The sequence below is a fragment of the Motacilla alba genome, chromosome 4 (assembly GCF_015832195.1).
Source record: "Motacilla alba alba isolate MOTALB_02 chromosome 4, Motacilla_alba_V1.0_pri, whole genome shotgun sequence".
NCBI classification, from domain to species: domain Eukaryota; kingdom Metazoa; phylum Chordata; class Aves; order Passeriformes; family Motacillidae; genus Motacilla; species Motacilla alba.
In genome coordinates this window covers 25,906,640-26,050,818 of record NC_052019.1, presented here as the reverse complement: position 1 = coordinate 26,050,818, position 144,179 = coordinate 25,906,640, and the positions used below count along the sequence as shown (strand labels likewise).

At 40.2% G+C, this 144,179-nt stretch overlaps 4 protein-coding genes across 11 annotated transcripts; 2 read left to right on the top strand and 2 right to left on the bottom strand.

The window, feature by feature from the left end:
- Positions 1-65,174: 65,174 nt before the first annotated feature.
- SPATA18 (spermatogenesis associated 18) lies at positions 65,175-78,049 on the bottom strand. The gene is made up of 13 exons (XM_038135969.1): positions 77,791-78,049; positions 75,711-75,816; positions 75,525-75,604; positions 73,984-74,102; positions 72,222-72,353; positions 71,554-71,577; positions 70,512-70,722; positions 69,343-69,504; positions 68,782-68,957; positions 66,985-67,108; positions 66,567-66,632; positions 65,717-65,756; positions 65,175-65,246 (listed from the first exon to the last, which is right to left on the bottom strand). The coding sequence occupies exons 1-13, from the start codon at positions 77,875-77,877 to the stop codon at positions 65,236-65,238; spliced, it is 1,338 nt and encodes a 445-aa protein (XP_037991897.1). The 5' UTR covers positions 77,878-78,049; the 3' UTR covers positions 65,175-65,235.
- Positions 78,050-78,141: 92 nt separating this feature from the next.
- Positions 78,142-85,473, top strand: SGCB (sarcoglycan beta). Its single transcript, XM_038134654.1, has 6 exons — positions 78,142-78,231; positions 79,712-79,921; positions 80,705-80,890; positions 81,003-81,194; positions 81,693-81,824; positions 82,641-85,473. Exons 1-6 carry the CDS (start codon positions 78,208-78,210, stop codon positions 82,842-82,844), a joined length of 948 nt encoding a protein of 315 aa, XP_037990582.1. The 5' UTR covers positions 78,142-78,207; the 3' UTR covers positions 82,845-85,473.
- A 153-nt stretch (positions 85,474-85,626) lies between these two features.
- Positions 85,627-101,676, top strand: LRRC66 (leucine rich repeat containing 66). Its single transcript, XM_038134664.1, has 4 exons — positions 85,627-86,441; positions 88,800-88,969; positions 89,480-89,810; positions 91,220-101,676. The coding sequence occupies exons 1-4, from the start codon at positions 85,946-85,948 to the stop codon at positions 93,952-93,954; spliced, it is 3,732 nt and encodes a 1,243-aa protein (XP_037990592.1). The 5' UTR covers positions 85,627-85,945; the 3' UTR covers positions 93,955-101,676.
- DCUN1D4 (defective in cullin neddylation 1 domain containing 4) lies at positions 97,958-139,789 on the bottom strand. Of its 8 annotated transcripts, XM_038134655.1 has the most exons (12): positions 139,654-139,789; positions 130,004-130,074; positions 129,031-129,070; positions 123,187-123,216; positions 121,782-121,896; positions 112,341-112,435; positions 109,985-110,055; positions 108,347-108,438; positions 107,373-107,481; positions 102,935-103,039; positions 102,364-102,466; positions 97,958-102,253 (listed from the first exon to the last, which is right to left on the bottom strand). In XM_038134655.1, exons 1-12 carry the CDS (start codon positions 139,676-139,678, stop codon positions 102,198-102,200), a joined length of 912 nt encoding a protein of 303 aa, XP_037990583.1. In that variant the 5' UTR covers positions 139,679-139,789; the 3' UTR covers positions 97,958-102,197. The 8 variants fall into 8 exon arrangements, with proteins under 8 accessions (XP_037990583.1, XP_037990585.1, XP_037990586.1 ...); XM_038134657.1 differs by lacking the exon at positions 123,187-123,216; XM_038134658.1 differs by lacking the exons at positions 123,187-123,216; positions 139,654-139,789 and adding an exon at positions 138,469-139,625.
- Between the last annotated feature and the right edge of the window lie 4,390 nt (positions 139,790-144,179).

The window sequence follows — 144,179 nt, the reverse complement described above, 5'->3', positions numbered from 1 at the left end:
ATTCTGCTATGCTCTGTGGTATTTTACATGGACATTTCTGTTCCAAGAAGTTTATACTAAGAAGGCATCACACAAAATAATTGTACGCAAATTGAAATGCTGGAGATAGATCCCCTTATTGTCATTCCAGGTAATTCTTATTCTTTCAGTCTAGTTTCCTAAGGAATCTGTTCTCTTAGCTTGTCTGTCTGTTTCTGTGTGGTAACCCTTCCACCTTATCTTATACCAATAGATTTGACCTTGTTAGCCAGTACAAGAATGGCGTTGTTGGTAGCTGTTGGGAGGTGGAAGCCAACCATTGGATGAAATCCCTCTCTGACCTCTCACAGAGAGAAAAATGGGTGCTGTAAGGATGATACTCCAACCTGGAGTATCCCAAGACAAGAAGATTATTACAACCAGTCTAACTTCTAATATCTTTGGTCAGGGTTTATATTTTATAACATGCTAGAGAATCGTTCTTACAAATCAGCAGATAAACCAACTCTTTCAATTTCTCACCCTTATGTGTTTTCTGATGTCTCTGCTCAGTCAGACTGAAATTTTTTCATGTTGCAGTTTTCCTCAATTCTTGATCCATAGGACTGTGCTGATGCATATTCCTGCTACATATTGAGCATAATCCCACCGAAATCATGATCAATGAGCACCTCCTGCCTGTCCTTCTGTACTGACCTTGGTGTCTGCAGAGTTGCTTCCCTCTGTGCAATTCCTTCAGCACAATAACATTTTCCCCCTTCTTAAATACATTAACCCAGAGCTGCTACCATAATCAGTGATGGACTCAGCCTTGGCCTCGGAAAGTCTGTCTTGGAGCCCTCAGGCATTGCCTCTGTTGGACACAGGGGAAGTTTCTGGCAATTTTTAAAAGAATCCTGTATCCCCCCTCCACTATCAAGACTTTGCCATGCAAATCCAATCAAATCCAATTCAAGTGGATAACATGAGAAGGAGACAGAAGCGAACTTTACAGAAGCAGAGTCACAAAGGAGCAAGGAGTGGCCAGGAGAGTGCCACACCAAGCAAAGGGCCTTGGTTGCCAGCACACAACATTCAAAGAAAAAGGTCAACCAGGGGCATGTGAAGTGGGATTCAAACAGCTTTCCATCTGCAAAGCCTGATTCACCATTCCTGTGCCAAAATGGGAAGAATGAAGTTTTGGAAGGATGGCTGCCAGCAAGAGGGAGGAGACCAAATATCTATCTTTTAAAGAGTGAAGGTGGGCTTGAAAGGAAACACACCACAAACACACACACACTCACCCACACACACCCCAGACAAAGGATAAAATGCTGCAACAATAGCTTCCATGTGTAGGAGAGTAGAAAGAACTGGACGTGACATAGGAAGCTGAACAAGGCAAATGAGATGGAGATATGAATTTTGACAAAAATTAAACCAGCAGACAAAACTCAGAGCTTGTTTTCATCCTCTCAGTATTCATCACAAGTGCTCATGGGGAAATATGCCAAAGAGACAGTGATCTGTTTGGAAATACTAAGAATAGTATAGGGAGTAAAGAAAGCTGCACTTGTACAGCAGATTATTTCTTCCTTTTCACCTAAGACAGGCCATCATGTGAAATATTTCACCATGGTGAAATATTTCTCAGGATAGACCATAAAGCTTCAAAGTGTCAGAAGCCAGAAACCAGAGTTCCATCAGAGTTCCATCCAAATCCTCAGAGTTCCATTCTGCAGTCGTTTCAATGCCCCGCCACATGTATGGGTGAAATTAGCTGCATCAAAAGGTGGTGTCCTCTAAAATAACACCATGTGTGAACTCAGCACTTCTTATGTATTTTGAAAAACAAAACTAGTAATTCAGTGGCTATATAGCAAATAGCCTGTCCCCAAAGTGAGCAGTCAGCAAGGCCAGAAAGATTATTTGGTGAAAAGGACTTAGGACTAGCTGCAGTGAATAAAGGCTGACAATGAAGCTGATAATGAAAACCCAGTCTTTTCTTTGAAATTCAGCTTCTCAATAGCCATGCATACTGTAACACCTAGAATTTTGTCTGCGTCCCTCTTCTTTGAGAGAAAGGTATAGGTTTCCCTTCTTTTCAAGAGACCAATAGAGCAGCACTTTGTGCAACTCATTTTCTCCAAACTTACTCATCCAGCTTACACCTTCTTTTTTAAAAAATCTCTCTTCCCCACCCAAAAAAAAAAAAAGAAAAAAAAGAAAAAAAAGAAAAAAATAAAATAAAGTAAAGCTTATATGAAAAATTAGAGTCTTGTACCTTTACCGGTGTAATTTAGAAGAACATAGGTCTGTCAGTCTCTAACATTACAGACCTGGAACTTAAAACACTTTCCCAGCATCCATTGAAGTGGAGACATTCCAGTTTGTAAGCAAGGGAAGCCTGCTCCTCCATGTCGAAGAGTAAACCTTCATTTTATGAGAACTATACATGAAGGAAATTTGCTACAAAAATAGCATAGAAAGCAGCAGATGCTTGTGGGAAGAAATTAAAGAGGTGTCAAAACTAGAATGCCAGGAATGATAGAAGATAAGGAAAGAAAATATATGGAAAATGAGATGTGAACATCATAGATCCTTTTTCTGAAAATGCATCACCTGTCCTTACTGATTTTGGAAAGCTATGAACATGGTCTTCTGCTATTACCTTCACTGATTTGTACTGCATCAGCTTTCCTAATGCTTGTATTTCCAATTGGTCAGCCAACATATATGTTCTTTTGCAACATATTGAAAAAAACAGGGAAAAAACCTCCCTTCTGTTTTTTTGGTTGTTGGGGTGGGTTTTTTTGTTTGTTTTTTTGGGGTTTTTGTTTTGTTTTGTTTTGTTTTGTTTTGTTTTAATTTAAAGCGTGCCCTGCCCTCTTCATCAGTGTTGTCTTTCAAATGTGCATTTCAAATAAGCTTCAAAGTCAACACAGGCCAAGGGTAAAAAGTGTGACTAGAATTGTTCCCAGAGAGGAGCTGCAGACCAGATGTGCATCATGCCCCCATCCAAAACCCACCCCACAGTAGAGGCATTGGCTGTTGCTTCACACCACTGCACTTCCCAGCTTGTTGCTCCAAAGCAGCAATGCCACTCTAACTCTTGTAAAATAAAGCACCAGTTACGTTAACATTTCAAAGGAAAAAGAAAACAAATTTGTTGCAGCCTTTGGAGAGGAGTCCAATGTAAGGAGTGATGTTTCATTGCTGACAAAGCTAGTGCCAACAGTTTGGGACGTATTTAAGGAAAAATAGACATTTGAAACTTTTGTCCTCAGCTCAAGCTCTTTTCTTATTAAGGTGTCACTTCCCTTCCCTTCCCTTCTCACACAGATTTTTCTTGTTAAAATCCTTGCTTTTTGCTGATTGGAAAAAAGAACACAGACCTGCTCCTGTAGAGAAGGGAACACTGCTGGATTTCAGTAGCAGAAGAGTAGGGAATGGCAAAAAAAGCAGTAGTGAGTGCCATTATGCACATTACACGTTGATAAGGCTGTGGGGCCCACCATGAAAATAAAGCAGGGCCTGAAGGAAGTTTTACAGTCAGTGGTTTGGCAATTGTAGTGGAGAAACAATGAATAAATGCATGGGAGGGGAGAAGTCTGTGGTGGTTCTCAGTCTGTTTATAATAAGGGTCTTATTTATAGCATGCACCAGAGAGGTCCTGCTGCCTAGCATAATTACACTGGTAAAAACTTCCAGTGTAGATGCTGTTTTATCACAGTACCAGTGCTCAGACGAGCATGGCATCCCACCAAAAACTGTGAGAAGGATAAGAGCTGTTGTAGCTGCACCTGTATAAACTGCCTTATCCACATGCCACTGGAACAATTCCATGTAAAAGTCCTGAAAACCTTGTTTTATTCAGAGCCAAGGGAAATGAAGGATGCAGGTACAGGAAGCCAGATGGGTGGAGTCTCATGAGCAGGTGGGATACATCCTGAAGTACTTGTGAGAGCATTTTGGCACTGCCTCCATCTGGAATGACAGAGGTGATCACGAGTAGGTTGCTGCTTCACCCAAGACCAAGGGGCTGTAAAATCTGATTGTTTTACGGTGTCTGGTTAAACTTGAGGTGATGGTATCCTCCCATGCTACAGCCCAGAAGGCAAGCCTAGGAATGCAGAATGAGTCATAGAGAAAGGGATTGGACACATAGCTATGTCTAGGTGAGCCAGATGCTTCCACAGCCTAAAACATGACTGAGGTTTTTTAAAGGTAAATAGACACAAATCCATATAAATCTACAAACAAAAGCTTTGCAACTGCTCCTAACCCATGTGCAGAACTGCACATTGCACCAACATTTGATCTGATCCTGGGTTGCTATTCACCTGAACATTGCATCAGTTGATAAATCTGAGAAATTGAGCAGTCTAGATTAGAGATCTGCTAGAGGACATCTGCTTGACACCATCATTATTTCTAAAACCAAAAACGTTTTCACAGATTTTCACAGTCAGACCAGAAAACTCGGGTGTGGGCAAACTACTCATTTTTCAGTGAGCAGTGCCATGAAGAAAAAGTACCAAGGACAATTTGAAGATTGCAGTCACACTTTTAATAGTGTTTATGTGGTGGTTAATCAGCCAGGATAACAAGACTGCAGATTATTTATTATTATTGAAATTCCTTTTTCGGTCTTCCTTTGGTGTTACTCGGTGTCCATATCTAATACATTTCCTTTGAGTGTTATTCAGTGTCCATAATATTCCCTTGAACTACATGATAACACAAATTCAGAGAGGGATACAAGGAGGATTCAGATCTTCATCCCTACAAGTCCAGCTCTCAGCAGCTGGATGGTCCCTGACCTGGATGCTCACTGGGTGGATCTCCTCTGTGCCCTCACACCACTCCTTCTGTGTCCCAGAGAAGGAGGCCAGAAGATGTGCCTAGCTTTGTTCTCAGTTGCTGCTGATGCCAGGAAAGCAGACAAGCTCTAAATAGGAGCAGGGCAGAAAAAGCTCACACAGACAAGGAAACCAAAGCCTCTTTGCTTCCGTTGCCTGGTATGGTGGGTGAGATGCATACGATCCTCACCTCACCAGGAGCTCTGGGAGATAATCATTGTCACAAAAATTTTGGGAATGAAAGAGTGAAAAATTCACATTTCAGACGAATCATCCATCAGGAAAAAGACAGCTAAAAACCCCCAAAACAAAAGAGACCTCTCAACAGAGTAAAGCAAGTAGCTTGAACCAGAACACACTTCCCATTGTCTTTCCTTTAGAAATTTTCTCTCTTTATCTAACATATGCTAGCTTTGGATATCTGAATGAATTCTAGTCAAGGGCAGAATATAGCCAAATGCCATATCTTGGCAGCAGTTCTTTTTGGACAATAGTGAGACATTTTATTGCATTCAAATATTGTTGTACATATCAGCACCTGCTGCACGTGCATATTTTAAGGTTTATGGGTTTATTGTTTTATTGTGGATTTCCTCCTCTTTCTTTATTGAAAGCAGATAGCTGTGATTTTTCACATCTGTTTTAAAAATACATGCAATTGTTGTCAAATTTTAGCACTTCAGATGCAAGAATTTCAGCTTCCTGTCTGAAAATCAGCCTGCAGATTTTATCACCTTGCAATCCCACTTATAAGTTTAAAACACAAGTATTGAGCCCAGAGTGGCTGGCAGTTTTTCCTTGCAGGGGTTTAAAGAGCCATTGAGCCATTCTTTGGAGATTTTCATTTTGACAAACTCTGGTGCATCTAACCTGTTATTTTTGTTTACATATCTCACTGCTTTCAACAAGAGACTGAAAGATCCCAGGTTTGATACCACTGAGGAGAAACATTACTCCAGAATTAATCAGGATCTACCACTTTGTCAAAAAGATATGTTGTGATGTATTCCTACCTTAAGATAAACTGACATTGGATTAGCATAATCTAATATTTTAAAATACTAAACTGCTAGATATTTTCTCCACAGCTTTGGCTTCTGTTTAATAGAAAGAGTCGAGCAGATCCATATTCTTTCTAAAATAGGGGCAGAGAATCTGTTTTTTCTGAAATGGATCACTGGGCTGTTGACATGTTGCCTGTGCCCAAATTACAATCCAGCTGGTAGGCATGTTAAAGATAAATACATTAAACTTTGGCATTAAAAGTAAAATTACCTCATGCAATTTAATACCGAATTGCTAATATCAAAATAACAAGCAAATCTTTACTAATACTCCTTCTCAGATAAAACAAACCCACATTCTGTTGATTTCAAATGAATGCTCTGAAAAAAAATGAAGCTCTGTAGTGGAAGGCTAAGAAGACTACTACCCTGCCTTCCCACAGCTTCTTTTTAAATGAAAATCATCCTTATTATAATAAAAAAAAATGTAATGACATCTTTATAGACACTCCTAACCACTTGTTTCTATCAATGGGCAAGCCTTTTGGGCAAGCATAAGGTATCATCCCAACTGTTTGAACCAGCATTTATGAGCTCTCATGTTTGAGTTGTAGATCTCTAGGTCATCGTTTCTGTCACAGACTGAAAATATCATCCCAGTGTAGTTCTGATCTGAGCTAGAGCTGCTCTCAGTCTTCCCACGAGCAGCAACCTGAAGGAAAAAAAGTAGATGGAAAACCCCATGGTTAAAAAAAATAGGCACAGTTTTGCTGTTGCTTGTCAGGCTGAGAAGACCCTGGAGAGAGTGGGACAGAAATTCAAACACACTAACTTACTGATGACTTCTGATTCCATTCAGGGTAGTACAGAAAAGTGGAAAATAAATGAGAAGTGAGGAAGCCAAGCATGGCTGTCCTACATTTTTTGATAGCTCAAAGCAGTTGCTGCAGCATTGACGAGTCACATGCAACCTGAAGGCAGGAAGAATGCACACCCATAGGGTGACCTCCTGTCCTTTGGGGTGTTCTCTAAGATAGGTCTGCAATCCAGGGAACACTTCTCTTTTTCTCTTTCCTTTTTTATGACTCTAGTTAGGGACTCAGGTCTATACTGTTGGTGCAAATATGAAAGACTACAAAAACTGAACTGGAAAAGTCCTACACTTAAAAAGGAACAGTGCTGGCTGGCCCAAGCAGTCACTTAAAAATACAATTGGGACAGGAAAGACACAGCATGTGAGTAGACTCTCACAAATGGCTCTATTTAATGCAGGGAAAGAATGAAAAATAGAGGTTTTTAACATAGCCAGGTCAAAGATTTCCTTACAAAAAGGATCCCACAGCATGGTCCCATGATGTCCCATGCCAAGTGCCAGAGCAAAGCTGGTGTTGCCCCTCCACCCTCTACTGCTGAAGCTCAGTACCATGTCTGGCAAAGCACAATGTGTGCTACAGGGTTAATGGATTCTACAGCCAGGCAGGGTGTAAGAGGAAGCCACAGTGCTCCTAAAGAAAAGAGTGCATTTCTGTCTATAGATCCAGAAATTGCATCAGTCTACCCAAATCCAGTGCCTGTTCTCAGGAAGAAACACTTTCTTCTCTTCCGATTTTACAACCTGCCCATTCTTCCACATGCACTCAAAAAGAGAAAACTTGTGGATGAATGGATGTGGTTTTGTTTCCTAAGCTGGTCTTTGTCTCTTTAATTCCCTTATTTCCTTTTCAGAAAGAACATTTTCCCTGTGTTACTTAAGACTGGAAAGCATAGAAGAATCTTCATTTCAAACAATACTTTTGGCTACAATACATGTATTTTGTAATTACATTTGTTTTAAATACTGCCCAGCTAATCTGGTTATATCCCGGGGACATTTTCCCTGGTTATAGCTCTGAAACAAATGATGATTTATTTTCTGGTTGTTGCTTAAGTGCATATAGATGTGCTCTTCGAAGGAGCCTCATTTGTCTTTATTCAGGTCATTGAGTAATCAGGCACAAGAAACTAATCAAAGTGACTAAATGATGTCAGTTGACTACAGTATTCTTTTCCAAAAACTTTAAAGCAGTGCTCTGCAGCTGTATGTAAGTAACCTTTCTGCTGGGAATTGATGTCTTCTAGGGTTCTGTGTTTAGGAGGAACATGTGTTCAGGGACCTCACCAGCTGCCTATGGAAACCATTTTGCTCTTAAAGCAAAAACATATGTCAGGCCAAGGTAAGGGAAGCATTTGAAAGAAAGAAAAATGTCTTTAAAAGTGATGCTGAAAACTGTCAGACAGCTAGCCATGCACCAGAGGAAGTGGTAGCAGATTAGAGTCCCCCCAGAGCTACAGGAAGGCAGGGCACTCTGCAAAGGGATTCGTTTCCATTCCAAACCTGTGAAGGCAGGAGGCAAGAAAACAGAGCTACAATTGGCAGTTTGGCAGAGGCTCTGTTTTGACTGAACACGGCCCCACAGACTTGTAAGCGACGTGCCAGTTCAGCCTGCCCGCAGCCAGCTTCCCTCGGTGCCACTGATGTCAGCACTTCCCGCCCAGCTCTGCTCCTGCCCCGCCGCAGCCAGCCATTGCTTCTCCCACAGGGCCCCAGCAGCCCCCAGAGAGCCCTGCCAAGCCAGCAGAGCATTGCCCAGAGCTGGCAGTGTGGGCTTCTAGTAGCCAAGAGAAGGCTGACGAACAGACGTAAAGAGCTGTAAGATGTGCAGGATGGCAAAACAGAACAGAAAAGCCTGGAGGTGTCCTCCCAAAGACCAAGGTCTAGGGATTGCTGGAACAGCCCTGAAACACAACACCGAGCAACGAGTTTGGGCTTTTAGCACCTACACAGAGTAAACACAGCACTGTGCAGGTGTCCTGAGTAAATGTGGGGGTGGGAGGAGAATCCACGTTGCTATAAATTCACAAAAGCATTTGCAAAGCGTGTGCAGTGTCCTGTCCATTCTGCCTCTTGCAAAGTGTGCCTGTGTAAACAATACACACACACACAGATCCCACGCACTCTGCTGGTTAACCTTGCTCTTTGGTGATGCTCTCGCAGCAGAGGATATGGTTGTTATCAGAGGTTAATTATAAGCCAAGTAAGCAATGTATGAACGTAATCTCACACTTCCAAAAGGGGCCAAAACAAGAAAGAAGTTGTTATGTCTGTCATATAAGTCACATATGTGTCAATGATGGAAACAGTAATTAAAAAAACACATAGCTACTGTACCTTCAGAAATACTTATGGACTACCAGTAGTATGAGAATAAAAATAATAAATAACAAAACCAACAATACAATATCATCTAGACATTGCTTTTCAAGCTGACATCAAACAGGGACATGAAATTCTGGAACTAATATAAAAATTTGTTCACCTGAAAAAAATTTATCTGCATAGTTGTACAAGTAGACATCTCCCACAGACACACCTCCTTGCACCTGACTTCAAGATACAGTACCTCCTCTGCACCCTCTCTTCTCCAGCATTTCATCCTAATCACCATGCCAAGCTAGTCCCTTTCTCACCCTACATCCCAGCAAGACAGCCTCTCCACCTGATTTCAGTCTCTCTGTCTGTATCATTGTTCTCCTTCCAGCCTGCCTGGCTGCAAAGGACAGAGGACCCACCAGGAAGACAGGTGTGTCTGCCCCTCTTGACGATGTACAGACCAAGCAGCGAGAAATGGGCATCACAGAACCCTTCTGGCAGCATCCCTGAAGCATGCAATGCCAGGTCTGTCCAGCACAGGAAGCTGTAGACATTCCAACACACCACAAAGATCTTCATTGCTAAATTCTTCTGAGTATGAATAGATTGCAATTTGTCAACTGTTTATGACTTGGCAAGGCATGACTGGGTTTTCCCCAAAGGATTGAAAAACACATCCCTGACAGAAAGACAGCTCTAGTGCCAAACCAAGAGCCTCTACTGCAAAGCTCCAAGGCATTTGAACTTCCTAAGGAAAAGGTTACTTAACCTTTTTTAGCTTTGGAAACCAGTGCATTGTTTACCCTTTGTCTTTATTCTCATAAACAGCAGAACTGCTTTGACTGATGTTTTCAGAAACAAAAACCTGCCCAAGGCATGGAAAAATCTCCTACATGCTGTGGTACACAAAAGTCAGAGTTTTACTGTGGGAAATAATAAGCAACTTGGGTAACAGGGCTGCCATCCCACCTAAAATCACAGTGAAATAATCAGTGTTACAGTGGCAGGGTAGCTGTACCCCTCCCCACTGTGGGCTCCTGCTGCTCCTGCACTCAACCCCACAGGTTTCCCTGCCTGTGTGAGCTGGGACTCTGCACACAGGTTTCCTCTTCCAGCCCCCACCACCACAGAGACGGGGACATGTGCACTCAGCAGGCATTGGCTTGGGAGGTGACTGTCACCCACTGCAGAGCAGCACATGCTGGTGACACCATGGCTTGTCTGACAGCTTTCCTTTCCAGCAATCTAATATTTCAAGCCAGCAGCATGAGGCCAGGAAGGAGCTCATGTGTCACTGAGGTCCTTGCGCTTCCCCTCAGGAGACACTGTGCGCCACAAGCGGCGCGTCCCGACACGACTCACAGAATAAATAACTACACCTCCTTTTTCCCCCAGACCTCTGCAGGCTCTCAGGGCCATAATATACCTCATAATGGATTCCCACAAAGCCTGCAATAATTCACTTGTCATAATAGACCCAGGATGCAGGCCAACAAAAGCAGATTTGTGTTTCATCTTACATTCTGATCTCTTCAGTTATGATAAAAGAAAACAAATCGAAATGCAAGGCACTTTTTTTTTGGACCCGGATTCTGGTTTATTATTACAATGAGCTAAACAGGCCTAGCAGAAACATTTGATCTACATGGATCAATCTTTCATGTGGGCCAAAAGGCCACTTCCACCACTTAAAAGGATGAACAAAGATCAGGACAGTTCCAAGGGGTGGCAGAGGGAAGGTGTAGACCTCAAAGGGTTTGCAAAACCCTCTACAGGAACAATTGAAGAATCCAAGAACAGTGTCTTCTCCTTTGTTTTCACAAAGGACACAGTTCAGTAACTTAATTTTCCTTTTCCAAGAAGTAATCATATCTTAGGGTAAAGTCACATGCATTAGTATAAAAATCAGATCACATTATGGAGAAGGTTCTCTTCCCTACCAAACAGAAATGCACTTGTGAAAACATATGGCAGGAACAAGGTGGCATATTGGTTCATGCTTACTTATCCTGGCAAAGAGGGGAAGAAGCAAATTATTTATAGTAAATTGTTCTTTCTTATAGTGTTTTGCTTTGCGTCCCAGATAATTATCATGTATTTTACTTGTTAGCAATTTGCTGAACCCCAACACGTAACCACCTTCCTTTGTACCATCCTTTCCATTGGTGTTAATTTCCTGGATTCAGGTACATTCTTTACACATACCTTCTGGTTTTCCCTTTTTTTTTTTTTCTTCAGTTTTAAGTAGGTCTCCTGCACCTATTTTTTTAAGCTGGTAGTAGCAAATGAATGTTATTGAACACGCCAGCAAGTGTTCTAGCCTGTTAGCAAGGGGTGTCTTCTGAACCTGCTGGAGGAATTGCGTTTACATTTCTGTTCACGCAGGTGGTTCCACTCCTAATCTCAATGCATGGAACAGCCACATGCACTAAGCCTGAGTGCACTGGCAACCAATGGAGGCAGCTGCAAGAAGAAACATAAGTCAAAGCTGCCAAACAGCCCTGCACAGCATCTATAAAAGTATGACAGGAAGGCAGCAAACCTTATCCACCTCTGCTGGAAGGAAATTGTTCATTGATCTTCCTGGCAGGCTAGAAGAGCTGACTAGGAATTGTAAGGTCTGAGGAAATAGTATTTTGAACACTGTCAGGAATTATTGACTCCATTACATGCCAAAATAATGCAAAGACATTGCAGGGGTAAAATTTGCAACTTCATCACCCCTGGTCTCCTTGATAACATGCAGGAAATTTTTGTGTGTTCCTTTCCCATTCCACAATTTAATAATAGCTGACATAATTAAATACTATAGGTACACAGTTCAGTGAATGTTCTGCCTAAGGGAATTTATAACAAGTACAAATATTACAAGATCTAATTAAATTTTATATGTTGAACAAAGCTTGTGAATAAATTTTATGTATCTGCCAAAATAAATTTATGTGAGGTGCTCTTCTATACACAGAGACATAAAGGTGAAATTTAGAATTTTGACTTGGGTACAAAATAAGCTGAAGAAAGAAAGTAGCATTCACTTGGTTTTATTCAGTTACTGTTCTTTTTGCAATCATAGCAGAATTTTTTTTTCTCTATGACCTCTAGGGACTGTCTAGAGTTCTAACACAGGAACAGCTGCTGGCAGTGTTATTTTCCTAGACTGATTTCGTATGCTTTTATAATTCTGCCATCCCTTTAATTAGCATCTTCAGAGGAAGTTGGGGCATGGATCTCCATGCACTATTTTGTTCTATTTTCCCATTTTTCATAATTTCATTTACAAGACTAACAGTAGTAAGGAATCTGCATTCAATCACTGGCTATTGTACATCTACAAGATCAGAAGATACAGAGTAAGTTCAGTGCTGAACAAGACATGTGCATGGTCTCTGGGCAGCACATCGTGTTGTATGGCATTTACTATGAGTATAGCTAAGCATTTATTTATTCCCAGAGAGGAAAATTTTAGGGGAGAATCCTCTAGAAGCCAGCTCCCATAAAAGAATTCAGGGGTAGTCTTCCAAATATTAGACTCTTACTATACATGATGGTGGAGATCAACCACCATTGCTGGCTTTAGATTTAGGTGTGCTTGTTATTCCCAAAACCTCTTCCTGAAAATGATTACAGATTGTTGTGATTATCTTCCCTCTATGTGAGCTTGGCTTCTTTGAGTCAGTTTGGAAAAAGATGCACAATATGTTAAGCGTGCCTCTTGCCTTTTGAAAGAGACCACCTTTTTATTGACAACGTTTAACAAGAAGTGCTTATTCAATGCATTCAAATTCTATTTGGGTGACTCAAGAATTCAAACTACACTTTTCTTCATCCATTCTATCCTTAGACCAAAAAAAAATAAAAAAGACAAGAATTCAATTTGTAACTCAAGAGATGGAGTGTGTTCCTCCTAGATATTCTCAACAGACCTTCATAACGAATAAAAGTATCACACTTAAGCTTCCACTAACTTTCCCCTTTTTTCCTATATTAATATTAATATTATTATTTTCTTATATTAATATTTCCTATATTAATACAAATAAACAGTTCATTTCTACTTTAGCCAGGTCACTTTTGCACAATTAAGAGCTAACCAAATGTACAAACAAAATGTATACACACGCATGTGTGTGTCTATATGGAAGTATGTGTGCACTCATACTCCAGAAATGTGACACTTAACTTCTACAAGATTGTTTTCAAAATGAGGCCTCATATAACCATCTGCCAACTGGATCTAGATCCTAATAATAGGTTCAGAACACTGCCCTTACAAATGAAAAACTCACAAGAAGAAACATCTGGTTTAGTGCAAAGGAACTGCAAATGCAACAGTTTATTTCCTACCCAGAACACTGCTCTGGTTAGGATTTAATGGGTATAGTGGCACAAAAGAAGAAAATCTTTGTTCCCCACAGCATCATGGAATATTACAAATCTTTAAATGAAAATCAGAGCTCTTTGGAATAGAAGCAATTCCACTCTGTCATGGAAGCTACGGCTACACAGGTTTTGAAGCTTTCTCATTTAAACCATGTAGAACATCTCCCTGTGTATTCACCATATAATACATCTGTGGTTCTCAAAAGAAGGCTTTCCTGTTGCAGGTTTTGGGCAAAACTCAAAATGTAGAAGGTCTGAATGTGCAAATGCTAAGTGAGATGTATTTCTGAGCACTCCAATTAGATGCTTTGATGCTAAAATTTGATTGCATGCCCAAATGCCTCTGTGTAAAACTGCATTTCTAAATATATTGTTGCAAAGCCACTGCAGGTTTCTCACTAAAAAAATCTATACAACAGTGGGAAAAAACCTTCTAGCAAATGTTACAACAGAGCCACAATGACAGTTTCATTAAAATTATATTAAAAAAGTAATAATGTAGGCAAGACATAACAAAAAAATTCTAATTAATCAAGAAGTCACTGTAAATCATCAGTGAGGGTTTTTTTTTTCCATACAACAATATCAGGCAGAAAATACTGTTCCTGTCTGGAGATCACAAGAGTAGAAGACTGCAGTTTCTGTATTAAAATATTATCACATACAATTTCAAATCACACTATACATTCTGGACAGAAAAACTCACTGCATCCAAAATTTGCTTACAACCTGAGAGCTTTGTGTAACGGCCCCAAGTTTAGCAATGTACCCATCTACCCCTCAACAAATTCCTTTCCTTCAGCAAACAGTGGCATGGACACCAGGTGACCCAAGTTCCACTTGGGTGTGATGCCCAAGTTGTCTTTCCCTGCTCTGCAGCAGACAAGGCAATTATCTGGCTGCTGCTTCTAGAGATGCAAAAGCTGTGCACTGCAAATACATGTGGAATAGGAAAACGTGTTTCCCTGCTTTCTGTGCACCAGACAGAGGGTAGCAGAGCACATGAGGAAAGAAACAAACAGGGTAGCAGAGCACATGAGGAAAAACAAACAAATAAACAAAAAAAAACCCCACTTCAAAGTGAGGGGCAGAAGCTTAAATACAATTCTTCTGCCCTAAAATGCAGCTACAAATGTCAATGTACGAGACAATAGCTGAGTGTAAATACCACACAGTGCCTCACACACAGAGTTTTCAGGAAAGAATAAATGTCAGACTGTCCTAAGGTTGGCTGAGCCTTGACCTCAGCTCTGCCATGATGAAGAGAAAGCCCAAGGAGAAGCCTCCTGGGAAATAACTCCAAGTAGGTTTCAATGCACTTCATATTTTGTGTGCAGCTACCTGAACTTCAGACCCAGTGAGAATCCTTGGTCTCGGGTTATGCTTTTGAGGTGATATTTATTCTGCTATGCTAAACTAAAGCCAGTCACTTGCTGTTTGCAGGCTCCTGGGAAAAAGAAGCGTCCCTGAAGAGGTGTCTGAGATGCACATCCCTCCTGCTGGTTGGCAGCTGCAGCAGAGAAGGTGTAAGACAGCATCCTCTGCCTTCACACTTCTCCTCAGCACTGGCTACTCTATTTTTTCACTTAGATAGTAGATCAACACTGAGTAAATTTGATGTCTCAGACTTGCTTTTTGGCCAAATATCCTTCTCGTTTTCCTGGAAATGTTCCTTCAAAGGTTACAGTCTGACCCTTAAATACTGAACACTGTGTGTGTCTAGTAAACATCAAGAGCTTAGAAATATGGACCTGCTTCACAAGTCTTCATGTTTGACAAGCCATATTTTTTTTTTCATTTGGAACATGCTTTTTCTCCCAGAGAGAAATGCACACATTAGAATACAAAATCAATACTGAGTGTGAACTTCTGTGCTGTTTCCAAAGTGGATTTTAGCCTGTAAAGCATTAAGATACACATGCATTTTTGTGCAAAACAATGACCTATTTACATTATAGACAACTCACAAAAATAATTTTGACCACTCATTTATGTATTGAACTGCAGCCAGATCTACAAACCAAACTTTGCAGCTGCATCAGTAAAGCAGCAGAACAGTAGCCATAAAGCAAACTGTCCTCTTAAGGCTGCCCTGTGTTGTGGACACAGTTTAAGGTGAATCTGTATATACTTCATCACAATTCTGTAGGAGGCTTCAGACATCATTCTTCATAATAAATACTTTCAATTTTCATCAATTTTATCCTTGGGAACTAAGAATTAAGTATATTCCTATACAGAGAAACATTGCATTTGATGTTTACTCCACATGCGCAAGCATCCCAACCACATCCCAACAGTTTTTATTTCTGCTGAATCAGGACCAACCCACTCACCCTCCACCACATTTCTGCTAGAGTTGCCTAAAACTCAGAGACCAGCTTTGTACAAAGAATAGAAAACCACAGCACTCTAGATGAGAAGGTTTTGCTGACCAGACTAAAAGCAGTTCTATTTTCCAGGGTGGTATAACTCTTGACAAAAAGTTCGTTTCCAGTTTTCTCTGGGGGCAATGAGAGGAGAGTCTGACCCAACAGCATATTTACTATTTCATGCAAACAAAAATAAACTCAAATGTCTAACTGTTTTTCTTGGGACCTGTCCAAAGGGTTATGCAAGTGCTTAAACAGTCAACAAAACCTCTCAGCTTGAGCTTCTACTCCAGCTGAACCATGTAGTTTTTCTGACATCTAGTGGCAAGTAACTGCACAGTTTTTTTCCCTCTTAACAGAGAGTTTAGAATTAATTTACTTCCTCCCAGGAATTTTTGGCAGGACAAAGCCTTCAAAAGAGCAAATTATATAGGAGAGCCCTAGCCAGCCCCCATGTCCTCCCCTGAAGAACACATTTGCTACAATGTGTACTGGAGACCCATGAGACAAAGCTTCAAATCCAGAAGATATTAGAGCTTGTTCTGCAGGCCTTATGAATGCTTTCTTTCCAGATGCAAGCTCTAACATGGCTTGTGGGCTTCTCCAACCCCCATCTTTAAGACATTGCAGCTAGTCTCTGCAAGCACCTCCCTTTAAAAGCTGTGCTCTTGGTCTGGACAACTTCTTCTCAGCAGTTGTTGGATGATTAGAGAAAGACATAAATCTTTCACAGAACTGGCTGCATGTGAGTTGTAAGTCTTTCAAATAACATGCAAAGAAGCTGAGTGGATTTTCCTTTCTCCTGGAAGCACATCTTAAGGCAGTAACGAATCATCTTAAAATAGTGTAGTAATTGTTCCTCGGGTTCCTGAAGCTCAGTAATTGCCCAGACATTTTAAAAAATGAATTATTGAAATGTAGCCTACTAGAAGTTCTTGGATTAATTAATTGTATCAAGAGGAGTTGCATGGGGAATGTGAAAATAACCACAAAGAAATTCTTTGTCTTTAAGATTTAACTTTCTGTATTCCCCACATTTCCCATGGTTTGAGCCCAGTGACTTCACTGGGACTTTGTACATATGAGTAAGTAAAGCTGCACTTCAGAAACAGGCCTGGAAAGGAAAATAGCCAGTCCCAAGGATATGACATCCATACAATCCCCAGTTGATCAGGGACCACCCCAGAGAAGGTCTAGCAGTCCAGCTGCATGGACAGGACTGCCACCAGTGGCTGCAGCACAAGCGCTCTCCTCATGAACACTTTCCCTCTCCTTCTCCCCAAAGGGATGCAGTTTGCATACTCTGAGGCTAAAATGGTAATGTAGATGTATTTTACTCTACCTTCTTCATGCTCGAGTACTTTTCTTTCCTGAGTATCACTCATCTGCTTGTAGCATGCCAAGAGGGTGAGCCACCTGTGTTCCTCCTGTGCATTTCCTGTCTCTGGTCACACACAGCACTAGCAGCTGCTTGGTCTGCTGCCTCTGTACAGACCTGTTCTGTAAAATGCCTTAAATTCTATGGATTAAAAAAAAAAATTAGCCTGAAGCCATAGCTCTTCAACAGAAACAACAGAAAAAGTTACTTCTTCCATCAGAAAAAATACCCACTGCGGATAAAGAAAGATTGAAAGGCAGAAGGGACTGTGAGACTGAACATTCCCAGAAAGATGGCCCTCATTATGCACATGACTGCCAAGTAGTAAGATAAATGGTGATTTTGAATTCCCTGAGCAAAACTATAGCCCAGCTTTACATATACGCGTGTCTCGCTGTGCCTCTGTCCTATACTCCTCAAGGACCTTGGCAGGGACAAACCTCTGCCTTTCCAGCTGCCATTCCTTGCTCCCTGCCCTTTTCTACCAGCTTCACTTTGAGCTTCCTTTACAGAACAAAACAGAGAAGCAATCTCCTCCTCTATTACTCAGTAGTTGTTGGTCAAAACTAAATGGTTTTCGGCAGAATTAAAAATAGATTCTGGGTCTTTTAAGCAGTCCCCCATGTAGTCAACAGAATTGTTCATGCCAAATATTTACAAAATGTAGATGTAGAAATAAAGTCTTGTCTTTTAAATAATCTCCCTAATTTCTCCCATTTCTGATGCTGGCTGCTAGTTTTGCACATAATCAATACTATTTTATTTTTTCTCTGTCTCAACACACAAATACATGATAAATGGATATTAGGGTTCTTTTTCCCCTAAAAAATATTCCATTTTCATCATAATTATTTTATCATCTGGAAGAACCTTCCACCCATATGCAACTGTGGAGTATATGACAGACCAACTACAGTGTTAGAAATATTTTTCAGAGGAGCAGTGCTGATGTGAGCACTGCAACAGGACAGAGCACCAGCACCAAGAATCACCTTCTTTCTAAAGAGGTGATGATTTAAAGGTACCATTTTGGCAGGTGCAAAGCACAGGAGAGTTTTCATCAGCATCCCATCCTCCAACAAAATGTACAGAGGGTGCATAGGGAATTAAAAGCTTAAGAATTCAGACATTGTTGTGCACATTAAATACAGAACATACAGTACTTCATAGTGGGAAGGAGAAGAAATCTCCCTTCCAAAAGAGACCTGTCACCTTGACAAAGATGTATTGCCTGTATTGCATGGACGTCTGCAACACCACTTAAATACAGAGCATATAATGAGTCCTGCAGTTAAACTGAAGGGAGCATCCTGTTTTATTTTTCATACAAGGCCTGATTCTGCTTGTAACAGCACAAGGCAGGAGTGACTCAACTGAAGCCCTTGGTGTTAAAGTAACATTTCCAAAATCAGAGCTGCAATACTGTTCTTCAAAATAAAAAAAAATGTTAACTGCCAAACCTGCATCTCCTGCAGTTCAACTTCCTTTCAATGAAAATGACAGTTATCACTTAGGAGTGAACTTCTTCATGGGCCCTTCTCCAGCCAGTGTGGCTGTTCCTGTTCTTAGCTACAATAAATTAATTTATGCCCCAAGCTGTGACTGAAGTACCTCACATACAAACAGGAAAACAGGAGCTATCTTCTCCCCATTTTCAAAACTCTATTGGCTATTGCTGTGGTCTTCTGTGTCTGTACCAGTATTATATCCAACCAAGTCACTTTTAAGTGGATTAAGAAATAAACAGCACAGCCTGGAAGTGGTAATAGGAGAGAAATCTTAGGCATTTTCATTTGTACAGAGAAAACATGGATGAAAAAGGACACTCTTTTGTACTAAACTATGTGTTCAAGGCTACAGGGCAATATTCAGTCAAGTGCTGGGTGCCCTTAGCTCATTTGGCTGAATCGGATCTGAATGTTTCTGGTTTTATGCATGGCCCTTCCCTACAGTATCTGCTCACTCTCTGCAAGAGAAAGCAAGTTTAAAGCCCACCTTACTGCTAAAACCACAGTGCCAAGAAATGTGCCTTCCATTAACTTTGGGTCTGTGAAATGACACCTATTTGAAATGGACAGGAAATTTAAACACTTTTTCCAAGAACTTTTTTTCCTTAGTATTCTTCTGAGAACAATTTAACCTCAGATGCTGGAAAATCCATGCATTATTACAAACTGGGAATTTTCTTTGCATGATAAGTTGGTTTTGCACACATTAACTGAGATTTCACTATTCCCAGTGTAGCAATAGGATTAAGAAAGCACCTGCACTGCAAGACCTCCAAACCTGACCTGAGCAAGTTTTGCTTAGTTTTTGGATATTGACAATTATTTGAAGCAAAAACTGTGCAATAATCAATTCCACTTAGTTCTGACCCTACTTTTAAGGAGCCAGACATTATTTCAAAGCTCATATTTACACTATCTCTGAATGGTGTAAATGCCATCTGGAAGTTAGGAGTCAAAAGTCTTATGTGGACAGGTAGAAACTCAACCAATTATGCCTTTTAAGAAATTCCTGAAAACACTAGCAAAAGAACCAGCAACAAATCGACCTCAGTGCCAATGTAAGGTAATTTAAATAATATTATAAATTGATTTATAAATTTATATTTTTTGACAATATCTTCCAACATGGCACCATTTGCAGTGGGTCTGGGACAGTATACCAAATTTTAGTGTAAATAAAATTAACTCCTTTAACCTCACCTGGGTTGTTATCTGCTTGCACTGGGGCTAAATTTCCCCAGTGGGTTCCTGTTTATTTCTAGGAATGTATGTACATGCCAAGTCCATTCAAAATAAGTGGTTTGCTGGAGCATTGTACATCTACCTGTGCAGCTTGTTCCCCTTCCTCCATTAGAGTAGGGTAGCAGTTTCACACTCAAGGACATATAATTTGCATTTGCTCCTTTTTGCTCCTCTGTAGCAAGAACAATACCTGCTACCACCAAAGTTTAAGAAACATTTATGGTGAAAAGATGTCCATGGCCCATTCCCAGGAAGCTGGTGAGTGTTACAGTGACCATACAGCCAGTGTGACCCACAATAGAGGGCAAGACCCATTTTCCAGCAGAAAAGTGCTACTAAGATCCACATTGTTGCACATCACTTTGAACCTTGAAGGCATCTTAGACAATAGCACAAAGATTGCTTTCTACTCTCGGTCTTGCTTTCAGTCAGTCATATCCCCAGGTAAATAATCACTAGTTTTACCTTCCAAAAAAACAGAGATGAATGTTAGAATGGGCTCTGGATAACACATTACCTAATGCTGTTCAAGACTAGGAGAATTACCTGTTGGAAATTATCTGGAAGGGTCTTAATGAATACCACAAGGTTTCTGCTAAACAGACGTTCTTAGCCAGTCTGGAGAGATTCTACCTCAGATCACGATTAATTGCTTGGATTTCATAAGGTGCACCAGATGTCAGGGTCAGCAAGTCCTCTTGCTGTTTCAGGAACACTGCCAAAAATATTGGCTGGCTCTGTTCCAGGGGACTGACTTCATGCAGCAGCAGGATAGCAGTCACTGGTTGTCCTATAAAGTTTGAATTTCCATCCCGATTTTCTAAATGGTGAGAACTTGAGCTAAACAGGAAAGTCAAGAATTTTTTATGTCTAGAGGAACACACACCTACCCAAATTATTTCAAGCATGGCAAAAGATATTTAAGATCCATCATCTAAGGGATGGCATGAACACTGACCATGAAGAAAAGCAGACAGGAAAGCAAGGAAGCTGTTGCATTTATTCACACTCAGACATGCATTAGTGCTGTTGACTGTCTTTTGTCTGCCTGGAGAGTTCATTTTTGGCAATTCCAATATAAAATATTGCAGCCCTTTAACTGTAAGCTCTCCTGCTGCCAGAGGTCAACTCTCATCAAGCTGGTAAGTCTCTGGGAGAGTCAGAGAAAGCTGCCCACCCTTTCCATCTCAGCAAATGGTGGGGGTGACTCAAAGCAGAGAAAGGCAGGAGGACAGGTGATTTGTTATGACAACAGAAATTTGTGTTTCCTTTGCCTTTCTCACAGAAGAATAACACTTTTTTTTACTTTTATCATTCAAAGTGTAATGGTTTAGGTCCAAAACTGTTCCTCAGCTTTTTTTAGTGAAGTTTCTGGAGACAGACACAGATGCTGTGGATCAGTCTTTCCCTGTTTGTAATGATGAAAACCAACTTGATGTCAGGTTTTTGAGGGCTAAAAGGGGTTAAAGAGGGTAAAAAAGACTGCAGGATTAGTTTAGAGAAAAATGTAGCACCTACAAGCAGCAGCTAAGACAGGTGTAGGGAACTAAAACAGTCCAACAATTGTAACAATTGCAAAGTGACAAATTCTGACAGCTTATGAAAGCCTATGAGGGAGAAAGTCTGGAAGGGAAGGCTGCAGATGGCTGCTGATATGCCTGCTTAAGTTTTTTTCTGGCAGCAGTCTAAAGCCAAGGAAAAGGGTAACAAGAGACCATGTCCATTGTTAGCATGCGCACAGAGAGCTGAGCTGTAGCTAGACAGCTCTGGTCAGCTGAGACAAAGTGTTCCTCATAGACATTCTGATATTTTTCAGCCATCTATTCTCAGAGCTTGTCTTTAGTGCTTCAGGCTGGTTTACCCCTGGAGAGTTTCAACCATCTGTAACTAAGTTTGTCATTGGAGAATTTGCTGTAGGTAAAATAAAGGAGGAAAATGCTTGGAGAAAAGTAGAAATGCCCTCACTGGACAGCTTACTTTCACTGGAAAAGTCATCCATTTCCTCTAATGCGCACGAGTCATTTACTGGACTATATTATCTTTAGTTTGGGTGGTTGTTAAAGATAGGATTATAAATAAATGTATGCCTGAGTGCTATTCCAAGCACTTTTCCTTGACACTGTGAATTGATATTGCAGGCATCATTACATGGTTTGTACTCTAAGGGGTGGGAGGCCTCTGTTAATAAAAGCATGCTTTATGCTCAGCCTTTATGTTAGTTTTTTAGACTCAGTTATGATTGACCTTAAGCTAGGCAAATCTCTGGAAAACATTCAAAAATATCCATTGCCTTTTTAGCTGAAACAGGAATCTCCTGTAAATTAGGTCTCTAAGAAGGAAGGAAAAGACCAGGGGAATTGAGTAAGTCATTCTATAGTTGCCCAGGCATATCAAGCCTGTCTCAATAAATAACAGTAGACATCAGCTGATAGTCTAGTATGAAGGGGGCATTAAAATAGTAAAGCTAGTAATCTAGCCATTTAGAAAGGAAAGGTAAGCAGCACTTAACAGTGCTAAAGATTGTGCTATGATTTATGATTCAGGATTTTTACCCATTTCAAAATGGGCTTACTGAAGGTTTTCAGTGTGCTATTTTAGACTGGTGCTCAGAAAAATAAGGGCATGCATGCTCTACTGAGAGCAAAAATAATAGCAATGATGGTTATCACCAGGTTAGTACAAATATTCATAAATTTATAGTTAACTTTAATTTCTGGTTTTTTGGCTTTCCACTAATTCTTGTTGTTAATGTTTTGTTTCATCCTTTTTTGCTAATGAATAGTGTCATAGTGGCAAATAAAATAAAGATGAAAAAAGATTCTAGAGGTCATCTAATACATTGATATATTTTTTAAGGGAATTGACTGGCATTTTGGATTGGGGAGAGCATGATCAATCAAATAGCTCACTGATTCAACCAAATTGATTGACATACCTTATTGTTTAACATTTGTCAGGAAAGATCATTGCATAGTTTACACTAATGAGCTATTTTACAGTCATGTTTTCATTCCTATAAATAAGATTACAAATGCTATTAATGCAAATATTTTAAGAGTGCTCTCAAATCTGCATCTCTGTAATGCTTTATTATGACTGAAGCATTCAATTCATGGCAATGCTTCCATGTACCGCCTTTGATACTTCATGGACCACAAGCCCATGAATGACACACCATAATTCTAGTCTAATCCATGCTCCTGGAAGAAGACAAAACCAACAGCATGGACACCCTTTCCCAACTTGGTGCAAATATCCTGTTTGTAAATTGATGATTTCAAGAAGCATTAATGTTTGTGTATAAATATTCTTGCTAAATCATTCAGGAGGCTGAAACATCCACAATTTGTCTGGGTGTCTCCTGCTAGATTTCCCAGTAAGTTCAAACAGCACCCAGAGGCACCATTCTTTCTTCTTGTGACAATCATCTTCAAGGCAGCCTGCTCCCAAGACTGATACCAAAAGCATTGGTAGAGCTGTAAGTATCTGAACAGTTACTACTTTTATTGATTGTATTGACTCTTGGGAAAAAACAGCAACACAAAAACCACATATTTAATGAAATAATCTAGGTTATACATCTCAGGCTTTAGAAATGCAGCATTAAGATTCTAAACTTGAGAAGCATTTTCCATGGGACACATTCAGATTACCATGGAGTCCTAGCTTTCAGAACCTGAGTGAGTTTTTATACGGCAGAAAGAGGGTTTTTTCCAGATCTGCAGCATTTAAAGGCAATCAGTTTTGTTCAAGCTTACTCTTAAAATATTCTTAGGTTGATAATTCTTTTAAAATAAACCAAGGTGTGATCAAAGAGGACTGCAGTGGAAATTTTAATGGAATCTTAACTAAGATGTCTGTTACAAAATTATTGACGGCATAGAGGAATACAATGAGGCAGAACAGCCTATCAGCTGCAACAAAGAGTGAAGTCATAGATTTAAAATCTGGTGGAACACTGTTTTCTGGTGGCAGTTTGAAAACAGTGCAGATTCTGAGCTTGTTTTTGTTGCGGAGCCTTCTTTCATTTGACAAGGTTCATTTTAATAATCAATTAATTTAGTTCAAATTACCTAGAACTAAGCCCAAGGTCTGGATTGTTCACTCAATAAAAGGGAAGATTGCCACCACATATCCTAGTAGTTAATCCAGAAATGTTACCACAATTTACAGCTTATATTGGAAACAATGCCTTAATATTTTGGTTCTGCAGGTTGTCACAGGCTCCTGCAGCAGCTCAGACAAAAGCTCCTACTGGGCACAGATAAGAAGTCATAAGAAATTTAACAAAATGAAAAAAATCTCATGCTATGTGAAGGTTGTATCTTAGCAAACTGCTGAGCAAACACTTCTCTTAATTAAACCAGTAATTGTGACTAGTAGAATTCATATAAATGCTTTTAATCATGAAAAAACAGCTCAGACATTCAGATTTTCTAACAAAAGGGAGACGTTGTTGTTGGAAGTATTTCTGGTTTCTAATTTCAGATAATTCTTTACATTTCAGAGAATTCTTTGTCAGAAGAAAGTCAGTAAGTCTCAGTTAAGATCTCAACAGAGAAGTTTGTGACCAAATATATAACTGAATACCTGTTGCTGAGAGAAATCTTAGGGCTATACAGTGGCCCACATCACAGTCCGAAATATGTGTGAGCCTGACAAATCAGCTTTAGGTCCATAATGGGGACAGAAGTGTATATGGATTCTTACATGGATGGTCTCATGGGCAGCAACTTGCCACCAGGATCTCCTGATCCTCACTGAGTTCAGACCCAGAAAAGGTTCAGCTTCTCTTAAATCCTTCTCTCAGGCTGTCTCTGTCCCTGGTGCACACCAGTCAAGGACCAACCAGCAGGCCATTTTGGAAACAAATAGTTTCCTTCCCCCTGGGCCACTGCTGAAGCAACCCTAGCAAGCTGAGGGACTGACTGATACCTTTTACTATGTTTGCTGAAGGAACTCAGCACTTGATAACAGCTACAGGACAAGACAGGGCAAGAGTCAGCAGCTGCCACTGAAATATCCAGGGTGATGCCAGTGCTTTGAACGCATCCCAAGAGCAAAGCATGCTGGCAGCTCTGACGCAATGCAAATGCAGGTAAATTCAACCGCAAATAGAGGGGGAAAAAAAAAAGAAAAAACAACACCCCTGCAGAGCTCCTTTGTATACTCAGAACAGCACGGAAACAGGGAGAAGCAGAATGAACAGGGTCAGACTCCCAGTCATGCTGAGCAGGGAGATGGAAGACCATGAAGATGGATAACTTCAAGCCAGCTAATTCTGTAACGTAAAGCCACTTGAAAACTTAAAGGATTAATACATTATTACTGATATACTATTACCTGCAGCTTTATGGTCTTCAGTTCTAAACATTTGTAGTTCTCCCTTGCCACAAAAGAACGGGTAGGAAAAACAATTGTGACAGACTAGAAGAAGCATCAAAGTGTTTATTGTGGCAGGAAGAAAGCCCGTGTTCTTACTTTCTTTCTATTCAAGCAAACTATTTTTTTTGCCTGGAGTTAGAGGTTTGTTGGACAGACAGAAAGAAGATGAGATAAATTATATTTACATTTGTTTTTTAGGTTTTTGGCCTTTACCAGGATTGTTTGCTGACAACTAAATCCCCTTTGGTAGAATTAGGTGGTTATCATTAATGGTCTAGTCACAGCAGGGAGATGGGAGGAGGGAGAGTTATGTAGTTTATCATTTGATGTAGCTATCTGGCAGGATGACCTCATTTTTCACTGTCAAGAACAGCTTTAAGAATTTGTATTTAATGTTCTCTGCTAATGATGAAGCTGGTTAAGTTTCACATTAAGGTTAATTAGACAGGCTACAGCTCAATTCTTATACATGACATTTGATCAGGACGTCAAGACTGAAAGCAGTTGGTTAATATTTACTATTTCCTCCTAATTTAAACACAGGATTAATTTCTTGTCTGTGCAGTGAAGTTGTTGAGGCTGTCTGTAAATTAAATTCATCAATCTAAAAGAAGCAGTAGCAACTGAACAACTACATCAAACTCAAATATAGCTGACAAAATTAAATGCTAGGTGAATTGCTGTTAAACATAACAGTTGTACTCACCAATTCAAGCTTATGGGGAAGGATTCAGGACATCTAAATAGCAATTAGGACAGGATAGATTTTAGTTACTTTTGTCAGCATCCTAAATGACAGTCTGGTCTCTCTAAAAATCGTTGCACAATTGTGGAGGTGACTAAATCCATTAGCTATCTTACCTGGAGACATTTGCCTCTTGCCTGAAACTACTTGCAAACCAGTCCAAGGTAGACAGACCCCTGAGCAACACTTCACCGTGGGCTGGTGATCAGGGCAACTAGGATGGGAGACAGATTTAATTCACTTTGGGGTTAGCTGAAGGGAGAAACCTGTGCTGTGACCAGTGGAACAATACACTAGAGACAACCACAGCCTCACCACCATGGACTGGCTCCCATCAGGACAGACACATGCCATATTTACAGTTCCCTACACTGTAAATTGAGAGCTAGATCTCTTCTTCAGAAGAGCCGGGGCACCCTCAGGAGGAGTCTCAAACCCAAGTGTTGCCAGGGGAGCAGAAGACAGGCATCTCTGCAAATCCACACAGGAGATGTGACGTGTGTGAGATGGCTTCCCCATGGCTAAGAGGAGGGGGCTGTGTGGTGTCTGTCCTCTCTTCAGTCCTAACAGCTAAAGCTAGTGAAGTAGTGCAAATGTTAAGGACTAAAGCCAGGCAGATCAGATTCCCTCTACTTCCTCTTTTACTTTTCTAAGGAAGGTATAAAATAAACAGTATCCTTTTTATTGTTATTTCAGCCTCACTGGCACAGAGTGGTCTGCAGGCAGCGAGGAGGAAGAGCAGAGAGAGGGATGAAATAAAGCTCACAGGTAGAACAAACTGGTCCCTTCCTTCAATGTTCCCCTATCACTCATCTCTGTTTATTGGCTTGACATTTTTCTACATGTCTGACCAGCTAGAGAGCCAGGACTACACGTGAACATTTGAATGAAGGCCTTGAGAAAGCAGATAGAGAGGAAGGAACATAATCTGAATGTCTCATGTTGCCTTATTTTTAACCCTTGGATCCTGAGAAGGATGGCAGAAGAGAACAGCTTCCTGCAGGTGAGTGAAGTTAGAAAGTCAGGATAGTGGAAAAGAAATAAATCTAAGATGCAGAAAGAGGAGCAGAAAAATCGGATTCCTGTCCCCAGAGAGAAGAGGGAAAAAAGTATTCAACATATGTCTTTCCCATGGTGATGTGACATCATTATTAAGTCACAAGCATCAGGTGAAAAGAACACTGCTATGGACAACGGTAACCACAGCAGCCATCTGAAAGCATGGCACAGGAAACACTCAGGAATGTTCCAACAGTCACCTCAGACCATTGAGAACATCAGGAACTGTCAACAAGCACATGTTGTCAGATCCTGCTACTTGTCCAAAATGTGTAAGCTCACTACACATGCAATTGCTATTTCTAAAGACGAACCAGTCAATAGTAGAGCAGCATTTGATAGAGAATATGCAGGAGATTGAATATTAATTAGTAAAACCTACCCTGCCTAGAACAAGAGCACTGGGCTGTTAAAACTCCATAATTTGTTCACAGACATATCCCAAACACAGGTAAGGCATCAGGTAACTTAAGGAAAGCATTTGAAATAGGTAGCTAAACTGGCTGGAGCTTGGGAGCATGTGTGTGTGCATGCACTTTGTTTTCTTTTTAAACAAATTATTCAAATGAAGGAAAGACAAGTTACAAAGACAAACTTGGGATACACAGAAGAAAATCACATGAAGGAGACCTCCTATGTGAGACGCAGGTGATTGTTCTGCAAGCAATTTTTTTCTTGCCTATGGCAAGGAAATGTAGTGAATGAGAATGAGATTTTGTATGTCCATAGTATTGATATTAGTACGATCAAGAAAAAAAAAATTTATAATACTTGGGAAAGCACCCATTGTACATCTGATGACAGCCCAAAAGACAGTGGGCATGGCAAGGAAGTGACAGAGCCCTGGCAGATGTGCTAGACTACCAAGACTGCTTTTGTTTAAATTACAAGCAAGAAGAAGAAAAATATAGTGACTAAAATTAAAGTCAGCACAGACAGTGCAGAAGTTCATACTTTAGGTTAATGACATTGAAGTGTGGTCAAAACAAGCCTCACAAGACATATGAAAAAATAGTCACAGTCTCAAAATCTGCTGAAGGTTTTCTACCCTATGTTATTTCCTAAGTTAATGAAGCCAGTTAATTCAGAAGATAAGTGAGTTGCCACCAGGACATCAGGTGCTTTTATATGTCCTGTTTCCCAGCATTTTGCTACACGACCATTTGGGCAGAGAGATTTCTCGCAGTCTCTAAGTACCCAAGTCAGACTGGTAATATGCCTAGAGTCAGAATCATCAACACTTCATGGTGGTTTTGGGGTTTTTTTAAAATAGGGGTTCCTATGCATATGATGCACTTATGGAGTACATAACATTAAATTAAATATTATTAAATAGTATTAGTTAAAGAATGATAGTATATTAAATATCAAATACTAGTGAATAGTACAATACTAGTTGGATTCATCTATGAAGGCATCAGTATTTGTTGGGACTGTAAACATTGCAACCTAAACAAGCCATCTGAATTCTTGCCCCTTTCCCTTTTTTCAACAAGCCTTGCAATGAGGTAGCTGAGTAAAAGTGGTGTGTCAGATATGAAAGCCATAGGTAATAAGGTAATAATAAATCTGACAATACACGGAGGTTATCTTCCTTCTCATCTGTATTATAGCTCATGACAAACATGACTAATGTCATTTCACTAATTTAACAGCACTTTTTGCCCTTCAGAAAACTAAAGCTTCTTCTTATCTAAGTCAAGGTCTTATTTGATTTTTCTTGCATGTTTAAACCATTTAAGAGGTATTAATTTCTTTGATCAAATAGAGCTTTTCAAATCAAAGGGAAAAAACAGAATCCTTTCTGCCAAGACTACACTCCAGTTGTTCCCACTCACTGTAGCTACTTGTCTCCAATTGAAGGGGATTTTATAGAGAAAGATAGCCTGTAAGAATATTCTCACGCCTCTTCAACTGTAGGAGCACTGATTTCCTTCTAGGGACTGCCTAGCTGGGCTTCATACTTGTCACCTGAGACAGCACTGCCATCATCCCAAGAAACACACCACACCTGAAGGACCTCAATCCATCATGCACAGATCTAGCAAAATATCCAGATGCCATTGACTTGGAGGTGTTACTGGTGTTAACATAAAACACAAACTGACCATATGACCATGGGCTAACTTGAGTTGGAAGGGCTCACAGGAGGTCTCTAGCCCAGCCTCCTGCTCAGGCAGAGCCAGCTGTGCGTTTAGAGCTGGGGGCTTGGTCCTGTTGGGCTTTCTAAACTCCAGTGATAGAGTCTAACCATTCCAATCCTTTACTGCTCCCATGGGATGTCTTGTATCCATTCAGCTAACCTCCCCACAGGCACTGTGGGTCTGCAGATGGCTCCCTCTGAAACTCCCTCTCCTCCAGGCTGAACAGGCTCTTGTCTGCCAGACTCTTCTCACAGGGCAAGTGCCCCCGCATGACCAGTTTGGTGGCTTTCCCTTGAACTTGGTCCAGCTTACTAACGCTTTTTTCTGTATTGGCTGGGGAGCTGAAAGGAGAAACAAACCCAGATGTAGTACCCAGATTTGGTCAATAAAGTGCTGAACAGGGGGAATGATCACCTTCCTGGATTAGGCTATGCTCCTGTTAATGCAGCCCAGGATGCTGATGCCCCCCTCTGCTGTGAGAGCACACTACTCCTCATGCCCAGCTTGCTCCTCAGCCAGCCAATACCCAGCTTTTAAAATTTCAAAAGTTTAGTCCTCCCCAGGGTTTTGGTGGGTTTTTTTGCCATTACATTTATTATGGCTCAGCCTTTGCTTGACTTGAATATCTAAACATCTTAAAAACCAAAAACAAATCAACAACAAAATCCAAACAAGTAAAAAACCCCAAACAGCAAAACCTCTTGTTAATTATCCTGTTAGGTCACTCAGTAGTGCTGTTTGCATAAGAATAAGTTTTATGTGTAGCTTTTTTCTGAAAAAATAACCATTTATGCAAAAATTCCAATGACTGTAGATTCAAACAGAGGATGGACTTCAGTGGAAATTCTCCTGCTTCAGGCAGACACCCAGCTGCCCCTAGTATGAAGCGCTTTGGTCCAAAGTGCCTCCACACCTTCAGCCCAAGTGGAAACCAAAGCTGATCCAATATTCATTGCCTTGAGAACTAATAAGCAAGAGCCCACCATCTCCTTGATTTCATAGCCCAAGAGGCCACACATTCAGACTGGCATAGGACTTTTTATTTTGCCTTTTTTCCACATAAAATGTACCATATTGTATACAGCCTCAAGTACCTCTCAACATCTTGTCTTAGAGAGCTACCAGCTGGTAGCATTTCAGAACTGTGGGGACAGTTCATCCATAACCCTTAGCCAAGGGGGAGCCTTGGTGATCCATCCTTTACCCACTGAGATACCTTGCTTTTTGTATAGCCACAAATATGTCACTCCAGAGAAAAATCTTACGTACAACCCCTTCTCTATACTTTGTTTTAAAAAAGGGTACTAAGATCCCCTATTTGTCACCTTTCTAGTGGGAAGAAGCCTGTGACCTGGTTCAGGCACGACCCCTCCATGCTGTTATGTATAACTCACAGCTGAATAGCTTCTCCCCATCCTATCCTTGCTTAGGGGTGACAGGTATGCCATAGAAGACCCTAGATAGCTGAAATAGCATGACAACCTCTTGCTCCTGGAGTGTCTCATAGGATGCTGGGGTGTGTCATGAAAGTACACCTGAATCAGTGGAGTTTTCAGCAGGATCTGGGCCTCTGCATCATAATGGCGGTGAGAACTGTGTTGGAAAACAGTCAGCTCACTCCAGGGAACTCCCTCCTACAGAACAGCAGTGCATGGTCCTTGATCAATAGTACCATTCCACAGACAAGAGTGTAAGTGATTCCTCATGCAGGGCAAGCACATGGTGAGACATAACAAGCTACATCTGAAATCCAGATATGTTTACAGGTTGGCTAGATAGCATCAATATAAGCAGGCTTTCAAATAAGCTTAATCAATTATTAAATATCATTAAATAAGTAATTCAGAAGGCACTGGATAGAAGGAGCAGGCAGAAAGGAGTACCCTAATGCTCAGGAGGTCCTTTATCATTTTTGATCTCTAGATACTGATCCAGCAGCATGAGATTCTGGTTCACTACATTTAGATAGGGTTGGATTGGTTACATAGGGCCACGAATAGGGTTGGAAGCTTCCAGAAATAATTTTCAAGTACAAAGGATAAGTGCATTTAATCAGTTCTTCCACATCTGTTTCATAACATTGCATAATTTTTCTGCGTGGCTCCACAGTTTCGTTTCTCCCGTTTGTAGCAATTGATCAACCAAGACACTGTCAGGTTAATAACTTTGTTTTCTTCTTACCATACCTCATTTTAGTGCTTTGTTTTGACTCCTGTGACTGAGCAAATTAATATTATGATTCTGCCTTGCCCCAGGAAAGTAACCGAGACCTGTAATTCCAGCTTTTGATGAGATTTGTACAAGATGTTTGCAGGAGTCTCCTAGAGAACTGTATCAGACTTAACTTTTCTATTAAGTTAGTCATGTTTCAGTTTATCATTCCAAATGCTCAAAATGAAAGTGCCCCTCATTTGTTTACAAAGGCTGCATCCTTTGATGAGACCCAGCAGCTCTTCCCAGATACCAGAGCCATGCTCTAGCCAGAAGCCACAGGGCAGGCGGGAACGGAATGGGACTAAGCAGAAACTTCCCTTTTCCAAAGGAGGGAAAGCCAGGCAGACAGCTTGAAGAGAACCAGTCTCCAGGGAAGCAGAGCTCACTTACAGATGCTTGCAGCTTAAGAAATATTACCTTGTCTTTTGCAAAGCCAAGAATAATCCCAGAATCTAACAAAGGAAGATGTAACAAAAGCCACGCTGTCAGAAGATCAACTATTTCATAGACTATAATCACTTCAGTATTATCAAGCAGTAACAAGTAGCTGGGAAGGCTGTTTCAGATTAAATTTGCATGTCATGCTTATTAACTTCATTAGTCACAAAATCTCCCTTGGATCTGCATGCAGTTTGACAGCCCATCTGAATGTCATTGGCTGAACAGTCAGAGCCAGCCTTTCAAGACCCTGACAGATTATGACCACCCCTTCTTTCTGCCAGTGTCTGCTAATGTTAAAGAGACAAAACACAAGATAAATTTTGGCTTGCCAGTGAAGCCCCATGAGACATTTCCTGTCATCTCAAAGTATGACCCTCAGGAAGCAGAAGCAGCACAGTAGTTCCAGACAAGCATTAAAGCACGTCCTGTATATAGTCCAGCTGGATATCTCCACCCCAATCTTTCACGCTAGGTATGCTTCAAACCTCCTATCCTCTTTCTTCCATCTTTATCACATCCTCTCTTCCCCACATCCCCAAAAATAACAACTCTAATGTTGTCTGCAATGTGAAGTGCAACATACTGCTTGGGATAGAGCATCAAAAGTGTTCTTGTACACTTTTAGGTTACTTATCTGAGGCTTGCTAAAGAACACCTGTGAATAAAAGAACCTGATGGCAGTTTAGTCAAGTTAAATGATGGAAATTTAAAAGGAAACAAACAAGCCTGGTTCATATATTGCATAATTCAGCTTCAGAATTTGTAGCCAAGTAATCAGCAAGATTCAAGAAGCTGGTTATTTACATGAAGAGCCAGAACTTCCTTTAGTTGCTTATTTACTTAGAGACATTAAATATTTTACACCATTACATTGTTCATTTCAAGATTTAAGCTAAACATAAAATCCAAAATGGGATTAAATCATGCACATCAGCACTTCAAACAGCTTTCAGTAAATCATTTGTATTGGCTTGATCCTCTGATGAAATATTGAATATTATGGACTTTTGATATCATTAGTTCAGACTTCAGGAATTGCCATGATTTTCTGTACATCAAAACATATTAACAATGTGGAAGGTAGAGGTATTCATTATTACAATTTTATATGCAGGAAGATAATCTGCTGGAGTGAAAGAACTTACAGCTTCATGCAAAAAAGGAGCAGGATAGACCATGAAAGATTTAGTTATCAAACATCTACTCTAACCATTTCTTAAAAGCAGTTCGAAACCATAGTGCTGTGATGCACTTTCATACAGAAATTGGCTGACATAATGAAGGATCTATTTTCAGTGTGGTTTATGCTCAGTGTGTGCTGAAGTCAGACTGCTGCAGCTGTCCCTAAACGGGACTACATTTCAATGTGCTTTGCTACCCACAGAATAAACTATCTATCTTATTTCTTAAGCCCTCTCATTACTTTTTCTTCCTGTTACCTTCTAATATCAAATTAAAATACAGCTTCATTATTAACTGTTCCGTGTTATGACAACATTTCTGCCTATCTTGTCCTTTCAAAGGGGACAATATTCAGAAAATGCACTGTGAAGGTGTTTCAAGCATCACTCCTCTTAAGGCTTTCCAAAGTTACCTGCAAGATATCATGTGAATCTTTCCTACCTTCACATTGGAAGAGCAGAAGCAAAACTTTGTGACAGCTTGACTGAGTAGTGTTCAGGTTTTTTCAGCTCAACAAAACACAGTTTACTTGGTCAACCCTGCCCTAAGAAACTCACCCAAAGTATTTGATTCTTATCTCTCTGATGAGATGAATCTGGATTGCAGTTCAGCAGGTCACTCTACACCAGCACTGGATCATAACTGTGGCACAATGTAATGGGCACATCTGCTCTTCAGGATCAAATGGTGTCCAGGTGTGGTTAGAGGTGACTGTGGAACAGTTGCTAGCCAAAATAAATCTGTAGAGGTTTATTTCTCCAAAGAGTTACGCAGACGTCATGTACTAGAGTTACAGTTCAAAGTTCAAAACTTCAGGTTTGTGAGAAATTACAAGCCCCACTTAAAGAATAATGCTGAGTGCTACTAGATAAACCATAACCTCTTGCCTGGCAGCATCTAGGAACATTCCTGCTGCCAGTTGTCTGCAACACTAAGACTGAGACCTTAAAGGAGAAATACATCCTAAAGAACATGATGATCACAACATGCTATTGTTATTGACAATAGTAAGGAAAAACACACAGCTCTTAAAAAGGAGTGAGGAGAGTGGTAGACGTACCAGTGCCTTGAAAACAGCTTTAAAAATGGATGACAGCTGGCAAACTCCAAGTTGGTTTGTGGTTCAGCAATCATAAATCCTATTTTTCTTCACCTTTACAACTTCTAAAGAGCCACAGCTGGCTTCTGAAGCCTTCAAACTGATCCATTCCCTGAGAATTAAAGCCATTCAAAGTTAAGGTGTATGGACTCAAAGCTTTGATTTCATCTGGCTCAGATCAGGTGTCTTGGTACAGATTTAATTTGTATGTGAGTTCCTAAGGGAAATACGGCTCTTTATAGTTTTTATTTCACTGAAAACTGCATGCCAGATGCTATGGAAATCCAAATTATCTGAGCCAAAAAATTGGAAAGGAGAATGGAAGAGTAATAATAATAATAATTATTATTATAACAGGAGTTTCAATAGTATCCTGGAAATTTCTTCTCTCTGGTGATTTAAAAAAATTAGGTATGCACACTCAGTTTCATAATAATAATTAGTTACTTTTCACTGATTTAAAATTTTCGTCAAGGGCTGAAGTTTGGCAAGGGCCCAAGCCAGATAGCTACACATGACACATAAGCACAGGACACCATCATGAGGATCAAAGAACCTGTGTCGGATTTTGTCAGCTGGCTCCACGTTTCCATTTTGACTTGTAACTGACACTGTATATAGCGCAGAAGTACCCCCAGGTCCCCTGAGCAAGTCACACCATCCAGTTCATAATCTAAGGGTTCACAAATCCTAAGCAAATAATCAGGCAAACCATCAGGCCACCTTGCCTTGTGTGAGAGCACAAAGAAGCAGAGAAGTCTCGCCTTCCCATGTTGGAGACATGGGCAGTGGGACTGAGTGCACCCCAGCAAGTTTGCTGATGACACCAAGCTGTGTGGTGTGGTCACCATGCTGGAGGAAAAGGGGCTGTGCAGAGGAACCTTGACAGGCTTAAGAGGTGAGCTGGTGCAAACTTAATGAACAACACCAAGTATGAAGTCCTACAACCAGGTCGGGGCAAACACAAATACAAACTGTGTGTAGAATGGATTGAGATCACTCCAGAGGAGAAAGATTTGTAGATGTTCATGGACAAGAAGCTTGACATGAGCCAGCAATGTGCACTTGAAGCCCAAAAAGCCTGGGCTGCATCCAAAGCAGCATGGCCAGCAGGTCAAGAGAGGTTCTCCCTCTGCAATGGTGAGACCTTGAAGACTCTTGAAGAGTGCACCCATCTTTGGAGCCCCCAGCAAAGAAGGATATAAACCTGCTGGAGTGTGTCCTGGAGAGGTATCAGAGGACTGGAGCACTGGTCCTGGACATCCTAGAGAGGATGAGAGAGCTTGGGCTGTTCAGCCTGAGGAAGAGACTACGAAGAGAACCTACACACCTCCCAATGCCTAAAGGAGACCTATAAGGAAGCCAGAGAGGGACACTTTACAAGTTGTGCTGATAGGATAACAGGAGATGGCTTTGAACTAAAAGCAAACATGCCTAGGTGGGATACTATGAAGAATTTCTTTACTGCGGGAGTGGTAAGGCATGGGAACAGGTTTCCCAGAGAAGCTGTGGATTCCATTCCTGGAAATGTTTATGGCCAGGTTGAACAGGGCTCTGAGTAACCTGGTCTAGTGGAAGGTGCCCCTGACCTTGGAAGGGGGGTTGGAACCAGGTGACCTTTAAGCTCTCTTCCAACTTTCCTTATTAACAAAGTGACCATTCACTTTTTTCCCCTCAAAGTGCTATTTCCCTTGCAGCACAAGAGAGAAAGCCAGAATCAATTCTTCCCTATCACTGATCTGAGCAGGACAGGATGACCACACCTCTTTGCCTTTTGATTCTACCACCTCTATAAGCACTAGAGAGATGAACAGGTCAGAGCTTCACAGCATGTAATCCCTTGCACTTCTCAATTCTCTACTCACCAGCAACACCCTTAGTAATTATTCTATTTAGCTTTTTGCCAAGCACTTCAGTACAGGACAATAATAGCTGAACTCTCATAACTCCTCAGATACCTAAATTCATGACCAAATCTGGGAATGCCCTTCTGTCCCACAACAGGAAGCCACCAAGTCCTCACCTTTTAGGCCACTCAGCTGCTCTCCACCTCAGGCTAATCACTCATTTTCTCTCTTAAAAATTAGTTTAAGCACCATACTTACTCATAATAAGGCAACCCTCTTCTCACATCATCCATGCTCACCTGCATACCTATCCCACAGTTTCACAATCCAGAACACTCTTTTCCTCCAAGAAATGGAAGCCCCAGACAAACACATATAACAACCTTATCCTGCAAAGTATCCTTTCCCTTGTACCCTTCCTAGCAGCTGCCTTCTATGGCCCCATTTTGACATTCATTAGATCATTCTGGTGGATGACTGTGGTGGACTAAGGGACTCCCCAAGATGCTCAGCTGCTTGCTAAATTAAAATCCCCATCCTTGCAATGCTGCTAACTGCTAGAATAATTCAAGTAAAGGTGGCTAGTTGATAACAAACATTTGGATGGGGCATGTCTCCTTCACTCATCAATTTGCTCAAGCTGAAAACCAAGTGTAGGGACTTTGTCCCAGAACTACCACAGCTGTCTCTCATCATTAAATTTCTTTTCCATAATTTCAGAAAACAAATGTTTTCAAAAATTATCAGTGCAAGGGTGACTATGCCTGTGTAGGAGCAGTAGTTCACTAGTTTGCCTCAGCAGTGACAGGTGAATGATGGACAACTGTGATGCTCATGCTGAGGGTAAAGGACTGCCATGGTAAATATGGCACACCAAGTAAAACCATCCATGTCTGGAACACCAAATAGGAAAAATCCTAGTTTGGTGGTGGCCATTACCTTTAAAAGAGAAAACAAGAGCTTGTTTTGTACCTTATGAGCAGTATTGAAGCATAAGGAATGAGATTTCTGGTTTGTTGGACATTAAAAACATCTTTTAAGTTTTCCTCCATAACTGGAATGAAGACCCTGAATTTGTTAATTTCTTGCATAAAGGAAGTGTTGTTTCAGAAAGTACAAAAAAGTTCTTGCTGACCTTTTTGAAATCACACTGATCCAGGATTCATCTTGAGTCCCTGGGACTTTTCTCAGCCCCCTGGGAGATCCACCTCCCCAGCCGCCTCTCCTGGAGTGGTGAGCTCAAAAACCCATTTTTGTTCTGGAAATTTCTGCCTCTCTTTGGAGAGCTGAGGTCACCTCTGCAGAGCCATACTCTCCTACGAGTCACATTAATTGCTCAAAGAATCAACATTCCCCTACACATTTATTTGGGCTCTAGCACTGTAGTTAGGAAAACCTGTTAAGGAGTTATGAGCTGTAACTATATGAGTTCTTCTCTCTGCAGCACTTGAGGTTATAAATAGAATAGGAAATATATAAGAGTTTCATGTCTTACCCAAGTCCTTTAGCTGGCTAAATTCCATGTCCACAGAACATGTTTCTTCTTTAGTCTTTGACTCTTTCAGTGTGTAGCTGACATTTTGGCTCTAGTACTCCTTGTTCACATTGGCTGACAAGCTCCAAATTGGCCAGACCAGACTTGATCATATTTTGCTTAAAAAGCTTCCTGTCCACGGCAGCCAGGATGCTGATCACTTCATCAGTTCATCTTGGTGAGCCAGAGGTGTCACAAGTGCACTTCTCATCTAGCCAACTGTTCCTTCACAAAATAATGGTTTTATTGTGCCTGGAAGTATTTTATCTGGTCTTTCTGGGGAACCTCCAAAACCCAAAGTTCCTTCAGTCCTGTGAAGGTTTACTCTTCAGTACTAGCCTTAATTACTTTTGCAAAGTTTCAAATAATTCACATACTATTTCCATCCCTTAGATCTGCATTGGTTGCTGCAAGCAGTCCCAATTTTTGTCCCACCTCATCTGAACAGGAATATCCCAGAAATATCCTAGTTCAATCTCCTTCTCAAATGTCTCCTCTTCCTGCACCAGTTTATTTAGCTGCCCCTTTCTCCTTGTTCCCTTGATCCACTTGAGCAGGTGTTCTGGGCTGCTGCTTTAGCTCAGTTGGTCAGAGCACGGTGCTAATATCACCCAGGTAATGGGATTGATCCCCAAATGGGCCTCGCACTTAAGAGATGGACTCGAGGATCCCTGTGGGACCCCGTCCAACTCAGAATATTCTGTGATTTTGTGAAAACCATCTTCAGACACAGCAATCTCCTGGCAATCACAGCAAGCCTCCAGTGCTTCCCACCTCTTGGCCAAAGAGATGGGAGACACTGCATCGCACCGGGGCCTGTCCATTCTTTTGCTACCATCCCCGGGACACCTGTGTTCATGCACTCTTTCAGGGAGACAAAGACACACCTCTTGGAGTGAGACTTCCCATCAACAGGGCTGTGCCAGGAAGGACATGCACACATCTGAACATTCTGCCTGACATGTTTGCAGGTGCAACCAAGTGAGGGAAGAACAAAAGAGCTCTGTAGCCAAAGGGTTAGGGGCCAGCTCTCAGCTATTCTGAATCCCAAAGCTCCCAGTTCATTCCCCAGTCTCTCAGAGGCTGCCTGCTTCCCACACAAACTACCCATTTGCCCTTGGAGATGTGAATATGCTGCTCATGCAGAGGCTGAACACAGCTGAGTTGAACACCTGCAGTACATAGGCAATAAGGGCATAACACCTAAAGACACCTAGGGAACTCACCCAGAGACCAGACACATTTTAAACCACAAAAACACCTAATGCTGGCTGGTACAAACACCTCTTTATGTTGCTAAATGAAAGCAGCCATAGGGGCCTTGCATAGAGGCTGCTGGCAAGGCATGAGTCCAGGCAGTCATTCTGCACTTCCCAACACTATGGGGAGCACCTGCCTCAGAGACCGGGAAGCAAATGAGTATCAGGTGTCAGCCCTTGCACCAGGGCTACTGGTAAACTGTTTGTCTTGTATATTGGAGCTGGGGCTCAAGGCATGGAGTCTTTGGCTGAAGTCACACTTATTCAGCAAGATTAGATGCAAATTTAAACACTGAGGTGATGTCTATACAGCTGGGCACATATGCTCACAGCAAGCTCACTTATCTCTGCTGGCTAAAAGAAATAAGGTATAGCCTGTCCCAGGGGTACACCCTTTTAGACAGACCTCTCCCACACTGGTGGGGCCTCCTGGAACCCCTCTGAGTCTGTCAGCCTTCAAGGACATCCATATGAGATGTGTCTGAGGCAGATAACCCTGAGAAGCACAGCCTATGTAGTGATCTGGCCTTTAAAGGCAATGAGGACCCAAAGGTGATGGCACAGTGACCCAGCCCTGAGGTGTTCTGCAGAATTCACAGCATAATGCAATTAGCAACAGTCCCCTGGGGCTCACCACATGATTCATCAAGTCTCTGTCATCACAACATGTACATTTGTGGCAGTGACAGCCCATCCCACAAAGGCAAAACCAAAGAAAAAAAAAAAAAAAAAAGCACTGCCAGGATCCCCTCTCAGCTTCCACATCCAGCAGCTTCCTCATTAGCCAGATCCATCATTGCCAGGGGATATCCTTGGGAGATAACCCTCCAGAAAGGCAGACAACATTGCAGATGCTTCCTCATCCCTCTGCTAAAGGTAAATCCATCTGTTGGAACAGCTTGGGAGCCAGTGAACTGAGGCAGCAAGATGCCCAGATGGCTGCTTGGCAAAGACATGGGAATTGTCAGCTCGGTAGCTGGCAATCCCACTGCACCCACAAGCTGCTGAGTGTGCTGACCCCATGCCAGGCACGCTGCTCGGCAGACACACCTGAGGCTCCCATTCCCATTCTCCTTCCATGCAGCAGCCATCTTGACTCCCTTCGGCAGCAGGAGGGCTGTCCTGGGTATTGCAGATATTCCATCTGCTCCTCTGCCCTGCTCCCCAGGCATGTGTAGGAAGGAATGGCCAGCTTGTGGCTCTCCTCCATCCATTCTGACCTGATAGCACACAGGTGGGCTTACAGGCAGACACAGGCAGTTTCTGTGTGCAGCCTGAGACCCATGAGCAGACTAAAAGTGCTGTGTGTTCAAGCAAAAGGGTTCATTCTGGGAAAGGATGTTAGCCCAAGCTTGAGAACAAAAGCTGGTCCTAGCACTGTGACCTGGCTTTGCCTCTATCCTGCTTGGATAGCTGAAGGGCACGACTCCAGTGGTCCCTCTAAAAATGTTGCACCTCTTTCCTTCAGGTTTAGGAGATCCCAGTATTGACTCAGATAAACCACTCCTTGTGCCAGGTCTCCCTCTGACAACATCAGTCTCTAGGAGCACATCACCCACAAAACTCTTGCCATTGTGTCATGCCTGCCATGCCAAGGGGACGCGACAGGGCTGACAAGCTGGCCACAGCATCATCCCCACACATAGCAGTGGCAGCCTGGGACAAGCCCAAGAAGGTGAGCTAAACAGCAAACACCAGACATAGCCTCTAAGATTCCTGCCCCGGTGCTCTCACCAGCACTGGGACATTGGTGAAACTGCACCTCAGGGAAAAACAGGCACAACTGAGGGCTGAGCTAAAATAATACTTGATTTAAGCCCAAGTTTGTATAAATGAAGACTCCACATGCATTTTTTAAATTATAAAATATACCTTTTTCTGCAACCTAAAGGCAAGTTTGTTTGTTGTTTCAAAAGCCTTGAAATAGTTTTTGCTATATTCATTTTTACCAGAAGATGAGCTGGCATAAGTTACTCAGAAGGAACCTGTTTCAGGAAAGGGAACATGAAAATAAAAAGGCATAGATAAAAACTTCATTATCTCATTTGGACCATCTTATGTGAGTTACTGCCCTGGAAAGCAGAAAGTCTTTGCTACTGAATGTAGGTGGAAAACATAATTTGCCAAAAAATCCTATTGAAAGATGAAATAAAATTCCTTAAGCTAAAAGAACTCAGATGTTAGAGAATTTGTATCTATTACTTATTTTGGCAAAAATTATATAGCTGACTAAAGCTTTTAAACAAACACTGAAGAAAACAGAGTACATCTTTACAATACTCTCTTTCATGAAAGAAGGGGATTTGTTCCCATTTGGATCCCCAAATAAAGCATTTGCCATTGTTTAGCAAACACTTTTTCAGCTGCTTTTGAACAGCTAGGCATATCCAAGGCATTTATCCCAGAATCACACAATCACAGGATAAGCTGAGTTGGAAGGCACCCTCAAGGTTCATCAAGTCCAACTCCGAATCACAAACACCCTCAAGAGTCACACCATGTGTCTGAGAGCAAACGCTCCTTGAACTCTGACAGGCTTGGTGCTGTGACCACTTCCCTGGGGAGCCTGTCAAATTATGCTTGTTAAGTTTGCCTCTGAAATATCTCCTCCCTCCAAAAGTCTCATCATGAGAACTGCAATTTGCTCTACATGTCCTCCTGGAGCTAGCAGAGGTTAGTTTGGTCGTGAGTTCCCATAATCTATTCCCTGCCCTGAGACACTGGAGGTTGCCCCAGCACACACAGAGAAAAGCACTGTAGGCTCTAGTCCTTGGGAACAGGAGGTTAAGCCCATTGCCAGAGCAGCCAAATCAGGGAGCAGCACAGGTCCTTGATGGACATCAGAGTCTAAGTGGGGCCTGTTCAGACCACTCATGAGAAGGGATCAATATCCTATTTTTTTCCAAAGTGATTTAACCAAAACCAAATATAATTAGGTATCTCCTCCTCTCAATCTCAGACATTCTACAGAAGAAAAAAGTGGTCAGACTTCAGCTGTTTTATTTCAGTCACATGTGACTCTTGATTTATCTCACAGCCTGAATATTTTCTGATGACTATAACAGGCCTTATGATAAAGACAAAAAAAAAAAAAAAAAAAAAAAAAAAAAAAAAAAGATAAAATTTTAAATTCCAAGTAGGAAAATACTGTATTCTCATTTAATTTAAGGTTTTAAGATTGGTGAAGGAATTTTTGTTTCCATACTGTGATGATCATTTAAAATAATCACTCCAACAAACAACGGGGAATCAAAATACCATTGAGGAGTAATCTCTCTTGCTTGGGGAGTCACTGTGATATCTCAGTGATATCATTGACTTACCTCATTCTCTACACTGCATGCAACATGAGCATTACAAATATCAGCCTCATCAAAATTTTAAACAGCAAAGAACCCCAGGCATTGCCTACATCATACTGTACTGTCCAAAATGAAACCTAAGCTACAGATTGCTGAACTTTTCTGGTAAAGAGTTTCCTATTTAATATCTTCTTTCATCACAGAGGTCATTTACGTCTTCCTGGTGTCTCCTGTGCAAGACTGGAAAATAATAAACTCCTATTCCCATCACTGCATTTTCTTCACACTCTGTGAATGGACATTCCTGAGGGCTGTCCATAAGCTGATGTGTCTGCTCACAGTGGAGGTTCTCCTGAAGTGAGCAGGGCATTTCTAGCCATGATCATCTTCTGCACAGAATACTTCCATAATGATGTCCTGTCTCCCTTTAGCCAGAGTCTCACACCTCATTTTCAGATGTTCACCCTTCCAACCCAAGACCAAACCCTCTGTGGAGAGACCACACAGACAGAAACAGCAGAATTTCCTCCCCTTACCATGCCAGGCACAGCTGGTAGACCCAAACTTGGCTTCTAACCTCCAGCTGGGGATGTGATTGAAGCCAGATGCCCTGCCAAGCACGTTGTCTACCTTGAACTGCACTAACCTGCTTCCTGTTCACTTTCCTCTGCCCTCTTTCCAGACAGCAGCAGCAGCCTCCCAGGGGCTTTCTCAGGAGGGATTTGCTGGCAAGGCACAGTTCACACAGATCTCTCAGCTACACAAGGCTGAAAACCCCATTGTTTCCTCCAGATCTTCATGATGGGGAACAGAGTACAGCCTGGGAGCCAACAAGGTATTTCTGGGTTTCAGCTTTCCAGCAATTCACTTTCAGTCAGCAGTTGTGGTAGTGAAGAATACCATATTTCGCTTTCTCTTCTTGATATTTATTTAAGAGGGTTTTGTATTATCCAAAAAAATCAGTGATCTGATTCTTGAGAGGCAGTCACCTCTCATGGCACTCGTGTTGCCTATTACCATAGAAAATGTACCCACTTAAGTCTGTGGTGAGTTCTACTTTCAAACATTTTTCAGTCTAAAAGTATAAGTAATAACTGCTTCCCAAGTCCTCTGGCATCCATGTGGCCATCCATGAACTGCTTCTTGCGCCTGGAACATGTGAAAATCTGATTTCAAAAGAAGTTACTGCTCACGTATGGACTAGGTTGCTGGTAACAGACTAGCCAGTGGATTGCTTCCAGTCCAGCCTTCAGCTAAAAATAAAAAATGTTTGGAAGAAAATTTTCCTCCACTTGCTGTAGGTTGCAAAGTAGATGTGATGAAGTATTATGCCTTTTTCTCCAAGACTCACCTGAGATCAGGTGAAGTATATTTTAAGCCTTGAGAATGACACCAAAGCTTAAAATAGCTTATTAATCTTTAATTTGTTGTAGGACTTTTGAAGGCCACTTAACTACATCACTCCCTCTTATTCTGGGACACCTGTCCCCAGGTGAGATAGGCTCACAGCATTTAGGTGTTAAGCAGAGACATAATCAATGTGGAATTAGAAGAAGAGACAGGAAACTTCTGAGTGTGAAGTCTACTTATCATTAAAAAAAATGCCTTACATAAACCAGATCTATGCCCAGAGCTGCATCTCAGTTCGTAGTAAGCCCTTAGGAAAGCATATGTGCAGCTAATGGAAAACAAATGTCTATTTTGGCACGGCCTGCAGCTAATGTCGGTTTTTTTCTCCCCTTGCTAAATAAATAAAAAATCGTCACAATGAAATAGGCTGACTGAAATACTTTGGTTTTCTCTTAACCGTTTGAGTGCTTCTCTGATACACAACATATGTGACAGACCATATCTCCGTAGTTCATGAAGAGGAAAAAAAATCCTGAAGAAATCATGTTCATTTTCATTAAAACCTATAATGTCCTCAGGAAGGAAGTTCAGAGTTGAAAACATAGATATGCTTCATGGCTTGATAGCTCTCAGCAAGGACTGTTTTAATTAGAGTGTAATTTCTAGACTTTGTTTTGCTGGAGTCTGGCCAAAAACAGAACAAGAGCACCACACAATCTTTAAACTGTTTTCTAAAGAAAACAAAAACCTAGAGAGGGCAGAATTATTAGCTGTGGCTAATACCTCAAAGCAAATTAACATAAAGTATAGTTACTGTTCGTTTCTGGGGCAAGAGCCGTACTGTCAACACAAGCATAGAAACCACTACAAAACAATTCATCATCAGAATTATGGTCACTAACTCATAGAAACCATACCAAACCACAACCCAGAACACAAGTCAGAGTCTGACTTTATCTCAGTAGCAACATGAATTGAGGTTCACCAAGCAGCCTGTAGGATGTTGGATCATACCGTGGTTGAGAGATCAGTAATATGGAAATACCAGGGCTGGTAGGAAATTCTGTGAATTTTAGCTTTCTTGGGCCTGAAGGATCTGATTTCCCAAAGCTTTGTCTCTTCTGGGACAGCAGATCTCAACGGCTGCAAGAGTGTACAGGGGAAGAATCACTTCTCTGCCATGCTCCCTTTCCTTAAGCAGTTGAAAGTGTGGTTACAGGGAGAGCAGACTGGTCTTGGTTTCATCAAGCCATTGCAGTCTTCCACTCTTCCCCAGACAGGCAGCTGAGGAGGCTCACCTCATCAACCCAGGCACAGCACCTTGCCCTTGGGCTTCCTAAATTTCATGAGGTTTCCATGCACCCACCTCTTGAGCCTGTCCAAGATAACTCAGCCAGAGTCACAGAGTGACACTGGGAGAAAGCCATCCAAGTGTTTTCTGGGATAGGTATTAGAAAATGTGCTTTGTGACTGTGTGAAAATAAACAGTCATCTGTTTTTTGACTACTTTCATGTTAAAGCCAATAAGCCTCTTTGGCCCTTTAAAAAAAAGGGGGATTTCACTAGAGAAAGCAGTAAGGCAAGTAGGCAATTCTCTCAGATTTGAAGAGAAACTCAAACCACTGGCATGACCTAACTTTTAAGGAACAGACTTTTCGAGAAACAAAAGAGGCCAGGAGCTTTTAAACTGATCTGGAAGTTGCTAACATGAGTCTTGCTGGAGTGACTGGTAGGCAGCCATTTCTCTACCTTCAATACAAGGAGTAGTCTTCCACAAAATAACAGCCCACAGCCAGCAATGGCCAAATGAATCTTCTTGTAATAATCTCTCTGTCTGCCCAGAAATTGTCTTTGCTCTGATATTCCATCTTTTTGCTTCAGCCCAAATGCCTTTGTGCATCAGAGTTTCCTGGCTCCACTGGTTGAGGCTTTGTTTAGCCTTTACTGCAAGACCCTGGTCTTCAGGCTCACTGGGAAACACTGAGCTGAAGCAACTGCACTGCCCCTGAGCCTCTGCTGATCTCCCTGCTTCTCTCTTCACTCCAAATTTCTCCTCAGATTGCCAGTCTGCTGGGCTTCTCTGCATACATGCCTATTGTATTTGCAGGATGCCTCGTGGCAGGAAGGAATGATGAATCTGACTCCATGTTCTCAGAAGGCTAATTTATTAATTTATGACACTATATTATATTAAAGAATACTAAACTAAAATATACTAAAGAATACAGAAAGGATACTTTCAGAAGGCTAAAAAGATCATAATGAAAACTCGTGACTCTTTCCAGAATCTCGACACAGCTTGGCCCCAGTTGGCCATTGAGTCAAAACACAGCAGAAACCTATGAAAAAAAACACCTATTCATAAACAATCTCCAAACACATTCCAAAAGAGCAAAGCACAGGAGAAGCAAATCAGATAATTATTATTTTCCTTTTTCTCTGAGGCTTCTCAGAGACCCAGGAAAAAAATCCTGGGCAAAGAGATTTTTCCAGAAAATGTGAATGCCACATATGCCAGCAAAGATCTGCCAATAAAATGATGGATGTAAAATGCATTAGATTCACAAAAAAACCCCTAATGTTAAGACTCCAGTCAAAAGTCACCACCTGGGTAGTGAATTGGACCCCCCAGACAACTTTGCTCCAACAGGAATTTCACAACCTTTGTGCGGCCCATACAGGTTCAGGAAGTACAGTTCAGTTTGCTTCAGTTCAACTGCTGTTTAGGAAGACAATTTGCTAAGAAGCCTATTTCTCTCAGTTGTTCAGCCGCATGGATTGTTGGGAAGATGAACAAAAAAGTCTCTCTGTCTTGAAGATGCCAACTCTGAAAGACATAAAACAATGAAGAATATTCTAGGCTAGAAGCTGCCTGCACTTATTTAGATTCAGTGTGGTTCAGTATTGCATGAGGTGGATCTTAAATTACTGCCTTCAACACAGCTTGAAGATACCTTTTGTTTAGGAACTGTCCTCATCTCAGAAATTATCATAGAGCATCAATCCAAAAAAGACTGATGCAGAGGGAAAAGGCTCTAGAAACAGACACCTCATCATTTGGTATTTGCAAAGGACGAAGTCATCTTACAAGCCCTTAAAGGTTGTTCAGAGACTTTGGCCATCACTTAACAAAAGAAAAAGGCATCAGAGACCATCTAGATCTGGCAACAGAGGAGTTACCAAAGTCACCGTGAAGGAATATCGTATTCCGCGCACGCACTGATGTTATCCTTGGGTGCAAGAGTGGACCCAAATATTTTTCTGTGCTGGACTTTAAGCAAGCAATGACAAATGGACTCAAAAGATGGGAGAAAGTCCACAGCACAGAGTCTGAGTCAACAGAAAAGACTGTGGTTGCAATGGCTTGTAGAACACAGATGATCCTGGAATAGCTGGCAGACCTTTCTAACCTTCTTGGCTAAATCTAAATTCCAACATATTGCATGCTAAAAAAACCCTCCAAACCAACAGAGAAGCAAAATCAGCAAGGATGGAATTTCCATCAACAAAAGCAAAATAAGACATGCAAAACCAGGCAAATTTCCAGCTTTACAGATGTGCAGAGTTCTGTAGGACTCTGCCATGACAGAAAGTACATTTGGAGCTTCTACAGAATCTTGGAAAAACTCCTCATACCTAGTGGAAACAGGAGAATATTTCTCTGGTCACCTGAATGCAATGAAAATTTTCTGGAATTTTAAGAATCCCTCATGACCCCTTTTGTTTTGGTTTTCTTGTATCACAAAATTCCTAATTCCTCTGTCCTAATACTGGACAGAGATGCTACTGCAGGCAGTTTGGGGACAGCATTATGACACAAGCAGACAAAAAATACCCCATGAAATAATGCTGGTCTGGTACATTATAATTTAATACCTCGCAGATAAACAATTACTTAATCCATGAATATAAATTATCCTTGGCACAGCTCTGGTGTTTTCTAGCATTCACAGCTACTTCAGAAACAAAGCTTCAAACCCACAAATTGGGAAATCGAGACCCTGTCAGCAGCCAAAATTCTCATTAAGAGATGCTGTGCCTATCCCAGGGTCTTCCGTGCATTCTCCCTTGGACTGTGCATATGCTTTGCATGAAGTACAATCACAGTGATTTAGAAAATCTCACTATTTCTTTTTCCTCTAATAATTTTGCCTCAGAAACCTACTAATGCTCCCATAATCCAATGGGAAGTCATTGGAATTCAAATCAGAGTTTTAACTTCCTGTAATAGTGTTTCTCAGGGATTTTGCTCCAACCAACAGCCCTGTACAGCTGGCTTGCAATGGATTTGCAAAGTGGTAACACCAGGAGCTCTTCTGGCTCAGCAAGGACCCAGATCTGATCACCCAAATGATTTCATTTCCTGGAACCTGATAGAATATGATAGGAAATAACGGCCTTTGTAGGAGCTCATGCTCTGCAGTCACCATCTTCCTGGGCTTCTATGAGTCTTCCTGAAGTACCTGGTAGGTGAGTGCTTCCAGATGTTCTGCAGACTTCAAGGCAGCATAACCCCAGCGTGGAGCAGGTACCAGTGGGAGCACAAGGCAAAATTGCACCCAGCCATGACTGACAGGATTGCTGAGACACCCCCTGAGTAGCACTTCTGGCTACACCAGACCACATGCTCTGCTGACATTAGCCAAGTTTTTCTGCGTCAACCCAGATTTTGTTCAAACACTGCCTTTGGGCTGGTACCTCTCCTTCCATGACCAAGTGCAAGCAGGTAGAGAGGGAACAGAACTTTTGCTCAGAGAAGAATAATACTGGGAAGGAATAGGTGGTTAAATTTTCTGACTAAGCAAGCAACTCTGTTCTTCTCAAAATGGGAATTTTTTTTATGGAAAAAAAGCAGATGATTGAAAAACTGCATGCCTCTTCATTCTTTTAATCCGGAAAGTTTTATGGAAAAGGCAAAATCACTTTTTTCATGTTGTTAAAACCGAAAGGTCTTTGTTCTTTTATTCCCCCATCAAAGATAGGATAGAATATATTCCCCCTATAAAAGATAGGATAGAATATATAATAGAATATATTGTCTTCTGTCTCCCACCTCTTTCCCTGCCTCTGTGTCTGTGGCCTTGTGGAATCCTGCTAATCCAGCCTTTTGCATGGAGGTGAAGAGATCATTCATAACTGTGCACTTAGAGCAGCACTCAGAAATTTTCCAGCAACCCATCCACTATAGTTCTCTGAAAAAGATGTATTAAATAATCACTCCATGTTAGTATTACATTATTTATGCCTCATTCCAGCTATCTCCTTATTTCCTGTGGACAGCATGTTGATTTATTCATGCTGTCAGCCAGCCTCCTCTGACTGTATTTTCAGTAAAAAAACTGAAAGGGAGATTTAGCCAACTACTCCCCAGATGTGTAGCAGCTCCAGCTCTATGGCATCTGTGTAAACATCAGCAATAAACTTCCAATTTAGAGATTAAATATGGAGAGTTTTCCTTTTACCTCACATTCAGGCCCCTTGCATCGAAATATTTTAAAGGCATCTCTGGCATTTTTTGTTATGAAAGCATTTTTCATGCTTTTCATCAAGGAAATACCTCTCCTGAAAACCATCCACAACTGGGAGACATAAAGTCATAGGACAACCAGTCATAGTGTCAAGGCTGTGATGTTCCCACCAGGGAACATGCAAAGGAAGAGCAGAGTTCTGAGCTGTGCAGGTGTTAGACAGGAATGCCAAGGTTTGATTAAGCTGTGGAGGTGTCACTGCTGTCACATAAATGAGGATGCTATAAGAGGGGTTGTCCTAGGGTATTTAAATATGATCAAGTTAGGCCTGCTATTTAACTAATGGTACTAGTATACTTCCTTGCGTATAGGAAGAAAAACAAATAGAAAAGAAAATATCAGCAGCTTGCTGCTTATCAACATAGTGATTAATTCCCTGGAATCAGTGATCTGTTTGAGAATCTTATAGAAATCAAAGCAATGTTCATATTTAGCAAAATACTACAGAAATGGCCTAGAGGAAGGGCACCAGTGGAGCATAGCTGCCGTGAGAAGTGCATCATCTGGAAAGTTCCTTTTCACATGAGACAGGTTCAGTTCATTACCCTAAGGACATTTTTTTGTTCTACTCAGCTTGTACAAAACACACCACCACAGTTGGGTCCACAACTTGCTGGGGGATAGAAGAAGGGCTGGATGAGGACAGAGCAGCCTGGTTCACACTGACACCAGCATTTTCTTAATTGTAGCTTACTGCAGTGGTGGATTTTGACCTGCAGGACTCTGAAAGGGAAGGGCCCTCTGTTATCTTCCACATCACTCACTTTTGACTAGGTTTAAAACTGCTGGCAAAGGGGGCTTTGGCTGGGGGCTGCACTGGTTTTCCTGCTGGTTCAGTGCTTGACTTATCAAACATGGAAATATTTTAAATATATTTTAATATAAGAACTGGGGGAGTTTCTCATTAAAACCCACTTAAATTGCCCTCATCAATGATGAGTTTAATACTTTAATTATAAATACCCACCAATGAAAGACAGGAGATTGATGTTATTTCCCTGAGTTAGTGATGTTGCTGGAAGAAGAAAACGCTACACTAACAGACAACAGACAGACAAAGGGCTGTAGACATAGCTTGTGTGGCTGTTTTTTTCAGTTCAGCAACAGCTGATTTCAATCACTTCTAAACAAACTTCTGAAGTGTTTTGTTCAACCAGCTAATGCCTCTATAAATATATTCTGTTTAACTATGGACAAATTAACTCCCAGCTTGAAAAGCTAACCAAGATTTGTTGAGGGTTTCCTTCATCTGTCTATGACAAATACTTATCAATAAGAGATAAACCATTGCTTTGGAGCCAATCGAGCTCAGCTGAATCCTGCCATGTGTTCTGTGTAGCCATAGAATACAGAACCACTGTGTCCTATTTATCTTTGTAACTCTGGAAAACTCCGCAGCCTTACAATTAAGCTTCCTGCCTTGTTAGGGGTTACTTTCTGAGTCAAACAGCAAAACCCAAAAGTGCCCCAAACATCAACGCAATGAGGGGAGTCTTTTGGACTTAGTTACTTCCCTTTAGAATGGAGTCTAAGATCCCAGGCAATGCATGGTCTCCTTGGGTCAGAGCATGTCTTTGGCCAGCAGACTGTCCCGCAGAAGAAGCTGCTGACCATCTGATTCCTATCAAAACCCATTGGAAATAGCACAAGATAATGTCCTTCTCAGTTAACCTCAGCTTTGTGGAGCTGTCCAGAGAGCTCCTGGGCTAAAGCACAGGCTTCTGGGAACACTGGACATTATTTGTCCCTTAGATGTTTTCTGTCTGTCTGTGTGTCCATCTCACGTGTGACCCCCAGCAGCAGGTGAGCTGTGGACAGGACTTTCCCCTCAAAGCACTAAACAGGCAAGCCAAGGAAGACAGGGAGCCAGGACTCAGCTGGCTGATGCGGGGCAGGGCTCAGTGGCAAACAGCACTGGCTGGGGATCTCTCACTTTTCACAGCATCAAACCTGCTGCTTGTACCATCCTCGGAGGAATATTCCCAGTGGGAAAGGGAAGATGGTATAACACAGGCAATATCCCCCTGCAACCCCTTTACATTTCGCCTTGGTCCCCTCTTTCCTCTCCTATGCCAACAGGCATAAGAACGTAGGTTGGGTTTTCTGACTCAAACACACATTTTTTGACATGTTTTGTTGTAAGAAGGGCATTTAAAACTATTTTCATAAGAGCTGATCTGGCTGTGAGAGTCATTACATGTTATATTTGAGTGAAAGCCATGTCTTCCTTTGGTAAACAAAAACCTCCTTAAATATCCTGATGGGAACTACACTAAGGAAGCTGGTGCATTGCACATACCAGCCAAGGCAGAGAGAGCTTGAACAAGCCCAGCTCTCAACAAATGACTTCTTTCAAATTTTCCACTAGGAACTGTGGGTGTGCCGTACAACATGGCTCCTGACAAAGAAATTCATCATTTGAAAAAATACCCAAAACACCACTACGGCTTAGGTACAAGACAAAATGAAAGCATTTACATTTCTGTCTTTCATAAATTCAAAATACATAATGTTTTGAAAGTGACATATCAAAATTTAAAGGAATTGTTGAAATCTCCATTTATGCAACTCTTAAACCCAGCTTTGGAACATCTGTTTCTCCATGACTGTATCATTATGAGCAGATGCTGTCTTCAAAGACTCAGACAACACAAGGGGAGGAGATACTTCATTTTTTCTCTCTCCTGTGTATATGTATGTACACCCACATACAGCAATCCAGAGAAATTGCACTTGAAGAAAAATATGGAGCTATGCCACAGCACCCTGGCATAATGAACATATATATGTCTACAGCCATCTATTACACATGACTTGTATGGCATAGATCCGTCATTTTATCACCATGCAATTCCCCTTGATTATACTGACAGCTTTAATAAGTTCCAAAGAATTTGGCTTCCATTATATCCTGCAGCTGAAAAAGCTTGGCAAGAAATAACTTAGCAGTAAACTTCAATTTTACCCTACCTTTAAAAAAAATTTAAAAAAGAAAAGAAAGACGGAAAAGGAAAATTTTTGTATAATATCCAGGTGTAAAAATAATGGCATAGCAGTAGTGAAACCACTTTGCTGTTATCTGCTGGCAATCAGAGAGGTAGCAAAAATACAGTCTGTATATGTATCACTGTTTTCTTCCTTTTAAAGATATGTAAGACAATCCTCCTAGCAAGATAATAAAGAAAAAATATACCTGAACCTCCTTCTTTGCAAACAGGAAATTCTTATATACTTGAAAGCCCCTGTGCACATCTATTACTAGAATTTTGCTAATATTATCATTATCACAGAGTTATCTGGGGAATGCAGTGATTACCAGGCAGCAAGGAACACATCTGGAGTATGTCTACACAAAGGGTCCAAGAAACACATACCTTGATGCTCTGTGTCCAGAAGAAAACCCTCTCTGTTTCTGTTCATTAACCAACCTTTTATGAAAGGCACAGCCAGAGGGTTCACATATGAGGTCCTTACCAGGCTGTGATTTGTGGATGACATCTAGTACCCCAGTGGTACTTACATCACCACAAGTAATCAGGGGCCATGGAAAAGACTGCCAGCACCATGTGCAAGAAAACTGGGTTTGGAGTTTGATATTGTGACTCAGATTTGGTACCACGGGAATGTAGAAGACTATTTACACGAGCAGGAAAAAAACTACCCTGACAGGATCTCAAAATCACCTACAAATGAGACAAAGAAATGATTGCTGTTGCTGGCAAGGGGCAAACTGACTCACACTTCATTCATGTGGCTGCACTCTCTTCTGCAGGATCTGGGTTTCCCATGAGAAATAACTGAGTAAGGGAACAGCTAAATACAACTCAGGAGGTTCTGGTTTTACCAATTTGTGTTGGAACACTGGATGCTGAGAATTTTAAACTTTCTGTTCTGAAAGGCACAGACCCACAAGAGAATACTATATTTGACCTAAGGCCGTAGAGAAAGCTTCTAAAATTGAATGACAGAACTAGGATTATGACTGTGTAGTTTGATTAGAAGCATGTAATATTACATGGTGGAAAACTTAGAGTTTAAAGTTTTAGAACATAATATTATATGTGAAGCAAGATAGAAGTTTTAAGGCAGTAGCTAGTCCTTCTTTTTCACCTTTTTCATGAGTTTAAGTGGTGTCTTCTAATTAAACAGAAAAGTCCACATTGCAGGATACAAGAGCTTAGTATTGAGTTAAAAGTGAAAATAATTTAGGTGTCGTTTCTTAATTAGATAGTTTAGCCTTAAAAGACCTTGTAGAGAAAAATAGTTAGCCATTTTGTAACTTATTAGAGAATACTGTAGAACTCATGACTTGTAAGACTGTGATATAGATAATAAATAATAAACACTTGAGTCTGAACACTAAATACCATCCCTAGTGCTTTCAATGACAGCCTTAACAGAAGCAGAAATAGAAACCAAAAACCAGCAAATTTGATCTTGTCAATTACTATGCCTCTGTCCTTCATGAATGAACCTGCTTTCTCTGAATGACATAGGTCTGCTTTTTTCAATGTAACCTGATTTAATATTATTACTGTGGTTTTCACTACATTGCCACAAGACAAGGCAATCAATTTTAGGAAAAAAGCCACTTCCTCAACTGTACACAGAACTTGAATACTCACCATTAATACAAGTGCACAAGCAAAATTTATTTATCATTGAAAGGCAATCTAAAGACTGACCCAATTATTGTCTGTATGAAAATACTTGGAATGCACTTTTTTGTTTCCCCTTTACAGAATGAAAGGGCACAAGTCAGTGGGGTCCTCTCTGAAGCCAGATGCATTGGAATATTCTCCTGTGGAATATTCTCCATACATGTGGAATATTCTCCTCTGCAGGCATTTTAATGCATAGCCTACCAAGCGTCACTTTTTCAGCATCCCTGAAGAATGGCTTTTCTCTTCATATAGGCTTTTCATCTACAGGCTTTTTCCACTACAGGAGTCTGCATGATACAAAATTTGGTGTTCAGATGAAAAATTGTTTTCTTTTGTCTGAATTGGCCTGGCCTCTAGAGCAACAGGAAGACACCATAAGTCAGGCTGCAAATCAGTCCCTGGAGACACCCTTCAAATGTTGACCAAATTTATGCATAATCCAGGACTGCAGTTTTAATAATCATTTTCTAGAAAAGTGCCCACATTTTATTCCAATCCAATGCAAGAGGCATTATTAAACCCTTTAAAAGCCTTTGTATTAATAGAGTAACATTATTGCTTCTGTCTGAATCATCTTTTCTGTCCACAGTGAAAAGCAGTCTTGCTAAAAAACCATCCAGAGGGTTCTAATGGTTTCACCTTCTGTATAAAGAGGTTAAAAACACTCTACCAAATTCTGATACCAAAAATACTTTAAAGATGGTTTAATAAAATGTCAACACATCCATATTTTTAGAAAATGAAAAGGTAAGTATCTAAAGGAATTTGATTCATACTGACTGCATGGCTGTTCTCATGCCAAAACTGGATAGTACTCACAAAAAATAATAAAAAGATCCTACATAATTTTAAAGCAAGATAATGTTTTGTCTATAGTCATCCACCCTTCCAAAAGCAAGTTATACTGCAATGCATTGTGCTGAGAGACATTAAACTGGAAAACCTATCAAATGGCTACAACATATTTTAAAAAAAATAATCAGTGTTAGTGCTCTGCAGAGAGCAGTGAAAAATAATTACATCAAACCAAATATATGGCCCATGCAGTTAATACATTTGTCTGTGTGCTGGCTTTGTACAAAGTAAAGAGCACAAACAAAAAAGAATAAAGCAAACAACAAAAACAAAACTCACCAAAAAATCTCAGTTAAACAGACCCTGAATCAAAGTTGCAGATCTGAACACACTGAGTGTCCATGGAAAATCCAAACAGTCTAATCAATGCAGATGAAGTAAAATTTCACTGTTTACTCAGTGAAAGTCATTAGAAGAAACAACAAACCAAAATGAATTTGGTATCAGTTTTGCATCCACCCAAATCACTCTATGGCTATCAAACATGACCATGTAGGATTTGGTGTAACTCCATGTCTTGGTCTTGTTACAACTTTCTGTGGGAAATGCTTTCCTGCATCATGTGCCAGATGGACCTCAAATAACACTGAATCCCAACAGCTCAACTTGATGTGTTCTGCACAACGGTAAAGGACACAAGTATGTTTATTTGACTAGAAATAAAAATCTATCAGTCTCCTGGAGCACAGGCTTGTTTTGAAATAATAATTTCCTTCCAAATCACTGGGTGACAACAAAGAGGGGGTGTCAAAAACCCCATGTCAATAGTCCCTTTGGACAGGAACTGTGCTTGAAGGAATCTCAGCCCATGGGCTGAAGTCTCTCCTCTAGGCATATTTTAAAAGGTAATTTGGGACCTTTAGACAAAAGCAATTGTCATCACCCTAAAATCACAAAGGCAATACAGCAAGAGCTAAGCTGTGGCTTCAGCACAGAATAGCTGATCTATCTTGAAAAGCAAAAGGTTTAAGGAAACCAGGTGGACCATATTATACACACTGTGGCCAGTGCAGGCTGTCTGCTACCAGATAAGATTTTCAGTCACGCAATAGTTCAGCAGAGAAACTGGAAACACTGAAATCTAAATTAGACAGGAAAGCTCACAATCTAAAGCTGCCTGATGTCTCTCCAGCTTCAGACAAACTCAAAGTCTCTGTTAGAAGGGGAAGGTTAAACAGACTGACACCTCCTGAATGAGGATTTTACCATTCCTCCATCTTGGCCCAGTCCTAGAGATTTCCTTCCTCTTCTTCCTTGTTTTGGGCAGAATGCCTTCTGCTTGCAGTGCCTCACCATCTGGTTCAGCCCAAAGGTACATCCCTGCTTTATCAGTTCAGCACCTCTTTTCACAATTTCACTTGAAAATACACATGCCAGATAAGGAAAAATTTCTTCCAGATGTCAGGAACTGAACATGAACTTAGACAGAGAGAGGTGACATTATGTGATGAGAACACTGTGGGATGATTAGAAATAGAAAAAAAAGTCTTCTTTTAGAGGTCAGTGTTGAGCTGTCTGTCAAAACATTTAAAGTATTTAATGTGTCCACAGAATTCCCCACTCTAACTATGCCATCCAGAATTCATCTAAACAAAGACTTGGGAACATTTCAGGAATATGGTCTATGTATTGAAGAAAAAAAACTAAAAAGGTGATAAAGACAAATCTCCCTTAAATCCCAGCTTGGTCCTAGGATTTGTCCTATCCAGCTCCAAGGGAGTGCCGCCCACACCCTCAGCTTCCCTAACAGAACTGGGTGCACTCCACCATGAGATATCAACTCAGCATTCCCCACTGTGGGATCCAAAGTGAAGAGATTTGAGTTGGAGCTACAAACTCCAAGTTACACGAGTGAGGCATTTTCTAGATGCAAGGCATGTTTTCTCAGCTCCTCACCACTACAACTTTCTGTACAATAGGAACAAAACAAATGCACCCCTTGTTCCAAAATCCAAGTGTGGTACACGCACATGATTGAATGCTTGCTGCCATAGTAGTGGTTTATGACTTACTACATTTAGCCTGGTTCTTTGTAGCTGCATAATATATATTATTTTGCTTCACAAGAGACTAAGTCTGGTTTTGATTAGGCTTGTAGAGAGCTGTCAGAAAGTCAGACTGGAGCAAATAAGCCCCTGTAGGTTCTCTTGGAAAAGCCCATAAAATGTCTGCTGTTCATTTAAATTAGGCTCAGAAAGAAACACAAACCTGAAGGCTGCCAGTGTTTATACATTTGTTTAAGATTTTTTTTTTTTCTTGTGGGGCAAGGGAGGCTGGGAGAGGAGTTATTCTGGGAATCAGCCCAGTCAGAGAGCAGCCATGGGCCCAGACCCTCATTCCTGCACACAAACCAAAGGAAAAACAGGCTTATGCAGGCACCCTGAGCTGTAGCAAAAATACTTCCCATTAATTTAAGCCCAGCAGTGGAGAAGCAGCACAACGTTGCAGACATTTCTGAAACCACTAGGTTGTGGCAGTGGTTAAAGCGAGTTCTGAGAATACTTTCCTGTACATGGCTTGCTTACCACTGTTTTTCTATACATCCCTGAGCCTTGGTTAAGCAAATCTGCCTGGGCCACAACCCAGATGGCAAGGCAAGATTTCCCTCCACATCTAGCTCAGGCTGCCATGAATGTGGTACCCGTCCTACACTTAAATGCCCCTAGACACAGTAACAGTGCTTAGAATGGATATGTCAACCAGCCCCTTTATCTTGTCGTGTACTTTTATTTTCTTAAGTGCTCACTGGTTTCTATATCCATGCTTTGGCTGCCAGGAGTGAGGGCTGCAGCACCAGCTGAGATGATGACATTGCTCTGTCATCTTCAACTCTCACTCTGTGCTGTCTGAAACTCTCCTTACAGTTGGGATTACTTTGCAGGCATTGCTTGAGAGCCTGTCTCTGCTGCTTCTGAGCCAAGCAGGCTGGCTGCTCCCTGCCCCTCTCCCTTTCATGCATGCACATGTGGATCCTCAGCTCTCCCACACCCCTGACTCACACATTCTCCATATGAAGATAATAGGCTCAAAACTTCATTTCTTTGCTTTGTCTCATCTGAGTCCCACAGGCTCCAGCATGTCCCTTCCCCATGTGCAGATCCATGGCTGTCTTCCAGAGCCTTCCTCCAGGCGCCTGCCTGCACATTTTCACACCCAGCACCACCCCTCAGGTTTTGGGGTCACATTTCCTACTGCTGGGCTGCCATAAATCCAGCATTGCCCCCCAAAGCCTCTGGTTGCATGTTTTTTCTGGGGGATTCACCTGACCGCTGTACGCATGTGCACACACTGGTTTTGTCTGCAGCTCCTGCCTGGCACTTTCTTAACGTGTTTTTGACCTCCCAAGCTGGGACAAAGGACAAGAACCTCTGAGGTCTCTGAGGGTGCAGAGCCTTCCCCAGGACCTCCATCAGCTGCTAAGTCCTGACCTCTTCAGGGGTTAAATGAGCCCTGTCCCTGTACAAGTGTCCTGACCTTGAGGCTGCCACTCCAGAGGGCAGAGAGGACAGATTTCCTCAGGATTTCGATGACTGCTAATTATGTAACTGTTTGAGAACTAAGTGAATCTAAACAGAACTTGGAGGTCCTGCACACCTGTCTTTGACTACTCTAGATCAGCATTTAAGTCCCCAGCAGGGAGATTAGTATCTTGGACCCCAGCAGGAGAGAATTTCTCTTTCCTTTCTTTTTTCTGTCTGGCCATCCACTCAAATGATTACAGAGATGTTGTAGCTGCTGCATCTAAGCTACCAGAACAAGGTCCCTTGCTGCCCACTGCAGGGTCCTGGGGACAGTTTGGGAGTCTCCAGGTACTGAAACTTTCTGCTAATTGTTCTTATCGTTGTTAGCAGGAAGGTGGGAAGGCACTGGTTGGCTCAGCAGGGCGAGTGACAGGTGCTGCCCTCCATTCACTCCAAACCTCTCCTTCCCACCACATCAGGGTCAGGCTGCATTTGGCTGAACACACACATGCTAATTGTAGAAAGCAATTAATAGGCACAAAGCATTATCTGTATCTTATCTAGTGTCAGCATTTGATTAATTGTTCCCAAAGACTGAGGCTTCTCAGACTTTCATTTTAATTAGGAGGAACAGTTGCCAAAAGCAATTTCTCTGAGGCAACTTTCACCATTTGTTGAAGTATTCATTTATCTGATATTATTCCAAGGCCGGGTTAAAAAAAACAAAACAACAAACCCAAAACAAAAACAGCAACAAAAACCACCCTATAAGAACAGCCCATCTATTAAAATTCTGAGAAGTCTCCTAGACAGCAGCTAGGGGGGGGGAAGAGCTGACCTTATGAAAAAACTCCTGTCCTTGGCCCAGCCAAATCTCCCAAGCAGCTTTGCTCCCTGTGTGCACTCCAGGCTTTAGGGAGATAAGGAGGAAGCTACTTTTAAGCCTATTCAAAAATAAGGGGAAAATGTACAATTATCTTCAAGAACATTTAAAGGCCCCCATATTTTAGGGGTGACTTAGGAAGACTCTTAATGTAAGAGGCAATGTGTCTTTTGATCATATTCCCTCTAATCCTTCCTCCCTGTCTTTATTACGCACAGGAATTTGTGCATGTAAACACTCATCCAGATGCCTGGGTTGTTTTTATTTATAGGAGATGATGGAGCTGTTCTAACTGCACAATACTTGGGCACAGAGAGGGATCCATGCTGTGCAACAGGAGTGTGGATGCGTCCACAGCCGACTCATGGGACTAGGGGAGCACGTTGCACCAAGCGCTGATAACAGTAAGGCTGCATCTGTTTTGCAGACACATCACCTGTGAAATCCATCCCTGCTGCACAAAAGGTAAGAAACTGTTCCTGACCGAAGATTTTAGTCTGAAAGCTGCACAGTAGATGAACTGTGAAGGAAGAACTATGAGAACAACAACCACATCATATGGGTGCAGAGATTTAGATACATGAACGGGGTATTTCAGCGACAGAGGCAATCCTGTACATGTTGACTGCTTGCCTGTTACTGGTTGCATGATTCAGACAAGAAGCGATGGCACAAGATATAGCCTGGAGAAAGTACATTCAACCAAAGGAACAGACTTCAAAGCTCTGGATGACCCAGGACTTACAGATAAACAGCACAAATCCAGAATCACGGCAGAAAATATTCTTAGAAGGGCATTTTTTCTCTGACAGATGTTATACATATATTGTGGAGATGCCTATGAAGACCCTCGTCAAATCTAAGGGGCAGGCAAATACAACTAAGAAAAAAATCATGTCTCAAGAAATGACAGCCATGTCATTAATAAATCAAAAGGCATGGTTAGATGACTTATAAAATATTTCAATGTTATTTAAAGCCCTTGCTGCAAACCATCAGGTATATAACTTCTAGTCTTTTCATGAGGAATTTCTAGAATTTCATTCTGTTAATATTGACAGAGATCCATTGAATGGTCTCCAATATTTCAACATGTTAATAGTGACACTCTTCACATTTATTTCTTCTCTTGGAAAAGTGGACATAAATAGAGTTAAGTAAGATACTTTCCTTTGCATCATCAAGCTCCAGGTAGCTGCTTTGAAACTTTGTAAGGCTGGTTACTAACATCTGTTCAGGCTGCTTAATGCATAGAATCACCCTGCAGTAAGTTTCAGCAATAGAGGAACACACCATGATGCACTATGGCTTTCACATTGTCATGGTATGTGTGCAAATGGATGCCCAAAGTTCAGCATCTCTAAAACAACAGTGCCATCCATATGAAAAGCATTTAGACATCAAGAGTCCACCAAAAATGTGTGGATGAATTAAGTTCTAGGGGGAAAAAGACTCATCAATTTGAAACAACTGAGGATAATAAAGCTTATTAACTGATCACAGATAACGAGCCACTTCCCACAGACACACTGCAATGGTAAAATGAAAAGTGTAAGTGTATGATACAAAGCTGTTGTCAGGCCTTATCCTGAATACTGGGCACCATTTCTAGTCATCTGTACTCAAGAAAGATGAACTGAAACAGAAATAAACCCAGAGCCACCCAAAAAGGATAATCAAGGCAATGAAAAGCCTCTCTTCAGAGGAGATGGAAGATTTGGTAGTTTTACTTCAGAGGAGAAAAGATGATTTCTCTCAACAGTAGGGCAAATACCAAAGGCAGGGAATGAGGACTCCTGAAGATAATCACACTGGGAGAAGAACAAAGAGGTATAGCCTCTTTGGCTATAGGAAATGAATAAATTTGGGTGGGATACAGAAGAAAACTTCCAAGCATTAGAGAAATGACATTCTGGACCAACATTGCAATTAAAGATAGAGCATGGTGCCAAACAAACTTTCTTTTAAAAAAGTAATTAATAAGTTTAAGAACAAAATTACCCAAACCAGTTGCTATGACAGCAGTGTTCCCTCCAGCTGTATCCTGAGGGTTCAGCAGGTGCAATTGACTCTTTGATTAGAACATGGACAGAGGCACAGATAAATGCAGGGAGTACCTTCCTGATACAAAGACTTTGCAGACTTCATTAAAAAGTCTGCAAAGATGTTCAAAAACATCTATTTCAGTCATAGACAAAGGGAACAGAGAAGTAACTTCCCAGTCAGCCATCACAACAGAAAAATCACACACAAGATAACAATTTTGCAGGCTGCCATTTTCTTGAACTAGATAGTAATTTTAAAAGAATTAAGAGTAATTTTCTTGAACTAGAAGTAATTTTAAAAGAACAAATGTTAAGAGAAGTTAATTTTAAATCTGAATTTCAGTTTGAGATTTGTTTTTATATATGTTCTTTGAGAAGATTGGTCAGAATACAACCAGATAAATACCATTCACTTTGGAAAGACTTTGAAAAATTGGCCCCTCAACAGGAAAAACCTAAACTCAAACAGTTTCTCCAGTAATGTATTGATAGTGATGTTCATCTGACACAGACGTCAGGATTTTCATATCCTTATCAGGCAGCAAACTTCAATAGTTCAATCAGCAAGCTAATTCTCCATCTGACATCTGTTGATAGCGCTTCAGTCTGTGACTATTATGCATTTACTGGCAAACCTCATAATGGCAATATCTTTTAAAACTGCAGTTGAAATGAAAACCTGATTTTCCTGTTCTTAAGGCAATAGTGCCATCTAGTGGGAAATATTCAGCTTTGTGTCTTACGCTGGGCAAAGGAGCCCAGAGCCTTTCTCAGACAAACAATTCCTCAAGAAAAAGAGATGTAATATTTTTTTTCCCCTAAGCTAGTTCCCTCAGGTTAATACACTTCCATCTAAAATGCCCACTAGCCCTTTCTAATCACTCTAGTAAGGTTTCATAAGGTTTTTGCTCTGTTCCAAGGTGTTCTTCAAACCACAGCCCCTGTCTGGTTACGTGCCAAGGGAGCATAAGTCCTGCACCCTGCCAGGAGGGTCCCAAGGGCAGGAGGGAGAGCACCCAGCCCAATTGCAAGTAGTGCTACTCTGCATTGTCCAGCAAGACCAGCCTCGCCGACCAAGTCCATGCTGTGAGTCCTCGGCACTGCTGCACATGTTAAACACACACACACACACAAGCCATGGCCAGATGGCCAGTCCATCTTAACCCTGCTTCTCCTGGCAACATTTTCGGACTGTTTTATCTGATTTTGTGCCTCCTCTCCTTTTAATGGCTTTTTCCCTCAGTTTCTGAGTCAAACAAAAACATCTCACAAGCCAGAGAGCACTAGACACCTTTTTACATTTAAAATGCTGTCTATCCTGCAGAGTGTAAACAATGAGGATGCATCTGTTTTTTCCACAAGCAGTGGGTCTTCTTTGTTTCCTTTTTAATAATGGGGGGTATGCTTGCCCTTTTCCAGTCTATGTGAACTTCATGGGACTGCCATGACTTCTCAAACGTGATGGATAGTGGCTTAGTCAATTCCTTGGCCAGTTCCTGTGGATGTTACTTATTAGCTGTCAGGGACTTGTGCACCTTCAGGTTTCTGAGATGTTCTCAAACTCATTCTCTGCCTACAGCAGACAGTTCTTTGTGGAATCTCATCCTGCTAAGATGTTTATCTCAGATGCTTTTACAGAGGGTTTTGACCTCAGACCACATCACACAGTATACTGAGGGGGGACACCTAGTCAGGTCACAGTGGGAACCATGGGTTCTTGGGAGTAGTATGTAATAGAACCTTCCTATATTTGGTCAAGTTTCCAGTTTTCCTTCTCTTTTGGTTTAGAACTTTTTTTCTTATAAGGTCATGTTCTGAGTTCACCTTCCTGATTGGACCTGTGCCCCTATACCTGGCCATATTTGCCCCACCCAAGGGGTCTTTGGAATTTAGCCTCTGTATCCTGTGCCACCGTTGGTATTTCTGTTATTAAAGCTTTTCTTTTCTGGGCTATTCCATCATTCCTGTTCCTCTTTATTAGCCATTCCCTCCCAGCTAAGCCAAGTAGAGGGATCGTAGTGGGCTTCTAAGCCCACTTAGTTCTTCATTCTCCAAATCCTTGATTTCACCTTCTACAACTTTGGCAATGTGGCTGGAGCACTTGCTGGTGGAAACTGAAGCAAAAAGGTCATTGAATATCTCAGTGTTCTCCATGTCCTGGGTAACTAGGTTTCCTATATTCTTCCTGAGAGGACCCACATTTTTCCCTAGTCTTTCTTTTATTGCTGATGCACCCAAAGGCACTTTTTTGTTAGCTATTATGCCCTCAGCAATTTTGCTGGTGTTTTTGCTTTCCTAAACAGATCCTTGGGACAATTTCTCTGTGTTTATCCCAGGCTACCTTTCCCTGTTTCTACCCTCTGTAAGCTACCTGCTTAAGTTTGTCCAGGAGCTCCTTGTTCATCCACGCAGATATCCTGGTGTTCATCCCTGATTTCATCTTTGTAGAAATATATTGCTTTTCACCCTGACCCTGGAGAGACAATCCTTGAATATCATGTAGCTCTCTTGGGCTCCTCTACCCTCCAGGGCTCTATCCCACAGCACTCTATCAAGGAGATCCTTGAAGAAACTCCTTGAAGAAGTCTGCTTTCCTGAAGCGCTGGGTAGCAACCTGCTTCTCACTCTTCTCACTCTTCTCACTGACTCAAAGATCTCAAACTACACCACTTCGCGGTCACTGCAGCTCAGGCTGCCCTTGAGCTTCACACTGCCCGCCAGCTGCTCCTTGGCTCCTTGTTGGTGAGAATGAGGTACAGCATACACCTCCCCTCACTGGTTCCTCCGTCACTTAGAGAAGGAAGTTACCATCAGTGCACTTCTGGAACCTCCTGAACTGCCTGAGCCCTGCTGTGTTTCCCTTCAACAGGTGGTTGAAGTCCCTCATGAGGGCCAGGGCTCGCAAACATGAGGCTGCTCCTACCTGTCTGTAGTGGGCCTCATTGACTCAGTCTTTCTGGCCAGGAGGCCTGTAGCAGTTCCCCACTAATAGTGACACCTGGTCCTGCTCTCCCTTTAATTCTTACCCAGTCAGGTCCTCATCCATGCCCAGACCAAGCTCCATCCATTCCAGCTGGTCACCAGAGAGGGCAATACCATTCACCTCCCATGCCTTTCCCTCACATAAAGTGCCTTTGCCCTTCCATTCCAGCACTCCAGACACAGGAACCATCCCACCACTTCTCAGGATGATAGCCCTGCAGGCTTTGCACATATCTCTAGTTTCTCCTGTTTACTTCCCATCCTACCCGCTTATTTTATAATAGAGGATTTAAGCTGGGCCCCTGGTAAAGCTCTCTGCCAGCAGTGGCTGGAGTTCCTTGTTGCCATTCCTTCAAGTGTTTTCCACTGACCTGCACACCCTCTCCAGGCTCTGGTCATCTCTTTCTGGCTCAGAGAGCCAACCGGTATGAGTGGGATGGCATGTCATCCCACATCTTATCACTGTTAAATCTCTTCAGCTCTCTCCAATTTTCACACACAAAGTGCAATAAATGCCCACCGTAAGAGATACCTGGACAAGATTTTTTCACTGTATTCACAACAATTACTGATCCATCAATACAGTATGAAAGCCCATTAAATGTGACACTGAAGAGGCCTCAATCAAATATTTCAATCCTACAAATACTCAGTGGCACACTTTCAAAATAATTCTAGTATCAAACTACAAATTTTTATTCTAATAATTTCTAAGTTAGAATGTATTTAAACAAGGGCTATTACTGCCTTGCTAAAGGCAGTAACATGAGCAGTCATCCATGAATGTCAACAAAGCCCTGGGGATTGCTGGAGTAGGCAGTTTATGACTGCTCTGTGCAATTTCTGCATTGTAGTTAGAAAATTCAGTTTATCACAAGGATATATTAAAAGGCTGCTCTGTGAGACTTCCACATCCTATGATTATCACTATTTTCTAAAATTGTAAATAAGAACCTATTAATCACATTGTTTTCAAGTAACAGCTAACCTCAACCTTCTGCAACATTCACCATTTAGGTTATATTAAACATCCTATCCAGATAAACTGCATCATTTGTAATCTGGGGGAAGCAAACATTCTAGATGCAATAATTCTATCTCCACCTGCAAGATTACATCACGGGTTCCTGAGAGCTTTGCAAATTTTGCCAAATGATCCTGTACTGTGTGCACTTTTTTTTTTTTTTTAAATCAAAAGAGGTTTGTTTCTAAAATTATAAATAAGCCTTCTATAATTCTAAAAAACACACTGAACACAAACTCCATTTGGAGTGACAATTGCCATTCATTGAGAGATTTGAGGTATTTCTGAAGAGCAAAATTGTCGAATCCAGTTGTGTTGCACTGCAGGAAGATGTTCAGTTAGCAGCGCCCTACGGAAGAAAAAGGTACATTTCAGTGCAACTATATTTTGAAAATCTCTGAATTGGGTTGGCTTCAAGATAGGCACACATTCATACTGCCTGAAATCCCTCACTTCACTGTCACCACTTAGCCATCTCTTCAGAATTTGAAAGGCAGGAAGACAGCAGATGTGCAGTAGCAAGCTGTCTCTTGTGTAAGGAAGGAAGCAAGTTTTACTTACTACAGCATTGGCCACAGTGAAGGCAACCAGCAGAGAGAAACCATTACAAGGGTCCAAGTAGAGTGAAAAAACAAGCTTTCCTCCAAGTAAGAAATCTCAGCCTTTTTCCACACATAAAAAAAAGGGCTACCCAATTTAAGACTTCGGCAAGTATTTTAGAATCAGAGGCATTCAACTTGTAATTTTGTTCTTTTGTTCAATCATTCAAGGGCTTAAGGGGAGAACCATGAGTCACTAGGAACCAATACGCCCACTTACTTTTGACCCTCACTGTTGAAAGACTGCGGCTTCGAGCCACCTGCAAGACAAAGGGAAAAGGAAAATCAGGTGTGCTAAAGAAAAAAAAGCCACCTGGGGACCCATCAGCATTCAGAAAATCTGCACATCTATCAGTGCGGTTCTACTGTTACTAAGTCAAGTTCAACAACTTTCTAGGGTTTTTTTCCACAGCCTGCACACACACAAAAAAGGGAGCCCTACCCAAAGCCCCTCATATTTTCAATATTCACATTTTAAGTTGAGGGCACCTATGTCCATTTAATAAGATGGGCTAACAATTAGAAAAATATACACATTTTTAACAGAAATAATTAAAAACATTTTGTAGCCATATAATATGCAGAACTATGCTAAAGTTTCACATATCTTAGTTGTACCACCTTCCCTTCCTGCCCACCCTACATTTATTTTTTGCCCCTTGGATGCATTTCATAAATTAGGAGTAAATTTAGGTTACTAATTCCAGGAGGCAGGAACTATGTGTTGTATATGTACTCCAAAATGACTGAAACACTTCCAGATGATGCAATTATTTATTCAGAAGGGCACTAAAGCAACAGGAGTAGGGGCAAAGCATTCCAAGATACACATTGATACTTCTGAGAATTTAACTATGATCTACTTCTCATACAGTATCTCTACTGATCATTATACCAAGCAATAACTATCTGTCAGTTCAGCTTCACCTCATTCACGACCATCAAGCAAAGGCACTTATTCCCAGTGTTAAAATGTACATGTGGCACATCAGCATTTTTAATAGGTTGCCTACATTCCTAGTTAAAATACTTGATGCTGTTAACACTACAAACATTTAGCTGAGGCTTACTTGACCACACAGCAGAGGACGGCCACAGCTGCAGCTTCTGCTTCTAATTCTGCATCTGCGAGGACACTACAAGAGAAAGTTTGACAAACCTCTTCTGAGACAGGTGTGATAAAGACAGACTCTGCAAGCCATGACAGACTTGCCATGCTGGAGACAAGGTTTGATGACAGAGAGGAAACACAGTAAGCTTTCTCCTTAGAACAGGCTCTGACAACAACCATACATCTGCATAATTAATACATTAAGGAAAATGGAACTATTCCTCCTATATATATGATGAGGCACTAAAACCTAATTGATATTTGATATACTACTCCACCCATATAGGGAAAAGTTAAAAACTTATGTTTTTAAATTTTGAAAACAGTGTTGAAATCCACTGACTTCCCTTAAAATATTTTTTTGACAAAATACGTACCATAACCATTTTTTTAGTGACTACCTCTCCCTTCACAATTACAGTGCCATCTTCTATCAGAGCAGGCCAGACGTGATAGGCCACAAAGGGAGCTGTGAAATCTGAGTCAAAGCTACGATAGTACCTGTTGAAACAAATAGTACAAGAAATGTCTGCATGTAAGTGCCGAAAGATAAATATGTTCCAAATCATCAAAGCTGATAAAAAGTAGCTACAGCTCTAATATCTTTCCACATCACAAAAATATGTATTCTTTATGTGATCCTGTAAAAGAAATGGACTTGGAAGACAAACTTAGCAGAACAGTATGTTCTGCTGACAGACATTCTAATAAAGCCATCTCACACTTCAGAAGGCCACTAGACCTTAATATTTGCATAAGCCCCACACAAGCCAGGGCCCCTGCGTCCACTGGCAGATTAAACCTTCTGAGCAGCAATTTGGCAGACACAGTCATCCCCTCTTCCAGGAATATCTTGCTAGAACAAGCCCCCTATAAGGATAAATAATACATCTGGCTTTATGGATTCAAACTCAGAACAAATACCAAATAACAGAAATTGTATTAAAAGCAAAGCATCTATACTTTAGTAATGTATTACAATAGCAAGTTATATAAAACAATGTCATAACCAGAGGCACAAAGCAAGGCATAGGGTACAACGATGTTTGGCTGGCTCTTTGTAGAATGCTATCACATGTAATAAACAGAGGTGTTTTAATTTCTACAATTTTAATTTGCTCCATCTCTGTGTACCACATACAAGTGCTATACATGTAAACATATACATAGGCCACATTTATCTAGCTACATAGACAGATGTACGTGTCTCCCACAGTAGCACACAAAAACATATTACATGTGGTTTCTTAAGGCCATACACACCAAGTAGGTGGAGAAAGCATCTCAATAGTACACCACAGTGTTGCTGCTTCTTAATTTAGCCAATAGCTTTGAGTGTCAAAAGCTAACTGTCCTGTATTTGGAGAGGATCATTGAGTAGTCCTGTATGATTTTGCACTCTCCTGTCAAGAGTCTACTTTCATCTTCTCTATTTCTCTCCTTGACTTCTCAAGCTCTTCAAGACCTGGGTTCCATTCTATTCTAAATTACTACTAGAAACCTCCTTAGTGATGTAATGTGGTTTGCTTTTTAGAGCAATTTTTTATGACCTATCAATCCCATTAATTTTCTAGACATGGAAGCACCCTACAGCTCTCTGCCAGCTAAAAAAGCAGCTTGACCCTATAGAAAAAAGAAGAATTATTAACAAAATTCCCATTTTTAAGAGGCAGTTCTGGTTTTTCCCAGCTCTAAACCAGAAGAGTTGGGAGCATATTAATACTCGTACGTTGTGCAGCAGCCACTGCCTGGAGGTTGCAGCAAACATGTTGATGATCCTGGTAATGACACCAACTGCCAGATCTCAGTAAACGTGACTTTTACAGAACAGGTCAGTAAGGAGGAACAAAGACGCAAACATTTTAAAAAAGGCAGAGACTAAGCAGGGAAAGCTGATGATCATTTTCTTCTTAAATGATAAATGAAATATGCTCTTGAGACTGAAGTTTATCCAGAAAATTGCTCTGCTTTTCACTAAAAAAAAATTGTTAACGCTTATGTACATGCTAGTACTTACACAATCCTAAACTTTAAAGACATACCAAATTCACTACAGGCCAGGGGGTTTTGCCCCAAATTAATGTTTAGCAATCTTGAACTGCTATATTAATTAGGAAACAAGTAGACTACAAAACCTTTAATGGTAAGTCTGACTGAATATAAAGATTTCTTACATGTTTCTATTGAAGCATTCTCCATCAATACCAAAGGAAATATCAAGAGGAGGAATGAGTGTCTGCATTGAATAAGCCAAACAGCACAACTCTCGAATCAAATTGCTGATCACAACGAAATCAACTTCTCCTGGACATGGAAGCTTTGGGTTCCTGTTCAGGGAGCAAACTACTTCCTGAAAATAAACATACATGAGTCATTTGCACTCACTCACAGTTTTTTTTCACAAGCAAGTATAGAAATCCCCCCTAAATATGCCTCTCAGCTTTCTACATTTAAAAATCAGTATAAAAACTCATAGTAATGTTGCCCTGGAATATTCCAGAAAACAACAGCTTCAGAAAGAATGTGCTGCTATAAACAAATCAAACAAGCTATTACTAAGTCATACATATACCAGTCCTAGCAATATTGTTCTAGAAAGTAAACTGCTACAAGACAAAGTCCATACAGTAACTTTTTTCTCCTTCAGGTTACAGTGCATTTCTAGTTTACATATTCTGAATTTACTAGCTCCTGAAAGAGATCAGCACGTCACTTCCCCACTGCCCTTGACTTACATGGACACTGGTACAAACGTCATACAGATCCTTGTGGCAAGCTATATAATCCAGGACAGCAACTTCAAGTGATGAAGGTCCCCCTCTGTGACATATAGACAAAGTGTCTTTTACATTTATTTTGACCTTCCAGAAGGACATCTTTGCCGCACGGAAAGACTCCTGCAAATGTAAAGAACATCCAGTTAAATACAAGAGACCCAGTTTAATATTTTATCAGTTATCTGAGAAAATGAATTTAACCCACTATCATCAAAATAAGGAGGAGTATAATACACTGCTGTAAAGGAGAAAATTAACTCATCAGGAAGGAATTCTCTGATTGAGTGTAATTTATTTGCAGAAGATAAGATTGAAAAGTTTCCCACCTAATCTTCTATATTTGCACAGGATTCCATCACATACCCGTGATCAATGCAATCACATTCAAAGATATGAGTAACAGCATTTTATGTGCCACAGCCTAACCCGTGAGACAGGAACACCTCATTTGTTGGGAAAAGAGGTTGAATTGGAGAGTGTAAACTGAATGACGGCTGAAAGAAAAAATCTTCAGTAAGTAAAATGTGCTAGGGATCACACACATTAAGAGATGCTGCCTCTCTAATACAGGTATGTGTTACACCATTTTCATAGAAAAGAAGATTCAATACAGAAAAAATGAAGACTTTCTTCAAACTGAGTTCATGGTAAATGTGGGGTATCTAGGTGGTCTCAAGGGACCCAGTTAAACTAAAAAAGCACATAGCTACAAGCATAAGGAAAGCATGATATGGAAAAATCTTTAGCTTTGTAGTGTTGTAGTATTTAAAGCAGCATTCCCAAAAGAATTTTTCTAACTAAGGCAATGTTGATCACTGGAGATACCATGTACCTTTCAGACCAAATCACTTGACCAATTTCAGACCCAATTTCACTCTTTTAGTACCAGTACATTGAATCGTTGACCCTGTTCCAATCTTAGGACAGGTCAGGTAGGACACTACATTGAGAGTTCAATGTAGAAGTGTGCGGGGAAGAAAAAAAAATCAAAATAAAAAAGAGAAGAAAGCTTTTCTTCTCTGCACTTGACAGAAACGCTAATTTACCCACGATTTAAACCACTGCAGACATAGTATTTTACAACACACCTCCAGCCTGTAAAATAAGAAGTAATATTTCTTTCTCACCACAGCTGCAACATATATTATCCTCTGCACCGTCTCCAAGTCACAGATGTATCGCCTCAAAGCAGTCTCTGCCTCCAGGCGTTCTTTCGCATAAATGAAGTTATAGCGAGCTATGAGGCAGGCGCGGTGTGAAGCGCTGCCCCGCCTGAGCCGGGGAGGTGAACAGGGCCTCGCGCAAAGGGCGCGGCACTTGGGAGGACGGACACAGGGCCTGACGCAGGGCCTGACACAGGGCCTGACACGGCACGGCAGAGGAGAGACACAGGGCCTGACGCAGGGCCTGACACAGGGCTTCACACAGGGCCTCACACAGGGCCTGACACCGCACGGCGGAGGAGAGCAGGTCCTCAAAGGGCACACTGGAGGAGAGCAGGGCCTCAGACGGCATGGTGGAGAGCAGGCCCTCAGTCGGCACGGCAGAGGAGAGCAGGCCCTCGGACGGCACGGTAGAGGAGAGCAGGGCCTCAAAGGGCACGGTGGAGGAGAGCAGGCCCTCAGACGGCATGGTGGAGAGCAGGCCCTTGGACGGCACGGCAGAGGAGAGCAGGCCCTCGGACGGCACGGCAGAGGAGAGCAGGCCCTTAAACGGCATGGTAGAGGAGAGCAGGCCCTTGGACGGCATGGTAGAGGAGAGCAGGCCCTCGGACGGCATGGTAGAGGAGAGCAGGCCCTCGGACGGCATGGTAGAGGAGAGCAGGCCCTTGGACGGCATGGTAGAGGAGAGCAGGCTCTCAAACGGCATGGTGGAGAGCAGGCTCTCAAACGGCATGGTGGAGAGCAGGCCCTTGGACGGCACGGCAGAGGAGAGCAGGCCCTTGGACGGCATGGTAGAGGAGAGCAGGCCCTCGGACGGCACGGTAGAGGAGAGCAGGCCCTCGGACGGCACGGTAGAGGAGAGCAGGCTCTCAAAGGGCATGGTGGAGGAGAGATACAGGGCCTCAGACGGCATGGTGGAGGAGAGCAGGCCCTCAAAGGACATGGTGGAGGAGAGATACAGGCCCTCAGACGGCACGGTAGAGGAGAGCAGGCCCTCAGACGACACGGTGGAGAGCAGGTCTGCGCAAGCCTACGACACACATGCGAAGAAGCTTCATGTCACTTTACCATCCTCAGATACTTTTCCCTATGGCCCATTTCTTCATCAATTTAATCTTTAGAAGGGTAAGGTGAGTTTTGAGCCAAAGGAATTAAAGAAGCTACAGCTGGTTAGTCTAATATGAAGGCATTTTCATAATATGTTTTATGGCCTAAAGCATAAATGGTAAAAGTAAAGTAACTTGTAAAGCATGTAAGGCCAAGCACTTTGTTCCTAGGAAACACACTTTTAACTAGTAATATTTTGGAGATTTGTTCCTCTTTCAGTAGCACTGAAGAGTACTGCTGAAGTCAAACACGTAAAAATTGAACACTACAACTACAGGGCAGATCTCTTTAAAAGAGGACTCATCAACAAAAAAACTTTCATACAGTTGCTCTCCATGTATTTTGTAAAGGTGCATTATTTGCTGTTTTGTCTGAAACCTAACATAGCTGCTTTAAAATAAAATATTTGGGCACTAGAACAAATCATCTAAAGAGTTTATGGTCCTTCATAACAAAGTGAAAAAGCTTGGATTTTGTTTATATTTCAATTTAAAGGAGAAAGAAATTCATGCTACCTAACATGACCAATTTCTATGATTCAGTGACTTCTCTGAGTAAGGCCTCTACCTGCTCTGGATAACAGACTTTTTGCAATCCAGCATAGCAATCTCATCCCGCAAGTTTTCAATCTTCTGCTCGTACTCGTCCAGTTGCTGTAATCTCCTTAAGCTGCAGGGTTCAGCACGGGAAGACTTCAGACTTAATCACACAGAACAGTCAGTCATAAGATGTCCTTCTATCAGTGTAAACTACCTATCAATTAATCCTCATCATCAAACAAAAGGGGCAGAAAAAATAGGAAAATTATCGAGCAAGCCATTTGGCGTCCTTATGCTAGCTCAGATGATCAGGCCTAAAAGAAACTAATTTCTTTCTCATTTAAGATTCTCATCTCATATTTAAGATGTTAACTAAACCATCTCAGTTTTCTTTCCTACAGATTAAGAATCTACATATTGTCTTCTATCAGGTTCTTGGGCTATTTTGTTTGCTAAAATATATTAGTCAGTCAAAAGATACCACAGATGTTATTCAAGTAATACCAAAAGCTAACAATTCCTCACCGGCTGTCCCCAAAAGGAGTGATTCTTAAAGATTGGCAGACAACCAGTGAAGCAAGTTTACCTTCTGTCATGTGCTCTTAGTTAATATTAAAAACTATCCCAACATCTCTGCTTTCCCTCCAAACACCAGTATTACTGTTGCTTGTCTCTTATCAAAAGTGTAAGGAAAAAAAGAAAAGATGTTTTCTCTTTATTTTGAAGGTATTCACTCTGTCCTTCCTTTTCTTTACTGGACGACCCTGGTGAGATTTTTTTGAGGATCTGAATCAACAAAAGCTCCAGCATTTATCAATTGACAGGATTCTTGTTCCACCTTTTTAAGGAACAAGCTGACTGAGATGACCACAGGTAATATGGCCAGCAACATCTGCTAAGAGGAAAGACTGCCCAGTTCCATCGTAAGTCAGCTGCTTCAGGAAGGACTTCCAGCAGAACAGTAGTAACAGAGGGCTAAAGAATTCTACTATTCTGGGAAAGAAAAGCAGATTTGGGAAGATGAGCTGTAGAAATAGGCATGGGGAGAATCCAAACTGATATTCTTGGAATCACTTAGTAAGGGCATGAAATTATATCACTTAATGCACTGACCCAAGACTTGTGGAACATTCATTGTTCCTATGGTAATAGGATGCATGAGAATGTGTCTGCCACTTCGAGCTACCTGTTAAATGGCCATGGAACTGCACAAACTTCTATCTGAAGCAATTTAGTAATTTTAATATTATAATGCTCTGTAAAATATGTTTTATGCAACTAGACAAAAACACTTCAGGCCTAGTCACTTATCTGGAAATCCAACTCTCCTCCTCCATCTTATGACAATGGCTTTTATCTTTTCAGATATTGACATATCAATTACATTGTATAATTAATTGTGACATGTTGTAGATCCTTCAATATATGTTACACTGTAGCTACTCAATTGATTTTTTTTATTTAGGGTTTGCTCAGCATGCAACATTTCATAGACTATAACTCCACAAGGCATTGTCAGGGACTATACAAACCTTTTTATGTAGAATACTAGCATGTTTTTCAACACCTCTGCCAAAAGCAAAACCTACCAAGTCAATTTATGAATGTGGGTGTGACTGTATCATTTGTACGCCACTTTGGAGATACACACATGATACAGAGCTCAGATGCATTTTGAAACGCTGGTTTTAGGCCAGAAATAAAACATTTTACAAATCTCTATCAATACTTAGACATCAAGGGAAAAAAACCAAAAAGCAAACAGAAAGAACTGCAGTTAATCTCCCTACTCTCGTTCCATCTGGTTGATCTGTGCACGGGTTTCACTTAGTTTGTCCTCCAGGTCTTGCAGTTCACATTTTGGTTTGCAGGCCAAATCTCTCAGCTGTAGCTCTCCTTCAGCTGAATCCTACCAGGAAATGAAGTCACATTGCTTGAATGTTCTACCTTATAGATTCCTTTGGTAAAGTACTAGAGCATAATGGGCATTTGTATTTCTAAATATTTCAGCAACGACCATTCCTAAAGAAACTGAGAAGAAAAGCTATTGCATTCTCTACGAGACATATGCAATACCTTTCAGGCACACCAAAGAAGGACTCAATTATAGAAAGTGAAATATTCACTTATTTTATACCTCATGGTAGAAATTATGGAAGGTCAGCATATGCAGATTTACTGCCCGAATCATCAGAATAAAGCATTTTGCAGATGTGTTGCGTAGTTGGTTTTTTTCAGTTAGTCAACTTCTGATTGACTAAATCACCAACTCAAGTAAACTTTTTGGGAATTCATTTATTCAAAACAACAAAAAAAGTTATTAGACCACAGAAGGCAAGTAGCATTCCAGAAAGCACACTACTATACATGCAGCTGCCTTTAACAACCCATAGAATGGCCAGCTAGTACTGGAATTAAATTAGTAACTGTGCAACAGGCTTTTCTTTAAATTTTGAATGTCACATGCAATTACAAATCTGTAACAGGTATTCCTGGTGTACTGTCATTTAATAACTTTGTTGTTTTATATTTTGGGGGGGTTTCGGCACACCACCACTCCTGCTTTATACTAGACTCTGACTCTTAAGGGATTTCACTTTTTATTTGTCCTATTTTAATTGTGAAATATTTTGACAGAGCAGGTGTAAAAATGAGAAACCAAAGAACATGGAGACATCACTGTCAAATCTCAGGATCTTGAAGATCTTCCCCTAGCCTGAATTAGCCAACTCTCTTATTTTCTTTCAAACCAGAAAGCCACAAGAGATCTATCTTTTCTGTTAGTATCAAACTGTTAGTTTTACAACCCCTTCAGTAAATACCAAACACATATGAGCTCCAAATATCATGGCAGTAGCATGGTGGTATCATGACACACATGAACACTTCTTTTTTTAACACTCTAGGAAACAATACAATGTTAAGATATCCTTTGAGTTTTTTCCTTCAAAAAAAAAAAAAAAAGTAAAAGGAGCTCACAGATTAATGCATGGAGTTTGTGCACACCTTCAGCTTACATATGTATTTTCACAGTGCTATTTTTTCTAAAAGATATATGGCATAAATACTGTTATTATGTCTCTGCAAATGTAAATGTAAATGGCAAATCTGCACCTAGAAAAGGAAAGCAGTATAATAACACAGACTTCTTATACAAAGCAAATTCCTCCATAATAGCATGGTTGTCTCCATAGGTGTCTCCACAAGCAATTAAGGACATATTTCATTAAGTAAAATCTGACGGAGGCTAATATTAACAGAAAGTCATTCAAGCACTTCCACAGGTATAAATCACATAGTTCTATTCCCTTAAAGTAAGTTTCTTACTCACCTGAGTAAGGTTGTCACTTCCTGAAGTAGCACAGCATACACTCGGCAAGATACAGCTTTTTATTTTTGCTGCACATTCATCTAAGAAAACACATGCATTAAGAAATGGTGAGAACACTCACATAAAAAGCCAGAGTTGGAAAACACATGTGAAATGTGTTAGTAATTAGACCAGGCACCAATTTACCTCCTTGAGATGTTTCATTAAAAATGGAGCAGAGCTGCTTTTGAATTGCAGAGTTCAGTTCTAATATTTCACGGCATTGGCTCAGATTTTCATCAGGAGAATTCCCCTGTAAATTAATGTGCATTATTAGATCTGTGTGGGTTTTCTTACTTAAAGTTATTCCTGTTACAATCATGGCATGTACCCCCCCCATAATTACATCTTCCCAACCTTTTCTTACTGGATGCATTAGAATACTAATTTTTGAATACTCACTTCTAAGAGGCAAATGAGCAAAACATCAGGACTTCCATGACCCAGTTCATTCACTACTTGAGAAAGCGTATTCCTTTTCCATCATAAAGAGGATGCAACCACAAGTTGAAGTTGAGTTGAAATCTTTCAGTAGTTATTAAAATAATAATCCAGCAGATTGTTGGCTTTTTAAAAATAGCCCAAAATCTGGTTTCCCACATTAGCTGAAATAATACATATAAGGCTCTTATCTTGCTTTTTCAGCAGTCACATGAAGCCTCCATGCAATTTCACCTGATTTTTAAGAGTTACAAACTGAAACATATACTACTGAAGGAGCAAAACCCAGCATTATGCCTAGGAAACAGCAAAACTACATCACCTTCAGTAAATGCAATTTTGAAAAGGAGTTGATGGGGTTAATCTGTTCAGGATACTAATGGACCTGCCAGAAGAATACACACTTTGTACATGCTTCCCTTATCTTTACCTGTAACTTGTGTATCACCTTCTACATAGATCACCCTCTAGGTCTTCAGGTTTTAATGACTCCATATGGTTTTTACAAGCTTCCAAAACAGCTGAAATTCCCACCCATACCCCCATCAGCTTGTGTTTTGATTGCTGCAATATGCTTTCCTCAGGCCTTGGGGAGCGCAGTAAACCTGCTCACCTCCACAAGAACACGGCTGCAAACTGCATTTTTCCAGCTCATTACAGCAACATAACACGGTATTTCCATCTGGCAACTCCTCTTTTTCTACAACTGCAGCCTGAAACTGTTCATCTTCATTTCCCAAGACCATAAAGACTATTCCTAACCAACTTATGATGGAGAGGTCAGATCCCACTGTTACTCAGCCCTTCTAAGGTCTACCTCCAACAACCATTTGCAAGATTTTGAAATGCATGACACTGTTCCTCCTCTGGCCTCCTCTGTGGTAGCTTTACCAGCTACTCCCAAACTCCTTAAAACTGTCCTTTGCCATGAATCTTGCAGAGAGTTACACTGGCTATGTAACTCCTATTCAACCACGAAGTAAAAGAAAAAAACTGATTTCCCCTGAAAACACTGCATCTCTTTTCTCACCAACCACAGCACACACAGTAGGTGGTTACAGGCTCATGACCACCTGGGGATGCAGGACGGGAAACTCTGTCAAGATTTTTTTCCACTGAGCAAAGTCACAGCTGAGAAGTCTCATCTTTCCCTAATTTTACCCTTTCTCTACTGCTTCCACTGTTTCACTTTCCACTCCTCGGTTTCCTGTCGCTCCCTCATGGATCCCACCGCACCGCCGGCAGCCTTCCCCTCGCAACGGAAACTCGTCCCTCAGCGCCGCGCGCCCCGGAGCCGTTTGGCGGCCGTGCTGCGCGCTGCCTTCCACTCCAACAGCCTTCCCCGCCCACAAGAGCTGGGATGCTGGATAAGCCCTTCTCACTTGCAGCATCCTTTCACTCTAACAGGTTTCCCTACCCAGAGGAGCTGGGATGCTGGATAACCCCTTCTCACTTGCAGCAGCCTTTTGCCTCACGTTTTTCTGACCGTTTCTGGGCCCCAACCGACTCCTTCTGAGCACAGCCCCAACCGTGGTCCTTTCACCTGCCGGTTTCCAACGCTCTCTCCTAAGCACAGCCCGTACCGATAAAATCTCACTTTTCACCTCCAACCCTTCTTTTCAGGGAACCTTGTCACGGACAAAAAGCCAAATAACTGAAGCTGTGGGAGCTTAACAGGTGTTAAAACTGCGCCAACTGGACGCGGTGCCGGGCAGTGTCCCAGACCGGCCCGTGGAACCCCGAGCGGGCGCCGCTGCCTCTGGCCCCGAGAAGTGGCAGCACTCACCTCGTAGTTCTGCTGCCAGCTCTCCAGCTTCTCTTGCAGCTCCCGGGCGCTTCCCGCGCCCACCAAGTTCTTTAAGTCTTTGGCCATGGCTAGATGTCAGCTCGCTCTGCTGTCCCTCCGGGAGTATTCGTCGGGCGGCGCAGGTGTAATGGAGATGGTAATGCCAGCCCGGCCCCCTTCCCTGGGCTTGGCCGCGTCCGAGGGCTTCTACAGCCGCGGTGGTGTCGCAACGGCTGGCGCGGCGATGGCGGTGCCACGGTAATGGGGGGCAGCGAGGCGCCTCGCGGGGCGCGTGGATGGCTCGCGGCCGCCAGGTGACGCTGCCGGGTAGCGCCGGTGGGCGCGAGCGCGGGGACCCGGCCCGTGCAGCGGCGCCAGGGGGCGCTCGAGGGCCCCGCGCAGCCGCGGCGGGGAAAGATGGCGGCGGCCGCCCCCGAGCAGGTCCGTCCGCGACGGGACACGGGCACGGGGAGGCGGCGGCACCGTCCCCGCCGGGGCCGGGGGGGAGCGGGGCGGCGGGGAGCAGGCGGTCCGGCCGGGGGTGCTGCTCGCGGAGGGGGCGCTCGGGCGGGGGCGCCATTTTCGCCGCGGTGGGCGAGGCTGGTGCGGTGCCGGAGCGCTCCGGCCGGGCAGGGGAGAAGCGGCGCTCGGGCGGCCCTTCCCGCCTGGTGCCCGGCAGTGTTCGGACAGGACGGGCTCGGCCGCGCCGGGGACAGGCGGCCCGAGCCTGCTGTCCGGGCGGGGCGGCGCCGTCAGGCGTGGGTGTGTGACAGACAGAAACACTCTGTGCCCTGGCAGCGCGGCGCCCGGCATTCGAGCGGCGCGGAGACGCCGCCGCCCTGCCGAGGCGCTTGGCACTGCCGAGGGGGCGGCGCGGCCGTGGGTGCCTGCGGGGCCCCGCAGCTCCTCTGGGTTCTGCAGGGTCTCAGGCGGTCCAGAACATCTCCGAGGCAGCGAAGCCTCCACAAACTCGTCCAGGTCAAGCACATTTCTCAACACCATCTCTTAATAGTTCTTCAACAGCAGAAGACAACACGGTGTTGTTACTCGTTACATCGGTGTAGATATGTGCAAATTTACTTAAAGTGCAGTCACTTAAGGTGTAGCTATAGGGCTCATTTCAAGTGAACAAACTTAATTGCATTCAAAAGATCAAACTCCTTCTTTGAAGATGTGAGTCCCTAAATAACAAACAGTTCCATTCAAGGGAAGTGGAACAAAATTTTGCACAGCTACGAAAATAAATTAAGGGTTTATTTTTACTATGGATATATACAAGAGTTTCCTCTATTACTTTGTTACATTGACAGGATATCCATTACAATCTCATAACTTCAGATTATTACACGAAAGCTACTCTGGCCAAGTTCCCCATGCCAGGTTTGAAGCCTCGCAGTGTCTTTCTCAATGCTGCATGCAAGCAACAGGAGTTGAATGCAAACCCTGTGCTTTCAAACTAATTTAAAAACTGTATCCACCACACGCTTTTTGAATAGTCACTGAGAGTCTATCACATATGAGCATGGAGGGAACTAAAATCCTGTGTGTTGGCAGATGACCTGCAGGATTATGTCCTGTATCATCCCTGAGAGGTAAAAACTTGAATAATTTCTTGGTAGCTGGTTTTAGTTTTTTAACTGTAACCATATAATTAATAATTTCTATCTGCCATGATAAAAATGAGGTATAAAGCCATATATTGTCTGAAAGCATCTGGATTTTAAGTTTAGTCATTGTGCTAGCAGAGGTTGCTGTGGTTCTAAGTGTGTATTCTGACAGCTGGGTGCCAGACTTAAATCTAATACTAAATACAATATCCAATATATCCCACTAGTCAATTTACATTTTTTGTGTACATATCTCTGTGCCATTGTAGCTACTTTACATGCCTCTTAAAGCTAACCCATGCCTTGTGTCACAGCAAAGCTCTAACGGCCCGGTGAAGAAGTCTATGCGAGAGAAGGCTGTGGAACGCAGGAATGTTAATAAGGAGCACAACAGCAACTTCAAAGCAGGATACATTCCAATTGATGAAGACCGTCTCCACAAGACAGGGTTACGTGGCAGGAAAGGCAACTTGGCCATATGTGTGATTGTTGTTCTTTTTATTTTGGCCGTCGTCAATCTGATTGTGAGTATAATAGCTATAGTGTAAGCAACATTAGGTCGTATTTCATTTTGACAGTTCAGTAAAAAAAAATGTTTCCAGTATGGCTGAGGACTTACAACATACTGAAGGAGATTCTCATTTCTCTTCTTTCTTTTTAGTTCTTTTGTAGTCCGAGCAAGGTTAGATGGAAGAATGGTGTAAGTTCAGGCATGAGTATTTTGCTAATAATGGTCATCTCATGAGAAGTGTTATTAGTACATATGCATTCAGGATATATGGCATATAAAACATGCTTATATTTTATGTTACAGAGCTGTATGTGAACATTCAGTATTAACAAGCCACTACAATTTAAAGCTTCATTGTTCTAATAATCCCATTTTTATTGTTTGGTCAATGAGAAGTAACAAATTATTTTTCATAATTGCACATCCATCTGGGAGGATGCATTCTTGCAGGTCAACATACTAGATACCCAGCTGAACTGTTCAGGAAATTTGTTTAATTAATTATTACCCTTAAACAGAAAAAAGATATAACTATGGATGTGATTTAATATTTCTTATATATACAAATAATTTCAGTTACTGTTTCAAGTAAGTCTAAAAATAATTTAAAATGCTTTTCATAATTAAATGTTTTATGATGTTTTCAGTAGGAACAAACTAAAGTCAACTCACACTTAAAGCTCACTTAAACACTGGCATTAATAATTGTTCAAATAAAACATCTAGTTAATACAATAATTGTGGTAGGAAGATCTGAACAATCAACATAATCCTTGAAAATGTGTTTCTCTTTCAGATTACCCTGGTTATCTGGGCAGTGATAAGAATTGGTCCCAATGGTTGTGACAGTATGGAATTCCATGAGAGTGGCTTGCTGCGGTTTAAGCAGGTGTCTGACATGGGTGTTATACATCCCTTATACAAAAGCACTGTAGGAGGGAGACGGAACGAAGACTTGGTGATCACTGGGAATAATCAGCCTGTAAGTTAGACCATGAATTGAAAGGGTGTGAGCAACACCAGAGAATCACACTCACATTGCTAATAAATGTTACATTTGAAACATCATTAAGTTCATGCCTTTGTTTCTGAAGATTGTATTTCAGCAAGGAACAACCAAGCTTAGCGTGGAAAAAGACAAGACTTCTATCACCAGCGATATTGGCATGGAATTTGTTGACCCACGAACACAAAATACTTTGTTCAGCACCGACTATGAAACTCATGAGTTTCATCTGCCAAATGGAGTTAAAATCTTGAATGTACAAAAGGCCTCTACAGAGAGGGTATGTTTCTTCGTTTTTGTAAGTAATGAGAGTACAGCCCATTGTTTGTGTAAGAGTAGAGTAGGGTTAGTGGTTTTGTAGGGGGTTGAGTGTGCCTTTGGAAGCACTGAGCAATCCTGTTGCAGGAAAAACACCCACAACTATAAATACATAGGAGGAACAGATTCAGTGAAAACAGAGGGGTAAATTTACATATTCTGTCTTAACAGGAAGCCTGTATTCGGTACAAGTGTTAGCTGTGTATCCCATAAAATTGTCATGAATTGTTACCTTTATACAAAAAATTTATTTTACATACCTTCCAAAATTCAGTAATCCTGTTTTGATTGAACGTGGAAAATAACAAATATGCAGAAGCTAGTGGCAGAGGGGAAATTCAAGTTTCTTTTTAAATTGCACAGCACTACTTTTAAGGTAATTAAAGTTACTCAGACAAGCACAAGTGGCACATTTTCACTAATCCATAATACAGTTTTTTTTTTTTGGTTGTGTTCCTAGATTACCAGCAATGCAACCAGTGATCTAAACATAAAGGTTGATGGTCGTGCCATTGTCCGAGGAAATGAGGGCGTTTTCATCACAGGCAAGACAATTGAGTTTCGAATGGGTGGAAACATGGAACTTAAAGCAGTAAGTACTTCAAATCAAAGCAATTTTTTTAAACAGCTCAGTTTCAAATTTAAGGTGATAGTAAACTGATGTAGCTTTATATATAGTTTCAAACTTTATATAAATTAGTCATGCATAAAAGTCAGTATATTTAGTAGGATTTAAGTAGATGTTTTATTACTTTGCTGTTAAGTAGTGGTTGAGTAGCTTCAGGTAACATTGATATACTACTGGTAAGACACCAAAAACCTACTATGAAGTTCAAGCTAAGCTTTTGGACTCTCTACTGACATGAATACCAAAGGGACTTAATGTCTTCTGGAAGCTTAACCAGGGTTAACAACCTTTCCCAGAAGAGCAGAGCATATAGTTTGGAGCATTACCTTCTGTGCTGCTGTTGTAAGACTCACTAGCATTTCTTTAAGATTTCTAGAGATTAAGATGGCAGTATATATGGAGTGATGGAAAAGAAGGATAAAAATAGAGCTATATGCACTTTCAAGTGTGAATTAATTTCATGTATGAATTCAATTGCCTGTTTCATGTCCATATTTTACATTTACTGCAATTGCTAATAAGAATGTAACATGAAAAATCATACTACTGCTGTCTTTCTCCATATCGATCCAGCACTGGAATAGCAAAGTACATTGCTGACTAGAAATCCAGAGGCATTGCTCTTATTGTCATTAAAAAATTAAATATTTGTATACATACCTTTTTTATTATTGTTGATTTTACAGCCATCCTAGAGATGTTATTTATCCATCAAAAACAATCTGCCTTATTTACATTAGAAGTTGTAATTCTACAATTTTTTTTTCCTCTCCTTAATAGGAAAACAGCATCATCCTGAACGGAACTGTGATGGTCAGCCCGTCCCGACTGCCGAGTTCTTCCCACGGGGAGCAGTTCAATAACGGCAACTGGCTGCGCTTCAAGCTGTGCATGTGTGCGGACGGCACGCTGTTCAAGGTCCAGGTCAGCGGGCACAACATGGGCTGCCAGACCTCGGTCAACCCGTGCGGAGCCACGCACTGAAACAGGCTGCTGCTGGGACAGGCCTCCCTTGTGTTTACATAGATTTGTGTGAAGTAATTGCATGCCTTCCAGGGTTTCTTTTTTTACAGCGGTTTATACTAACATTTCTTACATAGTATTTTTAAGGAAAGGCTGTTACGGTCAGCAATATTAGGTCATCATCCTGTTAGCTGCAGTAGTGGCACTGAATCTGTAAGCTCTCAGTGTACGTGCATACTGAAGTACCTTCTTCAATTGGGATCAGTAGAATATATGTAAAGAACGTGATCTTGGCAACAACTCTGCTGCCTGCAGTTGTCTCCAGAGGAGGTTTTTGTCCTACGTCCAAGACCTTGAAGACTGCTGAGAACACAACTGCAGTCTCAAGTACTTCAACAGGAATGTCAACTTTTTGTTGGAAATAAGATTTTCCTAGGATGGCTGAAGTGGCAGACTTTTCTTTCCTGTTGATACATTGATTTACCCCAAACTTAGGTGGTTTACCAGATGTGTACTAAGAGGGGTAGTGGCAGATTCACTTTAAAATTTTGCATTATTTCTGCCATGTATTCATTCTCACATTGTTAAAAAATTATGCTATCATAATTAATATTTGCAAGGAAATACTGAGTATGGAAATTTAACTTGAATTTTGAAGTAGTCTTGTGGTTATTGAAATGTTGCTTGAACTTCCATTTTATCTGTGCAGTTAATGCATTCTGCAGTTGCCTAATTTGTGTGACGTACTTATAAAACGTGTTATAGTAAAAGTACATTTTTAAAAATCTACTTACAACTTGCTTACTACCCAAAAATAGTGTTTTCCTGGGTGTTCCAACATGAACAGCGTCTGAGTCCATTAATCAATAGGTAATAATCTAAGCATAACTGTTGCAGCAGTGTCTGAGGTCAGATCTCTCCGTCCTCATAAATGTCAGTACTGATGCACTACTGAGAACATCAAAACATCGAATTCTGAAGTTAAACTGCAGGTCTGCAGTAATAAATGTGGCGGTAGAAGATCAGGGTAAATACGTGTGTATCAGAATTTGACAGCAGTTGAACTGTGGTGAACTGGTGCCTATTAGAGCCTTCCAACTGCTTTTGCAGCAGTGAGGTGTTTTCTGCTAAAAATAGACCAGCTATTTATAAGATTCCTTCTTTCCTCACCCCATGTATTTCTTCAGTTAGAAATAGCTTTTTTTTCAGTAGCATCAAGTAACCTTAATACTGGAGGTCTCAAAGTGACTCCGCAACAGCTTTTTGACAAGTTTTTTGATAAGCACACGCTTCTTTACCTAAAAATTGTGCGAGTTTTACACATTAACTTCAGAATTGATTATTTGTTACAGGAAGATAAACTATCTACCCTTGCTTTACAGCGCTCAAAGTACATAGGATTGCATAAAATACAAATCAGCTCCTGCTGTAACAAGAAATTCATATCTAAGGTCCCAGTTTCTGAGTTTACTGGCAGGCAGTAAGCGCTTATGCAGAATGTGTATGGGTGGAAGTGATTTTTGGAGGGGTATTCATCAGTCAGGCATTACAGCACATGGAGGAGGTCAGAGGAGTCGGATTTCCCTCACTGCTCAAAGGCAAAGCCAGGTTTTGATGCTCAGTAGTTGTGGTTTTGGGGCTGGACAGCAGTGGAGCTGTTCTGACAAAATCAGAATAATCAGAATATAATGTAGCAAAAAACACTGAGTTCTCACATTAAAGATTGTGGGGAAGTACTAACATTTTGCATACTTCCTTCATGGACCTCATAGTTTTATCAGAGTTAATAGTTACTAAACACTTTACCACCCATTTTGCTGCTTTACACCCATCTTTGCTGCTAAGTAATGCCTCAGTTAGTATCTGTTAGAGTTAAGAGGAGGAAATGAACTAATGTTTTTAGAATTTTCATTCTCATGCTAATAGAAGTTTGTCACTTTGTTTTTATGTATACAAATGCAAACACATATTAAAAAATATAAAAAGCAGTATCCTCAAGGCTGAAGTACATCTTGAAAATAACAGATACTGCCTTGGTCAAGTAGATTAAACACATATTAAAGCTCTTCTCTGATTAATACTGACATGCCTATATGCTAGTATTGGATTCTTGTAATTATCAAGAGTTCTTTTTAAAATACTGTGTGCAATGTACAGCAGAAAGATTTGTCACAAAGGTACTCTTAAATCATGATCTGCAGAATTGTTTTTGAAGTGTGGATTTTTTTTGTCAAAATGTAGCAAAACCAATCATAAAAATACCAAATGAAATAAATTATCAAATTTGCTAGCCACTATGTATTGTTAATATATTTTATATTTATATTACACAGTTTGAGAAATGTTGGTACCACACATGCCTCTGTTGAGCATTTACTTGTTTATCTTCTAACTGCCTAAGGTACATTTTTCTATGTGTATTTAAAACATTGAGTGGAACACTGCTTATTTCAGTCCCACAGATGCACTTAGGACTCTGCATGTATAAAGTGTATTCTACATGCCTCTGTAAAATGCCATACTGGGTATGCTGAAACAACTTGCATGTGAAGAGCTCTCACCATCTTTAAGTGTGGTGGTTGTTCCAATGGGTGAAAGGCAGTAGAATTTCAAATGCTTGTTTTGAAATAAAACAATAAATTCTAAGATGCAGCTGCAGTTCAGAAGTGTTATTTGTAAGAATATAGTTTTTCATTAAAAATACATTGTTGTGTCATTGATATGACAGCTGGAAGTATAAAAATTGTTCCACACCTGTTTGTCATAGGTTGTGTGTGGTGGACTTTGCTCAGTGTAATTGTGTGCAGTACCTGAAGCAGAGTTCAAAAGTCTCCACTGTTGTTAGATCTCAAGCTCCCAAGAAGTTGTGTTTCTCGACCAAAAGGCTGGAAAAGAAAAAAAAAAGGTTCTAATTGTTTTTTGGGATAGATGGGGGGAGGAGGGAGGTTACCAGTTTATGAATGCTCTTTTTGAAAATAAGACTCCGAAACTGAATGTTCAAGGCAGAATGTTGGTAATGGTGTGGTTATTCAGTGTTGATTTTTTTAATGTCGAACTCTTTATGCTTTCTATCCTTGTTGTGCTGAGTTTAACCATAATTCTACATTTTACATATAGATACTATGGATAACTATCACTTGCATGTCATAGCTGTGGTCCTTTACTTTAATCTTCCTGGATCAGTGGGAGCCAAGTCACAGCGGATCCTTCCTGCTGCACATCGCCGTTCAGAGTGCCGGTGGGATGGGCAGTTCTTACTGAATTGCTCTTTTACCAGAATGTCTACTGTTCCAGAAGATGCATCACAAACAGCAGTAACAGCTGATTTGAGTTACAATAATATTAAAACTTTTGTGTGCTCTGATGGAAGAAATGAAGAGTGGATGCTAAAACACCTGAACCTCAGTAACAACCTGATTTCTGAACTCACCTTAACTACTTGTACAAATTTACCCAATTTAGAAACTCTAGACCTCAGTGGTAATGCCATCCACACCCTCACACTGGAAATGCCTACACCTGCACATGGGTCTAAAAAGTACAGCATTGTTGATCGTCTCCTGCCTGCTTTGAAAGTATTGTCAGTTGAAAGAAATAATCTTAATACAGTTCCAAGAGGTAAGCATTTCAAAAAATCTTTAAGGACTTGATTTCCAAGGGGTAGGTTGGCTTTGGATATAATTCATACATCTTACTGAATCCACAATGTGACTTTCTCATTTTATTATACTTACGGTGAGGGAAAGTTCCACTGGCAAATCCAGAGGCGGAAGTAAATTGGTTGTTTGTTTACTTTGTTGGTTTTTTTTATTACAGTCTTAGCAACTCTACTGCATTAGTAGCAGTCAAATATAACCAGTTCTATCCTTTAAGAGCCCAAGCAGTGTTCTTATTTGTTGCATAGAAAGGGGGACCGACCTCCACATCCCAGTCGTGGACCTTAACGTCAAAAAATTACAGATCATTAATTTCATACTACCCTTCAGAAGGAAGTCAACACTCTTAAATAAAACTTGCTGTAGTTTCAGTATTTCAGAGACAGGAAAATATATTTTGTTCATTGCTAACAATTTTGCTCAGTGCCATTTAATACTCAATCACAGCGACACCTTGGTGTAACAGGAGAGGGCTGTAAGGCTTCGAGGGACTTTGAGAAGGGCTTTGCTGGTCACTGAACTATGCTGGGCAGCTTAGCCTTTATCCAGGGATGAGTCACAGTGACCAAATAGGTTAAATGAAGCAGAAGCTACCAGATGAGCAACGCTGTCCTATACAATATGTTGAATTTATTGGTGTCTGATAATGCCATCAGATTCATTAGAGTTTGACAATACAGGAGGACAAGTGATTACAAACAAAAATGCCGCTTATCCCACAAAGTCACACAAAGGTAATATATTTGCCCCTACACAGGATCATGGAAGTTCCGTTTTTCTCCTTTTATGCTATAAAATAATTCTCTGGCACACAGGAAACCCATTTCATTTAATATTTTGTAGTGTTTGTATAGAAAGGTATCTGAATAGACAGTATAGAAAAGCTTACATTTGAAAATGTATCTATTAAGATTTGATTTGTTTTGATATAGATAAATATGATTTCGTTTGATTTAGATAAATTTGACTGCCCATTATAGGATGCCTCAGAAGGTCAGACAGATCAATCCTCTTCTATAAGAGACTCAGTTTTTTAAGTTCAAATTGCTGTGCATGGTACCACCATACTTCAAGTTATACTTAAGTCCTATATTCATTTAAATACATGTTCAGAACCTTATTCTTGTCCAAAATGCTTCACTAAAATTCTGAGGTTTGAGCTCTGGAAAGAAAACACAATATGCAGTTCTATACCAGGGGTTTCCCACTGAAAAACCCTTCCCCTACCTTCCCCCACCCACCCCAGGAGTAAGGCTGCTGCCTACTGCTGCCATACCAGTGTGTATTTTTGGCACAAACTTAAATTCAGGGAAGTAGCCACAGTACAATTCCTCATGTAGGTACACTGATGAATTTATGAAGTGCCAGAATTTCTGTATGCCTTTCCTATCACCTACCTCTAGTTTTGTACCAGGAATGAATCATTCCCTCTGCTTTTCACAATAAACCCAAAGATCAATTACTCAGCAAACAGAACTGCTGTCTGAGAAAAGAGGTTTCTGGTAAACAAGGTGACACCAAGGGCAAAATTGTTAAGAATCAGTAGCTTCTCAACAATGCTGTATGATCAAAAATCACTTTAGAGTGGCACTGTGGTGCTGAACACTCAGCATCAGTGGGCACGCTGAGTGTTCAAGTGCCTGCCTTCCCACTGACCTTGCAGGCAGGAGCTTCAGGGGCTGCCTTCACAGCACCTCAAAACAATTAGGTGTCTGCAGCAAACAAAAGGGTTCCTTATGCAAGGTGGATGTTATTGTAGCTAGGATACACTGAAGATATACTGTCATGCTTCGTAATTCACAGCCAGATAGGCATAGGCAACAACATGGGTTTGCTTTAATTTTGTTTTACATCCTATGAATACAGTTCAATAATTCCACATATTAAAAACTCCCATGAAACTGCACATGGATAGGAGATACTGTATCACCTTTTGCATCTACTTGCAATTAACATATTTGGATCTTGTTAACTCAATATATTCCACCCTTTTCACACTCCTTTCCTTTCTCCAGTTCTCCAGAAATGCTTGCTCAAAGTACAGAGATCAAAGTCAGAATAATTTTGATAGCACAAAGAAATGCTAGTGCTTTTATGAAAGTGTCAATTTTTAAGACACTCATTGACTGTGAATGTTTTAATGTGCCAGCTGTTTAGAGTGGGACAACTCTGACTAGGCAAGGCATAACACAAAGGCTGCAGCCACTCATTGCAACAGTGAGGAATGGAAGGAATTTTGTTCCAAAGAATTTTATAAAGACATTTGATGCAATTGAGAAAACAAGAATATGAAATGTAAAATAGGGTTTTTTCTTCCTAGGGCTAGGCCTTCTGCAGTCTTTACAAACTGTCCATATGTCATCCAATGCCATACAACAGATTGACCCAAAGGATTTTCAAAACTGTTCACAGCTGAAGGACATTGACCTGCGAAACAACAAGATAACTAAAATTCATCCAGATGCCTTCAGAGACCTCAACAAATTACAGGTTGTAGAGCAAGTTGTTTCAATATTTTATGGTAATCATTAAAGATACTATTTAGCAGCTATTCAGCATGATTATATGGTTCTGATTATAATACTAGTGTAGAATTAAAAAAACTAGAGAAAATGGTGAAAATAATATTTTATATATTTACTTTTGATATGTATGAAAACACACACGCTGAAATGTAATAGATATAACCATAAATTCACAATTTCTCTATGCCACAAACCAATCCATAACAATACACATCCCTTTCTACCCCCATCCCTTCCATGGCAAGAGCTGTGCAGCTCCCTATTCACACAGAGGTAAGTCTACAATGGGAGAATTCTAAACACCCCCATTTAAACTTTTCATCTACATTGAAAAGCTTAGAACAACATCATTGAAATCCTAAGCAGATTCACAGACCTACAGAAGAGCTTGTACACTGAAACACTGTTGTAAGATGTTGCAATAAGAATTCCACTGTAAGCCTTATCAAATTAATTCTGCATTATTTCCAAATAGGTCGTGGATCTCCGTGAAAATGCTCTGACAATCCCTCTACCACAGATACTAGTCAGTTTGAACTTTTTTCAACTTGAAGTGTATTTGTCAAAGAATGCCTGGATATTTAACTGCAGGCTAAATGCTTTTAGACAGTTCTTTCATTTTGTCTTTGACTCCACAAGGCAGAAATGGAGCCTTTCATACAATAAGTCTGCCAACAACTCCCAGAAACCTCTGCTGTATCTTTCAAGTTTCCATTTAAACTGCAGGGACAATGTTGTGCTCAAAAGGGCCACAGTCCCAACAGGGAACACATCAGTGCTGACCTGTAACTTGGACAACATAAGGGGTATGTAAATCAAGCACTCCATTCAAATGCTACTGAAATCCAAATGAATGCAGAATGATCAAATAAATCTGGTTTTAAGTCTTTTTCTAAAGACACTGTTTTAAAGTAACTGAATAACAATTTAATATGCAAAAATATTTCATTAGAAAGTAGTATTCTGCTTAGAATATTTGAAAGTTAGGTTTCCTGAGTCTTCATTTCCTTCCTTACATTAGAGGAGGAAGTGATGGTAAATTCCATACAATTAAGTTTCAGTAAGTAATGCATTGCAAATGTATTGGTTCATTTTGGACTGAAACAAAGGACCAAATAGCAGGTTGGCACTTCTGAGGCATGTAGAAAATCAAGAAGGATGCAATAGTTTTCAGTATTCAGTTACAGCAAAAGGAATTGAAGGTTTATTTGCAGGGAAAAAGATTTCTAGCTCTTCTAAAGAAGTACAGCCACTGTAGCACACACTTCACTTACATTCAAAATTAATAGAGAACATTGAGGGTATAAGCAACAAAACCTAGAGAGCCAAGACTAACTATGCAGATGGAAAACTAAGACCAAACTCAGAGCAGAAGGTGTATTTGTCATGTGCCATAAGGCAAAATGGTTTCGCTCTAATGGACTAATAGCACTTGGAGGTGGTAAGGCTTTCCCCTGGGAATACTTCATCCCCAAATGAAAATATGCAGAACTTACCAGAAATGCCACCTGCTCTGTCTGTTTACAAGAAAAGTCACAGAAACCTGGATTAAATCAACACACTGGATTGCAGCAAAACTCAGCTGGGAACGAAAGCTGATCCAAAGACAAAGCCAAAAATGCAGCCTCGAAACAAACTGCTAAAAGCCAACAACCAGCCATGGCCCACACTTGTTCAAGTTTGGAACAATTGCTCAGTCTGTACAAACACCCTTGATTTACAGACTTTTTTGCTGCAGTCAGATCAGGAACTACAGGAAAATCACAGTGGTTGAAACACTGGCAATTAAGAGGTGATGTTTTATCCCACAGCTGCACACAGTGACCATGGCCAGGCAGCAGAGCAGCTGGCTGTAGATGTTTCTTCCACAAGGAAGATCAGCAGGTGTTTCTAGTATAACTGTGAACTTGCTTAGATGATTTCAGTGACCTCCATCCTCACATTACCATTCTTCCTGTAAAGTCTGCTATTAAGACCCCACATGTACTGTGTTTTTAGATGGGAGGCAGTGGGGACAGGCCCATAATATGGTTTAACAGACTTTGTACCGTGTAAAATTACTCAGGATGGATAAAAGGAAAATGGGGTTTGTATTAAACTGGTAAAATTATGAGAGATAGTCCAGAGTATATTCTTTAAAACATCACTGGACCCTGTAAACCCAAGTATACTGTGCTTTTAACAAAGATTGAGTTTGTATTTTCTTTCATTTCAGGCAATGGAGTCTCTTGGTGGACACCTAAGGGCAGAATTTCAAAAAATCACAGTCTTCCTCATATGACACTGGATAAAATGAATAATTTAGTGATATACAATGCTGATAAAACCGCTGAAGGATTATATTTGTGTCTTTTTAATACAACAAAAGAGAAATATCTCATTTACAATATAGAGGTGAAAGAAGGAGTCTCAGCATTTTTGGCTAGAAAAGCCAGGGACACTAACACTGTTTTTAGACAGAACGAAACAGAGCCAAACTTTGCACTGGCTGTCACTCTCTCTGTGCTCATTACATTTGTTTGTGCTTTTTGTCTGGGTGCTTTTGCTAGACCCTACCTGGAGAGCCTGTGGAGACTCATGCGCAGGAACAAAAATTCAGGTTCAGAACACACCTATTCTAATCAAGCTTTTTCAGATGAAACCTTGAGCAGAGAGTCTTCTGCAAGCAAGCCAACAAATATGCAACGTAATACGTTCATTTGCGATAAGAATTCTATAAGAAACACACAGATTTTTCCTGCAGAAGCTTCTACTGTGTATGAAAATGTTACTGGCAGTGGTGTACATTCACCAAATCCCAAAGCAGAGTACCAGAAACAAAGAAATACTGAGATCAACATGAAGAAAATACCAGTGTTTTCAAAAGTCCAAACTAGTATTGACAATAATGAAAGCAGGAATGTTTATGATACTGGGCTATTTTTCGTAAGGACGGATTACCAGAACAGAAACAAAATAACACCAAACAGCAAAGTAAGAAACAACTCTGATGTGCTGCAGTCTGAGATCACAAAAGCTACACCAGATTCTCCAGAAAGAAAAGGTGTTCTTTCACATAATAAACCTAGGCACACTAGAAAATTTATGCAGGGAAGGCAAAGCTGTGAAGAACAACTTTATCTAAATGGCAACAAAAATATACCTAGTGACGTTGGAGATTTTATTTCACCCAGTAGCTTCAGAAGAAATGCAGATATTGAGAATTTAGGCATCTATGAAACAATAGACAACTTTCCCAAGACAGAGCATGACTGTAAAAGGATACATTCAGAAGAAAAAGATGCTTCAGCTGATATATTTGGTGACAGTTCTTCAGCTGAAGGGACTCCATTCACAATGAGTGACTGCAGCTCTTTAGCAGACTTTGAAGTGGAACAACCTGGTGTTAGCAACAACCTGCCAGTCTGTCAGTCACCACTAGATGAAGCCAACACAGACAGTGGGACTGAGAAGTTCGTAACACCACCAGAGTCTCCAAACATTACTGCTGAACTTCAGCAGACTGGGAAAAATGAAGATGAGAAGAGTGCCTATTTTGAAACCACTATTAATTATGGATCAGATACCACCATGCAGGAAAGAGCATCCCCTTACACTGATAAAAGCAGTAGCCACATAAGTGTGTCAGATCCAGATACAATTAGTTCTTCAAGTCAAGAAATTCCCGTTACATTTGATTATTTTACTAATGCAGAGTCAGCAGTAGAAAACTCTATTTCTGATTCTCTCCACAGTCAAAGTACAGATTTTGATAACATGGTACTTAAGTTAAACCCTTTTCCCACATATGACACAGAGAAAACTTCTCAAGAGGATGAACTGCAGCTTTCTCTTCTTCCCACAGAACCACAGCATTCCTTCACCTTCAGTCACACAGAACAAAAAGAAAGCACAGATGAGCACATAGCCAGGAACTCCCCTGAAAAGAATCATGGTGAAGCAGACATTAATGCAGAGTCAACAGTAGAAAACTCTATTTCTGATTCTCTCCACAGTCAAAGTACAGATTTTGATAACATGGTATTTAGGTTAAAACCTTTTCCCACGTATGACACAGAGAAAACTTCTCAAGAGGATGAACTGCAGCTTTCTCTGTTTCCCACAGAACCACAGCATTCCTTCACCTTCAGTCACACAGAACAAAAAGAAAATGCGCCAGCAGGAAGTACAGATGAGCACATAGCCAGGAACTCCCCTGAAAAGAATCATGGTGAAGCAGACATTACATTACAAAGAAACACAAGTACATCTGAGGACAATGGCTTTATTTTTGCTCCCATTGATACTGGTTTGAATGAAGTTGTAAAAAAAACATCAGTGCTGCATTCCAGCCAAGAATCATCTCTTCAACTGCTGCCTGAGCACACAGCTGAAAAAGATTTCATGTTTGTTACCCAGCAAGATGACTTGCTACCACAGGAGAAGCAGGCTTCTGCAGATGAAATGCAAGGAGGTTCTGATGAGAAAAATTCTGATGGATTCACAGAATTACAGGATACCAGCAATTGCAGTCTGCCTGAAGTAACACAGTCCTGTAGTCCTACAGCAGTTCTGCTGCATCTTCATAGTTCTGGGAAAACACAGTCAGAATTCACAACAGATGATCCCTTCCAACTGGATCAGAGTGATGAGGATGCATATTCCTTCTCAATCCCACAAGGTTTCTTCAATGAAAGCACACCATACAGTTCACGTTCCGTCCCACAAAAGCCTACAGGAAATACAATCCCTGAAAGCACTGATTCCAGCAAGATGAAGGATCACACTACTTTGACAGAACTGGAGAACCACTCTGCAACAACTGTAGAACAACTGCAAAATTCCAGTGAAAATCTCAGCCAAAAAAGTCGGATGAATTTGGGACAGGACCAGTTTTTTGTTAAGAAGAAAAGAGCATTTGATGGATTTGCTAATATTTTGCAAAGTAGGAGAACAAACTTCAATAGTTGAAACACAAAATGGTAATACTAAACTCCCACAGTGTATATGTCATTACAGCAGGTGCAAACATTATTTTGTTTTAAGGTGAAATTACTTTTGTTTAGAAGGGTACTCATAAAAAACCCAATAACAGACTTTATAAAAAGCTACTCCAGAATATTAATAAAGCTCTTGCTGAATTATATTTACTTTCTCATTACTGGTACTTGATACTAACATATAATTTCCCTTGGAATTTGCTTCAGCTACTCAGTTTTGTCTTTTTGTCTAAAATAAATGCAATATGGAAATTTACATTATTACTGTGTTTTCTTATGGGACTCAACCTATACAGTGAAATAGTACATACTACCATCTTCTGCTTTTTGAGCCAGATTTGTGGATTATCTCTGAATTCCTAGTGTAGCTAAGATAAGTAAAGTCCAAGCAGTATTCAATTACATTTCAAAAATTACTTTTTAACTTGGCAAAAGAGAGAAAACCACCTTTCTCAAAGACACAGAATAGAATTCAATTCTGCAGAAACATTAGTTATAGAAATGTAGCTATAATGGGACATCACCTGAAGTTTGCAGATGTGGTGACACAGGCAGGGTAATTTTAAAAGAGACAAAGGATCCTGTATCCACTTGAGAATTTTACTTAAGAGGGGAAAATCAAGAGCAGTTCAAAACTGCTATTTTAGAACATCAGTAGCCAAAAGATAGCAATTGTAAGGTAAAATTATCTCTGAATATAGCCCGAGGCCCTTTCAAGAGACTCAGTACCACTGATGCAGTCCTTGAAGGGAAATGTCATCATGAAAGGGAGCAGACCTAGTTCTGGGAAAATGCAGGATGCTGGGTACAGCTCTGGGAAAACCCTTTCACAAACACAATTAACTCCTAAAAACTCCAAAGAGAAGGAACACATTCGAATTCCATCACAAGAGGGGCAAGTCCAATGGCACACTACATCACTGAAAATACCTTTAAAGAAAAAACTAAGAACCAAGCCCACTGCCAGTTTCAGTAAAGCTCATTATCCACCCAAGTTCTTTGTGGCCAAAACAACTTTAAAAATGCAATGTCTGAAAAAAGAACTGACTCACTCTTTTAGGTATCTATGGGACTTCAAACATCATTAACAACTCTCCAAGGCCTGTCACCTTTTGCTTGTTGCAGTTACTAACATGTTAAGAAATCTAACTATACAAGCAAGGCAACTTTGTGATTCATGGGGAAAAAACCACTCTCGAGTGCTCTACTGGTATCTCATACACTGAAAATATTTTGCCATTTGCTTGTGCAACAGTCCAATAGGATTTCAAAATACATACTGGAAAATTATTTTCTCATCTTTTTTTTCTGACCACGAGAATGCTGCAGTGGTGAGGCAGACAGTACACTACTTGTGAGAAGCTGCAGGATTTCTAAGATTCCCTTTATGCCATAAAGTTGTGGAAAAGTTTCTGTTCTTGTCAGACAAAGTAAATTCACTCCTTTACAGTGGGATTTTAACATGTGGCTAAGTATTCATTCTACTGCCAAAATATTATGTTTCATCTCAAACTTATCTTCATATGGCTGCCTAATCTTGCCACTGTCCTTTGCTACTAACCTCTCCGTTCTTACTATCGTGGCTTCATTCAAATTCAAACACTCAGCTGCTTCTCCTTCATATTAGTTCATTAGCAACTGCTCTTTAATACAAAAAGAGCAGTTAAATATAAATACTTTGTATTTTCTGTGACTTCCACACAGTACTCGTCATACTCTGCTCCTCCCTACACCCACCCCATGTTAGCATGCCCTTCTCTATACACTTAGTCCCACACACTCACCCCAAGACTGTATCCTCACATTTCTTAACATTTCATCCACTGTATCTTGTTCACACTGATAACTGTTTGGGTTATTTGACCACTGAGAATTTTCTAGGACACCTAGAAAATCCTGTACTAGTAGGATGCCCACTGCTGTTACTATCCCAGTTGACTGTGGGTAATCACACCAAATCACAGAATAAGCTCGATAAAAAAGGTGCCCAAGTGTACGCTGTAGGAATTTGTAAATGAAGCCTGAGCAATCAGCCAAGAGGATGCTGGCAATAGTCTGGACACATCCTTCTCACAGGGCAATGGCTTGCCAAGCTCCACAACTGACAGCACACAGAATCCCTCATACAGTGAATCAGGACAGGACAAAATGCAGGAGTTTTAAAAGCAGATCAAGAACTTCAAATATAGTAATCAGGATGAAACAAAACTCCCATTTTCAAACACACAATAGTTTGATAATTGTCAAGTTATTTGCTGTGGGTAAAAAGCATTTCAATCTTTCCTGAATATGCTGAAAATTGAGCTGGAAAATAACCCTTAAATATAAGAAGACATGCACATTTAACCTACACATAAACAACTAAAGAAACCTTTTTGGAGAGTAAATTCTTCATAGTAGAGAAGACTATGTCTCACCCTCTCTGATAAATACAGGTAAGCAACAGCCTACATTCTGAGAATTGGCAAAGCCAATCCCAGCCTTCATTAGAAACATAAAACACAATGAAAAACTTCTTCAGGATAGGTTCCTGCATTACAATATTCTAATTACAATGTAAATACATCCACTTCAAGTAATATTTTAGGTCAAGGTTGGAAGCAATATCTGGAGGTCACCTAATCCAATGATCCTGATCAAGCAAGGCCACCTAGAGCCAGTTGCTCAGGATCACTTTCAGATGGCTTTTGAGTATCTCTGAGGACAGACTCAGTAACAGTGCATGGTGACCCTCACAGGAAAAGAGAGCAGTTCCTGATGTTCAGATGGAGCCTCCAATATTTCAGTTAATGCCCACTGCCTCTGTCCTGTCACTGGGCACTGGCTGAAGCATCTTTGTCTTCTTCACACCCTCCCTTCAGATATTGGAATACTTTAGTAAAGACTTCCCACAGCACCTTCTCTTCTCCAGGCTAAACAGCTGTAAGCCTTTCCTCATGGTAGAGAAGATCCCATCCCTTCATTTCCTTCTTCATTTATCTTCATGGCCCTTTACTGGACCCTCTTCAGAACATCACAGTGTCTCTGGTGCTGGGAAGCCCAGAACTAGACACAATACTCAGGTGTGGCCTCATCAGGGCTGTGCAGAAGGGAATAGTCATCCCTCAGCCTGCTGGCAGTACTTTGTCAGAATCAGGCAGGAACCACTCACCTTCTTCACAGCAAGGACTTGTCGCTGGCTCGTCTCCGACTCGGTGTCCACCAGGACCCCCAGGCCCTTTTCTGCCAAGCTGCTTTCCAGCTGGGTGGCCCTCAGCAGATACTGGTGCAGGGGGCTGTTCCTCCCTGGCTGCAGGACTTTGCACTTCTGCTGGATAAACTCATGTAGTTCCTGTCAGGCCATTTGTCAAGCACGCCGAGATCCTTCTGGAAGGCAGTATGATCCTCTGGCTTACCATCCTTTACTTCCAGCTCTGTCATATCAGCAAACTTGCTGAGGAGACCCTGTGCCCCATCACCCAGGTCAGTAATGAAGCTGTTGAACAGACTGGACCCAGCTCTGACCCTGGGGGTACAGCACTAGTTAGTGGTCTCCAGTTAGACTTCACTCTGCAGACCACCACTCTCTGGGCCCTACAATTTTCAGTTTTCACCCATCTGCTCACTCAGTTTATGCATCAACAGCTTTCCTACGAGGACCTTGTGGGTCAAAAGGCTGGACCAAGATGAGTGGATAACAATTATGCTTCTGTAAAATTTTGTCTTGAGACATTTCTGCTCAAATTCACTTATTGTTGAAAACTTTTGTATTACAGTACTGTTATATACCAACACACTCCATTTGAACCATAACCTTTTTGAAACATGTACCTGTTCCCAATAGCTTAAAATACTGATTTGCTCCACTATTAGAAACCAAGGGGACAAGATCCTACACACAAATTCCCTGCTAATACTTGATAAAGGCTGCCTGCTGATGTATGTTCAGATATGAGAATTTATGAAGTGTGATTCACAGAAAAATCTGAAGTCAGTTTCTGAAACCAACACAAATACTGTTTATTTGTGGGATGCCATTTTACAACACCAAGAAAAGACCTAAAAAAATCAACTGGATTAACTCATATTAGGTGGCATAATAGTATTTTCATCATATTGTGAGTCACAGGAGTTTAGCACATCTTATTTATGTAATATGCAAGTAACTAAGGCGTAAAGCATTCACAGTTACAGGTTAACTGCTGCTCCTGCCACAGCAGCATCAGAAGGTGCTATTTGGACACATGTACACATGCACACACACAGTGGGGGAGTGGGTGAGGATTTAAAAAATAAAAGCAAACAAACAAAAAAATTAAGCTGAATTTTGGTCTCAAGTACAGAAAACAAACCACTCCGTTTGTGGATGGACTCTATATATTTTTACAACAATACAAAAAGACAAAATGTAAGGCCTAGAAAGAGGTATGTTAGCAGCTATAAATAAAACAAGGGCACAAGCTAACCTTTAAAGCTGCCTATATAAATTCCAAGAGTATCAAACAATTTGTTAGACTTGTGACTAAGGGTCAACAGAAATCTGGGAAAACCTTAACACAACCAAAGTGCATTTCTTGCCCTTCAAAATAGTAACTTGGGAACATTAATGAAGTAGCAATAAGCTGTGACTAATTTTGACTGAGTGAGAATATTTTTGATGAAATAAAACACATGTTTGTGTAAAATGGGAGAAGCTTCCACAGAATTAGAAATAGCTACACCCAAGATAACCCAAGTAGTTATTGTAGTTTAAAAACAACCTTAAAGAGGTTTTAACTGAAAACTAAAGTACATAAATATTTTCAGTAATTTCTATGTTCTTCAGCTTGCTTTCCTAGGAAAACATAGAAAGTGAAGAAATAACAGTAGTAGAGAATTATATTAATAATTTAAATACTTAGTATCACTTTGCTTTAGAAGGGAATTTAATTCATGGACTGTTTTGGTTACCAATATTAATAGAATCATTTAGGTTGAAAAGATTCTTTAGACTATTGAGTGCAAAGAGCTCCAGTTTGTCATCTATCAAAGAACATCAACTGCTATTGTCTCTGGACACTGTTTTCCTTTCACTAACTGTCTTTCCAATTTACACCTCCCAAATACCAAAAGTGAACTGTAGACTGATCATCAAGTTTCTGCTAAAAGTTCAATAACAGTACACCAGTAACATTAGCACAAGACCCATATTTTTCAGGAATGACCTCTCAGTGTCTTGTCCCAGAAAACAGCATGTTTTGTACATTACTTTTCATAAGGGTTGGGATGGGAGCCCACAATCAAACAACAACAACAAAATCTACATCAGCTATTTGATGGCACAATAAACAAAAAAAGCAAATGCCACACTTGTACTAAATACAAGATTAACTGAGTATGTTAGTTAAGTTCCACAACTATTAAAAGTTTCTCCAATATACAGAAGTAGGCAATGTTAGGATGATCTGCTTATCAGCATATTTAGCAAAGCCAACAGGATGGATAGCACAGGGGAGCTCATCAAACCACACAGGTCCATTTTAGTCCATTTGTTCACTATAAATGTCAGTAAAGCTGTCTCTACTAGCTTTAATTGAATCTGTGGTTCATTTTATGAAGATGCATGTTTATAAACCTGCTGATGGCTACAGATTCATACTGTTTCAAATGGAAGAAAAAATTGCAGCATCTGATTTATTTCCAAACACATTCTTCCTTTCCATCACTCCCAATTACTTTTATCCAAATTAAAAACCCAAGTTTGTTTGCTTACACAGCTCAAGTACTTTCTGAGGTTCTTTCTCCATTTCTTTGCTTTTAAGTAAATTTTTTGTTCTAATAAACATTTGCAAAACTGCCAACACCGTCAATCCTGTTGTATGAAAGCTATACCTGTAACAGTAATAGATTAAAAGTGTCTTTGGCTCTTGCTTCCATTACTGGAAGTTCAGTTATTTGTGACATACAAAACCTTTTATACAAACTTGTATTTGTTGCAGGATTCACACCAATTTGTGCTGAACAGTTTCCTAGAGTCAACAGCTAGCTTAATGTTTTAAGAACAATTACACCTATTTCACTTAAAATCTTGGCAATCACAATTTGGCCTAATGTTAAAAGTTATATTGCTCCTAAGTTTATTCTTTGAAGAACTAAACCAGCAGCTCCACTGGTATTTCATTACAGTAATACTATTGTAATATACACATTTACATCAGAAGTCTTAATAAAAGGTCTTTTCTCAAGAGGCTTATTGTAAACATTAAATACCACACTCCACTCAATTTCGTGTGCAAACTGGCATCAAACATGGAATTAAGGTTATGTACATTAGTACATGAGAAAGCACTGACTGTGTATGTTTTACCACTACTAACTTTAAAAAGCACTATTTAGTATTACAGAAATCCAAATGTAGCTATTTCACAGGAAAGGCAGTATTTTCTTCTTAGCATCATGAAATTCTAGGGTTTGTATATGCATGTATATTGTATATTTACGTATATACAAATATACACAAACAGACACACAGTTTTTGTCTTTGGCAGCTGAGCTTGAAAAACAAAGAAAGAACAACAAACAGATCTGAATACAACTGACCACCATGACAATTACAATCTCCTGGCCCAGGGCAGCAAACTAATGTGCTTTCGCTAAACTAGACTAAATCCTGAAAGGAGTCAAGTCAATGGCAGTTGTTCCTCACTTGATGGCAAGGACAGAACCTTCAACACAGAAGAGAATTTCACTTTCAACTTAAAATGCTTTCCTCGTGTTCCCCTGGATGGCATTCTAGGGAAATAACCACACTGCCAACACCTTGTAAAATATTTCTACAGAAAATTAATGTTACTTGCTGTTCCAAAACACCCACTGGCCCTTTGTTGTTAAATGCTCCATGAATCAATAACATTTTAATAAATCCTTAGGGATAAAAGTTTAATAGCACCTGATACTTTAAGAACCTATTTATAAATATCAACACTAACATCAATAAAGAAGGGTAAGGCAAAGACAACATGACAAAATTACAGAACTTAACCATTATTCCATTCACTCATTTTTTCCCAAAATATTCACTAGAACCATCCCATACAGATAAAGAGATGAGTGAAACAGGCAGTGGTCCCTACTAAAAAGTACTGTCACTTAATGCTGGTGTCTTACATGTCCATTGCCTGCAATGGACATTCTGACAGGAAACTTTAATCCCCAACAGGAAAGAAAAAGCAATATTTTGACTATTCAACATCGTATTTTTTCTGATATCATATTTTTAAGTACTTAGAAACACAAAGCTGGAGGCCCTTGGAAAGACTAGTGTTACAAACAAAATAATCCCCAAAACCTTTATTGTGTCTGTGCTAGGGGTGAGCATACTTCATTCCCCAAACCACTTACTGAAAGCTAGAACTTTCAATGTCATTGGGTCACTAAATCACAACACAGACCAAACACTCTTGGTACACCAAAAATTAAACAGAGTATGTGCCAAAGGCAATTTACAAAAGTCTAAAACCCATTTTTAAAAGGTACTTTAATTTGTTCTTTTGTACCTGTAACGACTACTGCAGTTTTAACATTAAAAAGTCAGTACTTTTTTCTTCAAATGGAAATCATCTGTGGCATGTACAACTATTACAGTGTTTCAATATTTATATGTATATATATTTTTAAGACACCAATGTTTCATTCCTATAAAGCATTAGGTCAGGTTTGGCAAATTCTGGTGAAGGAAATCACAGCATGTCTTCTCAGAAATTGGCATCTCAAAGAGTAACATTGAAATCGTAAATAGTTCTTCACATAACTATGTCCAGAAAGACTGAAATGCTACATTTGAGACCAAAAGAAAAACAAAATAACTATAGTTTCAACAGACATGTAAGTGATGATTAGAAATATGCCACAAAATTGTTTTTACAATACATTTCTGCAGAAATAATTCCTAGGTGAAGCCTTTTTTTATACACATATACAAAATTTAGACAGCAATATACACATAATCACAGTGAAGACTCTGGCAAGTTCACCAATTTGTAGTGTAAATACAAAATGCAAAGCAGCCTTCAAAGAGAACAATGCTAAACAGCAAGCATAGCTAGCTTGTTAAATAGCAAACATCAAAAGTTCCTTGCCAAAGGGATGCAGTGCAAGAAAAGCAGCATGCACTTTGATACAAATAGCAGTTTATGGCTAATGGTTGACATAACTGTGGTAACAGTGACTCTTGAGTGGCTGTGCATAGTTAAACTCCTATGTCATCTGTTTTCCTTTATACCATTCCACAAACTCATCCAACAACACTGGCCCTGCGGAGAGATTAAAGAACTGTATTTTACAAAATTTTGTAATAGAACACTGATTGATTAAGCTCAGAGAAATAAATTATTTTAGAACATCAACATATGGTAGTACTTACAGGCTCCATCTTCATCATAGTTACTGAGGTCAAGGTTAATTGTTCTGCTGAATTCAAGAACGTTACACCATTGGTCCTTATTGATAACTTTGTATTTTGATTGCTGCTTGAGGCAAGAAACAGAAATTACTGAAATGTATTTTCAACTGTCTCAAACTCAGACTTTCTTACAGAAAATTTAAACTTTTTTGTGCCTTATTATTTTAATCTGTATGCTATCTAAAACTAAAAAGGATTAAACCATCAAGTATTGAAACTACTTTTGAATCATGCTTCTGATTAAGACATCTTTTAGAGGGCAAACATACAGCAATAAAATAATGTCCAAAAGCAAATAAATTAACATTCTATAGTTTGTTCTGCATTACACAAATCTTAACAGCATAAGATTTTGGGAAAAAGGAAGAAAGGAAAGATAACCAGCTGCATGTGCTGCTTTGGCAGTTTCAATTTCCTGAGCCAGAACACGGCATTCTTAGCTGTTCATTCTACCTCGAGTTAAAAGTATCAGAGAAGACAGCCAATATATGGGGGATTAAAAACCCAACTAATTCTGTTTCCAATTCCATACCTCTAGAAACTGATGAAACACTGGAAAAAGGGACCATGCTTTTCCTAAAAGAAGGCCCAACATACACTTGGCAGTATTGATATCTAGGCTGCGCTGGTCCTTTTCCTGCATGAAAAGGTTAAAAAAGGAAAACAGAGCATGAATTCCAGATTTTTCATTTTCCCTCACAGCTCACCCATGGACAAAATAAATTACCAAATAAATAATATACAGCAGTATCTAACAGTGTTTTTTAATGAAACACAACTTGCCAGTAAAATTTCCTTCCTTACAGGTAATGGCTTTTTATATGGAGATGTTGCTTTCTACAGATGTTAATAAAAACATCACCGTTAGGGCAGATGAGGCATGAGGTCATTTCTGACTTCAGACCTCCCTAGCAAGCAACGGCCACCACATCCCCAGCCACGCTGGCACTTACCCTCTACACAGCCACACCTCTCCGAATAGCAGCGCTGTCCCCACTTCCCACCCTATCATTACAACTATGTGGGCTGTCAATAGACACTCAGAGCTAACTGACACCTCCTTCCTTACACGAGAGTGAGCCAAGGGATGATCTTTGTTCTGTTATTCTAACTGATTACATGGAATTCAGATTAAATTACCAAAGGAGCAGACAGAACATAGTACACTAGCACACTGAGACTTCCCTCTGGACTGTCCAGTTTTAGTTCCATGTAACAACAGCATATTTAAGCTTAAAGGCTGATTTTATTTTTTTTTTGTTTCTGCCAAGTAAGAGCAGCAGCATCTGTACCCAGCAGGTTTGTTAACTGTGGCAAATATTTAGTAACGTAACTCCTGCACATCTCAAAGTACCATGTGTGTGACTCCATTTTTTTACGCAGTTTATTCATCTACATTTGTTATCACAAAATTAAACCAATTTTGCTGAGAGATGAGACATAAACCCCACATTTTTATGCCTTGGTTTTAATACTAAGCTACATTCACAAGTTAATGAAATAACAAAAAATAAATTTCCATATAAGCTAATGTAGACCTTGTTCTGTGTATTCATGACAGCAGACTGCAAAGTCTAAATTAAGAGATATCACAGAATCATGGAATGGGTAAGGAACTGCAGCAGTCATCAGGTCCGGCTCCCCTGCTCAAGCAGGGCCACCCTAGAGCACACAGCACAGGGGTGCACCCAAGTGGTTCTTGACTATCTCCTGAAAGGGAGACTCCACAACCTCTCTGGGAAGTCTATTCCAGTCTGTGGTCACCTGCACAGCAAAGAAGTTCTCCCCTATATTCAGGTGGAACTTCCTGTGCATCACTTTCTGCTCACAGCCTTTTGTCCTATTGCTTGGCACCACTAAGAAAAGCCTGGATCCTTTCTCTGACAGATACTGATAGACACTGGCAAGCTCCTGTCCTTTAACCAACCTCACTGCCCTCCACAGGACCTCCTCCAGGAGCTCCATGTCTCTCTTGCCCTGAGGAGCCCAGAGCTGGGCACAGCACTCCTGATGTGGCCTCACCAGGGCTGAGTAGAGGGGCAGGATCACCTCCCTCAGCCTGCTGCCAATGTTCTTCCTAATGCACCCCAGGACACCATTGGCCTTCTCATCCACACGGGCACACTCACTGCTGGCTCGTGGACAGTTTGCTGTCCACCATCCCACACAGGGATATTCTGGATGCAGGGACTGTCTAACAGATCATTGCAAGACAGCTAGCTGCCCACGACAAAGGGAACTGTGCCCTGGGTTTCACCTGCAAAAATGCACTTCTATCTATTACAGAATATGCATCTTTATTAAAAAAACAAGCTCAAATCATAACTGAATTGTCTTCTATCACATAGGAAGGAATTGACAGAGCAAGAACCCAGTCCTCAGTCAACAACTGAATGCCCTAGTCACAAGGTTATGTTCATTTCATACTAATCACTCCTCTGAAATTGTATAGACAGAATTTAATGCAGATTTGTTTTGAAAGTAATGTGGGGAGACCAGCAATTCTGAAAACATGACAAAGTGTTTTGCATTCTGGGCACTAAATCCAAGAGGGATTTAGAGAAAAAAAGTAAATTCCATGATGAACAAAGCTTTTCAATTAGTAATAAAGATGAAAAAGAAACCTGAAAAGGCATTTTTGCACTAGTATGATACGAATCTTTCACTTATTTCCAACCTCAAAAGTTCTAAAAACTAATCCTCCTTCCAAAGCCCATCTACACTTCTGTCACAAATACCTTTAAAACAGAAATAATGCTGCTGTCAGAATACATTTATTTTACCTACTGTTCATACTCTGAATTCTTCCCACACACTCAAGTATTAATGAAATCAGGCTCTATTGCCTTTACTTTGGCCACACTGGTTTTTCATGCCTTATATTGTTACATTTCTGCATTCTCTCTTTCAGACTAGTGATCAGAACAAATTGTTCAGATAAGCCCTTTCTACCCACCTCCAACTGCCTAATGGCACATCTGCCATGACAGATGATGCAATTGCATTCTTAGCATACATTCTAGACACATTCCTTGGATACAAGTTAGAGGAATTTATTAACAAACTTTATTTTATCTCAGTATTTGTTTTACACTAATGATAGACAGTCTTCCTGAGATTTTCTTCCCTTACTATTTCACATTAAAGATCTATTTGAGCCATTCAATAGATGCATCTGTATGTTCTAAAACTTGGCACTAACAAGGGCAAACATGGATTGAGAAATGTTATTTGTGCTTAATATCAACATATGGTGTTATAAATTATTTCCTCAAATCTATGCTGACTTAAATCATGCATGCCACATGAAACCTTGATGACACATTTTTATTCACAAACTAACTTCAAATGCCAAATCAACAGACTCTTTAAAAACATTTTCTTTTAAAACTTAGGAAGTTTAGACAAGTGGCTTTTTGCCATAGAGCACTCCCCTGAAAGAATTATCCTTAGGACAGAAATTATACAATCTCCTGACTGTGAAACCATCAGCTTTCTTCTATCAATCACTTCAGTGATTCTGAAAAAAGTTATGCCAGTTTAATCTGACATCTATAAATATAGCTGCCTTTGTTCTTTTCTATTCTTACTGGATGCCATTTTCCTATGCACTTTACCCATGTCTGTAGTATGGAAAGTTCAATAATCATTTTAGCCAAATATTCCCCAGTTTATACCTTGTTGACTTCAAGTTCTATAATCTGCAGGGGCTTTTTGTCACAAATGAAGTCACAGCACCTGTGTCTCAATGTTTAAATTTTTTTTTGAGATCACTGTTTGTCACACCAGTTTGGTACCTCTTGAAAAGAATACACACACTATCCACTTTTAAAGTATCTGCACTTACTTTTGACAGGCCATCAGCTGGCACAGGTTTGCTCTCTATCCCAAATATTTCATCAGTATCTTGAACTTCTTAGGCAATGCCTTTGAAATTTACATTCAGCAAAACCAGCAGAATAAAGCTTCACACAGTAAAGAAGGAATTAAGAGGTTGATATTGCTTTTCTTTTCCTCACATACTAACTAATCCCATGCATGTTTTTCTATTCGCCTGCAAGTTTCCCTGTTTAAAAGTGAAGTACCATAAATCCAAATGCTGAGATGCAGAAAGCACTGAGGTACCAAAAAACTGAGTTGCTAATGAGATACTATCAGAACTGCTTCCAGTTCGATTTCTCCCTATTTTTCTGATTTTCTCACGCTACTTTTTTTGGTGCAAGTTCTTAGTATTTTTAGTTTTCTTGCACTGAAATCTGAGGTTCATTTCTACGTTTTTATGTTAAATCTTCTGTACACTCCATCACATTAGCAAAACAGATGTCCAAAATCTATTTCAAAATGTTATTTCAGGAAATATAGTTCTCTTATTACTCCTTCCAAGTGTGAATAGTCTTATGTATATTAGTTCCATTACAGGTAAAATTTCATCAAAGCATGTTTTATAGCAGGAAGGCTAGTATCAGGGTATTCTTTAATAAACACTGAAGACATCATTAAAGCCATTCCAACAATCTTCTGAATCAGTATTTATATCATATTCAGCTTTTATCATGTTACCTATTCTTACCAACTATTGAAATGTGTAAAGTGTCTTCCTGTTTTAAATATGTTTATGCTCACAAAATTCAGAGTAAGAATAATTTCAGTAAATTATAAAATCAGGGGAACTCAGTGATAAAGCTCCAATATACAACAGAATGGGGTCTAAATCATTTCCCTGAAGTCATAAAATAGCTTGAGGCAGAGGCATAACAATTTATGTCACTAAACCACTAAGCATTACACAGTCTATATACTTTTCTTTTCCAGTTTTGATATATTGCAAATACTGTTTCAGAACACAAATTGTTCCATTTGTTTGAAGCAATCTTGAGTGGTACCTTCAGAGAAACAAACTTAGAAGCACACAGTATTTCAATTATTATTTATGACAGTAAAGTTTGTAATTTCAAATGCACAGTACTTACCCGTGCAAAGTCAAAGGCATATCTATAAATAAGTTTAAAATTGGTAGGCTCGTTTAATAAAGACCTCAAGTAATCCAGAGAATTTCTCAATTTTTCTGTAGTATCACACCTATGAAACAAGGACCAAGTGAGCTTAGAGTCTGCATTCTTATTGAGATGTCTAATGTTCTAGGAAAAAATCTCTAACACGTATACCCATTAACCTGTTCAAAACACATCACTCTGTACAGACATGTTTTTGAGTATGTCTTCATAAAATGCCTTATTAAACCTGTAGTGTAAAACAAATTTAGGTGAAGTAGCAAAGCCTTACACTGGGACTTACTGGCTTTGTAAAAAATGCACTTTCCAACAGATAAAACGAAGAGCTGGTCCATGCATGGCAAACAAACATCAAACCAAAGCAGTGAAAAATACTTCTAAAGTCTTGCAGAAACTATAGAACTTCCTACACAGTTTCAGTAATTCTCTTCTGGAAGGTTAAGTCAAAACAGTTTGTTCTTTCTCCAACTCCCTATGAAACATGACTATTCAACATTATTTATGTTAATTTTGCTATAAAATTAAGCTCTTAACTGGAGAAAGCAACTCTTAGAGCAATGCAGAGTTACAGAAAGGGTTTGTTTATTTAGTGTTTTGAATCACTCTAACAACATACCAATATCTAAAAGATACGTGTAATCCAGCAACAAAGACTGTTGGTGTCCTTGGGGACAGAAAGAGCGTCAAACCTCATGACATTTCTCTTTTATTGAGACTGCAGATCTTTTAATCCAACTGTATTTAAATGTGCAACATCAGGTTTCAAGTTGTCTCTAAGTGACCATATTATCATAAATTAGGCAAAAATTTGTGACTTCTACTCCACGGCAGAGTTCTTTGCTTTAGGTGTTATGAGTCAAAACACTGAAGTGTGTTTTTTCTGAAAAGCTTGTTTACTATAACAATTATATGAGAATTTTCAAGGCACTTACTGTAGTGATGTCATTCCTTTTAACCATTCTTGTAATGTAAAGTAACCCATGTTTTGTGCATCCAACTTCCATGCTAGCACAAGCATAACTACCTGTTTTAAAGAGAAAAAAAATTGAGACTGAGAATTTAACAAAAAGATCCATGTGCTTTATAAATAACCACTGTTTAGTAGGATACAAATGCTTTTACTTGTATAAGTGAAAAGTTCAGAACTTTGCTACACTATGTTAGAAGTTAAAAAACCCTGTAAGTGACAAACCTGTACACAATCCAAATGAAGAGAAGGTAACAGTACAAATATATAGAGTGAACATCTACCCAAGTTATCAGTCATCTCACGAGCAATACAATGGGGAGAAGATGAGTTGGTGCAAAAGCTGCAGAAAAGGTTTCCCAAAGTAACTACAAAATTTCAGTACCAAGCTATACCTGACATTTGTTAAACCTTCATCTCAATGAACATCACCTGCAATCCATGAAATCAATTATTTGAAAGCTAATAATGATCCCACAATTCAAGCAGATGATAAGTAAATCTAGATGAACTAACATTAATGCACATCAAAACACAGGCTGATAGATCATACTTCAGTTTTGCCCAAAAGGAAACAGTCTTTTTCACATCTCACACAGAAGACCAAAACAAAAAAGAATTTAGATAAAGCAATACCGTAAGATTATTATTAACTTATTTATTAACTTAAGAAACCATTTTTGACAAATGTGTGAAAAAAAAAAAACTTGCAGAATAACTGACCCTGCCAACCTGGAGAAAAGAATAATCTAATCATTTAAATTTGCAACTCAGCCATTAACTAGCTACGGTTAGTGCAACTCTCTACAGCTTATAATGCAAAATCAGAATACCTGCATATACCTCCAAATGCCTGCATAAACCACAACATTTATTATTATCCTAAACTCTGAAATTAGCAAATTACACCTGATGTTCCAGTATATCTTTCAAAGCCACAATTCTCATTTACTTATATGAAGCTCCATGAATTCTGCAAAAGACAGGACTTAAAAATGCATTTAAAGAACAAAAATTAGGCACTAGGAAAAAGCCTGTAAAATGCTCAACTGTTTTTTAGATTTTATTTATATATATATATATATATATATATATATAACTATACACACCTCACAAACAAATAAGTATCTGTAAATGTACTTATATTCCTTACTTGTTTTTTGAAATGGTGTAATGGTAGTACCACTACTGCCCAAAATATTTGAGATCTCTTTCTGTCCTAGAAAACCCAAAGGAAACACTACTTGTTTTTTAGCTGATATGTTAAATCTTGAATGTTGTCTTATCATTTCAGAGAAGACAATCATCAGCTTTTTGTTTTTGAAGATCTCTCTTTTTCTGGAGAGCCTGAAGGTTGGTGGTCTTAAAGTGAAAGAAGGGGCGGCAGTGAAGACAAATTGAGGTTTTACGGGTTGACAGTCTGGGGTTTAAAATAATGGCAAGTTGTTCCCAAATGTCTTTCAAAACCTCCCTAGTTTATATTTCTTGAATTTTTTTAAACTCTCAAGATTCTTTTAATTCTTGGTGGAAAAGCAAGAACTGTAAGACTAGCTCATGTACACCACAGCAGATGAAGCAATTTTAAAATGGATTCCAAACTTACATTTTCTGGTTCAACTCCAATGTCTTCACAAAATTTCTCCATACCTTCTGGCCCTACAATGTCATCTGTCCCTGCAAACAAAATGTATTTTACTTATCTCTAAAAATTAAAATAGTCTGTCCTTTACAGCACAAAAGAAGTGCAATCACATAGTGCAACCTGACCTTCATACAGTTTGTTTGTTTTGGCATTAAATAAATATTTCCACACTTACTATCAGACTTGGATACACTTAAATCTTTATCTCACCTTTGAAAACAGAGAAACTGTAAAACAACTTTTCATCCCTGCCAATCTTTCTACTCGTTTACTGAGATAATCTTGGAAGTGTAAATTATTAAGATTTTTTCATAATGCACTTAAGACTAACAGAACACCCACATAATATTACCAAATTAAATGAGTGAACTATGGCTAGTGAAACTCAGCCATTCCCTGGCTGGAATCTCTACTTTATCACAAGATCAAATCACATAAAAACATGATGTACAGCTATACAGGATACAAGACATTATCATTCCCAGGATCTCATTCCTCATATCTTTATATAATGTTATCCTGCTTATTCATATTGCTACACCATGGTCACACATCATCTGTCTAACAGTAAATGCAACAGGAAGGAAATAATGAATTACAGTTATTTCTTTGCCTACTTAAAAGGAAAAAAAAGATTCAAAACACAAATGCTATTAAAATGCACCACTAATAAAACATGGTCTTAAATCAAGATATTTGTAACTTCTATAATACTCTTGAAAAAATTAGACAGACATTAAGAATTGTACTGTGCAATTCTACACTTTAAGTAGTAAAGTAGTAATTGAACTATTGTTAGAATTATTTGACTCACGTTTAAAAGGGCTCATTTGAAAAAAATATATGCAGAAATGCCTACTTTCCTCCAATATAAAGATCACATATGCAAGAAAAACAGGATTTATAAAGGGAAGATCAATCTGTATTTTTTATTAGGTGATCTATTATAGAAATAACAAGGTTTAATAATGTCCTTTCCCATCTTCTCATAACAGCCTCTCAGTTCTCAGAGTGTACACAACAGACTTTAAAAAGACTCATTCTGTAATGCAAAAACACACCAAGGGAGGGAAAAAACCCAAATGCTGTGTCAACTGTCTGCATACATAAAGAAGACTTATGAAGCAAGAACACAAGAGATTATTCTTTGAAAATTCAATTTTTAGAATGTTACTCAATACTGTAAACAGAATCGTACTCTCCACTTTTCTGTGTTTTATCTTGGTGTGTGCATCCAGTGGAAACCCCAAAGTTCTTTCACAAACAGCCTTCCTTTCATCCTTTCTTTCCATGAAAGTCTTGACAAAAATGAGTCATGCCTGTTGCTAGAGTAAAAAAATAAATCAAGCTGGTCAGAAAGGCAGACAATCTAACAGGTTAGATTTGGCTTGAATTTGTCTGAATCTCCTCTCACAGACTGCCACAGACAAGTGAGATTTCAAAGTATTTAATTTCATTTATATAATTTTATTAGGAGGAAAAAAAAGTTTTATTACATCAAATTAAGTCATTTCATTATGTTTAAAAAGTAGACAAAACAGAACAAGTTAGACATATTATTCAAGACATCACCAGAATACTGCAAGATGACACAAAACATCCATTTAATTTCTTTTTGGTCTTTACAGTCATGAGATCATTTTCTGCCATATGTCAAATTCTTCCTTTCAGAAAACATTTGTAGGAAAACAAATACAGCAACCAATGTCACTAATAAAGGATCATCTTCTGTGACCACAGACCATAATTAACATTCCTAGAAGTAATGCCTGAAGAAAGTTCTCATACACAAGGGCAAGAATAAATAATACAGACTACCTTCCCTATACTTTGTGATGGAAAAGTATCTATCTGATAAAACTAGTACAGGATATTTGAATTCTTTGCTCGAAACCCTAAACACCAGATTCAGCAGGAACAAAACTAGTGTTACTACCTCCCTCACCCTTTGGGTTTTCTTAATTTAAGACACACCACTTCTGAGGCTAATTCTGTACTATGCAGCACTAACATGGCAGATGACAGAGAGGTAACAACATTTTCAGCAGAAGTACAGCTTTAACTGTAGATTTGAATAGTAATGTGTACATGTTCCAAAACATTTTACACCTTCTGTGTTCTTTCTATAGGATACAGTCAAAGATAAAACTCAACCTTGAACTCTTCAACCTCACATCACACAGGATAAAGGAAAGTTTCTCTAAGACTTTTATAAAAATCTTTTATATTCCATCTTTTGAAAGGTCCGTTACTGCAATTTTCATATTCCAATATAAATTTAATTGTTATTGGTAGGAAATTTGCATTTCACACTTACCTGCATATTCATAGAACCATTCTAAGCATCTCTTACTTGAAAAGACTTCTTCTTCCTCTGCTTTTATTCTAGTTGAATCGTATTTTCTATACATACTTAGAAAAAAGAAAGAGAAACAAGTAATTATTTCATCAACATTTTTTAAAAGCAATCTTTTAGTCAACAGCCACTCTTAGCAGAAATATTATTCCTTTCAGTTTACTCAACATTCTGTCCTCATATCCAGTCATTTGGAACACTGCTTAAGAATCGATGACACTAAATACTTGGTTTGCTCACTCTGTCATACTTCCACTGATCCATAATAATTACCCATGTAAATGATCTTCCCCTAAAATGAATATAGGTCAGTTCAAATTCAACCCCAAACTGTTCTGTAGAAGTTCACAGTAAGGCCTTGCCTTACACCACCAGTTACCACAGTCAGCTGATGGGCTGCAATCCAGCTGTGGGTCTACGGCCAGAGTAATCCCATGTCACAGTCAACACAGGTCCTACCTCTAGGTGCACTTGGAATTATTAACTAAAGAAAACTGCAAACACTTTTTTTGCTGCCTCGAAAAGATTCTACAAAAGGCAAAGGCCAAAAGAGACAAGACCTACACTTAGATTATTCTAAAGCCAGTAAATTGGTAACACTAAAGAACCACTAGAAAAAAAAGGTTGAAACTCCTCATGGACAATACCTCAAGGGACGTCATTCATCATGGAATACAGAACCATCTGAAAAGCTGGCCCCTTCCCCCAGAGACTACCAGCAGGGTAATGCTCTTCTCCTTCAACAAGAAGGATAAGGAATTTCAACTACACTAAGGAAACAAATTTAGTATCTGAAACACCTAAAGCACAGAAAACATGACAGAATGTGAAGGGTCACTCCCCCAGTTAGACCTTCTGAAACAGGCAAAATATCATTTGTGCCTGTTAGAGGAAAGAGACTCAGCAGTCCAAGTAGTTATCCACTGCTGCATATGCATTCTCTGATCCATTTCCACCACTCTTCAGAGCTTGGGCTCAAAGGCTGAAAAGAGCAACAAATAAATGGTTCAGTCTAGAGGAGGTAGCCAAGAACAGCTCTGTAAGTGTTCCAAGCATGCAGAGTTTCCTTTCACAATGTCAAATCCTGATGGGGGAAGACAATGAAGCAGCTAACTGGTTCAAGGAGAATTCTGAAACCATTTGAATAATGAAATTAATTTGGAGCTGACTTCATCACTGTTTCATCCTTCTAGAAAGACATGTAAAAGACATCTAGATTTATAGGCTTAGAAGAAACTGATCCCACTATCCTCCACCTAGCTCAGCTATCAGCTGTGAGGAAGTGTAGCTAGAAGTTAACAGCACACAGATCATTCTGTCAGGAATTCAAAGGAATATTTCATGTTTACTGTCATAGTTCTTTTAAAGCAGCTAACCTTTAGAAAAGTAATACTAGTCAGAACAAAATGATAAATTGCTAATTGGAAGACAAATACAAATGAGGCTCTTAAGAAATTTCTTATGAAAAATTGACACTGCACTGAAACACACTGATCTACAACAAACTGGAACATTGTACAGAAATGTCAACCATATGTGTTCCAAACACATATTCATATACTCACAATGTTAGGTTTGGGTTATTTTCATTTTGAAAACATTATTTTCCTATTTGAATTACCTATTTTGCATAAGCTTTATGAAGGCTGCAAAGGAAAAGGCTGACAGCATCACTCAGTAAGAGCTAATCCAGAAGATATAAGTCAGAGTTGGAATAATTTTTTTTAAAATAGGTCTGATAACATTTTCACACTTGCAAAATGAACTGTGATTATGAAAGACCTATCCAATAATTTTTAGGCTACTCTGAATTCAGAGCAATTAAGACAAAGAAAGGAGGCATTCTGCCACTTTGGCAAATGTCTTAATTATTCAGTATCCCTTTTTTTGTCACAAACAAATGTGACAAACACCAAGTAGAATACCAAGCTGGAAACTGTAGCAGGAGCTAGTCAACATCTTTATTCTATTCTCTTTATATTCTCTTTATTCAAGAAGTCTGTAAGAGTAGTGCTGGGATTGAGGACATGGCAAAGCTAACAAGGTTCACAAAGAAAGGTATTTATCACAAGACTCAATGCTTTTTCTTACAAAGGGATGATAACCAATTATCCTGCCCTGCTTGTTCATGTAAATCTTCAACACGTTAAGCTGTCATTATGCAAACAGTGCATTTAAGAAGGAACTCTCAAGAAACAGACTTATTGACAGAGTTGTTAGTCATTCAGATATTTTAGAAAAAAAGGTTTCCTGCATCTACAAATGGCAGAGCTAAATACTGCAGTCTGAAACAAGACATCAGTGCCAGCAGTATGTATAACAGGAATGGTGAGCAAGAACAGAAAAAAACAGCCCTTTTTATATGACCTCTGCATCTGCACACAGCTGAAGAATTTCAGACAACTGATACGAGATTGAAAGTCACTTGTGTTAAGGGTTAAGGTCACAGTTCAGGAACTGCAGGAAATAGCAATAATAATAAATTAAGTCCATGCGTCCAACATATGGCCAAGTAACTCCAATGAAAATGCTCTTGCCTCAAACTTACGATTGTTAAAAAAGCTCAATACCTGACCACTGGAGTTTGATTTTTGAAAAACCAGAACTGCTTACAGACATTCCAGCTTCTGCCAGTTCACCAGTTCACAAAATAAAGTCAAAAGGGATATAATCTTGAAATATTATCCCACTCTCTGCTATAAACTAATTAGTCAGACATGCTTTAACAGTGCAGATGACACTGTAGCACGTTTATAATGAAAACAGACTATGCACGGCCACAATTAGCAATCTCATGTATAAAGACAAACCCTTTTCCTTCCCTGCTTACTCCAAACATTAAATGAGTGTCTCACCCCAGCCTAGCCAAGCCAGCTATTTCTACTAGCGAGAGACTCCTAATCTCTGAAGTGCCTAGTGAAGCAAGATGAGTGAGGAGATGCAAACAAGTAAGTAGACAAGTACCTGAGATTGCTCAGCCTAGGACAACTTGGTTCAATCTAGTGGCACAGAGTAAAGGTGTTTTCAAGGACTACATCCACTGAATTATGATTAATATGGATTTGATTATTTCAAGAAGCATATTTACAGAGGAGAAAAACACAAACTTCCAGACACATCTGGCATCCATTTTATATCTTGCAGTATTCCTCATCTCTGTGGAATTTCTCAGTATCTACTGCAAGATGATGTGCCTTGTGTTTGTTCTAATGACATTATCTCTTGCTATGCAGAAAGACACAGCACCAGAGTGCACAGGGTAGATATCTGAATACTTGGGGAGTACCAAACATCTAATGAACAGATCTCACAAACAGTCCTCAATGGCTCACAGCTTCATCAACATTCCCAGCACCAGTACTTTCAAACAGATGCACAACCATTATGCCAACCAAGTTCTGCTTCGTAATTTGCTTCTATATTGATGGTCTGTAAAAGGAAACTGCCAGTCACAGGAACCTGCCAGGAAAGTGTCAGTCACACACCAGATGTGAAACAACACACTGCTCACAAAAAAAAAAAAAAAAAAAAAAAAAAAAAAGAAAAAGAAAGAAAAAGTTTGGGGGGGGGAGGGTGAGACGGGGCAAGGCACAGGGAGAAAGTAAAAAAATTCAAAAAGATGCCTTCCATAAAGGAAGAGCAAATGAGATGAATATACATGGCATTTTTGGTACTAGAATTTGCACACTGTCAGAGAATGCTGGCACTGAAACAGGATTGCTAAGGGCATTTTCTCCATCATCAGTTAGAAAGGTGCAAGCACAGTTTTATCCCACAATGTCTGCTATACTTGTCACAACTGGACAATACCAAACTCAGAAACATTGCTTTTAGAATTACCCTTCCATTTCTGACTCATGACATGATATCCATCAGGAACAGCAAGAAAAGAAGAAGTATTACCTACAGGCATAATTATGTATTTTCCTCTCAGATGAAACACACATGTAGGTACAATAACTCAGAAAAAATCTTCACTTGAAAAATAGCAAATTTTTAGTTTAGCATGACACTGTGTCAGGACAGTGACAGCAATATGCAAGTTATTTGTAACAAATATCCCTGTAGGGAGCATTCAGGTTTTTCTTTTTTTATCATCTCTTTCTAGCAGCCATTTCATCAGCTAGAGAGAGGAAAGAATGTGGGACAGGGCAGGGCAAAAGCAACATGAGATAACCTGTCTAAATTTTGTAAAAGTGATTTCAGTTACTTAAGCGCATCAAAATGTAATAATTTCTCAGAGATGCTTGCACCTCCATCATGACCTAATAGCTGACTCATAATATCCATGTTTAAACTTATATATGAAATATTCATGTGAGCCAGGGAACTGTAATATACCAGCAACAAAGGTAAGATACAGTAGTTTATAACTGGAAGTGCTATAGGCAAGCATTAAAAAAAAAAAAATTAAAACAGAGCATCTAGGCATTTCAGGTTTTGTGAGAACTTCAAATACATGGTCCACATCTTTTCCAAATTATTTTTTTCTCTTCCTAACTGATTTGGTGGGAAAACAAAAGTATGAAAATTCCATCCAGCTATAATGGGGTGACTAGGCAAGTGATTGTAAAAGTTGATGGCTGCTGCCAGCAAAAAGAAAAAGGTAAGGGCAATTCTCTTCAACCCACTGCAGTCTTCAAAGCTGGGTTATCTGCTGCTCTGAGCACGCTTCACCTGTACTGGAGTTGGTGAAAGCTCCAGCCACAGCCCCTCCCACTGCACCAACTCCGGGCTGCGTAGCCCCAGAATACTCAAACCAAGATCAGTGAAAACATGGAGCTTAGGTTACACAAAACATTTTCTTCATGGTGGAAGCTGGTAATAATCCATTGAGGAGGAAAAAGAAAATCAAAAGGGAAGGGGAAAAAAAGCTATGCTTTGTTATGCTAAGTCAAAAGCCTCTCATGAAGATCTACAGGCTGGTTATTTCAGATGGTCAGTGCTTACTGAATGAAGACATCAAGAAATTCACCAACAGAAGCTTTGTTTCTGAGCAACCAGAACTTAATCAAAATCTTTACTGAATTTTGTTTGAGTTTTGAACTAAGTAACTAATTGCTTCCAGATTATTTCTTTTATGACATGCCAATTTTTGATTGAAGAAGATGGCCTACGCTACTTCCATTAATACTAATTAATTTAAAATTTTGGCTGAGAATTTGCATCAATGCAGCACAATGAAAGTATTTTCATAAAGCCTTATCTAGTCCCTCACAATTATGATTCTAGCAATAGTTTCATTAAAACTGTAGTAGAAAGAGAAGGGTGGGAGAAGAATGTTTTGCAACTTGCAAGACATGACAAAAACAGTTTAAAGTAAGCCTCAGGACTAACTTGACTGTTAAGTTTCATGAATGAATATACCTTATGTTTTCTTGTTTAAAGACTTACAATCATTCCTAAACTGTTAAATGTTTGGAACTTTATCAGGCTTACTTAATGAGCAGTATGTGTAACAACACACATGCTGATAGTCACATGTCCAGTTTAAGTGAAATGTGCTGAAAAGCTATAGAAAAAGGAAAAATTGTACTGAAAACCCCTACTTCAAGGAAAAAGATCTACACATCTATGACAGCTGGGAACACAGGTGGTCTGCATGGGGCAGGACCAAACCAGTTAGTATACAACAGCAGAACAAAAACCAAACCAACTCTCAACACCAAAGGTTTGAAAACTTTGGAAGCTAGTACATCTTATGTTAATGACACTGTGTTTTCAAAGACTGCATTTTCCCACTATAGAGTATAGAGTTTACTATTCAATACAGAAAACCTATTTTTCATGTTAGTAGGCCCTTTTGTGGTTCCTACACACATAAGGATAAATTCATTGAAAACATTTATCTAATTGTTTGAAAACATAAATTTCAGGGAAATAGATAAGTATTCCTAGTTTTCATCCTCCTAGTAACAATACCATTACTGCAAGGCTTCTGCTCTCAGTGTGATTCCAGAATAAGGAGTAAAATTACTTTTTAAATTAGACTGTAAAAACATAAGACATCATATTAAATAGCTCATTTTCCCCTGTGTGGCTAGGTACTGTGTAACAGATAAGCAGCACAAAACAACTACCCAGTAAGGACCATCATTTTACCGAGCAAGTGTCTTTACATGAATCTTGCTTTACCTTTCTGAAGATGCTTAACACAGTGATGGAAGAACAATGTAGAGAAAATGTAATTTTAACTCCAATTTGAGAATACTCTATACTGTGACAGCCTTAAGTACAATAAAGTCAAGACTGTGATACTGAGATGAAAATACAAACTAAGTCTTCGAGTGATTATGTTCAAGTTAGCACATGCTCAACTGTTTACTTCCAACAGTTATTCTTTAAGGCAAGATAACTTACTGTTACCTATAAAGCTCTGAGTTCTTTTTATTATATGCCATCCGGTATAAAACTTCCCTCCCACTGAAACATTGCATTCATGCATGGTTCATGGTGATGCTATGAACACTAATTAAGAGAATTCAAGTTCCTATTATGTAAGGGTGGAATACTAATGAACACTCTTGGAGTCTTCTATAATCAGTTTATGCACTAGATCAGCATTTCTAAATAATTTCACAACTAGATTTGTTCCTATAAACGTTTTTCCTCAATTGCCTGTGCATTCCACTAGTGCTTCTGAGAGGAGGCTGTATTCCTACCAGCCTGGAATTAAGAGTGTAAGACATGTTTAAGTTTATGACTTTAAGAGTCTTAAGAAACTATCTTCTCTTTCAGCATAGAGACCTGCTGAAAGAAACTTTATGGAAGAAGGCATATCTAAAAATACTCCTATCCGATTTGAAGAGATTATAGGAATGAATAAAAAATAGTGAAGACTGAAAATATCACCCAACAAAACACTCCACTACAGATTTAAAAAACCCACATTTTTCTAATGGACAAACCAGAAAAAATCATCAACCTTCAGTCTCAGCTGCAGTAACACCATTATTGATGACATCCCTTGAAAATCTTTGGACTACTACCCAATATTTTCACACTGAGAACAAACAGGAGACTTTCAATTACTGAGTTTGTTAATGTTAAGTAAGTATGGCACTGTAGCTGAGAAACACACAAAAAGGTACGTCATTCCATTAAGTATTTGAAGTGACAAATCACTTCTGTTAGGAAATAGAGGCTCTTCTGGTGAGGACTGTGTAGCTCTTCAGACACTGACTGCCTTTATTCACTTACTACAGCATTCACACAGACTAATGTCCCATGAAGGCTTATCCTGAGTTACTAGAATGCAGCTTCTAGGAAGTCTGTCTCTAAAACAGAAGCTGAGAACTGGGTCTAGGAGCCCCTTATTCTGTAAACTGGTATTCCACTATACTCTTTTTACTGTATGTAGCATTCTCTGCACACAACGTAAGCAGAACTGGCTTTGCAAACTAGGTATGCTACAGCACACTGCTGAAGAGATTCCTGATTTCGGACTGATTTCTGCTCAACTAACTGAGATGTCTGATCCAAAAACTAAACTTGATAGGTATGAACTCCACCTGACAAAACAAGCATGGAAGTAGGAGACTGCTTTTTAACTAACCTGTTCACAGAAGATTACAGGGGTAAAAATCCTTCCTTGAAAGAAAACACAGCTTCAAGGTCAGGCTGAATGTCCAGCAAATAATTTCATATTTCCAGTCATGCTGAAATAAAAACTATTTTCTTGAAGACCAAAACAAAAGAAACACTCTGGGAAGCAGAGAAAGCTCAAAAACCCTTACAGGAAGTCAGGTCAGATAAAAACTGGAACCACATCAGAGGATATTACCCCATGGTTCATGACTAGCAGATCTGGTTTCTCCTCCAATTCTAAAAGCAGGCTGAAATCTTCCCATTATTAAAGACTTACATGGCAGTAAAATGAAGACTAGATCCACTGGTTATAAACTGAGAGGCAGATATTAAAAAAATCCTTCCAATTACATTTGCAGCAAGCTCTTAAAAACTATGAAATATCTGGTATTCAGAGATCAAAAAAATCAGGTTTTTATAATTTTCTTATGTAATTACACAAGTCAGTATTTCTTACTTACAGGCAAGCTTACTTTTTAGGGGGCTGCTTTTTTCTATCACCAGTGTCTTGGCTAAGGTAGGTAAGAGTTCAGTTTTATGAACCTGTCTATATTCTAGAAAGGGTCTGTCCTTGTATTGCTTCCTCACTGTATGCCTATCTTTGAATAAGCTGTAATGCCCTCTACCAACTATTCAGCTTTTATATTTCATTATTTCTGAAAAGTAACAAAACATTAAGAACGTCTTTTTTGTTCTAGTTAGTGTTACAAAGCAATGAAAGAGAGAGTTGAAATCTCTTTCTTCTGCATCAACAGATCATTTAATAAATTCCAGCGCAGTTACAGTTGTGCAACCCTATTAAACACAATGGAATTATAGGGGCATGACCAGAGGCTTAATTTGGCTACCAGTATTTTTCTTACTCATGCTAGAGTATAAAAAGGAGAGAATTCAGCCTGATTTCAGGCAGACAGTTTGGAGAAAAATGCCTCTTTTAACATCCCTGAAGGTACTTGCTATGGAAGCATGTGTTTTGTGAGACATCAGTAACACATGAGTATAATAGAGCTCAAATTCTACTGATTGATGCAGTGCCAAGCAAACTTTCTAGTTATATAAGCCACTTTTCAACATCAGAGCAGTCCTGCATCTATCATGCAGGAGTGTGCAGTTCTATACAGCCCCAAGTTCCAAATTTAGTCCACATAAATAGTGATTTTTGCACACCCTGAGCACATTCAATGGTTTCTGAATGACTCAACACACTACACATACTGGAAATCCAACACTTGCAGAGGTCTCAGCTATCCAATACCTCATGCCAAAAGAATACACTGTTCATGCACTCTCTTTAACCTGTTTGACTTCTGCTGTCCAGTGAGAAGCCCCTCAATAACTGCTGAACCACTGGCTCTCACCTTACCTGGGCAATTTCCCCTTCTATGCTCAGCATCAAATCACAACATAACAGGAGAGACTAGCAGGATTTCAAGAGCTGAGTGCACTATAACTACATTCACTTTTTTGACAGGGTAGAGATTGATAACACCCAATCCAGATCTTACGCATATATATGAGAAAATACTATTGTATCTCTTAGAAGTTTTTTTTGAACAAACAAGTACATATTTTCACAGCTCGCACTAGAGCAAGGAGAAGTTCCCTACATGCTTCTTGTACGTCTAGAGAAAGGTGAGATGCAAACTGAACCTACATAAACTTATCAATATCCCACAGTTCAATCACCAGCTATGGTTCCACATTGAGAAACCAAGTAAATTTCAATATTATTTCCATTAGTATTTAAACACATGATACATCAGGTATTCAACTTTAGATATTCCATCAGTCTTAGCTCATGGTAAGATGACATACCCATCATGTCTACTTTTCTTAGCAGACAAATCATCTCCTGCTGCAGGTCTCCTCTTTTTCCTTGGAGGCATCACTTTACTAAAGCAGTCTGATGAACTGCAAGACCGAAGACTTCCTACAGAGGGAATTAAAAACACCAGCACAAAGAAATGAAACTGTTGCAGACCAGTTAAACTGTGTCCACTAATAGGCATATTACAAAAGAAATGAAAGGAAGTTAGGGGATTTAAAAATTAAAAAATAAATGGTCTCCTTTCAATAGCAAAATCCATCTCACTTTTACATGGTATCCTATGACCAGATTTCCATAAAGGTCAAAAGTACTATACCAAAATGTAGAGTAGCACTAGCATTACTTCAGTCTAACAGCAGTCAAGAACTGACACTATCCTGAAGAAGTATTTATGTCCTCAAAAAGTCATCCTTACTTTTAGTCTTTTATTCAAATGATGAGTTCCAAGAGTGGATCATTGCTTTTTGAAATACAGATGTGAGTGAACACCTACCTCTAGAAAACAGAACCCTTTATTTTTAAGTCCCAAGTTTTTTGTGATACAGAGAGCAAGAGGTAGGAAAGTTTTGTCTGTTCTTCGGTGAGAGGGGTTTTTTTCAGGTTTTTTGAGAGGTTTTTTGTTTTGTTTTGCAGGGATGGGAAGAGACAGTCAGCAACCAGCAGGGAAAGAAATAAGTGGCTGGCTGTATTACTTAGACTGAACAGTTCTCAAAAAATGGAGGTCCCCAAATAGCAAACAGCCAATTCAAGACACTGATGCCAATCAGGTGGCAGTCTTTCCATCCCCTTCTCTCAGCTACATACTCCTATGTCTCTGGTAACTCTTCCATGTGCCAATCAAGCTCACAAAACCTGTAGGTAATTACCCAAGGAAAAAAGAATAACAATTTTCTGTACATTAGCAAAAGAAAGAGCACAGGACCAGCCCTTTTGACCACAGCAAGTCATTAAATTGCTTTTGCTGCCTCATGAAAACAGTAGGCTAACACTTCAGGCATAATTTGTCCTACTTTCATATGCTGAAGACCACACTGACACCTGAGAAAGGTGTGTGTAAAAGCAGCTCCAAGAGCTATCACAGCTCTAAGTGTTACACAGAGAATTTGAAAAGAAAAGGAAGAGAGAAGTGAAGTATAAAAATCCAGACACAAAGCGATGCCAAAGAAATTTGCAAGAAAACATTAAGAACTCCAGCATTCCTAAGCTATCTTCTCTTTGCTACAACAGCATCCAAGTTGAGCTATGCTCAATTAAGATGACCACAAAATCTTTTATCTTACATCACAGCACAGAAGCAAGCAATAAAACTTTGACTGCTTTTTGACACCAAGGGAACAGACTGAAATCAGAGGCCCAATTCCCAACAAATACTGACAGCAATCTTTTGCTTACCTATTCTTCGAATCTTTGAAAGGCTCTCTCCTGTTATAGGAGAAACACATGTAAGGAACCTTAGAGCCTCACAGGCTTTGCTACATGTACATTATTTCAAACATGCATGGAAACTCTAACCCATGATAAAGTACATATTTCTCTAGTATTATGTAAGATGTTCAACCCAATTTTTACACCAAGATGAACTAATCTGGTTTCAACTAATAAAGCTTTTGCACTAAGTATGCCTTCTTTGGTCTTGTCTTTATATTCATTTCTATCTATTAAGAAGAAAATTAATCTCTCTAGTTCAAGAAATACTCTCCAATTCAAAAAATTCTTCCTATATATTCTTTCTTTTAAAACCCTAAAACTCCCTCCCCATTATTGTCTCAGGAGAGTATGGCCATACACTGTCTTTTTGAAAGAGAATTAACAGCATGGTAAATTCAAATTACAATTTAACTAATCATCAAAAAAACTTGCAAGTAATATGCTCCATAAACTATTACCACAAAAAATCATAATGGTTGTTTCAGAAGAACATACTTCTAGAAGCACTGTCTAGAATGCATTACAAAAGGAAATTAGTGACAATAGTACTTATTTTCTTCTCAACAGTATCAGATATATTTGAAACAGGTAAGCCAGAGACCATAAAAAACTCAGAGTACACCCAACGCATTTTACAAATTAAACAAACTAAGGAACCTGACCTACCTGCTGAATGTCATTTGTTCCATCTGATTATGCCTGCACATTAATGATACTGAAAAACTCTACTCTCGTAAGTTATTGAGCCTGCAATACTTTATCTTTCAGATCAAATTTCTAAAGACTCTGCCAATAAGTATTTTTTGAAAGCCTACACAGACTAAAAACACCTAAGATGACAGCAGAACTCAACAGATGGCTAGAAAGAGCCAACAGACTTAAGACACACACTGAACTTAATAAATGAAAATGTGATAGTGAACACCTCTTTTTGGTAAATATGCATTTACTTAAGTATAACCTGTAGTTATTTCATTCCTTTGAGAGCAAATGGATTGTTTATAAGTGCCTTTCTTTTAAAAAAGTAAAAATCCATTTGAGATGGCCACAGGCATTGGATGCTGGTAAAATGCAAGAAAAAAATATACATCCCCCTCGCGCCCCACAAATTTGGGCAATTTACTGGTCAGTTGATAGTGAAAAGAAATATGCAAGGCCTCTGTGACAAAAGAAGCAGAGCAAAAGATTAAAAAAAAAAAGTAAAATAAAGCAGTTATAGAACAGAGAAATCATTTTGTCAGACCTGCAACCCCATACAAACCAAAGAATTTAACTCAAGAATTCCTGTTTGGACTCTTTGCCTCCTTAAATGATAGGATGTTTTTAAGAAGACTGATCTTGTTTTAAAGGCTTAAACTGATCCCAATTCACTACAACCCAATTTCTCCAAGGACTCCTATGAAAAACTTGTATCCTTTTTGGTTTGAATGTATCTAGTTGCAGCTCTCAAAGGCACAGAAAAGGGAAGAAAAGAGACAGCTCAGAAATCGGAAGGTTTGAATGCACACATATACTGCCCTCACACACTGACAGTACACAGACACCAGGTGGACAAACACATAGTAAATGCTTTCCAAGACTTAACATCTTAATAGCTGAGATTTGAAGCAAGTCTTCACTAGGCTTTAGCTGTTGAATAGTCTCTAAACTACTAAAAAACACACTGTAAGGATTTTACTTTCAAAGCATTTCTTTTGTCACTAAAATTGGTGTATAAAATTTGAAAGGAAGTTATAATTTCTCTGTAACAGCAGCAGAATATTTCTTTCATTTTCATATAAAGCTAAAAATTATCAATTTGTTTTTTTTTTTACTTGGAACTCCTGCAATTTCTTAATTTACAATATAGCTCACTAAATAGCAATATTAACCTTTCCTACACAGAGCTTTGTAATTCTAAATGTAATTTTAGGTCTAGCATTGCACAACTAATTTCTCCTCCTGAAGGTCTGACCACCTGCAAACAAACATGCAGCTCCCTCTGACTACATGCAAATTTCACAGAATTTTACTTACCAAGTGCAGCTTTGCTGATGTGATTATCTTCAAATTTTGTCACTCCTAGGCCTCAACTCAAGATTGGCAGAACCCTCCTAGCTCTCACTGGTTTTTTGATACTTGAAGCTAGCATTTGCAAGGTAGAGCCTCCAAATGGCTGCTGAATAGACTACCACAGCCAAAAGCCTGTCGAGTTTAAATGCTGTTTGCCAAACATCCTATTGAATACTTCCAAATTTGCAGGAGACAAAGCTTCCAAAGGGAAGGATCAATTCAAGAGCTAAAATTCACCCTAGGAAATTTAAAACAATATATAAAATAAAACCCACAAGGGAGGAACAGTCCAAGAATAGCAACAAAACCAGAATAAATAAAAGAAAAAAAAAAAGTCAATAAAGAAGAACTCTACAAGCTGTGTCCCTATGGAAATTATTTACAGGCATGGCATTTTCACCTTCTCCAGCTAAAGCCTGTGAGGAATCCTGCTCCTCTGATGCTTCAGTAGAAGGATGCTTCAAAGGAAAAATGATTAGAAACTGTGAATGCTGAAGCAATTGGGAAGATAAAGCTGATCACCTAATAATGCAGCAAAACGACCACAAGCGCAGTTAACAATCATCAGTTTTCAGACACAAGATGAGAAAGCTAAGATACTCATCAAAACATTAAACAACTTGCAATCCTGTTGCAAAAGGAAAAATCATCTTCTCTGTCTTGAATTCCACACTACAGAATTGCTCTGGACTCAAGGGGGGTTTCTTCTTTTATCTAACAAAAGAAAAAACCAGCAGAGGCAAAAGCAATTTCTCCCCCTCCAAAGATTCATGAACTGCAATGAAGCTTTCTTCTTGTTGAAGAGATTACCTCACTGTTTTAAACAAGCCAGGTGACAACAAGAAGCATACTTTTAAAGACTTTTTAGTCTGGATGCATAAGTCACAATTTAATTACCAAATCATGACTTTAAGCTATTAACAAGCTGCTAGGTTTGTAGTTATGACATAAAAACAATTATTATTTCAAATGTGAGTTTGCCAAGTTAATGCATATAAATACTAAAAGAAAAAGAAATTGTTTACAGAATCTGATGCCTGCTGTTCTTACACCTACTAACAGGTGAAAAGGCAAAGCCCATGACATATTTGAAGTCTATCTTATTTTTCAGACAGATATGCATACTGAATTATAGCACATGAGACTGCAATCATTGTAGGGGACTGGAATTTGGAAACAAGATCCATCTTAGCTCTCAAATCACTGAAGGAATTTTGAAACTGCACTTCTCTGTAGTTCATTGGTGTTTTAAGGCCTGGTTTCAGAAAGGAAATCTGGCTAATGCTTAGAAAAGATACAATTTGCCTCTAAGTAATTTAGATGTCCAAGAAATTTTTTGTTAGCTTACAAACAACTGCTTTGAAGTAGATGTGATCATTTAAAAGTTAATACTATTATTAATAAATATTAACCTAAACCTAAGATTTTTTAAAATAGCTTTTAGAAATCCCAATTAAATTTAGATACGCATACATTAAGTCATCCCAAAAACAAAGTCCACAAGCTAATGATAATAACCCAGATAATTATGTCAGAAAATGAACAGCAATCTTTAAGAATAAGGCCTGGGCCAGAAGATTTAGGGTTAAAATAATCTCAGAACTATAAAAAACCTTGACATGGGTTTGGCAACAATCAAACCTTTTGCAACAGTTCTTAATCTGACTTTCAAATGCGTTCTAGACACAGAATCTCAAATTGACAGCACCTATACTGTTCTATAAATTGTGCAACAAAATTAATAGGTCTTGACAACTTCTTACTGGAAAACAGAAGTTCCACAAGATTAGGCACATTGAAATCAAGCCACTTTCAAAAGTAACTCTATAGATTTATGTGAGTCTCTCCAAGTAAGATGTTTCAGAAGTGTCAAGTTCCATACAAAACAGAAACAGAAGACCTCACTGTACTACATTCATGATGGCCAAAATAGCTCCTTGCGTGTGTTATTTGTCCTCATTTGAGTCAAATCAAACACACATTTCAACTGAACATGCCTGGAACTTATGCAAACATTTGGGCTTCATCTCTTCCTACAAGGAGACATAAAACAGGACAGAAGCATAAGAAATAGTGGAAATAATATCTGAAGATGAGGAGGGAACCTGGCATTATCAACCTTTACTTTTGGTTTTTATTTCATATTTGTTTCTGGTTTGAAAGGTTCTTTTACAGCTATTGCAAAAAAAAATGCACTTTTTACTGGGATTTTGTGCCTCAACTTATTCAACAGGCACATTCACACTTTTGAAACAGCTTAATTCAAACAACAGTGTGTAGGCAATAGGATACTGGCTTTGATGAATGGTTTTACACTGACACTGATGGTAACATGCTGAAGCACCTTCCAATAGAGGTAATGACAGCACCAAGGCTAATTTCTCATATTCTATGACAGAAGTGCTAGGCAAGAGGTAAGACAAATTCCAAATTCCTCAAGTACATCAACACATACTGATTAGTGACAGAAGGGGACTACCTCAATGCTTCACAACAGGTCTTGGCCATCAAGAGTAAACAAAGATTATAGAAAACATTTTCATACGTGAAATCAGTATGTAGCTGTTCAGTTTAGAGCACCTGGGACACAGGAGAAAATTCCAAGTCGCCATCACAAGATGGGAGAGGACATCAGTTCTAAAATACGGACATCAAAATATCTGCCTTCAACTATCAGTCACAACCTCTTTTCCAGAGGCTTTTCTGAATGAGCTGATTTCAAGTATCAAATCACTAACCACACCAAAGAAAAATATTTCAGAGAAGCCTTTTGTGCCTAGGGTAAGAGTTCAAGCATGAAACAAAGTGACCTGCTGCTGTACAGAGGAGGGTGCATAATCCTTACGTGAGCTCTATACAGTCCCAAGCAATGCAGTCCTATGCATCTCTTCTCATTGCTCCAGGCTAAGTGTGTGCTAGATTTTTAAGTGTGTGTCAGAAATCTCTGGAGGAGCTGACAGCTCTCTCCACTTTGCTAAATGCTCAAGGTAACGTCAGCAAATATAGCCATCACCTCAGGACAGTGAAAAAGCTTTGAGTCAGATGGTAGGACAGACATGGTCAGTTTTAAAGAATAGCTCTGCTGAGTGAGTAATCAGGGCTTGAAGGCAGTGCAAAGGAAGTAAGAACTCCTGCAAAACATCAAGTCACAAAGCTCAAATGCTGACAAATCAAGAATGGCAGGAAGCTGGTACCAGGCACCTGAGAAGAAGGCCTCAAAAATTATCACATTTCATGGAACAAAACACAGATATGAACTCATGAATAGATAGTACTCAGACACTGACTGAAAACTGCACAAGAAATAGAAATAACCTGCATCAGAACCTGCCAAGAAAAAAGCAGGTTGTTTGGAGCACAGCATTTAAACTCGTTCATAGGCTTCACAACAGCCAGAAGAGGCCTTGCTTCTGCTCTGTTCTCACTAATGCTCTTTCAAGACTCAAAACACTGTAAGAACATGGCTATTCTGTGGCCCACCAGGCGGAGTCCCAGGAGTGAGAGAAATTTTTCATTAAGTCCTCTAAACTAACAGACAGTAAAATTACAGCTACTGCTGATACCTGTTCAAGTCCTTCATAACTCAATAAATTAAAAGCACAAACACCTATTTTGAAAAAAACTAGGAAACCCAGGCACTTGTTTCCTAAAACTCCTTCAGCATTCTAAAACATCCTTTTCAGTTATTTTAGAGAGACTTGTTTAAAGTGTATTTCAATTGTTTCAATCTATTTTTACTCCATCCCTATTAAATACCTGTCTGGTGATCGTCTTGACCAACGTCCTCTGTCAGATTCTGCAAGAAACAGGAATGACACAGTTAACCAAGATTCTTCTGTACTATTTTTAACTTTTACTTGATATTAATATTCATCCTAATTACTTAAGGATCATCTACCTAAGGCTGTAGTCTTTGTGTTTTCAGCTCATATTTACCTAAAAAGTTACACTTGCAAATTTATCTAAAAAGTTCAAGGAAATTTAATTTGATAAATACTTTCAAGGTTTCTTTGATCAAAAGCATATCAAATTATTTCAAGAATGGAAATAACTACCCATCAGGTGGGGAATTGGCATTATTTTACCGAATAGTTCCACTAATAAACGTGTCATTAGAGAGACTGAATTTACCATTTAGCACAGAAATGGCTTTGCTTAAGGATAAACATACATACGTTTTCTAAAGGAAACTGATTAAAAACCAACTGAAACCTTGGAAACTAGTTTACCCCCTTCTTCAGGCAGTCTTTTCCACTAAATTTGCAGTGTACACACAGAAGCTGTATCACCATTTCCAGCTATGGCTGCAATAAAACAAATGTAAATACACAGCACATAAGCAGGAAGAGTCTTCACAAAACCCTTGTTTCACTTTCTGCATGGGTGTAAGAGGATAGCTTGCTCATTCAATATGTTTTCCAGAAGAACTGCAAGAAACTGGGTAACTATGATGATTACCGTCATTTAATGTATCCAAGAAAGCTTCTTGTATGAGGCAACATCTAAATCCAATGTTCAAACAAAGTTCAAACTCCACTCTGACCTCTGGAGTATAATCTTTCACCTTTTACTAATACTGCTTATTTCTTCACCAATTCAAACCCAACAGCCTTTCATACAACAAGGCAGTTATAATTTTTAGAAGTGTAATCACTTAATGATTTCAGTCATGAAATATTCTGGACCAAAGCCCTAGCTATTCTACTAAGAGAAAATGGCAAGTCATTACCAGCCTATTGAGGGTGTGGTAAATCTTGTGAATATTTGCCAGTGTTGATAGATGAGAGTTCAGTTGAAAATCTAGAGGGGAGGAAAAAAAAAGGGTTTTAAATTTCTGGTTTCCAAATGCAGCAGCCATGATCTTCCTACATTCTGGTTATTGAATGAAATCATCACAGAACTATAAACTGAAAGTAATCTCAACTTTTTCAGCACTGACATTTTCCACACTTGAGTAGAACAACTGAAATCCGCAAAAAGATATCCAACATAAGTATTTTTAAGGCATGGATGACCCTCAGCAGAACGAAAGTATAGCTAACTATAGCTGAATAAAAAAAAAAAAAATCACATTTTTTTTCCCCCTGATATTGGGAATCATTATAACTTCCATGTTACCCAGTCCTTCTGTTTCATCTATTCCAAAACCAAGTACTATGTAACATTCTAAAATCATTAATAAAAATCCTAGTTCTTAAAAAAACCCGATTTTATTAATACATATGTACTTGCCTTTATACTAATTTCCTTGCAGAAAGAAGTGACTAGAATAAACTTGCACAGTTGAAACATGATTTTTTAATTAAAAACAAAGGTTACAATACAGCAGCTATTAAGACAAGAGCCAAAAAAACTGATAATGAACTATGCTGACACTTCTTGGAAGAAGCCATAGCATAGATGTTAATTTTGCTTCCATGCTCCAAATATAAAGTACTTGAGTTTGCTTCACTTGCTAAAGAACAAGAAACTAATTTTTCTCTATTCTTTTGAATTCCCTATTTTCGCTAGGAATGTGGCAAGAACAAAACTGGAAAGTCAGTAACTTGCAAAAGACCAGCTGAGATCCAGCTAGACAGCAGGCAAACCAAAAGACTCTCAGAAACTGAACTCAAACCAGCCGAGAGGGCTAAAGGACAGCCAACTACTACAGAATATCTCCATTTAAACTAAAAATCAATTAGCTACCCCAGTAGAACTCATGTGCCAAAACACTCTAGAGAAATGTACTGCATGATAAGCAAAGTATTCCAAGCCAACTTCTTCTAGATGTGAAAAGCTTCTCTATGTGCCTAGTGTCACTATCCAGCTCATGCACTAAAGCATTTCAAATAGGAGACATTTAATTTGGTTTGGCCAGCAGCTGATGCAAGATGCAAGTAAGATCAAAAAAATAATTCCCTTTTTTCCATCCAGAGCATTCCAAAGGAATACTCTCAAGATACACTTAAGATGACCCAGATAAACAAGAGTCATCATTAAACATCCGACTGCCAAGTCAGTGAAGCACACTGCTATGAACTTAACAAGTGGAACTGAAGAAACTGCCGGCTCTAAGTGTATTTGTTACACACATCCCTGTGGAATTCTCGTATCACAGTGAATTTAAAAAAAAAAATCAAAATATACTTTTAGGAATTATACATTTCATTCATTATGTTAGCCAGATTATCATTTAATTAATTGCTACCTATTTCTTAACACGTTGTCCCCAATCCACCGCAGCAATACAATTGCTCTAAGTCAGAAGCACCAGAGGTGGAATTTCCAACTTTAGCCAACCTTATATATACAAGGTCAAAGACAATCCAGATCTTCTTACTAAGCTACAATAGGAAGCTCTTGAACCTTGAACAGGGTGCTAGAGTTTTTCCTGCATTAAGAGCTCAATAAAGTTCAATTTTTGCTAGTCAAACAATACTAAGCAGAACCATTCTGCAAGAAAAAAATAATCCCAAGTTTTAGTCAATCCTCAATTGAATATAAAGCAATGAGAAAAAACAAAAGGAGAGGGGGGCAAACAGGGATAAGGACGACAGGGAACACGAAAGCCATTCTGAGGAAGGCAAGATTAAAAGATAAGATTTGATATGGTAACAGGTAGATCACATTAAACTTTCTGGAATACGAATTTTACAGTTTCCCTTGCTGCTTAGCCTAAAATCTACAAAGAACATGAGTGGTTAGAGAAACCAGTTATATCTGGAGGTAAGAAGCTGAGAACACTAAGCAAATATTTATTTATTCTAATCTAATATTAACTTTAGATAGCACTCTTAAAAATGGTTGAAAGGATACTCTAACATTAGGATTATATATATATAGGTATCACCTTTGAAACAAAGCATTCCTAGACACTTTAAAACACATAGTTCATGCCAGTATGCTTTACATGTCCACTGGAAATATCTGTACAATTTTAAGCTGCTGCTTCAGAAATAGGATCCATAATTAAGATGGATTTAGCAGGGTTATACAAATATTATTTCCAGTTCTAATACAAGAGATATCACACCATCCACCATTTGAATATGGAGGACTGGAGTCCAAAGCTTTCTTTCACAGGGGAAGCTTACACAGTGTAGGGATATTATCTAAAACTGAAAACACATTTCTTTTACAGTTATAAAAGCAAATGCAAGGAGCACCCATTAAATTAGAAAAGTTAAATTACAGTTCAGGTTATTCTCTGAATTGGTCAGTGAGTCAGTGTTTGTTTTATCTATGTTTCAAGAATGATACACGAAGTATCCCATGCCACTGCAAAAAAGCCTATTTTGAAAAAAATTGGGTTTTTTTAAGAAAAAAAATACAAAAAATAACACCTCCCATGCTCAAACAACACTATCTGAGAAATTAGCAAAAAATAGCACTGATCAACAGTGGTCAAGATGGCAAGCAATTGGACAGCTGGTTGCAACTGTATTCTTCATGAAGACACTCTCTCCCCTCCACCTCCCAAACTTTCCACACATGCTTATGCAGCCTCCAAAGTTGTGGCTGCTGATCCCCTTGGTCAGCCCACTACACTTGGAATCTTATCCACTGAATAAATAAACAAACCCTGCCATCCCAGTGCTCTGAATCAGATCACCAAGGAGCTGCAACACCAGCTGAGTTAGAGGAAGAAAAAGGAAAGGTCTTCTGAAATGGGAGCCCAGCAGTCTCTTGAGGCAGCAGCAAGGTGTTTGATAAATCCACCTGTCCCTCCCAGGCCACCACAAGAGGAGCGACACATCACAGGAAGCTGCACACTCCACAGCTGCTTGTATGAGCTTGACACAAACAATGCCACCATGGGTGAAGCTATTTTTCACCTGAAGACAAGAGTTTCAAAGCACATGAATTGGTCTGATTTTTTTTTTTCCCTACAGAAGCTGCATCCAGCACTGGGGTCCTCAGCACAGGAAAGACACGGACCTGTAGGAGCAAGGTCATAAAGGACAACTGGAGGAACACCTCTGCCATGAAGAAAGGCTGAGAACTAGGATTGTTCAGTGGGGAGAACAGAAGACTCCAGGGAGATCTCACAGCACTTTAACGGCACTTACAGCACTTAAAGGGGACTTTCAAGAAACATGGAGAGGGACTTTCCAAAAGAGCATGTAGCTGGACAAGGAGGAATGGCTTCAAACTTAGAGTAGGTTTAGATCAGATATTAGTAGGAAATTCTTTACTGTGAGGGTGGTGAGACCTTAGCACAGGCTGCCCAAAGAAGCTGTGGATGCCCCAAGCCTCAAGTGTGAGGCTAGATGGGGCTCCGAGCAACCTGGTCTTGGTAGAAGGTACTGGTGCCCATGGCAAGGGGATTGGAACTAGATTATCTTCCAGGTCCCTTCCAATTCAAGCCATTCTAAGATTCTGAAATACCACACAGTTTATTGACCTGGAATCAGAAGAAGGAAATCTGCTTGCTTTGTAAATAGTGAAAGATGATATGTGGAAAGTTTGCTATGACTTTAAGGGATGTCAAACATACGTATTTTGTTGATTAAATTATTTTTCATGCAAAAGGTAGCTGATCTTCAGTGAGGTCTGAAGCATTGAAAATTCCAAATGGTATTAAATACTTTGCAGTAATTCAGAATGTAATGGCTAAAAGAAAAATCTGAGTAAAATAACTGCAAATCCAGAACCCAGAAAGGAAAGAAATGACAGAGCCAACCTAGTTTCATGGAATTTAAATGTTGTCTGCAGTTTGTGATTAACACAATGTTAAGGGTTAAAGGCTGGGTTAGTCAGTTAGTCACAATCATATACAATTTAAAATCAAAAAGAAAACAGTTTAAAAATAATTTTTAGACTATTACAGGTTAAGGTTTAAACTATGGACCTGAGAATTACAGACAGGTAAAAGAAACAAGAGCTAGCTGGGCTTGCTTCCATAACAAACTAGAAAAAAAAACATTCTACACCCTCTCATTAATGCACACATGAAATACAATACAGAAAACCAAAAAACTCAATGTATCTTAGTGTATAAGCAAAATGTACAGGTAAACTGGACTCAAATACTCTACTTTCCTATCTGAAATGAAAAAACTTTAAAGGTCAAATCCCTTTTTTTTTAGTTTTTTATCAGAAGGAGCAATGTGTTGCCAAACTATTTAAATAAACATCTGAAAACCAAGGGGGGGGGGGGGGGGGGGGAAGTACCTGCCTGAACAAAGGTACTACTTTAATTTTGTTCCTGCTGTGGAAATTTAAAGCTTGGACAAAACACAGCTACAAGATGCAGTAAAATCTATTAAAAACCTAGTCAAAATTAACAATAGCAGTAAAACAAGATCAGCTGACTCCAAGTTTCCTTTAAAAGCTGCTAATTTTTTTAAGCAAATAGAAAATCTATATAAAATCTCACTTTAACAGTAGGTCTAAAAAGAGTTATCCCTAATAGATATGTCACATATACAATATTAAAATTTAAATACAGAAATAGCAGTAGTAATGACATAGTAGTAATTCTTATTACTGCTAAGATACAGCTGTAAACTTCTCAGAAAAAATTAACAGAAAACACACATCAGGCAAACTCATACCTAAAAATTATAATAGCATGCTTAGGCTTTTATCACATTGTTTTCCTTGCGTTCAAGTAACAGAGATAGAAAAAAAAAAAACTTGTAGTAGTAGTGGCAATAATAGTTCATTGTTCTGTTGTCTTGGCTTTAAATAAACTTTACTTACACAAAAAAGAATCATTTAATCTTCTACAAAATGAACCATTTTATATTCTGTAGTCTACTTACAGAACTATCCTAACAGCAACACAATTTATATTGATGAATGATGAATTGATCAATGAACTTAGAAGTTCAGATCTGAAACCTACATTTGGTGAAAGCCCTCAACACTCATGTTCAGGAAACACAATTTTTGTATTCATTACTAAATACAGAAGGCAAAAGAAAAATGTACATCAGTCTTTCCTACACGAAAACTTAACAACACACCTGAAGACTGAGAATCCCAAACTACAGCAGAGCAGATAGGAGCTGACTCTGCATTCCTGTCAAAAACAGGATTAAAAATCTATTTCCAGTGTGTCTGTAGCTGTATCCCTGCAGGCAGTGACACCCTGTTCCAGGGCAACCTGCAGAAGAATCCTTTCTCCCAGTCCATCACGGGACAAAAGGCCTTGGGTCAAGGCAGGCAGAGAGCAGGCTTGAAAAGCAGGGTCTCCCGTGATTTGGTGTGGTCAAATAAAGGGCATGATTCAGAAAGTAAGGAAAACAAAAGTGAATTCCAGCTTGGAAAGTAAAGACAGGCAATTAGATGGGATGATCCAACCTATCTTGAGGAGCATCAGGACCTGACCATTAAAGCTAAAGACATGATACTGCAGAATTCTCCTGCTCGCCTGCACCCAGAACTGCACCAAGCTCAGAGCTACTGCTGACACCAGTGGTATCCAAAACCCACAGCTGCCAATTTGCGTATATTTTGCAAACACAACAGGCTCAAATGTTCTGACGCAAAACACAGACTGACTTAAGCTAATAAATAAAAAACCCTACAGAAAACCCAAACCCAAGCAACAGAGTATGGTAGGAGTTACTACACATACTCTAAAATCATTTAAAGGTAAACATTCACATTCAACTCTTTCCATTTGGTATTACCACTCAGAACGACTACTGCAACAAAATATTTTAAGATTACTGCATGCTACATAGATAGGAAAAAGCATAATTCTTTTTTTTCTCCCATAGGAACAAATCTTTATTCTACCTAGGTGTTTTTGGAGTACTCTAATCTGAAGGCTTGTTTACAAAAAGATCTACAGCAGTTTAAAGTTAATTGAGAATTTTAGAGCAATTTAAGCAGTGCAAAATTTGTGTAACTGCTACTTTAGTTTGAATACATTTCCATTGACCTTAAATGGAACAAATAAGAGCTAGGCTAATTCTCCCATACTGGCATATAGGATAAAATACTCTGCACAACTGGCTCATGGCAGGATTTGGGTTTGCTTGGGAAGGGGTGATTTTGGTTGGGTGTTTTGTGCTATATAGCAAAGACCTAACACTAAGTGTGTTTCTGGTGCAAAACATCTGCTTCCATTGATGGCAAGTGTTCATCCAGTCTAACACTTATTCCACCATCAGACTAATTCAAACAAGTGTCAGTGAGCTAGTTTTGCATCACTGGCTGCCATGACCTGAGAGCTGTTTGCAAGCATTACTCTTAACTTCATGCCAGGTGTCATCTGGCATCCTACAAAGAGCACAAAGCTAATACAAACTTTGTATCTTGTGCTCTAGCTAATTCAGCAGAAATGCAACCCTGTCAAGCACCCGCTACGAGGGTATCCAGCTGTGCACATCTGGTATGTGGCTCACGATGGAGCTGCAACAGCATAGGCACAGCTATGCCACTCAAAAGCATTACTGTCCCAGCTGCTTGCTCCTTCCTCCCTGCCAAAATGTACTGACCCCACAGCTCTGCCAGCAGCACAGGCCATGGCCACATTCCCTATCCCACTTCAGGCAAGAAATCAACCTGTCAGTTTAGACAACTTAAGTAAGTGGCAAGAGCTGACCCAGGTACATTTGACGGAGTGGATTAGAGAGTGCTCCTACACACGACTTCACCAACAGAGCGAGGGAAGCAGTAATCTACAGCTAATGAGCAGCAGTGAGCAGCAGACCCAGTCCCACAGTCTGCTCAGCGACACATCTGCATCAAGTGTGCAACACCAGTCAGTTCCCCTGGACGAGCTAAAGCCTTGCAGCTCTAACTATATATAAATATATATAACCATCTACATACACAAAATTTTATATGTGTATACACAGGTCCCCCACCAAATGAACTGGTAGCTGTTTCCATCTCTTTATGAGCCAAAAGTAAAAATTATGTTTAACATCAGACCATGATTCTAAATAAAACAATTTAATTGGACAGTACAACAAAAATGCTGGCACACATAAACTAAGGGCTCTGCTTCAAGCCCCTGTTAAGTAGTCTTACTTCCTGTAGAAGAAATAACCACACTATTAAATGCTCTAATATTTAAACTGGATACAAGAGATGAACACTTTCACAGGATGTACTGTACTGCCTAGTGCTATGCTTTTTGGCAAGCACAAGACAGACAATTTAAGCAAGTTATCTTCTTCTGCTTGAAGACACAAACAAAACTAGGAACTAATGCTTTGAAAAAGCCCAAAGTCTTTGCCTTCAATTCCTGCAAAGAAAGTGTGGGAGGAGGGGAATTAAAGAAAACATGGGATTAATAATTTACTAAGAGCACAAAAAGTACTCAGACAAAAATAAATTTAAATGAAGTGCTGCAATTACACAAATAAGAACTCACCCTGATAGAACAGAATGAAAAGAAGCAGTAAAAAAACTTTACCTGCCTAATTCAACCTATTACATGGTTTTATACAAAGAAGACTTCTCCAATTACAGCTACAGGAGCTACAAGAAACTTTTAAGCAAACATCTTCATTAGAAAAAAAGGAAAGTTGATTTCCTCATATAATGTGAAAGGTGTGTACTCAGAAAGTAAAACTGAGATTGAGCAAAAACGTATTAACGGAGTTTATATCATAAGAACAGATAATGATCTAAAAAGGATCAAAAAGGTGGCTCAAAATAAACCTTCAGTCGAGAGACTTCCATAAGCCAGCTTCACTAGGCTATGAACACTTTTTGCTTCAAGCATTTAGATCAATGAACAAAACCCAACCACTATGAAGCTACAGATAATGAAATTAGTTAATTTAGGAAAAAATACCTATTTAAAATAACACATATGCAAGCAAAAAAAAAAAAAAAAAAAAAATTGAGGCATAAGATTTGACACTCCACAGCACATTGTTAATGAAAAGTCAGTAACAGCTGAAGGCTGAGGAAGACTACTCTTACTGTTTTCTGAAGTAAAATTAAAATTTAAAGAAATTAAAAATCACTATGTCGCCTAATCATCCTACATGAGGGAGCCCTAGAATATTTGTAACTGCAACTCACACATGTATATAATGAGGACCTGCTTTTTTTTTTTTTTTTTTTTGACAGGGCACATGACAAAAGACACTGAACAGAAAGAATTTTCTAGAATAATTATCCTTCTATTTCTAATATGAGGCAATTATTTCTGCTTTAATGGCAGCCTTCACCACCAACACACAATGACCCCTAAATATGAAGATAAAATAAACCAGAACCACAAACAAATGGTATAACCTTATGAGTTAGAGCCTTTACCAGGCTGCCCCTGTACAACATCTCATTCTGAGAGACACAGGAGGATTCAAGACAATTCAGGCATTATGCAGCATTTCTTTCCACCCCTGCTTTCAGGACTTAGTCCAAAAGTCGGACCATCGTTCATTAACGTATGATCAAAGCTTCAATTTTCATTATCTTTCCCACAAGCAAGTTCTACAGTAATAAAGCATCTCAGAGCTGCAAATCCTTTCGCGGTGAGAACACGTTCCTGGGAGATGTCACAGGGACGTCGTTGAGCGGGACAGCTTTGTGCTCGGGACGACAGCCAGGTCTGTCCAGCGGACGGTGCCTTTCCCTGAACCCCGGCCACCCCACAGCCACGCAGATGCGTGACTCCCCGCCTACAGCAGGCGGTCCCTGCTGCTCGGAACGCACAGCCAGAAACTACTGCGGAGACAAAACCCCGGCTACGCTCCTCCAGCAGGGGCCCCGCGCTGCCCCCGCGCTCCCCAGGGCGGGCGGGGACGCCCGGTCCGGCCGGGGGTCCGCGGGGCGGGGGCAGCGCGCCGCGCCGCCGCAGGGTCCGCTGGGAGTTGTAGTCCGCCAGGCCGCCTCCCACCACCCCCGTGCGTGGGGCCGCCGCCGCAGGAACTCCACCTCCCACCATGCGCCGCGGCTCCGGTCCCCCGCACAAGCAGCCCGGTTCTCCCGCACCGGCCCGGCGGAACCCGCTGAATTCACCCTCGCCCGTCGTCCCTTACACACGCAGCTGCCCGGCCCGCGCTCCCCTCGGCAATCCCGGCTCTCTCACAGCCGGCCACGAGGGCCGACCGCAGCCTCACCCGCTCACCAGCGGGGTCGGGCAAACTGCGTCACACCCTCCGAGCGCCCCCGGCCCTCTCCGGTGCTGCTGCCCTCGCCCGCCCGCTCCCGCCCCCGCCCCCCGGGAGAGCGCGCTGAGGGCCGCGGGACTCCCGCTGACCCGCGGGGCCCCCACCGCCAGGCATGCACACACCGCCCCGCTCCGCGGCGGTCCCGCAGCCGCGGGCCTGAGCCCTTCCCCGGCATCGGGAGTGCCGGTGGCGCGTTCGGCCAAGCCTCCCGGGTCAGAGGCAAGAGAAGCCGCCCCCAGCCTAGCGGTTCTTTCGGTCGGGCAACGGGGCGAGCGGCGGGCCCGGGGCCGGCCCCGGCGCTACTCACTGACAGCGGCGGCATCCGAGTGCATTTTCGTGCAGCGCTGCACACGCTGCCGGCCCGGCCCGGCTCCTGCCCTGCTCCCAATCCAGAGCCTGGGCACGGACACCCCCGCCCCGCCCACCGCCCGCGCCCATTGGCCCGCGCTGCCGGGGGACGCGGCGAGCCTCGCCCTCTCACTGGGTGAGGCTGCTGCCACTCTGCCCCCGCCTGCCCCGCACCACCGCCCCGGCCTCCCATTGGGCAGCAGGCCGAGCCGGCCACGCCCCCCTCCGCTCTGACTGGGCTCTGGCGCTGCCAGTTTTTCCCGGCCTTTAAAGCGCGTGCAAAGAGCACCACTTTGTGTCATCCGCGGCGCTGATTGGCTATGGGGAGCAAGGGCCGCGCCCATGCGCTGGTGCGATTGGCTGAGCTGGGAGGGGGCGTGGCCTGTGGCGCTGCCCCGCCCTCCAGGGGCCGCGGGCAGGTGTGCCGGGCAGGTGTGCCGGGCAGGGGGGCCGGGCGGCGGCGCTTCCCGGCTGCTCCGTGATCCCCACGCGGCGAGGCCAAATCACCGGCTAGTCTGGAACGGTTTCCTTATTTCTTCCACCTCCCTCTTCCAAAGGAGAAAAATGGCAAACTGCCAACGCCAGCCGAACGCACGCACGTGTCAGGTCAATGTCACGGCAGCGGCAGGATGGGCGGCGGGGGAACGTGGGGCCGCCAGGAGCGCTCCTTGCGGGACAACGGCGTCGGTATTGCTCTCGATCCTAGAAATTCAGCGCGTGGAGCCACCCGCCTTTCCCTCCCCTTGCACGAAGAGGTCGCCATCCCCGAGCCGGGGAGGAAGGCACCCTGCGGGTCATTGCTGCTTAGCATGAGAGCGCAGCATCCCGGGTCGTTCCAGGGGTAAATCCCTGGCACTTCCCCGCGCTGAAACAGTGATGCGAAGAGACTGCTGGAGCAGCTTCTGTGCGCAGTGGAGGATTAGAAAGACAGAACTGAGTAAAGAAAAAACCCTTCCGCTAAAAGGTTAAGTTAAGGAAAGTCAAGGACTATGAAACTGAAGTAGTGCCAGATTTAAGGTAATTGTCCCTCTGGAGTAAAGCATTAACATACAGTCCTGAATTAACTGATCACAGGCCTGTTTGTGTTTCTTTGGGGTTTTTTGTAAGCTTTGCCTCACTCTGAGTCAGAATGTGCAAGTGCAGATGATTTATTTTGCTTGTTCTCCACTGCCTGTTTTACAGAGAAGAGGGTGGAGTCCACAAGAAAATTAATCCACTTTTCAAAAGTCATGTACTAAAACCCATGTCAGAGCAAAGCTCTGACAAAAGCTCACATTATTTGAAATTCTTACTTACTCACTGACTTGTTGAAATGATTTCTTCCTGCCTGTGTCTCAGAATATTTTCCTATTTTTACCATCCGTTCCTGAGCTCAGTTGGTTGGTGTTAATAACACTAAGGCTAGAGTTCAGTCCCCATAGGAACCATTTACTTGAGACCTGGACTCTGTGATCCTTGTGAGTCCCTTGCAGTTCAGATTATTCTGTGATTCTGTGAAACCTCTGCAAAAAAGAAAATATAATTATAAAGCAATGCAAGCTAGGTTTCGCTTCTTTGGTAGTTCTATAACATCCCTCATGCCAGACATTCTCATTAGTATGTGTCATCCCAAGTTCTTATACCCAATAGGGGCACCATTGAGTAGCAGTTCATCTGATCTAATTCTGGTTTAAGAGGAACAATTCCTTTAGGGGTGTCTGTTTGTTCACTTGACCATAAAAAGCATGCAGGCTGCTAGTTCAGAATAAAAACATATTCAAAAAGAATACTTCTTCCATCCCTTAACACAGATGTAAAGAAAAGTGGTACAGAGAAGAAAAACCCTTTTTGGTTGTATCTGAAGACAGAAAAGTTTGTACTTTCCCCCCATTTATATTAGTCTAAAATGAAAGATACTACTTGGCCTTCAAAGTATTTCCTTAGACTACAGCTTCTGTAACTGCTTTCATTCTTAATTGTAAAGCAAATAGGTTTGACAAGCAAAACTTCAATATATTTTTGAATGCACAAATATAATCCCTGACCCTTAAAAATGAGATCTGCAAAGAAATCCATAGGGAAACATAAAATAAACTGTTTTCTTAGCTTCTGCCTGCTAAACAGGGGATTCATGCATCAGCCAGAAAAGGCCTGCCCCATAAGAACAAGGCCCATTAAAACATGCACCTTCATTCCAATCTCAAGAAGTTATAAATAATCCCCTTTGTTACCACTAACTGTTAACGTCTATGGAGGTCTCCAAGCCAACAGATGCTTCAAAATCAGGCCTGCATTTCCTTTCTAAAGCCTGAGTTTATAAAATGCAGAAATGCTTCATTTTACATAGAGCAGATCAATCAGGTCATGGCTGATCAATCGTTGTGTTGGGTCGCTTGCCAAGGTTCTGATAGCAGAAGGATTACAGGAGTGGCTTCTGTGAGAAGCTGCCAGAAACTTCCCCTGTGTCTGACAGAGCCAAGGCCAGACAGCTCCAAGGCAGACAAATCAGTGATGGGGTAATGCCTCTGTGGTAACATATTTAAGAAGGGAAAAAAAGGTAATGCACAGATGTAATCGTGGCCAGAGAAGGGGGCAGTGAGAAGATGTGAGAGAAGCAGCTCTGCAGACACCAGGGTCAGTAAAGGAGGGGGAGGAGGTGCTCCAGGAGGCAGACCTGATATTGCAGTTCTGCAGTCCCTGCAGACTGTGGTGAAGCCCGTGGAGCTCCACAGGCTGCAGCGATCCACCTACACAGCCCCTGGAGCACCCCACAGTGCAGCAGGCAGCTGCCCAAAAGCAAGGTGTGAGAAGCCCACACTGGAGCAGGGTCCTGGCAGGACTTGTGACCCTGTGGGAGATCCATGCTGGAGCAGCCTGTCCCTGAAGGACTGCACCCCATGGGAGAGGGGCCCACGTTGGAGCAGTTCACGAGGAACTGCAACTTATGGGAAGAACTCAGCTTGGAGTAGTTTGTGTAGGACCGTCTCCCGTGGGAGGGACCCCACACTAGAGCAGCTGAAGGACTCCTCTCCTGAGGACGAAGTAGCAGCAGAAACAACACATGATGAATTGACCATAACCACCATTCCTCATTTCCCTGAGCCACTGTGTGGGAGGAGCAGAAAACTGGGGATAAAGTTAAGCCCAGAAAGAAGAGAGGGGCAGGGGAAAGGTGCTCCTAAGATTTGTTTTATTCTCATTGTCCTGCTCCGATTTTGACTGGCAATAAATTTATTTAGGTTCCCTGAGTCGTCTGTTTTGCCCATGACACTAACTGGTGAACGATCTCTCCCAGTTCTTATCTCAACCTCCAAGTCTTTCATTATATTTTCTCTCCCTGTCCAGTTGCACAGGGGAGTGATAGAGTGGCTTTGGTGGGCATCTGGCATCTAGCCAGGGTGGAACCACCGCGTGGACTGAGACAGCTTAAGCAGTTCCACCACTGATGTCTTAATACTAACCCTCCTGGCATTCTTAATTTTGTGCCAGTGCAATCACTCGGACAGCTAAATAGCAAGGTAGGTCAAAGAGCAAGACTATCCTCAATGCTCCCAAACAGCAAGAAATCCCGAAACAAAACAAACCTCTTTACACTTCTTGAAGTTTTCTTTATTTGTTTGTTTTCCCAGCCAGCTGAATATCCAGATCTGGCTTACTACACATACGTGCAAGTGCTCCCATCAATGCACAGGAGAGGAATAACAAACCATGGAAGTGACAAGTGGCAGGAAATGCATCTGCCAGTTTGCACACCGTTAGATCACCCTTGGAACTGGCAGACTTCTTTTCTTTTTTTCTGAAAAAGACTGCCATTGTTTGCTTTTTTTTTAATTGATAGCTAAAATGGCAACCACATTAAAAAATAAACTTAATTGTAGACTGTGAAAAATACTGGATAACAAGAGAAAGAGAAGCCATTTACTTAGTTGTATCTTCTTCACTATCAGAAACAGTGCAGATGTGTCTGAGAAAGAATTTCCAAAAGGAAACTCTATTTCCAAAGGATATCAGACTCCAGATTGCTAAAGCCATTGTATCTCTTGAATACTTTAATTCATCTTGCTTTGCTTAGAAGCAAGCTTGAAAGTTAATTTTAGGCACCAGCATCACATGACATGATGTGTTGTTACAAGTCAGAGGGGAAAGAATTGTATTGAAAAGAAAAACATTACAAAGAAGAATTGGCTGAACGTTAAGAAAGCAGACAAAGCAGCAACAAAGCACAGTGCCGGGTATTGTAAGAAAATGAACAAAGTGCCTACAAGAAGCCCAGCAATCACAGTTCTAAATCATTTGCAGATATGAAGAGGTAACTGATACCCAAATCAACACATTTGTATAATGCTTCTGAAAAGATTTTTCACCCTCAGAGTTACAATGAAAAAACCTAACACCTGTGAGTTATTCCTGCTTGGTATCAGCAAACTGTACCAATGAGGGACAAAAGAGGACCTCAAGTGGCAGAAAGCAGCAGCTGCAGATTATACGAACTGCTTCAAAGCACTA

What these genes read in the sequence shown, in the direction of transcription:
- SPATA18 (XM_038135969.1), bottom strand. Translation starts at nt 77,877, where the DNA reads ATGGCCAAAGACTTAAAGAACTTGGTGGGCGCGGGAAGCGCCCGGGAG. An exon ending in GCTGGCAGCAGAACTACGAG is followed by an intron (nt 75,817 to 77,790) that starts GTGAGTGCTGCC and finishes ATTAATTTACAG; the next exon opens with GGGAATTCTCCTGATGAAAA. An exon ending in TCACTAAAAAAATGGTTATG is followed by an intron (nt 66,633 to 66,984) that starts GTACGTATTTTG and finishes TTTCTCTTGTAG; the next exon opens with TGTCCTCGCAGATGCAGAAT.
- LRRC66 (XM_038134664.1), top strand. Translation starts at nt 85,946, where the DNA reads ATGGATAACTATCACTTGCATGTCATAGCTGTGGTCCTTTACTTTAAT. An exon ending in TCTTAATACAGTTCCAAGAG is followed by an intron (nt 86,442 to 88,799) that starts GTAAGCATTTCA and finishes TTTTCTTCCTAG; the next exon opens with GGCTAGGCCTTCTGCAGTCT. An exon ending in TAACTTGGACAACATAAGGG is followed by an intron (nt 89,811 to 91,219) that starts GTATGTAAATCA and finishes CTTTCATTTCAG; the next exon opens with GCAATGGAGTCTCTTGGTGG.
- SGCB (XM_038134654.1), top strand. Translation starts at nt 78,208, where the DNA reads ATGGCGGCGGCCGCCCCCGAGCAG. An exon ending in CGGCGGCCGCCCCCGAGCAG is followed by an intron (nt 78,232 to 79,711) that starts GTCCGTCCGCGA and finishes CTTGTGTCACAG; the next exon opens with CAAAGCTCTAACGGCCCGGT. An exon ending in TCACTGGGAATAATCAGCCT is followed by an intron (nt 80,891 to 81,002) that starts GTAAGTTAGACC and finishes TTGTTTCTGAAG; the next exon opens with ATTGTATTTCAGCAAGGAAC.
- DCUN1D4 (XM_038134655.1), bottom strand. Translation starts at nt 139,678, where the DNA reads ATGCACTCGGATGCCGCCGCTGTCA. An exon ending in TTCAAAGATTCGAAGAATAG is followed by an intron (nt 121,897 to 123,186) that starts GTAAGCAAAAGA and finishes TTCCCTCTGTAG; the next exon opens with GAAGTCTTCGGTCTTGCAGT. An exon ending in TGTTTCATCAGTTTCTAGAG is followed by an intron (nt 102,467 to 102,934) that starts GTATGGAATTGG and finishes TGCCTCAAGCAG; the next exon opens with CAATCAAAATACAAAGTTAT.